Source organism: Lissotriton helveticus, chromosome 12 (genome assembly GCF_964261635.1).
Source record: "Lissotriton helveticus chromosome 12, aLisHel1.1, whole genome shotgun sequence".
NCBI classification, from domain to species: Eukaryota; Metazoa; Chordata; class Amphibia; order Caudata; family Salamandridae; genus Lissotriton; species Lissotriton helveticus.
Genome location: NC_136073.1, coordinates 901618724 through 901740458, shown reverse-complemented (window position 1 = coordinate 901740458; position 121735 = coordinate 901618724). Strand labels below are relative to the sequence as shown.

The window sequence follows — 121735 nt, the reverse complement described above, 5'->3', positions numbered from 1 at the left end:
GCTGGCCCGTCAGGGTTTAACATGCTTTGATAACCTGCAGATATTGCTGATCTCCAGGCTCCCTCTGCTGGCCCCTCGCGGTATAACATGCTTTGATAACTAGCAGATATTGCTGATCTCCAGGCTCCCTCTGCTGGCCCCTCAGGGTTTAACATGCTTTGATAACTAATAGATATTGCTGATCTCCCGGCTCCCTCTGCTGGCCCCTCCGGGTTTAACATGCTTTGATAACCAGCAGATATTGCTGATCTCCCGGCTCCCTCTGCTGGCCTCTTGAGGTATAACATGCTTTGATAACTAGCAGATATTGCTGATCTCCCGGCTCCCTCTCCTGGCCCCTCAGGGTTTAACATGCTTTGATAACCAATCGATATTGCTGATCTCCTGGCTCCCTCTGCTGGCTCCTTGAGGTATAACATGCTTTGATAACTAGCAGATATTGCTGATCTCCCGGCTCCCTCTGCTGGCCCCTCAGGGTTTAACATGCTTTGATAACCAATAGATATTGCTGATCTCCCGGCTCCCTCTGCTGGCTTCTTGCGGTATAACATGCTTTGATAACCAGCAGATATTGCTGATCTCCCGGCTCCCTCTGCTGGCCCCTCAGGGTTTAACATGCTTTGATAACCAATAGATATTGCTGATCTCCCGGCTCCCTTTGCTGGCTGGCTCCTTGCGATATAACATGCTTTGATAACCAGCTGATATTGCTGATTTCCCGGCTCCCTCTGCTGGCCTCTTGTGGTATTACATGCCCCGATAACAAGCTGATATTTCCCATCTTCCGCCACCCTCTGCTGGCCCCTCACGGTATAACATGCTTTGATAACGAGCAGATATTGCTGATTTCCCGGCTCCCTCTGCTGGCCCCTTGTGGTATAATATGCTTTGATAACCAATAGATATTCCTGATCTCCTGGCTCCCTCTGCTGGCTCCTTGCGGTATAACATGCTTTGATAACTAGCAGATATTGCTGATCTCCCGGCTCCCCCTGCTGGCTTCTTGTGGTATAACATGCTTTGATAACCAACAGATTTTGCTGATCTCCCGGCTCCCTCTGCTGGCCCCCCAGGGTTTAACATGCTTTGATAACCAATAGATATTGCTGATCTCCCGGCTCCCTCTGCTGGCTCCTTGCGGTATAACATGCTTTGATAACCAGCTGATATTGCTGATTTCCCGGCTCCCTCTGCTGGCCTCTTGCGGTATAATATGCTTTGATAACCAGCAGATATTGCTGATCTCCCGGCTCCCTCTGCTGGCCCCCCCAGGGTTTAACATGCTTTGATAACCAATAGATATTGCTGATCTCCCGGCTCCCTCTGCTGGCTCCTTGCGGTATAACATGCTTTGATAACCAGCTGATATTGCTGATTTTCTGGCTCCCTCTGCTGGCCTCTTGCGGTATAATATGCTTTGATAACCAGCAGATATTGCTGATCTCCCGGCTCCCTCTGCCGGCCCCTCACAACACCCAACGCACACGCCTCCACGACGCAGGGATCCATGACAAAGCCCTGGACTGGATCACCTACTTCCTCACCGACAGAACCCAGGGGTCTAGGACCACACTTCAAAAAAAAAAACGGCAGGGTAGTTTTTCTTTCAGTTAGTTTCTTACCCCTTTTTTCCTGCCGTTTAACTAGAATCCCTGGGGGAGCCTTCTTCTATTTTGTTGTTTCTACACAGCCCTGAGCTGTGGGGGCCTTGGGTACTTGTGTGGTTTTGGAACCATTGCCCGGTATGTATGGGAAGCTATGAAAGTTTGAATAGTTGTGTGCGTTGGATCCTGGAGTGTTGGTCATTATTGACGTGTGTGAAACCAGACTGTCTCTTCTAATATCTTAGTCTGGATCCGAATCTGGTCAAGGATTCCAGATACCTGTGAATAAAATGGACAGTATTAAAACCTTCGGATTCACAGATGAGGACTTTGCTAAAATGATTGGTGTTACCCCCAATGGAGACCAGCAGTTCTCCCTAGCCAAAGGACTTGAGGGAGAATGGACAAAATTACTTAATTTAAGAAAAAAGTCCAAGCGTACAGAATTACATGCTTAGTTCATGCTAGACTACCTTAGAGCAGGTACTATCCCCATTGGACTTGGAGTGCACAATATCCCTGGTCTCTTTGTTGAGATCAGACAGTTCCTGGAGCGATGGGCGCTGATTTCCAACCGTTGCTCCAGGGACTGGATGATGCTCATCATTGAGACCGCTCGGGAGGTATTGGACATCCTCAATAAAGAAATATTGGAACTGGAGGAAAAGCTAAAGGATGGGAACGCGGTGGATCTAGGAAAGAAAGCACTGGAAGAGATACATCTGGAATTGGATTCTTTCTCTGAATACCTTTTGAAAAGAAAGACGGAAAAACGTAGAAAAGACATGCGTCTGTTCACCCAAGAGCGAGCCTATCCCTATTTAGCGTCTGGTTTCTACACCAACTCAGAGGATAGAAGCCAACATTATCAACACCCGAGATGGGGAAACCAAAGAGTAACTACCTTCTCTAATAGTACGGACTCCGATGGAGATGGAAATGAAGAATATGATCCTATATTAGACCAGGGCTTCAACCCCAATCCCCAGGGGAGACCAGGATCATTTGATAGAAACACCCCTCACAATCTTTTTTTAGGAAATCGCCGGGGGAATCCCCACCCGAGAATCCAGACTACACAATCGAGGAATTACCATCAGGCTCCCGGTCAACCCCAAATGTATGTACAGACGAGACACCATCAATACTGGCGAACATAAAAGGTATACCAGTATTTAACTTATCAAATCGAGAGATTGACACCCACTCGTTGAGTCTCCTCTCCCGAGGCCTCTCTTTTGTACCATCCGCTAACTTTGATAAGTTTGAATTTTTCAGAGATCTACAGCTGTTTTTCAGAAAAATTTGTTAAACATTTTTTTTTAGAGCGACAGACATCAGAGGGGCAAGATAATCTATCAGGCCTCAAACCTCCTTCCGTCTTCACCCCCACCATTGATATGGTGGGCCCGGAAGAGAATATATTTGAGAAAGCTGTAACTATGAGAATTGAAAAACTTATCAAATATGTGCCGGTGCCCACCTCCAACCTGCCGAAAGAAGAAAAAGATATCCTTAACAAATTACGGGAAGACAAACTACTGACCATAAAACCCTGTGACAAGGGCGGAGGGATCGTCATATTTGACACCTCCGAATATATTGCTAAAATGGACGATCTCTTATCAGCCTCTGACTATTATCAGAAGGTCACTAGGAACCCGGAAACAGCGCTTAAACAGAGGATACTATCTGTTGTTAGGATAGGAGTGGAAGAGGGCTACATTTGTGACCAAGAAGCAGCCTATTTAACCCCCAGCTTCATCAGGATACCTATCATTTATGGGGTCCCGAAGACCCATAAGGAGTAGTTTCTGTCCTGTAACTCCAGTTCTGTAGTAGGGGTATCTCTGTTATAGTCATAATCTAGTGAATAGTCCCGCCCATGTGCGTGGACCCCGGAGCAATCAAAAATAATCTCTTACAGTGTCAAAAAATGCAGAAAATGCATAGACACTTAAGAGAGAATTTAAAGACAGATAATGCAGCCAAAAGGCTACACTGTCCAGTACTTCAACTAGAAATTCCACCATAAAATCCACAAAACAGCAAAGCCTGTACAGATTTCCCTTGCTTAACAGCAAAATCCCTCAGGAATGATAGAGAGAAGAACCTGGACAGACAAGCCCCATAGGCTGCCATTATGTGGCTTAATCAGGATACTGCGCCTTTAAGGAACCTTCCAGAACCTTCTCTCAGTATCCCAGAATGCATAGCAGGTCCAACTTAGCCTCAGTTCTTTTCGAAGGCGTAGAAAACGCCAGACCTGTAGCATTATGATCATGAACAACACTCCACCGGGGAGGCGGGAGGGCGCTTATGACTATAACAGAGATACCCCTACTACAGAACTGGAGTTACAGGACAGAAACTACTCCTTCTGTAGTAGGGGATCTCTGTGTATAGTCATAATCTAGTGAATAGAATGGCAAGCCCATCCCCACACCAAGCGGCGGTGGAGAGTAAAATAACGCCACTACTGTGCGAACAGATTCCGCAGCGAAGCCTGCCCAACCTGAGCGTCTGCCCTGGCATCAGAGTCCAGGCAGTAATGCTTAGCAAAGGTATGGACCGACTTCCAAGTGGCCGCCTTGCAGATCTCTGCAATGGGAACATTACGGAGCATAGCTGTCGTAGCAGCCTTGCCCCTGGTGGAATGAGCCTTAGGTTTGCCCGCTAAGGACTTATTAGCTTTGCAGTATCACAACTGAATGCAAAATCCCTCAGGAATGATAGAGAGAAGAACCTGGACAGACAAGCCCCATAGGCTGCCATTATGTGGCTTAATCAGGATACTGCGCCTTTAAGGAACCTTCCAGAACCTTCTCTCAGTATCCCAGAATGCATAGCAGGTCCAACTTAGCCTCAGTTCTTTTCGAAGGCGTAGAAAACGCCAGACCTGTAGCATTATGATCATGAACAACACTCCACCGGGGAGGCGGGAGGGCGCTTATGACTATAACAGAGATACCCCTACTACAGAACTGGAGTTACAGGACAGAAACTACTCCTTCTGTAGTAGGGGATCTCTGTGTATAGTCATAATCTAGTGAATAGAATGGCAAGCCCATCCCCACACCAAGCGGGGGTGGAGAGTAAAATAACGCCACTACTGTGCGAACAGATTCCGCAGCGAAGCCTGCCCAACCTGAGCGTCTGCCCTGGCATCAGAGTCCAGGCAGTAATGCTTAGCAAAGGTATGGACCGACTTCCAAGTGGCCGCCTTGCAGATCTCTGCAATGGGAACATTACGGAGCATAGCTGTCGTAGCAGCCTTGCCCCTGGTGGAATGAGCCTTAGGTTTGCCCCCTAAGGACTTATTAGCTTTGCAGTAACACAACTGAATGCAGGACACAATCCACCTCGAGATGGACTGTTTAGAGGTAGCAAGACCTGTCCTGACTGAGCCATAATTGATGAACAATTGGTCTGACCTACGAATATCTTTAGTCTTATCAAGATAAAACTTCAGCACCCTCCGCACATCCAGGGAATGTAAAGACCTTTCCGCTGGAGAGGAAGGGTTCTGAAAGAACGTAGGCAAAGTGATAGTCTGATTGATATGAAAATCAGAAACAACCTTGGGAAGAAACTTAGGGTGAGTACGCATAACAACTTTAGCATTATGAAATACAGTATAAGGTTCTTGGCAACACAATGCCTGAATCTCACTCACCCTGCGGGCCGATGTAATGGCCACGAGGAACGCCGCCTTCCAGGACAGGTGCTGCAACGAAGCCTTATGGATGGGTTCAAAAGGCTCCTTCATCAACCTGGACAGCACCACATTCAAGTCCCATGAAGGCGAAGGAAGCCTGACAGGAGGGAACACTTTCTTCAAGCCTTCCAAAAAATCTTTGATCACAGGGATCTGGAAAAAGGAAGTCTGTGAAGGTCCTTTCCTGTAGGCAGTCGAAGCAGCCAGATGAACCTTAATGGAATGGACATTAAGGCCCGACTGCGCCAGATGAAGCAGATATGGAAGGATGACATCCTCCTTGCATGACGTAGGGTCATAGTTCTTAGACTTGCACCAGATGCAAAACCTCTTCCACTTGTAAGCATAGGAAGTCCTAGTGGAAGGTCGCTTAGCCTCCTTCAGTATGCCCATACAATCCTCTGGAAGATTCAGATGGCCATATTGTACTATTTCAGGAGCCATGCCGCCAAACTCAAAGACGAGAGGTTGGGGTGCACCATCCGCCCCCCGAATTTCGTGAGAAGGTCCGGCCTGCACGGCAGCTTCATGTGAGGAAGGAGAGATCGGTGAAGTAGGTCCGTGAACCACCACTGTCTGGGCCATTCCGGGGCAATCAGAATCATCCTCGCCCTGGAGTGAGACAACTTGATGAGAACCGCCGGAATCAGGGGAATTCGTGGAAAAGCGTACAGAAAGCTGTTCGACCAGTTGATCCATAACGCGTTCCCCAGCGTCCCTGGCTGGTAGTACCTGGAGGCGAAGCCTCGGCATTTGCTGTTTTCGGCGGTGGCGAACAGATCTACGTCTGGAGTTCCCCACCTTGCGAAGACTTCTCCCAGTACTTCGTCGTTTATGACCCATTCGTCGTGTTGTCCGTCTGAACAAGCAGAGAGTTGGTCTGAAAGGACGGATGAAAGGCCTTCAGTGCCAAGTGAACAGCTCTCAGTTCCAGGAAATTGATGTGGTACGTGGACTCCGTCGGGGACCACGTCCCTTGAATTTGCAGGTCTCCGGAATGCGCCCCCCAACCTTGGAGAGACGCATCCGTCACGATGGTCTGCGTGGGAATGTCCTTGTGGAAGGGAACGCCTCTGAGGAGATTCTCCTTTGAGCACCACCACTTCAGAGACTGAAGAGCATGTAGAGACAGTCGTATCCTGTCGTCCCAAGAACCTCTCCTCTGGTCCCACTGATCCTCCAAGCACTCCTGCAGAGGTCTCATCCGTAGCCGTGCGTGAGGAGTGAGAAAGATGCAAGAGGCCATCGATCCCAGTAGAGAAGACACCGTCCTCACAGTCGTAGACGGAGTGTCCATGAGAGCCTGAGCCTTCCGAACGAGTGATAAACGTCGCTCTTCCGAAGGAGACACGCTTGCTGACAGCGTATTGATGGAGGCCCCCAAGTACTGGATGCACTGCACCGGAATCGGGACCGACTTGGACATGTTGATGTGCAACCCCAGCTTGTTCAAGAGAACGCACGTCTTCTGGAAGTGTGCTTGAGCTTCCGAGAAGGAGGAGGCTTTGATCAACCAATCGTCCAGGTACGGGTAGACAAACACCTTGTTCTTCCTCAGGTGCGCCGCTACCACTGCCATACATTTTGAGAATGTCCTGGGTGCAGACTTCAGTCCGAAGGGTAGCACCGTGTACTGATAGTGATCGGTGCCGACTTGAAAGCGCAGAAATTTTCTGTGATTGCATGCAATGGGCACGTGGAAGTATGCGTCCTGTAGATCTATGGCACACATCCAGTCTCCTCGTTGCAGCTGAGGGTAGATCTGATGCAACGACAGCATGCGAAACTTTTCTCTGCGAATCCACTTGTTTGCCTGCCGCAAATCCAGAATGGGCCTGAACTCGTTTTTGTCCTTCTTGCGGACAAGAAAGAACCGAGAGTACAGACCTCTTCCTCTTTGAGACAGAGGCACGTCTTCGATCGCCCTTTTCCTTAGCAGAACGTCCGCCTCCGCCTGAAGCTCGTGCAGTTGATACTGCGAGCTGACGGGAGGAATCGATGGAGGAGGGCTGGTGAAACGTAGACTGTATCCATTGCAAACAATATTCAGCACCCACTTGTCCTGAGTAATTTTTCTCCACTCTGCCAGAAAAAATTGAACGCTTCCCCCCACCGGAGCGGGTAACGGACGAGGGGGAAGTAACAGCTCAGGGACGGGACCCGGCCGGGCCCTTGGTCGCGGTAGAGGACTGTTGACGACCTCTACCACCCTGTCGCTTCTGGAAGGGCCGCCTGTACTGCTGCTGCTGCTGCTGCTGTTGATGTTGTCCAGCAGACTGCCCCCTTCCACGACCCTGCGATCCAAACCGACGTTGGTACTGTCGGAAGGGTTTCTTTTCCTTGGGCTTCTCCAAGCCCACTGCCGTCAGGGTCTCCGCTTCGGCCTTCATCCTGGCCATCTCATCATCCGCGTGTTTCCCGAAGAGGGTACCTCCGGAAAACGGGAGATTCGCCACGCGTTGCTGTGCTTCCGGTTTCAATGACGTCAACCTGAGCCAAGCATGGCGTCTCTGGTGAATCCCGTGGCAATATCCGTGCGCGGACAGCAATGATATGTCCGCCGCGGCGCCGATGGCCTGATTAGAGACCAGCATCCCCTCCTTGACGATCTCCACAAAGTCCTCCTTGCGGTCTCGAGGGACGAGGTCTGCGAACTGCTCCATCGAGTCCCACAGGGACCGGTCGTAACGTCCCAGCAAAGCCGAGTCACTGGCGGCCTTCATGGACGAGGCGGATGTCCCACACGCCTTGCGACCAGCAGAATCGATCCACCGGCTCTCCTTGTCCGGAGGCACCGTGGACGCAGGGGAGGTGGCATGAAGCTTCCGAGCAGCAGTCACGATGACTGAATCCGGTACCGGGTCCTTCCTCAAGAAGGCTGGGTCTGAGTCCGGAGCCCTGTACTTTTTGAGGATCCTGGAAGGCACAGATTTCACCGTTGCCGGCGTCAGGAATAGCTGTTCGGCGGGCTCAAGGAGCCCCGGCACCAGAGGTAACAGTGGGCGAGACAAGTGCCTTTTGTGTAAAGTCTCAAATATCACCGAGGTAGAAGCCGTAGGTGCTTCAACCTCAATGCCCAACTTCGCCGCACCACGCAGGAGAACCTCCTGAAATGTGCTAATATCGTCTATCGGAGACACCCTAGTCTCCGGCGAATCGGACAGCGTGGGCGAGTAGGAACGGGTCCCAGATGGAGAACGTGACCTGGACCGACGTCTCTTGTGATGACGCCTGGATCGTGAGGAAGATCCACGGCCACTCCTTGATCTGTCCCGTCTCCCCGAGCGAGACCTCGACCTCTTGGGCCTCGGACGCTCCTTCGGCCTCCCAGGGTCAGGAGCTCTAGGCTTCTTAGGAGTCTTCTTCGGAGGCGTCGGGAACTTAGGCATCGACACCGCCCTCGGTGGGATCGGGGGTGGAGGAGCAACCGGACGCGGGTCCCGCGGAGCCGGCTTCGGAGGCGGGGTAGGGGCCTTCGGAGGAGGACCCTTCGGCATAGCAGGCCGCGGAGGAGGTGTAGACGGCTTCATCGGAGTATCCACCCCGGAATGCGCCGGTCCCGGCGAGCCACCATCTCTTCCAGAGCGTGGGGAGCCCCCCACAGTCCTGGGCCTGTCCTTAGGACCTCCAGACGCTGAAGACCGGTGTCCAGACGACGACCGATGTCCCCTCGACGTCGAACGGTCCTTCGGCGTCGACCGAATCACACTTCTCGACGTCGAACCGTGTCTCCGTCTCGACGTCGACCCCGACCAGATCGACGAGCCACGAAACCTCGACGACGGGCGATGGTGCCTCGACGGCGACCTCGACCTCTTCGCCGGCCTCGACGTCGACTTCTTGGATCGCTTCGACGTCGACCTCCTCGACGTCGACCTCTCTGACCTTCTCGACGTCGATCTCCTTGACCGTCTCGACGTCGGTCTTTTGGAATGCTTCGACGTCGACCTCTTCGGCGCCGGAGACGCCTTCCGTCTCGACGGCGACCTCGACGACGAGGATCCCCTCGACGACGATGTCCTCGACGGCGACCGGCGGTGTCGCCTCGACGGCGAGCGCCGACGCCGGGCCCTCCGATGTCGACCACTCGACGCCGACAGCGACGACGAGGATATCGACACCGGCTTCGACGGCGGCCGGAACACGTTCCTCGACGTCGACGGGCGACGTTTTCTCGACCCAGAGCCCTGGGGAGACCTGGAACTGGCCGTTGACCGTCCCCTCGACGTCGTGGTCAGCGCAACTGACCCAGACGGAGACCTTGGGCGAGGGCTGGTCTTCCTGCCCCTGGGGAGCCCCCCAGAGGCCTCAGCATGGGTAGAAGGAGCCCCTCCTGACCCACCTCGTGCCTTCAGCTTTCTCTCCTCAAGACCCTGAAGCCTGATTTTCTTCCTCTCCTTCAGGGTTCTCCCAGAGAAGCTTCTGCAGATCACACACTCCTCAGGGATGTGGGAAGAGGGAAGGCAGAGAATACAGACCTCATGGGAGTCTGACCTGGCCTTCTTTCTTGAGCACTCAGGGCATTTATCGAATAATGCAGGCATTATGGACAAACAAAGAGTGCAGAAACACAGAAAGAAAGTCACCAAAGTACTTTAAAAGTACCAAAAATCGAATTCAGTGTAAAAACACCAACAAAACCCTTGAAAAGGGAGAGCTCAATGCTCCAGGGTCCTGCTTGCAGGAGCCGGAAAAAAGAACTGAGGCTAAGTTGGACCTGCTATGCATTCTGGGATACTGAGAGAAGGTTCTGGAAGGTTCCTTAAAGGCGCAGTATCCTGATTAAGCCACATAATGGCAGCCTATGGGGCTTCTCTGTCCAGGTTCTTCTCTCTATCATTCCTGAGGGATTTTGCTGTTAAGCAAGGGAAATCTGTACAGGCTTTGCTGTTTTGTGGATTTTATGGTGGAATTTCTAGTTGAAGTACTGGACAGTGTAGCCTTTTGGCTGCATTATCTGTCTTTAAATTCTCTCTTAAGTGTCTATGCATTTTCTGCATTTTTTGACACTGTAAGAGATTATTTTCGATTGCTCCGGGGTCCACGCACATGGGCGGGACTATTCACTAGATTATGACTATACACAGAGATCCCCTACTACAGAAAAATAGTTCCTATCCCCCTTTGAGACCCATAGTCTCAACCATCGGGGCCGCGACGGAACCCTTGTCAAAGTACGTGGATCAATTTTTGAAGCCACTGGTTAGTGACTTAGAGTCCTATGTAAAAGACACGGGACCCTTTATCAGCAAAATCGAAGGTACCCCATATCAGGCCGATAGGGAACTTCTAGTGACTCTAGACGTAGAATCACTTTATTCCAATATCCCCCAGGATGGAGCATACAGAGCGATTGAAGGAATACTGTCAATTAGACCAGAAATCACCAATAGTCAATTCATCTTGCAGTGTTTACAGATTGTACTACATGAGAACTATTTTGAGTTTAACAACACGCTCTACAAACAAACTCGAGGAGTTAGCATGGGAGCCAGCTGCGCCCAGAGTGTAGCATGCCTATATGTGGTAGAATTCGAAAAGGTCCACATATACAATGAGGTGGCCCCCTTCCATGAGAATGTGAGATCATGGTCGAGATTTATCGACAACGTTTTCTTCATTTGGAGCGGGGACCGCCAAACCCTGAATGAATTTGTCGCATGGCTCAATGCAGCCGATGTGAACTTAAGATTCACTGTCAATGCTAACAATTCCAGAATTGAATTTCTCGATATCTGGATAGAACATCAGGAAGACGTTTTAAGGGTATCCCTCTACACCAAGCCTACGGCCAGAAACACGCTCCTGCAAAACGTGAGCTTCCATCCTCGCTGTCAAAGGGATAGTATACCCTTTAGTCAATTTCTCCGAATTAGGAGAAATTGTACAGACATCTGGGATTTTCTTACCCAGGCAGATATTCTAAAGGAGAAACTGGCCTATAGGGGTTACCCCCCTAAACTGATCAATGACTCGTTCAAAAGAGCTTGATATTTTAATCGAGAGTCCATGTTTCTTCCCAAAGAAAGACCATCCCAGGACCAATTGGTTTGCATCACCCGCCACTCCAACCTAGATCACAAACTGAGGCAAGCTATTAACTCCAACTGGCATCTCTTAAACCTCGGGGACAGTAGAGCACCTTTATGCAAATCTATCTTCGCTTTCAAGCGAAACAAGAACCTTAAGAATTTCCTGGTGAGAGGTAGACTCCAGGAGCCATTGACCCAATGCCAATCGGCCATTGTAGGTACCCACCCCCTTTTTGGAAACCACCGCTGTGGCAGTTGCCAAGCCTGCCCACATGCCATAATTGGGGACTCAGTAACTACCATCAAACGCACTGTATCGGTGGCCCGAAACAAAAGATTGACTAATTCCCTTACCTCCAATATTGTTTACGTCATCTTATGCCCCTTGGGGAAACCGGGAGGGAGTGCCGACTGAGAATAGGCGAACACAAGTCGAATATTCGCAATGGAAAAACATCGGCTCCCATTGTGACACACTGGCTGAATAAGAACCATACCGAGAAAGAACTTAGATGGTTCATACTGGAGAAAATTCAGGCCCAACCTGGGATTGACCCCCTAAACCTTCGACGCAAAAGAGAAGTGTTTTGGATATTTCTCCTGGCCTCTGTAAAAGGAGGACTGAATGAGGAATGCCACTGGCCTAATGCTATCCTGTGAATTCACCCTCTTAGGTGTTGCGATATTTCATCTTTATTAAAGAAAACTACTGGAAGCTAGATAGGTTGAAAGTGTAGTACATCTAATGTAGGTATAATGTCAGAACTCCAGCTTCTAATCTCTACCTGCTTCAATATATACTTCTCTCTAAATATATATATATTTTTGTTTTTAAAAAAACTCCTCTTTATCCATCGAGAATCAAACCCCGGATGATAGACACTTCCCATCTCTGGGTCTCCTTGAAAATTACACCATGGCAAGTAATTAGCCAGAATGGAGGAATGCAGGTCCCTCAGCGAAGCCCTATAAAGAAATTCTATTGCTTTATATTCTGAAAGAAGTCTTGTCCAAAATGGCTACTCCAAAAACCTAAAAGGCGTCTCACTTCTAGACCGTCCTTTATTTCCACATTTTTAGATGAGTTAACTAGTGGGCGGAACCGTGGACGATAAAAGTTTAAAAAGAACACGGGAAACATTGCTTCTTTCCCGGTTTCGCCACGAGGACGATCCTCGTCCGTGCTGTTTCCCCGCCTGGTCTCTGGGAGAACTCTCTGCCAGCCTCATCCGGTAAGAACACTTTTGATCCCCAGGAGGATTTATCGTCTCAGTAGAACTATGGTGGGGGCCGTGAGCAGCGCGACCCCCCGGGCAGCCTTGCTGTGCTGCCTCACTATCGGCACTCGCAACTATAGAACCTAACAGATGCTTCTCTTTCCTATACTCCCACAGAGCTGCTCCAGTGGACTTGACTTGCGGGCGAACCCCCCCTCCCGAAACCCATATCCCAGGTCTGGGAGGCATCGGAACCGAATACTATCAGCTAAAGGTATCTGATATCATGTAGCCAAGTTATGCGGATCGCTATGATAATCCTATTTCGAACTTATAATCTCTAGAGTTCCCGCCAGTGGTATTTTACCCTGGCGTAGAGAGCCAGCGTTATACCTTCTTTTGGAATCTCCTCCCTGTAGGTGGCGAGTTGGGCAACTGGGGTCAACCGTATCTGCTAGTTTCCGATCGATTACCTATGGGATAACTTAGTTAATATTCCCCCCACTGGGACCCGCCCACGCCTTGGGTTTTATGAAAACTGCTCCCATAGACCTCTTTGAAGTGACGACATCCTAACACAGGCTAATTATCCTCTCTTCTCTTTATCCTTGGACTGTCTAGTCCCCCTCTGTGACCAATGTGAAGTTTGAGGAAACCTGGAAATATCTATAAAGAATTGGTCTCTACACAGCCCCTCGTGAGGATTTGCCTCCGAACAGCTCACCAGGTAAGCCGATCTTGCGGTTATTATATCCCGCCCCCCCTTGAGCTTTAGGGGCAGACCCAAAACTAATGCCTGAATAGGGTCTCTGATACTATCTCCACCTGCTAGTCCTAAGGAGTCTGACATTAGGTTCAGAAAAAGCCAAATGGGTATTTTTATTTTATTCTAGACTGTTCCAGTTTATTCCTGCATTACCTGTGTGCCGCAAATCCCCTTCACTGCCTAGAGAACGTCGGTTCATGAAAAAGAGACATAGTGGAACCATTGTCATCGCTATGTGGATCCCCTCTTCGCCTTAGGCCCTAGCCAAATACGGGTAAGTAGTCCCCTCCCTACCCCTCTTTTAGTTAATGAACCAGGGTGGTCAGACACTCAGTTTTCGGAAACCGACTTACGGATACGGCAGGGACCCCACGGGCTAAACTGGCCCTTAGAGACATAGAGGTTAAGAATGATTGCAAATTTTAATGACAGGTGTAAGATGAATGAGAGGGAAGAATAGCTGTAGCATTATGGATGGATGTTGAAGCAATTGTTCCATACCCGGGAGCTATTTATCCTTTAGCCCCTCACTATAATTATAATATATCAGTTCTTAAGATTAACTCTATTTGAGCAACATCTGAACTTAGAGCCAAATGTATCTTTTTGTATCCCTGAAACTGTACATAAATGTGAAAAAACCAATGTTGAAATGACTGTTTGTATGATATTCTAATTTTGTATTCTAGTGGCCCTGTCCCCCACTCCGTGGTACATTGTCGCCCTGATGAAGGTGTGGTCCCTATCGACCTAGACACCGAAACGCGCGTCAGCGTGAATCGCTGTGGGCAGAAGGATTGGTCGTTTCATCCCCAATCCCATTTTTGAACTCTCTTGTCTGCCATGCCGTATGAATAATTGACCATCTATTATTCCTTTTGATGGTGTTTATGTACCATAAGTGTATGTATGAAAGATTGGTAGTATGATATCCCCCCTGAGTATGTGGTAATGTGAGTGAGATTGATACGGTGTGTGTGGGACACGGTCTGTCTAGTGTATGCATTTTTCAACACTTTTAATATGATGTACGTTTTTGTTATTTTATACTTCAAACTTTAGCATATGAACTCTTATGAAAATGTCATATCATGGGTTATCAACTGTATATTTATGTATGATGAATCACATGATTAATTAATAAAATATTAATTAAAAAAAATACAAATCCTATGAAAAAAGTGATGGATTGGCTTTGATTAGTAGGCCAGTTGCTCCGTTTATCTGCTAGGATCCTGGTCTAGGACCACACTTCAAAAAAAAAAACGGCAGGGTAGTTTTTAGGTCTCGCCTTTTCCCATTCCGCAGGAATGGAAAAGGAGAGAATTAAAGTGGTCAAAATACTCGTCAAACTATGGCTTTTTCTGTGCGGTTTTCTTCGAGTTCACGTGAATCATGTGACCAAACAAGCACGCGCATCGGCCTCCCTCCCTCCCTCCTAATTGCATTTTTTCACTGCCGCCACCACATCAAAGGGCTTCTCCCAGCGTGCGCTCTGCGGCTTCTCCTCCCCTAATTATTCATGGCTGGCCGGCCGTACTTTCAGTTTCCCGGCCGCTCTTGTTTATTGCATCTTCTCGCTCTCTTTTTGCTCCCCCTTCATTTTCTCTCTCCCTCTCTCTCTTTTTTTTACCCTTTATTTACTCTCTCTATCACCTTATTTCTCTTTCTCTCTTTCATTCCCCTTCATTTTCTCTCTCCCTCTCTCTCTTTTTTTTACCCTTTATTTACTCTCTCTATCACCTTATTTCTCTTTCTCTCTTTCATTCCCCTTCATTGACTCTCTGTTACCTTGATTATTTCTCCTCTTGCTCTCTCTTCTCGGACGCTTCTCAGGCCATCTGTTTTTCTCCTCTAAGCAGGCTCGCTCCCCGCCCCCTGCTTCACGGACAGACTTGTTTGACCAGCATCACTCCCACCTACTCCTCAACTCAAGTTGGGCATAAAAAGAAGGGGCTTTCACTGTGACATTTCCAACAGCCTGCTCCGTTGCTGCGACTGGCTCGATTACATGTATTTGTGCTCTTCAGTTTATTTTCATATGTGTTGGTGGGCTTTTTTCCCACCTTTGCGAGCGCCTTCAACTTTGCCTGCCCCTCCTTTGTGTGATTCATTCTTTCCCAGGGCGACCTCACTCATGCTTCCTTTTGGTCACCCCTCTATCACTTCCACAATCCACACACGGGTGTTTTTAAACTTGGTCCACTCTCCATGAGCCCTCAGCCCCAGCAACCAACAGACGATGAAGCCCATACCAATAGTTCACACGAAAGCCGCCACCAAAGATTAGCTAATTTGCTAAATAAACTGTAAATGGAACAATAAATTAGACAAAGTTCACAAACAAGCCTCTAGTGCCATCTGCTGGGTAATAATCGGACACGCAAGGGCTGCAACTTCAGCTCTTATTTGTTTCCACAATTTAACAAGCATTTGCAATGCAATAGGTCTCGCATTTGCGAGAGTTTGAGCTATTGGCATTGTAAATGATAATGCCATTTATTTATATGTTGGTTTCAAAACAGATAAAAAAGGCATTGTCATTAACAATGCCAATAGCTTAAACTTTCGCAAATGCGAAACCTATTGCATTGCAAATGCTTGTTCTTTCAGTTAGTCCCTCTGCTGGCCCCTTGCAGTATTACATGCCTCAATGCCTTCACGTTTGGTAATACATGGCCAAACTAGTGCAATCTGACCTCTGTCTCGGGGGGCCCTCTGCAGATGCTATCCGACTGTCCCTGGTGGTAAAAACTGCCAGCTAAACCTAAATACAGCATTGCTTTTCCCGGCCCAGCTCCTCCTCCTGCATAGATGCCAAGTTTTCTGCTGGTCTCGTGTGTGGCATTTTTATGTTTTCCGTCTTCTTACGTGTGACATCTCAATGCCTTATGTGTGACTTTATTGTAAGAAAAACAACGGCATTATGTCACCAGCATTGTGACACAAAACCTAAATTATCCCTTTTCATGCAATGTAAGGATCTAAAAATGCAAAGAACAGAAATCAGCATCATTGAGTTGCTCATTTAAGGGCACTGGGTTACTTCCTGCTTCCAGTGAGATTAGCCTGGATTGTTAAAAGGGGGTTCCGATGCAAAAACCCTCAGCATTGGGCACTGCCCACAGCCGGCATCCTCATGGTGCACTGGCACATTCCTCAGCCACTCGGGAAGGGTCGCTAATGGCTGCTGGTCCTTTCCCAGCCCTTCCGACACCATCCTCCGGGCCCAATCAATTCAGTTCTCTCCTAAGCTGCTCTTAATAGATGGGTAAAAACACAGACCTGAGCTGACGGAGCAAGGACTCAAATCTACCCAACTTCTAAACGGGATGTCCTGGGAACGCAGAGGGATTTTGAAAGGCTGGAGTGTAACCAGCACAAGAGGTCCTTTCAGAAAGCAAACGCTCACCCCCAGTCACAAAGATCCGGGTTTAATCAATCATTCTTTTGCTCACCACGTCACCCCAGTTTGGACCCAGCCATATGCAAATCAGTCTTGACCCTGTTCCTTGTGGTAACAGTCCTGCCCGAACTGCCAAGCCAGGTCCTCCCTGGACCGAAGACAAGCTTCCTAGGACCGGTTTCAGGGCATCACCCATCATCAGCCGGGATAGCTTTAATCCAGTGACACAATGAGCACAGGACCCACATCTGGGCATACCCATCCCACTTAGGACAATAAAGGTAAAAGAACAAATGATGGACAGAATGCTGAACAAAGCAAACTGTTTATTTTTAGCCTCACTGTTGTTTTTTCATTAGTGCTACCTGCAGTTAGTTTACTTTAGCCTCTCTGCCTTCTGGTTACCCATTGTTGCTTCCTTTTCTGTGCTCGTCTGTTTTTTTTCTGCTCAAGAGCAGGCTTGTCTTGCTGCTGCTCTTTTTCCCCGCCACTCCTGCTTCCTTCCACCCAGCGCACAGCCCTCCGCCTAGAACCTACTTAATGGAGGCCACAGCCTAGGCACACCACCAGCGCACCAAATGCAAGTTCGTCTGCACCTGTCAGAGCCAGGTGCCAGGAACCCTGGCCCTCCGGTCACACATAGATACTCAGCCGCAAAGCTCTCTGCCCCAAAACTTCCTTGCTGTATCCTGTTCAACCTCCAACCACTCTGCAAACATACCACAGAAATCTGGGACACCAAACCCAGTCTCAGCCAAGGTTATCTTCTTTTCAGAGACTTTGCTTAGTCCCTCCTCCACCCCAGATATCACCACCACGATGCCCAATGGCTACAAGATGATACCCCAGGACCGCACCAACAAATACAGAGGCGGCATCGCCATCATCCACAATGAAAACATCTGCTGGACGACCAGTGACAACACCACACCGATCATGGAACACCTCAACTCCAAACCAACGGCAGAACGACCATCAGAGGCACCCTCGCCTACAGACCCCCAGGACAACACCCCTTCTTCTGCTAGTGAGGCAAATTCATCACCCTACTAGCCATTGGGCAAACACAACATCTTTCTTGGTGACATCAACTTCCACCAGAGCCGCTGGGCCAACAGGATCTGGACACGCAAACGCAGGGCCCGAAGGCACGCCGGCAGGAGCCCAAGGCCTGTAAAGGCGGTCCATGGCAGCAAGAAACTCTTGCATCTGTTTGGGAGATGCCGACGGACCCGGGTATAGAGGGTAGGCCGCAGGACTCCCAGGCTCCAGAGGAGCCGCAGGGGCGAGGTCACTGTCCCCCTCAGCCTCCTCCAAGGAGCGACGGGGGGACATCAGAGAGCAAACACGCTTCTTCGACTTCTTTTTGTGGCGACGCTTACCGGAATCCGAAGATGAAGACTTGGAGTCCGAGCAGAGACGGCTCTGGTCCCACGGGCGGTCCCGGGAACGGCCCCTAGAACCGGAGCGGCGACGTGACGAATGCTGTACCTCCAGCAACTTCCGGCACTGCTCTCGCAAGGCCTTGGGGGCCATGGCACGACAGTCACGGCAGTCCCGGGAGTCGTGATCGGTCATAGTAGAGGCAAACATCTTGGGGGTCCGCCACAGACATATTATGGCCACAAACCCCACAAGACTTAAAACGGGCATCCCTACGTGCACCAGGGGAAAAAGTGGGGAGATAAAGTCTCAAAATAGTGGTCAAGAAGCGACCAAGGTACGTGCTCAATCCGGATCTGCGCTTACTGGCGCGGAAGAAAGAAAGAACTGACGTCAGCGCGCATAGGTGGCGATTAAGTACTCTCCGTGACGTCATCTCGGCGCTGACGACGCCAATGACTGACGCGGAGCTGCAGGATGCCACCTACTGACGCGCAGGGGTCCTGCTAAGCAAAACTTTCCGGATCCAGTCCGACGCCTGGGGATATTCTAAGGTAAGGAATCTATCTTTTCAAACCATACATTGCTTTTTCCTAACGGAATGGCCCTAAAGAAATAAAGAATCTTGGGAAAGAAAATCATTTTAATGACATTGCATCGAGCTGCCAGGGATAAATGCAAGTTATTTAGCCTCTTCAGTTCTTTCTTAGATTTTTCCGTCAGAGGCTCAAATTTATCCTCAATAATACAATCCACATCAGGCGCGATAACTACTCCCAAATATGACGCACTTGTAGCCACCTGTGTATCCTGCCAGGATAGTGTGCTATTAACCAAAATTACAGTTTTCTCTTTATTTAGTGAGTAACCGGAGATATGTCCAAATTCCCTAGCTTCTTTCTCAATTTCCACCATCGCCGTAGCAGACTCGGGCATCACTACAGCGATGTCGTCCACGTACGCAAGCGTTTTAGTATCCCACCCAATATACCAAATTGGAAAAATCTTTACATTCGCTTCTAGCCTGCGAATAAATGGTTCAATATAAAGGGGAAACAGCAATGGGGAACAGGGGCAGCCCTGCCTAGTCCCTTTTGGAATTGAAAATGACTCAGAGTTCCCCGGCCACAAACACCCTGGCCTTCGGTTTATGATAAAGCACCTGGCGTACTTGCCTAAATTTGGACCCTATATTTATTTGCTTGAGCACTTTCCACATGTAGCCCCAAGAGACCCTATCAAAAGCCTTCTCAGCATCTAACAGAATTAAGGCCATAGGGTCTCCTGTTACCTGGTTGGCGTCGAACCAAGTTATTACCTGCCTAATGTGGTCTGTAGTGCACTTCCTGGGTATAGATCCATGTTGCCGTCCGCTTACTACTTTACTAATGACGGAGGACAAGTGAGAGGCTAAGATTTTAGAATATATTTTAGAGGCCCCGTTAATAAGAGTGAGCGGCCTATATGATCCGAGCTCCCTGACAGGCGTAATTTTTTGGGGAAAACTACGATCTTCGCTTGAGACCAAGAAGGAGGGGGGGGGGGGGTTTATTACCTTCAAAAATATGTTTAAACAGTCTCACAAGACAGTCCCTAAGCTCCGATGCGAATCTTCTATAGAACTCGGTTGAAATGCCATCTTCATCAGCAGCTGTCCCGGTCGCCAATGATGAGATCGCAGTAAGAATCTCTACCCAAAGGGGGATCCCTTCCAATCCTGCCTGATCATCTTCATCAAATTTCAAGATTTCACTTATATCTAAATAATTAGAAATATCTTCCTGATCCCCCGTAGCAGTTTCAAGATACACTTTATAGTAGAATCTTTAAAATGCAGATATTATCCCCACTGGATCAGAAATAATACCCAGATCGGGGTCCCTCATCTCCCTGACTTCCTTCTTGCTGTTCCTTTGCCTTGTTCTTATAGATAACGTGCGCCCCACTTGTTCTCCGTATTCATACGCTTGCTCGCTGCAAACTAAGAATTTTGCTGAAATTTTCTTTATCGCAATATCATTTATGGTTGCTTTAACCATCGTGACTCCTAACTGCTCTTCCTGATATCCGCCCCCTGTTGTGTAGCGGTAATTAATTTCTCTTCTTCCCGAGCTAATAGGGCATTTAATTCTCGCATCTTTTGCTTCTCCTTCCTTACCCTAGTCAGCGAGAAGTGGAGAGTTTTCCCACGAATCCCAGCTTTTAACGTGTCCCAAACTATTTTCAGGGAAGTGCTACCAAGATTCTCACTAAGGAACGTTGTAATCCAGGTTTTCATATGGGTTACGTATTCTTCATTTACTGTAATGCCCACTCAAGCTCCACTAGCTGCCTCTTTCTACGGGACACCCCTTCCTTAATTACCAAAACTAGAGGGTTGTGGTCAGACATGACCCGGAGGAAAAAATCGATATCACAGTCTTGAATTATAGCATGTGAGACAAAAAAAGTAAATCAAGACAGGCGCGTGATTGATGGGGTGAAGAGAAAAAAGGTGAAGCCATGTTCAGTTGGCTTCCTACTCTGCCAAAGGTATGATCTTTACTTTACTGTTAAGAGTCCGGAATACCCTGGGTTTTTATCCGTAGTACTTGTATTGTTCCTCGCACTACCAACTATTGTCCAAATTGATGTTTAAGTCTCCATATATAATAATGGGAGTTGGCCAAGGCACAAGCTCATTGTTCAACAAGTCAAAAGCCCAGCATCATCTAAAATTGCCTCGTATAAAGAACATTTTTAAAAGTGCACACATTATACAGAACTTCCAGAATAACTGATCTTTCCCGACTATCAATATGAATACGTGAAAAAAACAGAACCAGATCTTTTTTAGCCAAAAAAGCCACCCCACAAGTCTGTGCATTTTGACGTGTGCCCACAATTAGTTTAAAACCTAAAAAGTCCAATAAAGGCAACTGTGTTCCCTCAATGTGGGTCTCTGGAAGGCAGACTATATCTGCCTCTAAGGCTTGCAACTCCAAGGTTACCCTGGCCCTCTGTTTCCTATCATTGAGGCCACAGATGTTCACCGTGGCAATTCTTAGTTTTGATATTTGCCCAATCTCCTACATCCCTTCTTACCCATCTCGCACTTAACTCCTTGCCCAGAACCACCCAGGAAAAATATCTTACTATCCAAGGCAACGTGATCTCTTCTTGTATTTCACCGTGCTCATTTCTCCTCCAATGTCGCACCCCTTCCCATCCCCCGAAACCCAACTGCTGGAAACCCCTCCAACCTCACCCCACCAAATAAGCAATCAGGTTGAGAGCCTGAATCATAATGCCTATGCAAGAGTACCTCTCAGATCGCTCCTAACCTGTGCCCCCATAAATAAAAAAATGGAATTAACAGCAAACAAAAAAAGCCCCCCTTAAACTATAGTCCCCTCTAACCAAATTCAATGAGGACTAAATTAGCCTTAGAATCCCAAATTGTTTACTATCTAATAGGTAGTACCACCAATCATTAATCCGGAAACATGGAGCAGGGATCCCTAGCGGTTTACTAAGCCATATTTAATCTAAGTTTCCTCCACCTATTTCTTTCAGATATTCCTGCGCACTAATTTCCGATGTAAAACTATGTGTTTGCCCTTGTAAGTTACTTTTAAGAGGCGGTATTTAGGAGAAAAACTTCTGCTCCGCGCTGCTGGAAAGGGTTAAACAGCTGTCGCATCCGCCACCGCCTCTCCACTGTGGCATGGGCCAAGTCAGGTCTTACGAAGAACAACACATCTCCAAACACCTTCCTTGTGTTGGGACGAGCTTGATTGTAAATTTCTTGCCACAAGAGAAAGTTCCCAAAACATGCCAAGATCGCCCTAGGTCTTCCGGTATCATTGGATCAAGAAACCATCATTAGGGGGAACATGCGGGCACGTTGAATCTCTGCACTCAAGTCCCAATGGGTTTTCTCAGGGAAGGCGGCCTTGAAGAAATATAATATAGGCACGTACATCAGGGCCTTCCACCCCCTGGGGGATCCCCAAGCCTCAATTTATTACGTCTTTGCCTATTCTCGTGCTCTTCAAGTTTCCATAAGACATCGACCATGTTGCTGCCGGTGAAGCTTCTTGCATTTTTAGAGTCTTAACATTGGATTCAAGATGCTCAGTGCGTTCCTCCACCATGGACAATCTGCTAGCGATATCAGAGCAGGTTTTATTGATTTTTTTATCACAGTCGCATGCAATTTCTTAGTAGCAAACCTCGCCCGGCGACTCGAGCTTCTGGCTTCATCTTGAACCTGTCTTATGGTTTGAAGAATTGTGGCCAGAGATCCCACTACCGAGGCGGATTGCGGTTGTATATCAGATGTTCCCATAATACTCTCTTTGACAGATCTTTCAGGTTCCCCCCCAGAAAACGCCAGCCGGGAAGCAGAGTAGGCCCATTAAAGATTACCCAGGGAGCCGGCCCCACTACTGCCTTTAGAGACTTCTCCACTTGCTCGCCCTTTCTTGTCCCTCCACTTCTTTCCCCGTGATCCTCTCCCGACAGCTTGCATTGGGTTGCGTAAGCAGCCTCTTCTGGGGCATCACTGGAAGAAGATTCTGAAGCTGGATCATCGGTTAAGGAGGATGATTCTCCAATATTCGAAAGGTATGACTCATCCATCAATGAATAGAACTTGTCTCCGACATCAGGAGATTTAGCTATGCATGGAGGTCGCTCATTTGCCACCCTCCCCAGATCTTGCACTAGCTCTGAGGCAAACCCAGTACTATTTTCAATGAAAGCCTTTAGCTGGCCAGTATTCGCAGATTGGGTCGGACATCGCATTTCCTTATGCCTCCCACTTGCTTGCTTCCATCTTGATCCTGGCCCCAATTATCAATCACTTCTAGTATCCTCTGGGGTCGCCATAATAAGAGCTACCTCTACCGCCCCCCCCCTATACGAGTTATGGGGTTAGTTTGGGAACCAATAGTGGGAGTTAACGTCTCACTCTGCATAGATCTGAGATTACTCACAGTCCCCAAGTCTAATTGGTAATCTGGGGAGGGGGCATCCACCTTTCCCTCCACTCCTCCCTCAGCTTGAGGCTTACACCTCCCTCTTGCTTAGCTTCTGGTCCACTGCCTTGTTGCTGCCAGGAAACATGGTAGTAATTCGGGATTGTCCATGTGACCCATGTGTCCTAGTCTTCCCTGGATGGGTTCTGGTACCGCTCTCCAAGCTGCTAGATTTGGACCCCCCCACCTATCCATAGTCCCTTCTTGTCCCCCCCCCTCCTCGCCCGCTTACCAGCATCTTGGGAGGAGGAGGCGGAAGGAAGGCCCCCAGCATTCCTGTATTCAGGCCGGTTTTCCACGATCCACAGCCAGGCATCTTGTAGTCTTTGGACACGCTGCTGACTCCACTGCAACAATGTAGCAGGGAGCGTCGGCGCCGTGGGAAGTGTCAGGAGCCACGCAACGTCAAAAGAGCAACCAGCCAGCATCCGTGGTCCACGCTTAGTCTACAGAATGGTTCCCGGTGCACAACGCCTTATCTGCAGGAATAGGTACGGATATAATATTCCAACAAAACAGAACAGTCCTTTTCCTTCGGTTACTGGCCACTGGGGAGCATTACGGTAGGAATGATCCGAGCAGTGTCCTACGCAGTTGCCATCTTGCTTTAGTCACCTACTGACCTCTACATATTACATCACTCATGACATGGTCAGGGACATCACTGATGACATCTAAAATGGCATTACTGATGACATCATCCAGTGACGGTTTCTAAAATATTATATATTATTATTATACGCCAGGGTGTATTAGAAGAATGAGTGGGTATGTGGGTACCTGTATGGATTCAGTGGGTGCGTGACTGACGGTATAAGTGAGTGATTTAACGTTTCTTAGTGAATGCATGGGCGAGTGACTAATCTGTGTGAATTTGTGCATCAGTCTGTCAGTTGGTGTGTAAGTGGCTGCATGTAAATGTAAATGTAAATGTATTGCGACTTATATAGCGCACGTATCACCCGAAGGTATCAAGGCGCTTGCTTAGGGAACCCGTCCTGGTATTCCCCTGTGAGATACCCCGGCAGGGTATCCACAAGGTGAAAGCCAGGCATCCCGCCGCGAGGGGCCGTAGTGGAGATTAAGCAAGCTATTGCCCAGAGTCGCAGAGTGTGACCCCGTGAGTCAAGTAGGCACCGGAGCGAGAATTGTCGAGTCCGTGGAATTTTTGAGCCCGAGACCCGCCGAGGCGGGGAATCGAACCCTGGTCCACGGCCGATCTCAGCTTCCGGGTCTGCCGCCTCTAACCACTGAGCCACGCTTCTCCACTGCACTTTGTCTTCCGGTAGAAGTTCTATGTAGGTGGCAATGTCTGACCCCATCTGGTGGTTATACCTGCCCCGTATCACCATGAATTGGCAGCCCGTACAATAGCACTAGGCATAGTTGAGAACGACTCCTTGCTGGTTAGGCGGGTTATGAGTTAGTGTTTTTTTCATGATTGTAATTCCTCCCAGATATATCAACAACTGGAATAAGTCGTCAGCTTTCTATTTAAAACCATAAAGAGAACAAACCAAGAGCTTTATATTGGAAGATGGAAGCGTTTGGCCGCTTGTTCTGGAAACCACCAAAAACCATCAGGTGGGGAATACACCGGGTGAGGGCCTTCTATCATCACAAGTTATGAACAGGTCATTCCCGGAAAGCATGGTTATATTTGACACTGGGATCATTCTTTCAGTGGCAGGAGCATCTGAGGGGGCTGACATAACAGGCACAATGTGACCTTGCAGGCTCAGAAAAGTGTTTGTAGTAATCCTGTTACATGCCCTTTAGGCCAAATACTAGAGCTATTTGGGCCTGACCCATGCACTAAAGCGAAGTTGTGAAATTGCTCCACATATTGCTGACTGGTGTAGACTTGCGCTTATTAGTCCCCTTGAAATTAAGTTATTCTGGATTATGTCTCTTTTGTTTTTGTTGATGACTACGATGCTTTAGTCGTCGAGTGCATTGTCATTGAGATAGTAGTCGACGATGCAGACACAGACATCTAGGCTGACGTTGATAATGTTCATCGTCGATGAGGCCGTCGTGGAGGATGAAGTCATAGGCTGTCGTAGACGTGGTTAACGTCGACAAGGTTATCGTAGACAAGGCAATCTAAGATGGGGCCGTCGTTGACCGTCATAGTTGAGGCAATTCGCAGATGAGGCCATTCGCAGACGACCATCGTAAAAAGGTTGCCACCGACGACAGTCGTAGATGAGGTTGCCGCCGCTGACAGTCAGATGAGGAAATTATATACGACAGTCACAGATTAGGCCATCGAAGGTGAGCCATTCGTAGATGAGGCTATCGTAGATGACCTTCAAAGATTAGGCCATCATAGATAACCATCATAGGCAAGGCCATTTGTAGACGCAGCCATTCGTAGACGGGGCCATCATAGGCAAATCAGTAATAGTAAACATGGTTGTGGAAGTCGACGTTTTCATCGTGATTGTTGTTAACGATTTTGACTGCAGATTTGCCGTAGATGCCTCATTGTCAGGTTATGTGGATTTCCCTGATGTAGTGTCAGGGCTGAAGAGGAAGTATTTTCCAATGTTCTCACTCTCCGAGAAATGGCTTATCAAGACTCATGGGAACTGTTGGACTTGGCCCTTCTGGCAGGTTCACCCCTAAACTGTTTGCTTTTCGAATGTGGATTGGTGGTAGTGATTTTTGGTTTCTGCGCACTTTCACTGTGTCCCAGTGGAAAGTGCGTGCGCACTCTGAGTGCGTGGAGTAAGGTTGGCCTGCCCTCCCATAGGAATGCAGGGGGAATGTCTGTGTCCCTGGTAGTTCCTGATGCGTGAGGTGTGCAGGCTCGAGTCTGGTATGTGCGGACTCGTGTGATTGAATGCTGCGCAATGATGTGTGCGGCGTGAATGTGTCTAGTGTGGAAGTGCCGCTTCTAGACATGGGTGTGCGTGTGCAGTGAGTGTGCTGGCACGTGATTGGCTGGGGCTGGCTGGTGAGCCTGGCTCCAGGAGTCTGGATGGGTCTGCCCCAGTGGGGAGTGGTGAGATTAGCATGCTGATGTGAGGGAGGGGTGCACCTGGGTCCTGAATAGGGCTGGGCTTTCCCCATACAATGCTGGCTCCGCCCCCTGTGGTGCGTCTAATGTCCCTAGCCCTGCCAGTGAATAGAAAGGGTGGTTGAGCACATCAAGACTGCTCACAAACCAGCTGCGACTGGTTTTTCCCCTCACCCTGAACAAAGACAAAGGTTTACTGTGTATAAAAAGGGGCTGTGTCCCCTTACAAGTTGTTCTCTTCCAGGATCCTATCTGAGGGGGGCTGCTGCTGCTGGGCGCCAGGAGGACCGCCACTTGGACTGCCTCCCTGCCTGGAGGCTCAGTGAGCTGGCTCTGTGCCCAGCCTTGCCCCCCCCCCACCTTGCTCTGCTGAGGGACCTTTTGCTGGACCTTGAGTTATACTCTTTAGCGCTTGGGAGCGCTTTATTTGTATTCTAAGCGCCTGGGAGCGCTTTACATTGCTATAGCGCTTAAGAGTGCTTTATTTTCGTTTCGCGGCTGCCCACGCCGCATACTGCCGTGGCTTTTGCCCTTCAGTGACCCCTGACAGGTGCCCACCCCGCCAGGGAAAAGAATTAACCGCCGGTCCCCGGGGATTGCTGAGGAGACGCTGTGCCCGCCTCCCTGCTCGGGGCCGCGCTGTCATTGGCGGCCACCCGAGGCAGGAAGCCAGGCAAAAAGAGAGAAGACGTGGGCGGGGCCTAGTCGTGCTCCGGGACCCACGAGGAGAGGAAGCCCGGAGCAGAGGGGAAGAATGCTGGTTCCCCCGCCTGCCCCCACTAGCAGCCCCAGGCCCCCAGAAGCAGGACCGGGTGAGGAAGGGCCCGCTTGCAGAGAGGCCCGGAGTGCAGGAGAGAGCGGAGCCGCCTCCGCCCCCGCTGTCAGAAGTCAGGAGCGGGAGCCCTGCAGCCCCAGCCGCCGTGAGACCGGTGAGTGCAGCTCAGAGTAGAAAGGGGGGCCGTCGGGGCACATTGCCGGTGCCCGTGCCCCCCCTCCGGTGTGTAGAGCCTGTTGAGGCTCAGGGGGCAATCAGTTTAATTAGAGCCCAGAGAGGCTCAGAGGCATTTGTTAGATTTCGAGTCCCCAGGAGGGGTACTCCAACGGTGGGACCATTTTGTTTGAAGAGCCCACGAGGGCTCAGGGGGCACATGTGTTCTTCGGGGCCGAGCCTCCCACTTGCCCCACCTTTTGCTCAGAGCCACTAGGGCTCTAGGGGGGATTTCTTGTTGGTAGAGCCCAGAGGGGCTCAGGGGACAGTCAGTTGGTCAGAGCATGCGAGGCTCCAACGTGGCCCCTCATCAGTGTACACAGCTGCCCAGCACTTAGTGGGCAGCTGCCACGTTTAAGCTCCCCTGACATTGGGACACAGGGCGTCCTAGCCCCAACAAGGCCAGAGGGCCTAGGGACAGTCACAGGTGGTGACTTATGTGAGTTTGGCGCAATTGTGTTTTCCTGCACCTCTGAATGTGTTTTGATGCGTCATGTGCCTTGTTCTTACACCTCTGAATGTGTCGTTTATGCATCATGTGTTCTCCTGTGCTGCACCTCTGAATGTGTTTTGATGCATCATGTGCCTTGTTCTTACCCCGCTGAATGTATGTTTATGCATCATGTGTTTTGTTCCCATGCCTATACCCCTAAATGTATGGTGATACTTAGGTGGTTGTTTTTCTCCTAATACAGATGTTGCTAGTGAGGTCCTGGTTCCCTGCGTGACCTTTTCCTAAGGTGGTTAGGGTTGCGTAGGTGGTACTTACCTGTGACCAGTGGTTACTGGTGGTGTGCTTTATGTTCTATTTTGTGCTACAGTGATTATTATTATATGTGCTATGTGCTAATTATTATTCCTACAAGTGCTAATTCTACCAAGTACTAAGTCCAAAAGTGCATATTCCTGACAGTGGTCCATGTGGCCCTGTCTTGTACATATCCCCTGTAAATTCTGCCCGTGCCTGTTGGCACATTGTAAAGTGTGTGTTTTTATCTAATGTGTTTTGGTGTAATACAAAGGCTATTTTTATATATAACCTTGTGTGGAGTTTCCTTTGTGGGGGGCCTTGGGTGTTGTTGCTGGGGGTGCGCGCGCTAACACTTAACTCACATTGCCTCCGAGTTTAGCCTTACTGCTCGTGCTACGTTACCAAGGGGATGAGCAGGGATTATCTTGGCGTGTAACTCCCTTGCCCTGACGTGGGAATGGTGGTCTCTGACTGACTTTGGCGCAAACCCTGGCCAGCCAGGGATCCCATTTCTAACAGGAACTCTTTCTTATGGCTTTTCTGAACACCTTCCGGACACTTGGCGCGTCCTCTCCCTCTGACCTCTCCTGTGAGGTGAAGGAATACTCACTGTCTCATCAGAAGTGACAGATTTGAGTTTTTGTAGTCCCAATAATGGCCTCATCTCTCTGAACGTAAGAGTTTTTGAGGGAAAGCATAGACATTTTGTAGTCCATTACCTTGTTTTCTGTTACTCCGACATTTAGGGCCAGGGTCAGAGAAATGAAACATGAAATATAATTTTGGATGATCCAAAGAGAAGTAATAGCTGAAGAAACTGAGAAGAGACTCCCTTGACAAGACGTGTGGTAGAAAATCTGAGAAATAGCCTCTGTTGGGAGTGTTGTAGAGGGTAGTGTCGCTTGATGAGTTATAGTTCAAGTTTGGTCCTTTTTTTAAAAGGACCTAGATAGGGTATTAAACTGACCTTTTCACTGTCATTTAGCCCCTGATAGTGATGCACACTGCTTTACCATGGCACCGTGGGTTTCACACATCGACAACAGGGAAAGATTCAAGCAGGTAAATCTATGAAAGATCCAACATTGGAGAATGGCACCTGCCAACCAGAAAGTTTTGGCATGTCTGATCTACATTCCAACTAACTTGCCCAACGCATAATGTAGGTCATATCCCAGACGTGATCTTGTGGTAACATGGGAGAATTAATGCTGTGCAAATACTTTCTTCACATGCCTGGGCGACAGTAAACCTAATAAAGCTTCCACTTGTTGGATCCAAATATCTGGAACTAAAAGATAAAATGTCCCAAGCAGGACTGCTCACAGAAAATGGAAAGATTTCAATTTAATCTGACTGTAGCCCCCAAAGATTTAATGACCTCGGAACACCAGTTGTGATTCACTGTCCAAGTCGAGAAAACCAGGCTGGTTGCTCAAATTGTCCTACATTCCTAAACAGGTCATAGAAACGGTAAACCCCTTTCTCAGAAAAAAATTCTAATTCCCGGCCCCATTTTCTGGTGAAGGTTTTAACACTGACTGTATCAAGGCTCGACAAATGTACTCGACCGCTCGCAAATGCGAGTATATTTCTTCTAGGGCGAGCCAGTTTTCAGGCTTATGTGACCGGCCTGGCGAGTGATATCTGCCGCTTCAGTGCCAGGTGCCAATTTGTGGGTCGAGTTAAATCGAGGTTAGGTCGAATATAAAAGTGTACTTACTGGACCTGCAGGTCAAGAAAGATTTTTTAGATTTGTCGAGCCCTGTGTATAAAAGGAACCCAGGATCGCCCCGGACTTCTGCACAGAAAAAATGTGTCCATCTACCTTTGAATCAAAAACAAGTCAAGAAAATTGATAGCCTTACCTTTAATTGTGGAGCAGAATTATTGGCTACAATATAACTTCAGCCCCATTCCCATTCAGCAACTCTCCGCGTTTATTCTGACCAGCAGTACAACTGGTTCACCGCTCACCCCAGTTGAAAACACCAACTCTCAAACAAATCCAAAATGTTATAACAGTAAGCTTTTAATAATGAATTCTTGTTTTTTAGTAGCTTACATGGTCATTGTTGTGGCCACAGCACACTTTGAAACCGTTTTAATGCCAGCCCTCACCATGCCCAATCTGGATGTGCGTTTCATCATCAAAGTGTCCCCCCTAAACCACACGCGTCAAACTACAATTCCACCAATGAAAACAACCCATAACGTCACACACAATGAGGCCAAAAGTTCAAAGGAACGTAAAGAATAAAGATTACAAATAGCCATTAAGGAGGTTGTGGGGTTGGGGTGAAACCTACGGAGAGAAAATAGCATTTTATTCAAGAAAAATAACAAATGCAGCCAAACGGATGCTATGCTCTGTGCTTACGTGATGAATGTGAAAGTTACACCAGTGGGCGTCCAGGAGGAAGACGGGCAAATGCTATCTTTTTTTTACTTCCTCTGGAAGGAAGGAACATATAATGATGAGTAAATCAAAAAATGTCTATTATGCACACAGCCCATAGCCAGGGACAAGTGGAGTCACGGTTGTTCCAACCACCAAATGGGGAGGAGCTAAAAACCAATTAAAAAAATTCACGCGCTTCTCTGGAATTCGTAGGTTAGATTTTGGAGCTCCTCAGAAAAGGACTCTTAAGCCACACCCACTTCGTGGGATGTAGGCCGAGCCCTAAACAGGGAATTACTGACCGGTGTGTGTCTGGTCTCGCGATAATTACTCCGAATACTCTTCGCTCTCTATTTTTAACTCAATAGTTGGTTTGTAAAGTTTCCTCCTGTGAACCTTCGATGTGTGAAGGGGGACTGCAGCAGGGAATAGTCGGAGGTGGAGAGGGAGAGAGCTTGACCGTCAGATTTCAGTGCTCCTGGCATTGGTGCCCAGACACATCTTTTTATGGGTAGAAAGAGCCAGGAGAGGAAAGTCAGAGGACATGAAGTTATGCCAGACTAAGCATGGTCAGGACCAGCACTCCGGGGGCTAAGACAATGCGTGGAAAGACCACAGTGGCAACGGAGAGGCGGATCATTCCATAGCGCTGAACTGCCCAACCTACCACGGTCAAGGCGCTACAATGAAACGGGGCTAAGACCATCTTCTAGAAAAGCAATCTTACCTGCTTACTCGCAATACAGAGCGGTCTCTCCTTTCGACTCAAGGCAAAGGCGCATTTCACAAACAGAACCGCATCAGCAATCAGCACATGAGGCCAGCAGCAAGATGGAAGAACAGGCCTGGTGGAACCCACAGGGGTCATGATCGCACAGAGCATATTTCATGCAAATCAGAGCCAGCTTTGTCTCCAGATGAAGGACTGTCTAAAGCCAATGAGGGTCTACCGGCAGAGAAAGCGTCTAGCAACAAATGAGGTAGCTCATTCGGTATCTGCACGTAGCAACTATCGCAGCCAGCGCATGTACGCTGCCCCGCGACTTTCTTCAAATCAACGCGACTACAACGGCTGATAGGCTGGGAAGTTGCTTACAATTCATTCGGTCATTCATAATTTTTGATGCTCTTCTTTAACTGTCGCTAGAGGTCATTCGGCTTAGAGTGCAAACCGTATAAATAAAATAACTCGTGCACTGGCAAGGTACGGGAGTGTGCAAGCCTTCACAAATAAGTTGCTTTAATGGAGGCTCCGGGTGACCTACACTCACGCCTTTGAGGTTGTGATGGAGTCCGCTGCTTTTGAGATGAACGCGCCTAGAGCCGGAGCCATGCAGATGCTGATGCAGTTCTGTTCTTGAAAAGTTAAGTGCTTTTTTGTCTCTCGTTGGTGGATGTGTATTGTAAGGTTGAAATGAGCCTTTGCCGAAAGCTCTCTAGAGCGGTTGGAATGCGCAGCTAGCATGCGCTGGTCACCGTGCCTTCCCACCCTCCTCTGTAGCCCACTGCAATCGCATGCTCTGGGATGCCCTTAACATTTGCAAAGAATAAGACTCTTCCTCTAGAAAAATGATGGTCAAAAAGCCTGTTCTAGCTCCCCGCAAAGCGTTGCAGAGAATCACACCCTGCAGCCACTTGAGGGACGCAGACTCAAAATGGCTGCTTTCGGATCCACCTTTCGCCCACATCAGTTGGCACCTTTCTGTTCTCGACCACCCCAAGAGCCTGACAACAAGTCTCTCTCCGCCAGTGTTTGTGTCAGTTGTTGTAATCCCACATGAGGAGTGTCAGGAGGCGGCCTACGGCTGGGGACGGTCAGTGCCTGGCCCCTCATGCACTCAGGAAGAGCTTCTTGTAGTATTTGTTCATCTGCTCGAGGAAGATGAAGGTCAGGACAGTGTGGGGGCCCAGTCGAGCGTAGTACGGGGTGAATCCCTTCCAAAGGCTGAAGAAGCCCTCGTAGCGGACGACTTTCATCAGCACATCCTGCAAAACATGAACAAAAATGATATCGCTCTTTCCAGTGGCAGCATTTTTAGTCAGACCAAGCAAAGTTCACTTACGAGCCTTCCTGTGGACTCAAGGAAGGCTAGTAGCTAGTTGACAAACAGACACACAATGAAAACAACAACCATTTACAACTCTGGGACATAGCTTCACCTAAGAGCACAGGGGCCAGGGTGCAACAGGGGAAGCCAGGGTGCAACGGGGGAGGCCAGGAGGGTGCAACGGGGGAGGCCAGGAGGGTGCAACGGGGGAGGCCAGGAGGGTGCAACGGGGGAGGCCAGGAGGGTGCAACGGGGGAGGCCAGGAGGGTGCAACGGGGGAGGCCAGGAGGGTGCAACGGGGGAGGCCAGGAGGGTGCAACGGGGGAGGCCAGGAGGGTGCAACGGGGGAGGCCAGGAGGGTGCAACGGGGGAGGCCAGGAGGGTGCAACGGGGGAGGCCAGGAGGGTGCAACGGGGGAGGCCAGGAGGGTACAACGGGGGAGGCCAGGAGGGTACAAAGGGGGAGGCCAGGGTACAAAGGGGGAGGCCAGGGTCCAACGGGGGAGGCCAAGGTCCAACGGGGGAGGCCAAGGTCCAACGGGGGAGGCCAAGGTCCAACGGGGGAGGCCAAGGTCCAACGGGGGAGGCCAGGGTCCAACGGGGGAGGCCAGGGTGCAACGGGAGAGGCCAGGGTGCAACGGGAGAGGCCAGGGTGCAACGGGAGAGGCCAGGGTGCAACGGGAGAGGCCAGGGTGCAACGGGGGAGGCCAGGGTGCAACGGGGGAGGCCAGGGTCCAACGGGGGAGGCCAGGGTCCAACGGGGGAGGCCAGGGTCCAACGGGGGAGGCCAGGGTCCAACGGGGGAGGCCAGGGTCCAACGGGGGAGGCCAGGGTGCAAATGATTACCAACATTTGTTTGTATTCCATTTTCATATCTTTTCCCTCCCTTACTCCTGACTGTATTCTGACACAGACTGCCAACTCATGACAGAACATTCTTGATTTTCTGAACCCTTGCTGATGAGATGTGTGGATTCCCAATAGCCTGTCCTGAGAAGCGGAGCCCTAAGATGAAGTGATTTGACATGCTCCCTGGGTCAACCTCCTTCTTAGAGCGGCTTTATTTTCTATTGTTTCTTAAGAATCATACTTTAGACTCCACTTCATTCCCCAAGATCCCTAGGATCAGAAGGATAGCAGTGCGGGTCTCTCAAAAGCAACTTTCCTCCTTGTTCTCATCTTCTCACATTTGTGGTGCACCACTACCAGACTCACTTCTCCTGTTTCTCCTACCCAAGTAACCCACATTGATGAGGGAGGGATGGGCAAAAAGCCACAAGTGTCCAGAGAGAGGTTTCCATAATTTTAGAAGGAGACTGCGTAGCATGATCCGAGGAAGTCACGCTGGCTCTAACGCAGAGCAGTCCTCAGGGCCAGTTGATACAGAATGCCTCTGTAGCAATCAATTGGTTAGCTACTCTTGATACTTGTAAGTGATTGTATGGATATGTGATGCTGCATATGCTTAATAGCTGGCATAAGGAGCACTCCAATAGGTTGCAGCCAAGCTTCAGCGAAGATTTGCCCCGGCTACTTTCCCATCCTGCACCCCAAACCTTCCGCTGCTGAGGCACACACCACCTTGCCAAGAACCAGCAAGCCTAGGCAGACATGAGCGACTCGCCTAATGCAGGTGTCAGTTGCCCATCACCTTTAGGAGCTGCGAGGCAGCTGCACGGGCCATGCAGGCATACGGTTCCCAGGAATGATGCCAAAGGGCAGCTCTGAGTGTCGATGGTATGAACAGAATGTTCCTTCAAGCCATAACAGTATGCGACTCTACAGTTAATAGCTACCTGCTCTCAGCTGTCCAAGGGGTGTGGGTACCGAGTGACCACCTGCCTTTTCTACGTTACCCTACTGTCAAGTAGACTAGAACAAGGTGGAGTGCAATCTCCAGAGGAATGGTGGCGTCAGTCCACAGGACTCAGGGCTCCTAGGGCCCTGAACATGGGCTTGAGGCACCTCAGTTATCCAAAGCAGACACCTTCCTTTTTGCCTCGGTCGGAAAACTACACAATCCGTGGACACTACCTGGTGAAAACCAACAGCACTGGGATGCGTGTGATGAACGCGATGTCCCCAGAAATACAATATTCAGCCTGAATTTCCATCCAATCATTCAATGGAAACGACACTCACCAGTCCATTTTTGTACTCTGGTTTCCCATCAATCATCCTCATGTTCTGGATTCTAGGAAAAAAGGAAACGCAGCAGTAAATAGCAGGATCAGAGGGGGACAGACAGAATCTGTACAAATTCACACAATCCAAAGTGGGGGAAAAGCTAATACCCGAGGCCCACACACACAAATTAAGCAAGGAATCTGCTTGAGAAACAGCTTCAACACCCTTAGAACTCTGCACTACAGAGCCAAAGACCGGAGTCTGAGATAGGCCTGGGCAGTAAACTTTGCTCCGTTCGCAGAGTATTCCCCTTTCCGCGAAGCATGCACTCTGCAAGAGTTCTGAAAAACTTCGCAGAGCGGAGTTTTTTTTCCTTGCGCCAAGGGCAAGTTTGCGTGCAAAGAAAACCACCTCCCAGTGAGATTTCTGAACGCGGGCGGGCTCAGAACGCAGCGATTTCAGAACGCGGACGGTCGCGTATGGTTGCAACTGCTTGCGTTGAGAAACTTTCCGCTCGCCTTCAGAAAGTGGCCGCTCGGTTCGAAAATCTACTTACGCTGCAAGAAAAGAATCAGCATGGTGCCGTTTGCGCTGATTTTACAGCACGGGACAAACCCCCGGCACTGAAAACCAATGCGAACGGCATGACCAAACACACACTGCCGCTTGCGGAACTCCACGTGGCAGAGTATTTTGGTCACTCGCCCAGGCCTAGTCTGAGAATCAAAAACAACCCGTGCAGTGCTGGAGCAGCAGTGCACAGATGGCTACCAATACAACCGGAGAAATCCTGATGTGTGCAGAAATATGCAGAATCCAGCAGAGTTCAAAAGGGCCTAGAAGATGAGTAGCAATGGCAAATTCCAAGAAGCAACGATTTTGAAGGATGAAATAATGAAAAGCAAAGGTAAGATATTAACTGAACACCAACTGTTACTTTTAAACACTCGAAAAAACAAAATATCACAGAAAACCTCAATTATTACGCAGCAGCTCGTTATAGAACAGCGGACATCAGTCTTGTTCAAAGCTCATTCATTTTTGCCATCATGATTTATTCCAGTGCAAGTTGTTAGCAAATGTGCAAAGAGCTGGATTTTCATAATGGAGTCCACATATAGGTGTGATACTCCCAGAGTGCATCTGGAAATGCCAGCCTACAAGTCCCTCTTGTTTATCAGTCTGTGGGGATGCAGGGTGTCTAGTGGCAGGACCAGGCACGGTGCATTAGAAGTTGATAGCACATAGTCATCCTACGCTGTGCGCTTGTGTAAGGCCGCTCTCCGATACCAGACCCCTTGTATCTGCGAATGCCTCAGAGCCCACTAAATGTCCTGGGGCTCCTAACGCTCTTCCACTAAAGGTCCTGGGGCCCCAAACGCTCTTCCACTAAATGTTCTGTGGCCCCTAAGGCTCTTCCACTAAAGGTCCTGGGGCCCCTAACGCTCTTCCACTAAAGGTCCTGGGGCCCCAAACGCTCTTCCACTAAATGTTCTGTGGCCCCTAAGGCTCTTCCACTAAAGGTCCTGGGGCCCCTAAGGCTCTTCCACTAAAGGTCCTGGGGCCCCTAACGCTCTTCCACTAAAGGTCCTGGGGCCCCAAACGCTCTTCCACTAAAGGTCCTGGGGCCCCAAACGCTCTTCCACTAAAGGTCCTGGGGCCCCAAACGCTCTTCCACTAAATGCTCTGTGGCCCCTAAGGCTCTTCCACTAAAGGTCCTGGGGCCCCTAACGCTCTTCCACTAAAGGTCCTGGGGCCCCAAACGCTCTTCCACTAAAGGTCCTGGGGCCCCAAACGCTCTTCCACTAAAGGTCCTGGGGCCCCTAACGCTCTTCCACTAAAGGTCCTGGGGCCCCTAACGCTCTTCCACTAAAGGTCCTGGGGCCCCAAACGCTCTTCCACTAAAGGTCCTGGGGCCCCAAACGCTCTTCCACTAAAGGTCCTGGGGCCCCTAACGCTCTTCCACTAAAGGTCCTGGGGCCACAAACGCTCTTCCACTAAAGGTCCTGGGGCCCCAAACGCTCTTCCACTAAAGGTCCTGGGGCCCCCAACGCTCTTCCACTAAAGGTCCTGGGGCCCCAAACGCTCTTCCACTAAAGGTCCTGGGGCCCCAAACGCTCTTCCACTAAAGGTCCTGGGGCCACAAACGCTCTTCCACTAAATGTCCTCGGGCCACAAAGGCTCTTCCACTAAATGTCCTCGGGCCCCCAACGCTCTTCCACTAAATGTCCTCGGGCCCCCAACGCTCTTCCACTAAATGTCCTGGGGCCCCACACGCTCTTCCACTAAATGTCCTGGGGCCCACTGTTCCCACTAATGTGCGCGCGTGCGCTGGCGCGCACCTATATCTCCTGGAGCGCGCACCTTAAAATACAAAGCGCGCACAGGGAACCGTGGACAGTGGCGCCGGCGCTTTTAAAATGCGTGTGGCGCGAAAACGGTCAGATTGAGTGCCTTTGTAAAAGTAATCATGTTAATCACTGCACCCGCCATGCGCTGCAATTAACGTGATTACTTTAACAAAGGCACTCAACTGCCCTGCAGATGTGCCCTTTCAACAAACGAAAGGCCGCGAGTCTACAAGCATAACGTGTGCATCACACACGTCATGCTTGTAGATTTGCTGCCTTTTATTTGTTAATAGAGAAGTGCTGGTAATTCGTGTTTTAACTCGCTCATCCCCGCAATGTGCAGAACATTTAATTAGTCACTACAGATGGCCCTGGGAGATCCCAGAAGCTAACTACAGCTTAATTTCTAGGTTGAGGTCCGCCTCAATGACTGCGCGCCCACCCCTATCAACTCTGATGGGGCTATTTGCTGCTGTTCCTGTAACGGCAAGAACGTTTCAGGGAAAGGTAGTAGAGGATACAAAATAAATAAAATGCAAATACGTAAGAGGTGGGACAAAAAAAATAGGAGTGCTGTGGTAAATTTAAAGGCCAGTGCTGTGGATTCCACTGCAGAGTACCCACTAGTTGCATGCCTCTGAGAGATCCCTGTGGTGAGCAGTTCTAGAACCGTGCTAAACTAACCCTCATGGACACACCAGGTTTTTAACAATTTTCAAAAGCGCTACTTTCCCAAGCAGTATTAGTGCGTTTGTCAAGGAAAAATAACAAAGTACAGAAACTGTTAAAACAGACGGTGGTACAGCCGAGCAAGAGATCCACATAAGGTAGAAAGGGTGGATCTACGCTCTTCGGAGGAATAGTTTAATTCCGTTGTAGGTATGAGGCGCGTCTTTAGGAGCTTCTCCAAGGATATGAGAATGGGCTGAGTTTTTAGCTGGGAGCGCAAAAAGCTTTATAATGTTGTTGCAGTTCCAGTGAAAGATTACTTTATGGCTGGGATGTCTTCAATTTCAGGGTATCTATCGATAGCAACGCTAAACCCTTGAGTGCCATTGTCCTGGATACCGTTTTTAAACCAATCATTTATAAATACTGCTGTTGGTATGCACGTTCGGGGAAGGCATTCATTTGCCGATTGTCATCTAGGATAATAGCTAGCCTCCCCTCTAACAAGACAGAAGTGTAGGACATTTTTAGTGCTGCCAAAAATGCATAGGTAATGGTGCAGCTGCACACAAATTGCAAGGTGTCTACTCCTGCTGTCAATATAATTTTTCTGCATGAGCTTCCTAGTGCCTCCACCCAGAACTCCTGGGTCACGAATAGAAACATTTTGCAAACTGCATTAGAACCGGTTAGCTGCAAAAAATGCTTTGTTTCCACTTTTTAAATTTTTTTAAATCCTGCAAAAGTTGGACTAATGTTATGGGCTTAAAGTACTTACAAATGCACCAAAATGAACTTAATTTTCTGAAACACTTACCGAGGATGAAAACCTGAACCAGTTTTGTCCAATTTTACTCACCTAATTTACACAAAAATGCACGATCTGCCGCTGTGTGTGCCCACAAGTAGTCCTGTGAATGCAGCAAAGCACTTGCCTGCCGAAGAGTACAAAGGCATTTTACAGTTTCCTTTCTCCACTCCTGCCATGCTAGCTACACCTTTGCCTACAATACACTAACCTGGTGTATAATCAAAGATGCCAACACATTTCTAAGGCAGTACCCAAAAAGGGGGGCCCTGTACCACACAGCTAGATTGAGCTGATAAATACTAACAAGTTGGAGGGTGCTCAAAGGGGGAAGGGGGCTGAGATTGCATATAGAGAGCCTGCTGTGGCACGGGTGTCCCTCACATTAAGGGTGGGGAGTACGCTTCAAAGGAAGGAGAGGGTAATCCCACAGGGGACTAGAGTGTGCCATGAGGAGGGAAGGAATGAACTCTCGGTGAGTGAGTACGCAGGGAAGGAATTGATACTCGGTGAGTGAGTGCACAGGGAAATAAATAATGGACACACGGTGAGTGAGTACACACTGCTGCATTATTGGGTCCGCCACTTCCACATAATTCCAGTGGCTCTACCTGACATTAATTTTGGTAGAAGCATTGCCCAGTTCTCCCAGTGCATATCTACATCCTACAGTGCAGTGAGCAGAATGAGTTCTGGGATTGTGTTAATTAGACCCAGGATATCTGGGCGTTTGGGGTACAAAAGTTATTTAAAAAGTATTGTCTCGTTCAAGGCCTGCATTTAAAGCAACTTGTAGTGGTGACCAGACTGCAGTTACCACGTTTATCCACTCGGAGGCACTGGAGCATGTGAATCTGTTACTGTGCTATGCCAGGGCTCCCAGAGTGAAAACTGGGACATTTCTACTTCTAGCTACATTGGACCGACTGCTCCCAGTAGGATATATTTGTTAGTTTATTGATGTGGGTATGTACAGCACAGCCTCGTCCCCTGTACAAGGCATTCATGGTATGTAGATGAGGTGGTAAACACAACAGAAAACCTATAACCCAAAGACGTGCTAATACAAAAAGACTCATTTGATTGATTGTGACTTTACGCCAGGGTTGTTCTTCAGAGCACTTGGAGGAAGAGCAGGTGATAGGGCACGGCCAGTGAAGGCAGCTGTCTTGCTGCACCACCACAGAGGGCCACAAGAAGACGCCAAATTGCAAAAAATTACCTAAAAAAATGGCTTTGTTGCTACCGAAGAAGGAGCACCTAAACGGCAAGCTGTCGTTTTACTTGAGGCTCTGAAAATGCTTGCACTGGGTAGCTTGGAGCTCTTCATTTTCGGGAAGGCCATCCATCACTCTGTTCCGAGCATACAACCTGTTCCAAGTCTTCTTGCTGTGCGTATCGACTTTAGGGAAGTGTGGAATCACATTTTCTGTTAAGTTTTGGAAAATTACATCTATGCCACAAAATATGGTTGTTGTTATTGCACATGATTTTTTTGTGCAAGGGGCAAGAAAGGCACAACATTGCATAACATGCAGTTTTGCATAATTCAGCTTTTGTGCATTCGCAAATTCATGAGTCCAATTACAATTTCGGCTGGGCTTTTCCAAGGATGCATTCATGATTTCGGTGATTTCAGGGCCGAGTGTTTGATAGCATATGGCATGGCCAAGCTCTCGGCATTGCGTGGCGGGGAAGCGGCTTAGACACTTTAGTGAGGCAGCGCTGCTCAGCAAAACAAGCTGTGGCATTGCGCGGAGGGGGCGGGGGAGCGGGTTCCTTTGAAGCTCACTCATATTTTTTAATTTGCAACATGAAACATATTTTGTAAACAAACAGTAACACAATATGCAAGATAAAGCATCATTATGTACTTCATTCAGGGGAGTGGCTTGACTTATCACCATGCTGGTTGCTCTCTACTAGAGCTCCACATTGTCAACCACCTTTTATTCTGCTAATCATCCCCTATGCCTGCCATTGCCTCTTGCCCAGCAGCACCCTCATGAGGGGAGGCTGGGGGTCTTACCACAAGGAACTTCCAATTAAATTAGATATTACAAACAGGTGTAAACCAATTATATCACATTTAGAGGAGAGTTCACATGAACTTTAGCACTGGTTAGCGGTGGTAAAGTGCTTAGAGTCCTAAAGCCATTAGAAGGAATTCAGCGAAAGAGGAGGAGGAATGCAAAAAGTTTGGGGTGACCCTTCAGAGAGGGACATTTTCCAACACTGCTCCTGCCCACCCCTTCCCCGCTCTCTTCCCTACGCACAGACAAATCACTTCCAGAAATGGGTTAACCAATGGTCGTCAGTAGATGTGTGGAGATCCTTACACCCTCATAAGCGAGTCTATCTCTTCTACTCAGTAGGTCACAATTTTTATGTGTGCATTGACTGCATCCTTTTTTCAACCTCCCTTCTAGATGTCATACACCAAGCTGATCATCTGGGCTGCTTAATTTCCACCCATGATGCACATGCTGTTGATTTGACATGGAGCTCTCCACTGCCTCTAGTGCCCTTGTGGTGGCTGCCCAGACAGAAGTTGGAGAGCCCTTCCTTCCAAGAGTTTCAGCGCCAGTGAATTACCCAATATTTCTCAGACAACCAGGGCACAGTGTTACGCTAGGGCAACAGAGTGGGACGCCTTTAAGGTAGTCACCCGAGGACACCGACTACAAGAAATAATGGCTGTCAGAAAGATAGCTAATTCTGAATGCCAGACAGCTGACCTAGACAAATCCGTGGCTCTGGAGGCCTCCGGGAGAGATGCACTCACAGAGGGCAATACCCAATACGCGGCCCTCCTGGAGCAGCTGCTCTGCTTCAATTTCAAATCCTATGAGGCTAAGATGCACTGAGAGGGGGACCAATCGGGATGACTTCTGGCATGGCTGATCCGCCAGGATTCCCACTTTGGGTCAATCCTTGAGTTCACTTCACCCACAGAAACTGACCTCTATGCCCAGCGTGATATTCTAGGTGCATTCTTCACCTACTACTCTGCTGCCAAACTGCAGAGAAGATTAAATTGTTACTATCAAGGACTACTCTTCTGCTTGTCACGCCTATTAGCAGAGACGACCCTTCGCGGACTGTGATGAACATCAATACTTAAACAAAAACACTGCTGCTCCTCAAAAATGCCCTTCATGAAGCATCACTTTTACTGTATCCTGCATGTGCAACACATTCAGTCCTGGCTTTCTAATCCAAAAAGTGCTTTTCATTTTGGGGCTTTTTTTTTCTTTACCACAATAGTAACAGGTTTGAAACTTCCAGCATGCAAAGTGCTGATGACTAAAACATGAGAGCAGGTGGAAGGTTTCACATGCCAAGAGCCACTTGGCATTATACCCCCCCCCACCAAATATCCAACCCCTACTGATAGATAGCAAGTTTGTGCCCTTAATTGAGACCTGTAATTTGATCTCGGGAAAGAACACCCACTTGCCCAACCCAATGTGACTCATAGTAAGGCTGGCTTTGCAAGATAGCGCTATGGACACCATCTGCACATTGCTGGGACGAGGGTGTGCTGCTGTGTGTCAGTCCTCCATTCAGGAGCATGTGTGTTTAACAATTACTTCATTGATGATGATCTGGATGGCATCAGTTATCACACAATGTACCCTATTACCAACCTATTCAGTTATTCTTTTAATAACTTTTCTCCATTTACTGAGGGACTCTCCACCAATGGGTGTCTGCCACCAGGCCGCGCCTCAACGACATGAAAACTCATAACCTTTGGACTTGATAACAGGTGATCAACAGCCACTCAGCTCTTTAAACTCTGCTCACAATCCACGCACACATCACCCACGTGCCGTACATCCACCTCGAGGCTATGGCACATATTTCTTTTTTCTATATATAGGTGAAGTAAACATTTTGAGTGACATTTGGCGCCGCACACGCGCGGTCTGGTTCATGGCGCACATAGCCATGGTTGCAGCGCACAGAGACCCTCCACTGCCGCACACAGAGGAAAAAAATTAGAGGGAACATTGCTGGGGCCCCCAACGCTCTTCCACTAAATGTCCTGGGGCCCCACACGCTCTTCCACTAAATGTCCTGGGGCCCCACACGCTCTTCCACTAAATGTCCTGGGGCCCCAAACGCTATTGAAGTCCCAATGAAGAACGAAGCTACGTTTACTTGTCATCACCATGGGTAGCTAAGTAAAGCAGCAAATGCTTATTCTAGAAGTTGTCCGTAGGCCAGGAACTCTGGGATGGTAAGACAGTAATCAATGAAACAAACGACAAGGTTCTAATACAATTGGGACCAAGAAATAACCCAAACCATTCACTCGAATAAAGGAACATGGTGGCCCCAGAGCAAAGCTTTACTCTAGGGGACGGACTGGAAGATCTTGGAAGCCATCAAAAACAATGGGGTCTCAATTCTCCCACTAGGGAGGTTCATAGATTCAATTCAAAGGATCTGAAAATTCAAGGCAGAGTGCCACCAGTGCATCAAGCGTGCTAGGATAGCCCTGCCCTTTGTTCTAATTTTTTAGTGAAACACTGGTTGAAGTGGCATTTGGGGGCCGTTCGAAGGGTTTGCGCACAGCAGCTGAAAATCTGAAAAAACTTTGGATTGCAAAACCCAAAAAACGTTACCATAAAGAAAACCTGGCATCCCCTACCCAAAGAAGAGATTTTCACATTTCCATTCGATTTGAAAGCGAAACGGATATAATCGGTATCGGGCGCGCTGTTTTTGGAAGGACGGCAGGACATGGTTCAAATGGAGACAAACTACTGTGCCCAATGATCCCCAAAGCCAAAGTCCCAAAGCAGGGGGCTGGGAGGGCGTGAATATTGATGACATAAATGGGCCAGCGGCCAGTGCTTGTCCAGTATTTTATGAAGGGCTGGTTGCAGTGAAAACATCCTGGGTTATGGAGGCGCCCACAGGACCTTCGGCATCAACAGGACCCATCAGGTCCCAGAAGCAATGGCGGAAAAGGAATTCAGGGTTAGATTTCAGTTGTGTCATTTATCATTCACCCACAATCTCTCCAGAGCCATAGGAGTTAGAACGATGCTAAAAATGGTTCTGAAATCAGAGCGCCTGCTGCACTCAAACCTTGGGGCAATAGTGAAAAGTCCTCAAGTCCTTCTCAGGCTGGAAGAGGGGTGAAACAGACTCTCCCCTCCCTGGGAAAGGGCGAGCAATCCAGGCTCTCCCCGCCCTGGGAAGGAGCGAGCGATCCAGGCTCTTCCCACCCTGGGAAGGGGCGAGCGATCCAGGCTCTCTCCCCACCCTGGGAAGGAGCGAGCGATCCAGGCTCTCCCCACCCTGGGAAGGAGCGAGCGATCCAGGCTCTCTCCCCACCCTGGGAAGGGGCGAGCGATCCAGTCTCTCCCCACCCTGGGAAGGAGCGAGCGATCCAGGCTCTCTCCCCACCCTGGGAAGGAGCGAGCGATCCAGGCTCTCCCCACCCTGGGAAGGAGCGAGCGATCCAGGCTCTCTCCCCACCCTGGGAAGGAGCGAGCGATCCAGGCTCTCCCCACCCTGGGAAGGAGCGAGCAATCCAGGCTCTCCCTAGGGGCGAGCGATCCAGGCTCTCCCCACCCTGGGAAGGGGTGAGCGATCCAGGCTCTCCCCGCCCTGGGAAGGGGCGAGCGATCCAGGCTCTCCCCACCCTGGGAAGGGGCGAGCGACCCAGGCTCTCCCCACCCTGGGAAGGAGCGAGCGATCCAGGCTCTCTCCCCACCCTGGGAAGGAGCGAGCGATCCAGGCTCTCCCCACCCTGGGAAGGAGCGAGCAATCCAGGCTCTCCCTAGGGGCGAGCGATCCAGGCTCTCCCCACCCTGGGAAGGGGTGAGCGATCCAGGCTCTCCCCGCCCTGGGAAGGGGCGAGCGATCCAGGCTCTCCCCACCCTGGGAAGGGGCGAGCGATCCAGGCTCTCCCCACCCTGGGAAGGGGCGAGCGATCCAGGCTCTCCCCACCCTGGGAAGGGGCGAGCGACCCAGGCTCTCCCCACCCTGGGAAGGAGCGAGCGATCCAGGCTCTCCCTAGGGGCGAGCGATCCAGGCTCTCCCCACCCTGGGAAGGGGCGAGCGATCCAGGCTCTCCCCACCCTGGGAAGGGGCGAGCGATCCAGGCTCTCCCTAGGGGCGAGCGATCCAGGCTCTCCCCACCCTGGGAAGGGGCGAGCGATCCAGGCTCTCCCCACCCTGGGAAGGGGAGGGCGATCCAGGCTCTCCCCACCCTGGGAAGGGGCGGGCGATCCAGGCTCTCCCCACCCTGGGAAGGGGCGAGCGATCCAGGCTCTCCCCACCCTGGGAAGGGGCGAGCGATCCAGGCTCTCCCCACCCTGGGAAGGGGCGGGCGATCCAGGCTCTCCCCACCCTGGGAAGGGGCGGGCGATCCAGGCTCTCCCCACCCTGGGAAGGGGCGAGCGATCCAGGCTCTCCCCACCCTGGGAAGGGGCGAGCGATCCAGGCTCTCCCCACCCTGGGAAGGGGCGAGCAATCCAGGCTCTCCCTAGGGGCGAGCGATCCAGGCTCTCCCCACCCTGGGAAGGGGAGAGCGATCCAGGCTCTCCCTAGGGGCGAGCGATCCAGGCTCTCCCGACCCTGGGAAGGGGCGAGCGATCCAGGCTCTCCCAAGGGGCGAGCAATCCAGGCTCTCCCCACCCTGGGATGGGGCGAGCGATCCAGGCTCTCCCCACCCTGGGAAGGGGCAATCCAGGCTCTCCCCACCCTGGGAAGGGGCGAGCGATCCAGGCTCTCCCCACCCTGGGAAGGGGCGGGCGATCCAGGCTCTCCCCACCCTGGGAAGGGGCGAGCGATCCAGGCTCTCCCCACCCTGGGAAGGGGCGAGGGATCCAGGCTCTCCCCACCCTGGGAAGGGGCGAGCGATCCAGGCTCTCCCCACCCTGGGAAGGGGCGAGCAATCCAGGCTCTCCCTATGGGCGAGCGATCCAGGCTCTCCCCACCCTGGGAAGGGGCGATCCAGTCTCTCCCCACCCTGGGAAGGGGCGATCCAGGCTCTCCCGCCCTGGGAAGGGGCGATCCAGGCTCCCCCCGCCCTGGGAAGGGGCGAGCGATCCAGGCTCTCCCCACCCTGGGAAGGGGCGAGCGATCCAGGCTCTCCCCGCCCTGGGAAGGGGCAAGCGATCCAGGCTCTCCCCACCCTGGGAAGGGGCGAGCGATCCAGGCTCTCCCAACCCTGGGAAGGGGCGAGCGATCCAGGCTCTCCCCACCCTGGGAAGGGGCGAGTGATCCAGGCTCTCCCCGCCCTGGGAAGGGTCGATCCAGGCTCTCCCCGCCCTGGGAAGGGGCGAGCGACCCAGGCTCTCCCCGCCCTGGGAAGGGGCGAGCGATCCAGGCTCTCCCCGCCCTGGGAAGGGGCGAGCGATCCAGGCTCTCCCCACCCTGGGATGGGGCGAGCGATTCAGGCTCTCCCCACCCTGGGAAGGGGCGAGCGATCCAGGCTCTCCCCACCCTGGGAAGGGGCGAGCGATCCAGTCTCTCCCCACCCTGGGAAGGGGCGAGCGATCCAGTCTCTCCCCACCCTGGGATGGGGCGAGCGATCCAGGCTCTCCCCACCCTGGGAAGGGGTGAGCGATCCAGGCTCTCCCCACCCTGGGAAGGGGCGAGCGATCCGGGCTCTCCCCACCCTGGGAAGGGGCGGTCGATCCGGGCTCTCCCCACCCTGGGAAGGGGCGGTCGATCCGGGCTCTCCCCGCCCTGGGAAGGGGCGAGCGACCCAGGCTCTCCCCGCCCTGGGAAGGGGCGAGCGACCCAGGCTCTCCCCGCCCTGGGAAGGGGCGAGCGACCCAGGCTCTCCCCGCCCTGGGAAGGGGCGAGCGATCCAGGCTCTCCCCGCCCTGGGAAGGGGCGGGCGATCCAGGCTCTCCCCGCCCTGGGAAGGGGCGAGCGATCCAGTCTCTCCCCACCCTGGGAAGGGGCGAGCGATTCAGGCTCTCCCCACCCTGGGAAGGGGCGAGCGATTCAGGCTCTCCCCACCCGACCCTGGCAAGGGGCGAGCGATCCAGGCTCTCCCAAGGGGCGAGCGATCCAGGCTCTCCCAAGGGGCGAGCAATCCAGGCTCTCCCCACCCTGGGATGGGGCGAGCGATCCAGGCTCTCCCCACCCTTGGAAGAAGCGATCCAGGCTCTCCCCACCCTGGGAAGGGGCGGTCGATCCGGGCTCTCCCCGCCCTGGGAAGGGGCGAGCGACCCAGGCTCTCCCCGCCCTGGGAAGGGGCGAGCGACCCAGGCTCTCCCCGCCCTGGGAAGGGGCGAGCGACCCAGGCTCTCCCCGCCCTGGGAAGGGGCGAGCGATCCAGGCTCTCCCCGCCCTGGGAAGGGGCGAGCGATCCAGGCTCTCCCCGCCCTGGGAAGGGGCGAGCGATCCAGGCTCTCTCCCCACCCTGGGAAGGAGCGAGCGATCCAGGCTCTCCCCACCCTGGGAAGGAGCGAGCAATCCAGGCTCTCCCTAGGGGCGAGCGATCCAGGCTCTCCCCACCCTGGGAAGGGGTGAGCGATCCAGGCTCTCCCCGCCCTGGGAAGGGGCGAGCGATCCAGGCTCTCCCCACCCTGGGAAGGGGCGAGCGACCCAGGCTCTCCCCACCCTGGGAAGGAGCGAGCGATCCAGGCTCTCTCCCCACCCTGGGAAGGAGCGAGCGATCCAGGCTCTCCCCACCCTGGGAAGGAGCGAGCGATCCAGGCTCTCTCCCCACCCTGGGAAGGAGCGAGCGATCCAGGCTCTCCCCACCCTGGGAAGGAGCGAGCAATCCAGGCTCTCCCTAGGGGCGAGCGATCCAGGCTCTCCCCACCCTGGGAAGGGGTGAGCGATCCAGGCTCTCCCCGCCCTGGGAAGGGGCGAGCGATCCAGGCTCTCCCCACCCTGGGAAGGGGCGAGCGACCCAGGCTCTCCCCACCCTGGGAAGGAGCGAGCGATCCAGGCTCTCTCCCCACCCTGGGAAGGAGCGAGCGATCCAGGCTCTCCCCACCCTGGGAAGGAGCGAGCAATCCAGGCTCTCCCTAGGGGCGAGCGATCCAGGCTCTCCCCACCCTGGGAAGGGGTGAGCGATCCAGGCTCTCCCCGCCCTGGGAAGGGGCGAGCGATCCAGGCTCTCCCCACCCTGGGAAGGGGCGAGCGATCCAGGCTCTCCCCACCCTGGGAAGGGGCGAGCGATCCAGGCTCTCCCCACCCTGGGAAGGGGCGAGCGACCCAGGCTCTCCCCACCCTGGGAAGGAGCGAGCGATCCAGGCTCTCCCTAGGGGCGAGCGATCCAGGCTCTCCCCACCCTGGGAAGGGGCGAGCGATCCAGGCTCTCCCCACCCTGGGAAGGGGCGAGCGATCCAGGCTCTCCCTAGGGGCGAGCGATCCAGGCTCTCCCCACCCTGGGAAGGGGCGAGCGATCCAGGCTCTCCCCACCCTGGGAAGGGGAGGGCGATCCAGGCTCTCCCCACCCTGGGAAGGGGCGGGCGATCCAGGCTCTCCCCACCCTGGGAAGGGGCGAGCGATCCAGGCTCTCCCCACCCTGGGAAGGGGCGAGCGATCCAGGCTCTCCCCACCCTGGGAAGGGGCGGGCGATCCAGGCTCTCCCCACCCTGGGAAGGGGCGGGCGATCCAGGCTCTCCCCACCCTGGGAAGGGGCGAGCGATCCAGGCTCTCCCCACCCTGGGAAGGGGCGAGCGATCCAGGCTCTCCCCACCCTGGGAAGGGGCGAGCAATCCAGGCTCTCCCTAGGGGCGAGCGATCCAGGCTCTCCCCACCCTGGGAAGGGGAGAGCGATCCAGGCTCTCCCTAGGGGCGAGCGATCCAGGCTCTCCCGACCCTGGGAAGGGGCGAGCGATCCAGGCTCTCCCAAGGGGCGAGCAATCCAGGCTCTCCCCACCCTGGGATGGGGCGAGCGATCCAGGCTCTCCCCACCCTGGGAAGGGGCAATCCAGGCTCTCCCCACCCTGGGAAGGGGCGAGCGATCCAGGCTCTCCCCACCCTGGGAAGGGGCGGGCGATCCAGGCTCTCCCCACCCTGGGAAGGGGCGAGCGATCCAGGCTCTCCCCACCCTGGGAAGGGGCGAGGGATCCAGGCTCTCCCCACCCTGGGAAGGGGCGAGCGATCCAGGCTCTCCCCACCCTGGGAAGGGGCGAGCAATCCAGGCTCTCCCTATGGGCGAGCGATCCAGGCTCTCCCCACCCTGGGAAGGGGCGATCCAGTCTCTCCCCACCCTGGGAAGGGGCGATCCAGGCTCTCCCGCCCTGGGAAGGGGCGATCCAGGCTCCCCCCGCCCTGGGAAGGGGCGAGCGATCCAGGCTCTCCCCACCCTGGGAAGGGGCGAGCGATCCAGGCTCTCCCCGCCCTGGGAAGGGGCAAGCGATCCAGGCTCTCCCCACCCTGGGAAGGGGCGAGCGATCCAGGCTCTCCCAACCCTGGGAAGGGGCGAGCGATCCAGGCTCTCCCCACCCTGGGAAGGGGCGAGTGATCCAGGCTCTCCCCGCCCTGGGAAGGGTCGATCCAGGCTCTCCCCGCCCTGGGAAGGGGCGAGCGACCCAGGCTCTCCCCGCCCTGGGAAGGGGCGAGCGATCCAGGCTCTCCCCGCCCTGGGAAGGGGCGAGCGATCCAGGCTCTCCCCACCCTGGGATGGGGCGAGCGATTCAGGCTCTCCCCACCCTGGGAAGGGGCGAGCGATCCAGGCTCTCCCCACCCTGGGAAGGGGCGAGCGATCCAGTCTCTCCCCACCCTGGGAAGGGGCGAGCGATCCAGTCTCTCCCCACCCTGGGATGGGGCGAGCGATCCAGGCTCTCCCCACCCTGGGAAGGGGTGAGCGATCCAGGCTCTCCCCACCCTGGGAAGGGGCGAGCGATCCGGGCTCTCCCCACCCTGGGAAGGGGCGGTCGATCCGGGCTCTCCCCACCCTGGGAAGGGGCGGTCGATCCGGGCTCTCCCCGCCCTGGGAAGGGGCGAGCGACCCAGGCTCTCCCCGCCCTGGGAAGGGGCGAGCGACCCAGGCTCTCCCCGCCCTGGGAAGGGGCGAGCGACCCAGGCTCTCCCCGCCCTGGGAAGGGGCGAGCGATCCAGGCTCTCCCCGCCCTGGGAAGGGGCGGGCGATCCAGGCTCTCCCCGCCCTGGGAAGGGGCGAGCGATCCAGTCTCTCCCCACCCTGGGAAGGGGCGAGCGATTCAGGCTCTCCCCACCCTGGGAAGGGGCGAGCGATTCAGGCTCTCCCCACCCGACCCTGGCAAGGGGCGAGCGATCCAGGCTCTCCCAAGGGGCGAGCGATCCAGGCTCTCCCAAGGGGCGAGCAATCCAGGCTCTCCCCACCCTGGGATGGGGCGAGCGATCCAGGCTCTCCCCACCCTTGGAAGAAGCGATCCAGGCTCTCCCCACCCTGGGAAGGGGCGGTCGATCCGGGCTCTCCCCGCCCTGGGAAGGGGCGAGCGACCCAGGCTCTCCCCGCCCTGGGAAGGGGCGAGCGACCCAGGCTCTCCCCGCCCTGGGAAGGGGCGAGCGACCCAGGCTCTCCCCGCCCTGGGAAGGGGCGAGCGATCCAGGCTCTCCCCGCCCTGGGAAGGGGCGGGCGATCCAGGCTCTCCCCGCCCTGGGAAGGGGCGAGCGATCCAGTCTCTCCCCACCCTGGGAAGGGGCGAGCGATTCAGGCTCTCCCCACCCTGGGAAGGGGCGAGCGATTCAGGCTCTCCCCACCCGACCCTGGCAAGGGGCGAGCGATCCAGGCTCTCCCCGCCCTGGGAAGGGGCGGGCGATTCAGGCTCTCCCCGCCCTGGGAAGGGGCGAGCGATCCAGTCTCTCCCCGCCCTGGGAAGGGGCGAGCGATCCAGGCTCTCCCCACCCTGGGAAGGGGCGAGCGATCCAGGCTCTCCCCACCCTGGGAAGGGCACCAGTGGATGAAGGTGACCGTCTCAAAACCCATGCAGTCTGAAGTTCTCCTGCTTGCCTTCAAACCTCTGATGCTGGCCCTTCCAGTAGGAGATGTCCTAGACTCCGGGCAGTGCTTCGTCACTCAAACCCGCCCAGAGCAGTCCTGCTTCCTTTGAAGCTTGCCTCCTCCTTTCGTGGTATCTTGAGTCAATGATAAGGTTACTTCAGGATCACACCGGTGGCACCTTAAGCCTCTAGGACCCAGGCAAGCACATTACAAATCTATGTATGTATATGGTGGGATCTGTCAGACAAATATCACGCTCTTGCAGGGCGCATTCAGTTCCTCACCTGGTCTTTGCAATGTCCACTGGCATGGAGGCGGCTGTGGTCACCAGCCCGCTGATCATACTGGCACAGAAGTGGCAGAGGATGTCGTCTCGAAAGTAGCCTGCGTACAAAGATAAAGGTTTAAGTCCTCACCTCTGCCACAGCCCTATCACAATTCTGAACTTCTAAAAAAAGACAGACAACCCTCTTTCTACTCCTTGTACGGCGAGAGCTTCCAATCCAGTTTAAACTCTGCGCAACCTGGGGTCTTTGCGGGTCATACACTGCATCAGCAGGAGACCTCGCTTACTTATGTACCGGAGCAAAGAAGGAAAGATACTTTATTCAAATTCAGAAAACCAACAGAATTCAGGTTTTTAATGCAAAACGACAGGCCTAGACTCATAGATGTGAGTATTGTGACTGTTGCTGAGTTCACCCTCCACTCTTTCCACCTTTGCCCCTCTTCCTTCTTTCCACCCTAGTCCCTCTTTTCTGTCCCCTAGCTCCTCCCTCCCCTCTCTTAAACCCCCTCACCCCTCCCTTTACCCCTCACCCCTCGCCCCTCCCCTGTCGCCCACCCACCCTCTTAGATCGTTTCTCGTCTGAAAATTAGCAGAAACAATAGTGTCCACAGATACAGGGCTACATAGAGCAGTTCTTTCTTTATGAGTCTTTGGAGCAAATCTGGAACTTGGTCCCTCAACTTTTTATCGTCCAATAACAGGTTTTTGGAAAAGAATGCTCTCCATGCGCAAAGGAATAGGTCTTCTCCAAAGACTACAGGGCTTAAACCTTGAAGGGACTTTCATTAACAGGTGTCTGTGACAGAGTGCCACCTAGCATGTCTCTAGGGCCTAGGATCTTTGCACAACGCCAAGTCATGCGAAAGCAGTGCCTAGAAAGCGTTCCAGTCTGTGGAGCTCTTGCTAGGTAACCCGAGCCATGAAATGGGGACAGCTGCTCTCGGAGTATCCCGGCCAAGCACCCACCGCAGTAAAGGAGACTCCCCGGGAACCCGGTATCTTGAGTGGATCTGCCTGAACACAGAATACTGCGGCGAAGTCTTAAAAAGAGGCTCTGAGGTCTATCACACCTGCAAAGCTGACAAGAGCTCCTACTCACAAGAAAGGGGTCACTCCAGAGGCCTCCTTTGTTTGCTCTGAATAGGCTCATTTGCAATCCAAAACAATCAAGTGGATCTACAACAGAAAGTAGCATCCTTGTGGGCTTTGTACAGATCAGCACTCACTGGAGGAGTCCACCTTGTCCCCCCTCTCACCCAGATCATGAGTCCACCTGAGCCAGATCATATGGTGCAATGAAAGCTGAATAAAGGCACTTACCTGAATCCAATAAGGCCTGCTTGGTCTGGGAGTAAGAGGCCAGCTGAGCCGCGTTCACCACAACTGCTCGCGCCATGGTGGGAACACAACCCTGAAAGAGACATGGCCTAAAGTCATCGAAAGCATGGGACTCAATGCTGAAGACGACAGAGGGAAGGTGAGGGCCAGGGGACACAGCTCAAGATAACAAAGGGAATGTGAGGGCCAAGGGACACAGCTCAAGACAACAGAGGGAAGGTGAGGGCCAGAGGATACAGCTCAAGATAACAAAGGGAATGTGAGGGCCAAGGGACACAGCTCAAGACAACAGAGGGAAGGTGAGGGCCAGAGGATACAGCTCAAGATACCATAGGGAAGGTGAGGGCCAGGGGGACAGCTCAAGATAACAGAGGTAAGGTGAGGGTCAGAGGATACATCTCAAGATAACAGAGGGAAGGTGAGGGCCAGTGGACACAGCTCAAGATACCATAGGGAAGGTGAGGGCCAGGGGGACACAGCTCAAGATAACAGAGGTAAGGTGAGGGTCAGAGGATACATCTCAAGATAACAGAGGGAAGGTGTGGGCCAGGGGACAACGCTCAAGATAACAGAGGTAAGGTGAGGGCCAGACGATACATCTCAAGATAACAGAGGGAAGGTGAGGGCCAGGGGACACAGCTCAAGATAACAGAGGTAAGGTGAGGGTCAGAGGATACATCTCAAGATAACAGAGGGAAAGTGAGGGCCAGGGGACACAGCTCAAGGTACCATAGGGAAGGTGAGGGCCAGGGGGACACAGCTCAAGATAACAGAGGTAAGGTGAGGGTCAGAGGATACATCTCAAGATAACAGAGGGAAGGTGTGGGCCAGGGCACAACGCTCAAGATAACAGAGGTAAGGTGAGGGCCAGACGATACATCTCAAGATAACAGAGGGAAGGTGAGGGCCAGGGGACACAGCTCAAGATAACAGAGGTAAGGTGAGGGCCAGAGGACATCTCAAGATAACAGAGGACACATCTCAAGATACCAGAGGGAAGGTGAGGGCCAGGGGACACAGCTCAAGATAACAGAGGGAAGGGGAGGGCCAGGGGACACAGCTCAAGATACCAGAGGGAAGGTGAGGGCCAGAGGACATCTCAAGATAACAGAGGACACATCTCAAGCTACCAGAGGGAAGGTGAGGGCCAGGGGACACAGCTCAAGAGAACAGAGGGAATGTGAGGGCCAGAGGACACAGCTCAAGATACCTTAGGGAAGGTGAGGGCCAGGGGGACAGCTCAAGATACCAGAGGGAAGGTGAGGGCCAGAGGATACATCTCAAGATAGCAGAGGGAAGGTGAGGGCCAGGGGACAAAGCTCAAGATAACAGAGGAAAGGTGAGGGCCAGGGGACACATCTCAAGATAACAGAGGACACATCTCAAAATACCAGAGGGAAGGTGAGGGCCAGAGGACACAGCTCAAGATAGCAGAGGGAATGTGAGGGCCAGAGGACATCTCAAGATAACAGAGGACACATCTCAAGATACCAGAGGGAAGGTGAGGGCCAGAGGATACATCTCAAGATACCATAGGGAGGGTGAGGGCCAGGGGGACAGCTCAAGATAACAGAGGACACATCTCAAGATAACAGAGGAAAGGTGAGGGCCGGGGGACACATCTCAAGATAACAGAGGACACATCTCAAGCTACCAGAGGGAAGGTGAGGGCCAGAGGACACAGCTCAAGATAACAGAGGGAAGGGGAGGGCCAGGGGACACAGCTCAAGATACCAGAGGGAAGGTGAGGGCCAGAGGACATCTCAAGATAACAGAGGACACATCTCAAGATACCAGAGGGAAGGTGAGGGCCAGGGGACACAGCTCAAGATACCTTAGGGAAGGTGAGGGCCAGGGGGACAGCTCAAGATAGCAGAGGGAAGGTGAGGGCCAGGGGGACAGCTCATGATACCAGAGGGAAGGTGAGGGCCAGAGGATACATCTCAAGATAGCAGAGGGAATGTGAGGGCCAGAGGACATCTCAAGATAACAGAGGACACATCTCAAGATACCAGAGGGAAGGTGAGGACCAGAGGACACAGCTCAAGATAGCAGAGGGAATGTGAGGGCCAGAGGACATCTCAAGATAACAGAGGACACATCTCAAGATACCATAGGGAAGGTGAGGGCCAGGGGGACAGCTCAAGATAACAGAGGACACATCTCAAGATAACAGAGGAAAGGTGAGGGCCGGGGGACACATCTCAAGATAACAGAGGACACATCTCAAGCTACCAGAGGGAAGGTGAGGGCCAGGGGACACAGCTCAAGAGAACAGAGGGAATGTGAGGGCCAGAGGACACAGCTCAAGATACCTTAGGGAAGGTGAGGGCCAGGGGGACAGCTCAAGATACCAGAGGGAAGGTGAGGGCCAGAGGATACATCTCAAGATAGCAGAGGGAAGGTGAGGGCCAGGGGACAAAGCTCAAGATAACAGAGGAAAGGTGAGGGCCAGGGGACACATCTCAAGATAACAGAGGACACATCTCAAAATACCAGAGGGAAGGTGAGGGCCAGAGGACACATCTCAAGATACCAGAGGGAAGGTGAGGGCCAGAGGATACATCTCAAGATACCATAGGGAGGGTGAGGGCCAGGGGGACAGCTCAAGATAACAGAGGACACATCTCAAGATAACAGAGGAAAGGTGAGGGCCGGGGGACACATCTCAAGATAACAGAGGACACATCTCAAGCTACCAGAGGGAAGGTGAGGGCCAGAGGACACAGCTCAAGATAGCAGAGGGAATGTGAGGGCCAGAGGACATCTCAAGATAACAGAGGGAATGTGAGGGCCAGAGGACATCTCAAGATAACAGAGGGAAGGTGAGGGCCAGGGGACACAGCTCAAGATACCTTAGGGAAGGTGAGGGCCAGGGGGACAGCTCAAGATAACAGAGTTAAGGTGAGGGCCAGAGGACATCTCAAGATAACAGAGGACACATCTCAAGATACCAGAGGGAAGGTGAGGGCCAGGGGACACAGCTCAAGATACCTTAGGGAAGGTGAGGGCCAGGGGACACATCTCAAGATACCAGAGGGAAGGTGAGAACCCGAAGACACATCTGAAAACAGAGGGAAGGTGAGGGCCAGAGGATACATCTCAAGATAGCAGAGGAAAGGTGAGGGCCAGGGGACACAGCTCAAGATAACAGAGGGAAGGGGAGGGCCAGGGGACACAGCTCAAGATACCAGAGGGAAGGTGAGGGCCAGAGGACATCTCAAGATAACAGAGGACACATCACAGGATACCAGAGGGAAGGTGAGGGCCAGGGGACACAGCTCAAGATACCTTAGGGAAGGTGAGGGCCAGGGGGACAGCTCAAGATAGCAGAGGGAAGGTGAGGGCCAGAGGATACATCTCAAGATAACAGAGGAAAGGTGAGGGCCAGAGGATACATCTCAAGATAACAGAGGAAAGGTGAGGGTCAGAGGATACATCTCAAGATACCAGAGGGAAGGTGAGGGCCAGGGGACACAGCTCAAGATACCTTAGGGAAGGTGAGGGCCAGGGGGACAGCTCAAGATAGCAGAGGGAAGGTGAGGGCCAGAGGACACATCTGAAAACAGAGGAAAGGGGAGGGTTAGAGAATACATCTCAAGATAACAGAGGATACATCTCAAGATAGCAGAGGAAAGGTGAGGGCCAGAGGACACATCTGAAAACAGAGGAAAGGGGAGGGTTAGAGGATACATCTCAAGATAACAGAGGACACATCTCAAGATAACAGAGGGAAGGTGAGGGCCAGAGGATACATCTCAAGATACCATAGGGAAGGTGAGGGCCAGGGGACACAGCTCAAGATACCATAGGGAAGGTGAGGGCCAGGGGGACAGCTCAAGATAACAGAGGGAAGGTGAGGGCCAGGGGACACAGCTCAAGATAACAGAGGACACATCTCAAAATAACAGAGGGAAGGTGAGGGCCAGGGGACACAGCTCAAGATAACAGAGGGAAGGTGAGGGCCAAGGGACACAGCTCAAGACAACAGAGGGAAGGTGAGGGCCAGAGGATACATCTCAAGATAGCAGAGGGAAGGTGAGGGCCAGAGGATACATCTCAAGATAACAGAGGGAAGGTGAGGGCCAGGCAATACACCTCAAGACAGAGGGAAGGTGAGGGCCAGAGGACACATCTCAAGATAGCAGAGGGAAGGTAAGGGGTGGACATTACATCTCGGAAGGTTTCCATCACAAGAGGTGAATAATATCAAACAGACAATACAGTGAGTAGAAAAAAAAATGATCCTTTATCGTGTTCAGACACTAAAGTGGATCATACTGACCAAGGCGGTCACGCACCCCGCTTCCCTACAGCCTTTTATTTAGAAGGTATTTTTTCAGAATAAAGGGCAGGAGGAGTGGAGAGGCGCATTCAAATGTTAGATAGCAGGCGTTCCCTGAAGCAGGTTTTGTAAAGTGCTTCTGTTGAAACAGAGCTGTGCTCTTTTATGAAAGATGACCCCAAAACTAATGAGGAGAAGCTCTCAGAGACAGAAGAGAACCACAGATGGAAGTCAGGAAGGGCCCTTCCATCAGTGCCAGACCTCATCTCTTCACACATTACTTTCCCTCATGGGTGGTCTGTGGTCTTTGCACTCAGTGAGGTGGTGAGTGAGCCCTGGACACTCACCATCTGTAGGATGATCCCCACCCCTTCATTAAAACACAAGGCCCCAATAACTTTCTTTGCACAGTTCTGCACCACAGCTGCCTGCTCCCTAGACGGCTGTTCTGGACACGCCTGGACTGTGGGTCAAGGAGGGTTTCCACACCTCAAAGTGGACTTCGGTCTTCCAGTGCACTGCAGGAGTTTGTTTCAAGGAGAAGAGCCTACTGATCTCTTGTAGGCAACATCAGAACAGTGTTTTATGAAGACCACAGTACTGACGAGAAAATAGTTATACTCACAGGGAAACGTTCGCTTTACAAATCCAAGAGGTTAGTGGGACTGAACACGTGAATGTGTGCGCACTGAGAGCGTACAACGAAGTTTGTCTTCGTATTGACTATGTGGAGAGAGCAGGACTGAACCTGAACTAGCTGTGGTCGAATTAAGAGCGCGTGTGGGACTAAGCATTACTGTGCCTGCATGCACTGAGTGTGGGGCTCAGCGTGAGCTAGCTGTAGCCGTACTGAGCATGTGCTAGGTGCAGTGCATAGAAAATGTAGGCATTGGCTTGTGCTAGCTGTGGTGGTGGTAATAGAACAGGTCAGCAAGTTTTTGGGATTAGCCAATGTTTTCACCGTGGGTTGAAAGGACAAAACCTTTATCTGTTTCAAAGTGTAAGCAATCACATAAGGACATTGATTCGACCCTACCCGCCACATGGTGGTAATGCCCTCTTCACGCGTTATCCTGATCAATGCATTGAAGACGTTACTGTACCCCCGCCGCTGGTCCAAAGGAAGTCTGTGAAAGAGTAAAGAAAAAAAGTAATTAATTACAAATGTGTGCAAGATCTGTGTGGAGCAATCACAATGAAAGTGTTATTCAAGCACCTATGTTCCTACCAACCAGAATAACCCCTTACAATAGTGTCACTGTGTGTAGAATATTTTTGGCACCAGGGGAGGCCTTCAGACACAGGCTGTAGGGTCAGGCTCGCGTGGTGCTGTTTTGTTTAGGCTCTAAAGGGCACAAAACCTTTCAAGAATCCCTTGCAAAGTATTTGTTTCTTAGATATTATTGTCACGTATGGGCTGGTATGGATGCACCCTAGCACAATCTGAAGGGTGAGGAGGGACTAGAACAGGGAGCACTATTGTTATCCTGAGAAGACGATGGTGGCATGTCAAGCAACCCCTGAAAATATTTTTCCCTACTGATGAAGGTATTTAACCAGAAACACGTGTCTAGGGATATGATTTGAGAATACACGGGCACTGGCCACGAACTTTTGAACATTTTGAGAATTTCGAAAGAAAACGAAGAATACCAAACTACAATGACCATGAGGCAATGGGACAATCCGGCAAGGACATGTTCGCGGCTCTCCCCACCCTCTAATTTTTAGCACTATTGTTAACAAGTTCTTCCCCAGTTTAAGATGCTCTTTACTACCAGGTCCGCTAGGACTGGAGACCGCACAGGGAGTTTGTAGAAAAGAGGCCACAGGTGAAAGATTGTTCACACACAGAACTTTCAAGGGGACTATGGACCACATGGGTATCAGCCATAAAGTACATGTAACGGTTCGTTATGAAGTTCAGAGGGCGTTTACCAACCAAGACTCTGCTGTTACGATACTCACGGGTGAGTAGCGCGCTTTACAACCCCCTGGTTGATTGATACTGCTGCTAGAGCAGGCAGGGAAGGGTGGTCGTCACGCGGATAACACAAAGATACCTGGAGCTATCGTTCTTCGCATCAGAATCTGTCGCAGTTTCAATACTTTGAATAGTTCCTCATCATTTGGCTGCGAATAGGAGCAGATTTCATTTTTATTGAGGCAGAGTTTGATTCGCCCAACTCCTTCGCCCAGGTCTTTTCATCTCCATTCCAAGTGTGGAGGACCTTCAAGATTGTCGTCCTGTACCCTTGATCAGCCCCCTAGTGCCCAGGAGTCACCTACCACCTCCTGCCCCCACTTCACCACAAAAGTCATGTTCGAAAACAGAGGCTGGAAACTGCAAATGACGTTGTCCGCCCCATGGAGGAGGCTGCAAATCTGTGAAACATCCCAACGTCAGAGGACTGTACAGACAGGTAAGTGGCTTTTCCTTCTCCTGCATAGCATCTTCCATAGATTAACACACCCTGAATAGACGACTAAGCCAAATAGATATGACGCGGGTAAGACATGATTCAAGGGCTCGTCAGGTCATGGGCAAACCTACATTGGCATGGAGAATACGGCCTCTCCTTGGTGGCAGATGTGGGCGCGTCTTCATTCAAACTGGTAAACATCGTGTAATGGTGGGAAAGGTTGCGGCCTTCGACGTCACAGTGCAACAGTCTACCTTTATCTTGCTTACGGTCACCAAATCAGGGGTAGATAAATGCATTTCCCTGAAGAATACATGAAAAGTGCTTTTCTCAGGGAGTTCGCTTGGCTGCATCAGCTGCTAAATGGGACGGTTCTCTGATGTTTTGCATTTTATGAAAACAGCTATGGTCAATCGGCCTTGCTGAATCAAAGAGGTTGTAAGTCAGCTGAGAGTCTGGTTTCTATTGGTGAAAGGTCAGGGTACCACTCCAGGGCGAGTCCACAAGGCATGCTTCTGATGCCTGGGAGATGATCCAGGAACAGGAAGCCATGGTGTTCTTCGTAAAGGATCCTTGCCACGTCTTTACTTGTTATCTAGTGTAGAACATGGCAGCTGACTTGTCCCTCAGGGTGTTCACTTTGTGCTCCTTCACTGCGGAACGGCCCATCTTTTATTGTTTTCTTGCTCCTACCACTGCTCCTTGGTGCTAGTTTTCAGCTTCATCATCTACACAGCGACGTGTCTCAAATTAACAATCGGATATTGAGATTTCCGGAAAGGCGTACCTTTTTCAGCTCTTCCTCCCCACATCTACTCCAAAAACCGATGTTTTGGGGGCGCTGCGAGTCCTTTCATGTCCTTCCCATTGTTGGCTTCGAGCCCTTAGATTCCCTAGTTCAGCCTCTACAGAAACCAACCTCGGGGAGACCATTCCTTCCAAGACAATCCATATGAAGACCCTCTCTCTTTCCTAAGGGTCCCATCCACCATTACCCATTCCACCTCATCTTCCACGTGCAAGAGCACCTCGAGCTGCTGCAAGAGCACCTCGAGCCGCTGCAAGAGCACCTCGAGCCGCTGCAAGAGCACCTGAAGCCAGTGCAAGAGCACCTGAAGCCAGTGCAAGAGCACCGCAAGGCGTGCAAGAGCACCGCAAGGCGTGCAAGAGCACCGCAAGGCGTGCAAGAGCACCGCAAGGCGTGCAAGAGTACCACAAGCCGTGCAAGAGTACCGCAAGACGTGCAAGAGTACCACAAGACGTGCAAGAGCACCGCAAGACGTGCTAGAGTACCACAAGCCAGTGAAATCCATAGCATGCTTATAGAAAAGGTTTTATTTGGTATCCCTGGAGGAAATCTGTGCTACAGATCCTGAAAAACATGCATTTGCTTTGCGATTTCCAGTAAGCTGTAATGAGAATAAATATACTATTCGGAGGAGTGCTGCCGGCCTGGTCACTGCCTAAAAATGATAACAATAGGTTTGTAGGTACAGCAGCTTCCACCATAAACAATCACAAACCAGCTGAAGTTTGGAACCTACGCCTTCCAGTTTATTTATGAAGTCAAGCAGGGAATCAAGATGAGCGCACGCTGGGTTTCAGGAGCCAACCTGACATGGATACGGCGGCTGGCCGGTGACCATGAATCCCCGTCGGACGCAGGACTAGAGGTCTCACTCAAGTGAAGCTTGATGCAAAGTACCAGGCTGAGAGCTTAAGGGAAATCTGAATACTAAACTGGTCCGAACATTTCAGAGAAGTAGATCATACATCACATCTAGACTACCCATTCAGAACAAGTTCATCGCCAGAGGCTTCAAAGATCCAGGAGAAACGGTGTCAAGAACGTTTCCGGCCAGCCTATGAAACATAGGGTTCTTAGGGAGGTTTCATGTGCACTCCTCTCCTCAGAACAAGAAGATGTTTTAGAAGTTCCATGGCCGCAAAGAAAGCAGATTTAAGGAACTTCATAAAATCCAAACGGTTGACCTTCCTGTAGGAATTTCAAAGAGGTCTGCTCTAGGCTGCTGTCCCTCTGTTGCATGATCTTTAAAGATGTGGACCTGTGTCTGAATACTATTCAAAACGGTCCCATAGCGCAGATGTTTTCTTCATTAGAGCGCTGCGGATATCCTTTCCTCTTGCTTGCCTCTTGAAAATAAAACTGCACTGTCCTAAAAAGGGGGTAGGAAGTGGAATTCTAACAGGCAAAATTTGATGTTAGTCAGTGTAGAGTAGCAGCCTTACTGAAACAAGAGTAGAATTGTATTCGAAAACCAGGTTTGTGGATTAGAACAGTTGAGGTGTTGGCTGGTAAAACAACTCTAATAATACAACAGTTTGGCCACTGGTGGGAAAAGAAGCAACCTCAGCTTTGAGGATGACTTAATTCATCTTGCGTACACTCCCAAGTGTCAAGCACCGGTCATGGTGGATTTGAGCAGGAGTCGAGGACTCTCTACTCAACCAGCACTGGGCCTTCATCAATGTGCTTACTCCAACCCCCCTAACCCCTCCCTTCTCTCATATACAAAGGAGAATGCTAGACCGGCTTCTGATCTTGGCCACTTCATCTTTGTGAAGCTTTACCAACAGACTAATCTCGACCACAGTTCGTTCATCACCTGCCTCCTAGAGTAAACTTTACAGGTAGCCGCAACAAGGAATAGCGAGGCGCAGGCTTTAACAGAAACTTCAATAACGCTCCTTTCAAATCGTGGTTTAAGAAGGTTTACGCCCACGCGGTGGGAGGAGAGCTCACACATTGTTGGCTCAATGTGCCTAGACCATAACCAGCTCATGAGCATGCCTGTGCTCTTGAACCATACTGCTTCTAGATCATTACAGACATGAAACACTGCATCAACGAGGAGGTCTAAATCTACCCTGTGCTGGCAGAAATCGAGAATCTTACAGGTAGGAACTATTGCTTGTGCATAAAAACAGGACAATTCCCAACCCAAAGACATCTTTTACATTGTAAAGGAAGTGGCATGAGTAAAATAAGGATCTAACTGGGCCAATCCCAGTTTTCTTGTAATCGCAATTCATGTGGTGTTTCGGCCCCTACTGAGATTACAAAACGTGAGGGGGAAAAATGAAAGCACATTGAGCAATTTACTGCACACTTTGCCAGGGAGAACCTTGCTATACTTGAATGCGGTACCAGTACTTACCGGGTACCATAAATAAATATCCCTCAAGACTGCAAGAGCTCTCGCCGCAGTTATTCAGAGAGTTTTCTTGCAGGAAAATACTCTGAGCAGGAAAACAAATTCAGGAAGACAACTGGGTCACAGTGCAATAGACAATGATGGGGTCAGCACATGGACGCCTCCAGATACGCATTTTTAGTAATTCTTCCGATTTCCAACAATTTCAGTTTGCTAAAAGTAATCAGTCTTAGGGGACTTGTGTTGGTGGGTGTCCAGCAGGTCAGAAAGGAGACTGATTCGATGGACAATGCAACATGGTTGGATTGTGCTGGCCATCAAGGGAGGTCAGCAGAGCCACTGGAAGGGGCATGACCCACCAGAAACTCATGGAGATCCTGCAGTAATTCTCAATACTGAAGTCAATCGATCGCTCTCTAAAGGGTGGGGGAATGACCAACAGGAGACTCATGGAGATCCAGGTAGGGATGATGTTGTAAGCCGATCACTCCGACTCTACGAGATTCCATCAGTCATGCTGAAGTAAGCAGATCGCTCTATGAAGAGGCGGCAGGAGCCACAGAAGACCCTTGGGGAAGAACATCTGTTGTCGCTGAGGCGGAGGCTCTTTTACTGAAGGTAAGACCCCCAGTGAGTCAGGTGGGGCCTGGCCCCGACGTACACCAGGTTGTCAAGAGCTGCTTTATACTCCTTTTCCTCCCAGGGATCATAACTCTAACCTTGACGGATACCTGAAGTTTTCTGTGAAGGTCCTGAGCATGCTGCGGAGCACATGGAGGTACTCAACAGACCTTTCCATCTTGGATAACGTCTCCACTAAGGAGTGATGTTTCTCTTGCACCACGCAAAACACGTGTTGGCTGAAAGTCTGAATAACTATGATGATTGTCAATCACTGAAAAATTATACAGGGATCTTGATTATTTGTATAATGAATGTTAAGAAAAGCTTGAGAAAAGAAATTAAAATGGAGCAGAATCCATGAGAATTATACGATTTGGAATACTTATGATACTGTGATAGCTCCCAGCAAGAACTACAGTATAGAACCCCTTAGAATAAGCATTCCTGATTCAATCACATATCCTCTGCCACGTCCTACATGGATGCACACTGTCGAAGTCAGGGAACACGAACATCCGTATTCTTCTCTGCGCCTATCTTATCCAATGGCCCCAGTCAACCCGCAGTACACACCACACAACCTGGGAGACCCACCCCCATCATCTGATGCTTGACCAGGGCAACCAAAGAGTTAAAATAAACTCAGGAATACCACTTCTGCTGAACAATACTTGGTGCGTCTTTCAGGGACGTCTGGTCACACACCTTCCTAGTCCTACAAATGTTGTACAACTCCCTTAGAACCAACAAGCGACTCACCTGCCATCTGAGGTCATGCGAATGAGGGCCACTTCTGCTGGAGTGCCCACAAAGGCCCCAGTGGCCCCTGCGGTCATGCCAATCAATGCCTTCATGAGAAAGTTGGGCGGAGTGCCATCGGCCTTGGTGAGCTTCTCAAACAGGATGGTGTAGATACCCAGGCGTGTTGTGGTGTAAGTGGCCTGCCGCAGTAAACCTGCTGAGAGCCTGAGAAGGAGAAGTCCAGTCAGGAAAGGAAGAACAGGGTGCAGCAATCAGTGCCATATGGGAGCAGACACAATCAAACCCTAGACTCTAGGCACAAGACACAGGAACTTGCCACGTGACTCATAACGCTGTGAATATATTTAGTACTAGGCCTCTAGATAGCTAGGTTATATATTATATTTATATTATTTATACACACACACACACACACACACACACAAACACACATATACATAAATAACTTGGTGGGGGATGCCACTAGGTAATTATAGTAAGGTCTGCTTTTCCATAGAAAGAGTGTTTATTGGTTTGCTAATAACTTTGCCCATGTTTGATGAATCTTCACAAAACTTTCCAGAAAAAAAGTTCATCCACCCCACCTCCTTTCAGGTGATCCATTAAGAGGGTGCCGAGAAAAACAGGGGGGGGGGGGTGGCAAAACGAAAAATCCCAATGCATTTTCCATAGACTTCTTTGGACAAAGCTACAGCAAAAACTACTGAAAGGAATTATACCAAATTTGTCTGGTAGCTAGATCTTAGTCTGCAGATTGTGCTTCTTGTGATTTGGTGTAAATCAGTTCACTCGTTTGTGAGAAATTAAGGGCAAAATAAACCCACCCCCTGCGTGGCCAAAAACCACCTGCGACCCTTGGTTTGGAAAACGCACCTCTAGACGTTTTCTGTGACTGAACCCATCAGTTCTCTCTTGGGGTTGCTGCCTCAAGGCTGTACACCCAGGCGAGGCCACCGCATTGAGCACTCATTCCCCCACAGAATCACATCATTTGAACATTGACACATCACAACCACACCAGGCTGACCACCTCGTTCAACCGCTATGTCTTTCGAGGCATAGAACGGCTGACCTCTGTATAAAGCGGAGACGGTATGTCCAAGCATAGTCTGTTTTCAGGGTACTTTGCAAAAGTCATGATGGAACCACCCACAACAAGACAAGACACAGTAAATGAACACTCAATTTGGTGTGAATATTGTGTTTTAAAGACCCCAGAAGGTACCAGTCTGATGCCTCTTCCACAATGAACATCAATAAGCATTGCAAGGGTTCTTGTTGAGGATTCCCTTTGCCCTAGGTTTTCTAGAGCTCGTCTTACCCGGTGTAAATGCCACGCAGCCCCTCGTTCCGCAGGATGCTGCCCACCGCGTGGAAGCTGGTCTTGTACTCCCTCACCTTGGCGCCTTCCCCGCTGAGCTGCATGCGGTTCTTCACTAAGTCCAGCGGCTGCACAAAGACGGTGGCGGCCATCCTGTGTCAGAGAGATGGAGAGAGGGAAGAGTCAGAGAGGACAGAGAACAAGGATTGGAAGTGGAGCAAACAGAAGAATCTGGCAGGGTGTCCTGGAGAGCTGCAGGTGACCTGAGGCATCTGAGGACAGGCAGGACCTTGGATTCTGCAGGCATCCCTTAAGATTGGTGTGATATGTATGTGTACAGAAGGGAAAGCCCAGGCTACTCCTGACGTGTCAGTAGACCGGAGGTGCAATGACACAGGATCTATGCAGGTGTGTGAATATGGGGGTTGTGGGGAGTGAAGATGTCATTGTGGGGTCACACGACAGACGGGGACACGAACAGTGTTCATGGCGCCGCACTGTCAACCACATGTTGAGTCGGTCTCTCTTAGGACAAGGTTTCGCATCTTGCGGTCATCTAAAATACCTATCGGATCGAGCTGGGTACATTTTACTTATGATAAACGGAGCCCAGAGGAACATGTATTGCCTGATAAAGAATATTAACGTGCACGCCTCCGTGTTCATAGGACTGGAAACCAAAGGCAGGGGATGTTTGTGCCCAAACTGATGAGTGAACAGGCCACAGTAGCACCCGGAAACAGATGAACATACTCACCTGTCAACGGAGGCTGCCCATGAATTCCACATTTGGAGACATTTTTGAACATTTTTACAAGAAAGAAGAGGAGGTAAAGGTAGAACGCCATCCTGCGCAGTAGGGAATACACAACCACCCACCAACCCAGCCTCCCATCACCTAACCACTTGGCTGAAAACCTTGGACTGGCCTACACAAAGGACAACGTGAATTTGATACTCTCAGGGCCTCCAATACTGAACGATATTAACATGATACAGTCTAATACTCAAACAAACGACTGGGACACTCACAGAACTAGATTACGACCATTCTACAAGGGGTAATAATGACAGAATATTTGAGATTCAATGAGGTCCCTCAAGGACTCTAATCGCACAACGTCCCTCATATATTCCCACCGGACCCAACATTCAGAAACGACTGGTCGCCGATTGCATAGCACTGCACTAGAGATTGGCTCATTCTGATAATTAAGACTGCCAAGAGATTATCTGAGGCATTATCAGTAAAAATACAAACTAACAAAAGTCAATTCAGCACAACAATCAAAATCACTACTTACAAAAGAGACTAGAAGAAATCAACAACGAGATGACAGAATATAAAGAGGACAAAAGTTCTAAAGTTGTGAAGAAGAATGACAAGTCAGACAGAGTACACAGAGGAAGGTTCCTCAGATACAGAAGGTGGAGTAGCAGGAAAGAACCACAGGGCAGACTGAGAGAAAGAAACAGGGGGAGACCATGGAACAATTTCCCTAACTTTACAACTATGTTTTTCTCAAACCCTCCCCTTTCTTCCACCACCACCTTTCAACAAACAGATGCCCCCAGATATTCTCTCAAAATAAAAGACTTCCTATTTCACGGAGAGGGCAGGGATGCAGAGCCAGGAAGAAGAAAAACGTACAAGTCCAATGGCGAAACTGTCAGCCAAAAATACAGACAAGGAGCTTGACAGGAGATCCAGCACCTGGGACCAGCAAAAATACAACCTCATAACAAATTCAACAGAAAGACTTCGGACACCAACATGGGTAATAAGGGACTAGGATTCGTCCCCACTCAGACGCTTGACATATTCAGACTCCATTTTGAGTTAGCTGACTTTTTCACAAAACGGAGATAGAATTCTTTTGTTTTGGAATAAAGAGAGTATTAGTGGCAAAAACAAGGCAGGATTATTAAGGAAGAAGCCAACCATCAGCCCCAAAAGTCTGCAATTTCAGTTGAGTTCATATCATTCGAACAAGCAGTAGTCAATGACGCAAAAGTCATACCCAAAAGAAGATAAAAATTGTCCACAACATGTCAAGAGAAGAGAAAATGGCACTAGAGGAACTGAGGTCAGATACTCAATGAGAAAACCAGCAGAGAAAAGAGGGGGATTTGTATTACAATTTGTCACAGAATGTAGGAAGGAATGTATCCGCCTCTTAAATGACAAAAAGAATTACAAAATCCTCAGTACAGACCCGACAACAGCTGACGAGGGAGATCAACGGCATGATAGAGGAAGTGGAAACAGTTAGGTGGATATCTAAACAGACTTCTTGACAACCAAAGACCCAAGAACGCCATACTTTTACACCCTCCCCAAAATAAACAAAAACATAATATCTCAACTAGGATACAAGATAGTTTCTGGAATAGGTTCCATTTAAGAACCTTTATGGCTCTGTGACTTTTTTCTAAAGCCATGGTAGAGAGTAGCTCACTCGATTTAAAGGATACCAGAGATCTTTTCATCCTCCTGAAAGACATTAGTGTTGACCCAGAAGAAAACCTCCTTATATGCTCAGACATCGAAAGCCTCCGTACAACCCTACCCCAGGGGGAGATACTAGCGGCCATACAAGAAATTCTCTCTTCTACGAACAGGAAATATTCCACCCCACCAGACTTCATGCTGAAGTGTGCAAAACTAGCATTAACTAGAAATATTTGTGAGTAGGAGGGAACATAATATCTAGAAATTTATGGACTTTCATGAGTGATGCATTTGCCCCCGGTTTAGCGGACCCATTTTTGGAGGATTTTGAAAGGATGTTTATCCAGAGCGACTCAAATCTTTTCAGAACCAACATATTAATCTGGAAGAGCTACATAGACGACATTTTGCTAATTTGGAAACGTAATATAGATTTGACTACTTCTCCAATGATTAAATAACTGCAATGCACATCTTAAATTTAAACACACGATCAGCAATGACTCTCTACCATTCTTAAACGTGCAGATCTTCATGGAATGAGGTGTCCTCTACATGTCAAAAAAAGGTTTCTGTTTCCAGATACCTGAGAGCCTTGCTAGAGGAAAGGACAGCCACTACTCAATGGGGTTGGCTGTTGGGATAGTGTATCATATGTAACAAAGGAAAAATTGTTCCTTTTTTAGGTGTCCCCTCACTCACCGGGGTTGCCCCACGGTGACATGCTTCATCATTGGGGCCATCCCAGTCCTCTACGGGCTGGGGCGTGCTACGACTTGCGGAGTTACGTAGGAGCACTTAAAAGGACTATGTGTGGTGCATGTGTATTTGTGGGGAGTGGACTATGTGATGAGTTAAAAAATACCTGCCCAGTAGGTTACTAATAAACTTTATTCTGGCCTCTAGGTGGTAGTATTAAAAACGGGGTAGGGAGATAGGCTATCCTAAACTTAATGTGTTCAGAAGTACCTATCAACTCCTAAGTCGACATGTTTCGTGCATACCCCAAGCACTTCTTCGGGACTACACAGGGACCAGCCCTGTGTTCGCCACTCCTTACTCTGTCACTGAGATATTTACAAAAATGGTTTTAAGCTGCAGCAAACTCTGTTAAGTGCATGCATTTATACCTACGTATTTTGTTCCAAAAACACGTGGTTCCTGAAAGATAGAAAACAACTTTAAAATTCAAGGGGTGGTTGGCCCCATTAGTTATCACACACAGTTTTTTACAGAAGTGATGTACTCTGTGAATTCGGACCCGGACTCATTGGCCGTGCTTGTTTTCATGCACGAAGACGTGATTGATTTCGTGCATTTTTCGAACGTGATTTTTAACAAAACACCTATCGCAGTGTCACACCCATACATTCAACAGTCATACACACTCATACATACTTTCTTACGAGACCTAACTGGGCCCCATGGAGTCGGAGGGGTATCGGTATCCTCGCAACTCTGATGAGAAAGAAATGGAGTTGTTAAGTCACCCAGTACTGTTCGTTTTCTAGGCATTTTCTCCGTTTCAAAAATCGGCATTCCTTCGTGCCCTATTCCACTTACTTGTGCTCTGGTTACCTCCTGTATTCAGGCACCTACTCTTTCTCCCTCCGGTCCGGATGTTATCGGACTGGAGGTTCCGTGATGTTTAAATGCTGATGCCATTCGCGGTATCCCAGCGCTGTCGAGGGAACGCCCTTTGTGCACGCTAGAGCGTGTGTTTCTCTACCCGTGCCCCGTCTACGTGGCGGCCATCTTGGGGGTGTCGATCTTCGCTAATAGTCGGGATTAGGTGTCTAATGTGACTATTATCGCGTTACGACACCTCTAAATCAATTTAGGGTGATATACAAAGTACTTGCCATATTATCAGGGTTTTTACCCGCCGTGTTTGAAAAAGAGTTGAAATAAGTTCAAAAATGAACCGATTGAACTGTCACCAATATCTCATGGTAGTTTATAGCTAGTAAAGTACAGTATTTTCAAGGGATCATAACCTTCCAGTGGTGGATTCAGCCACACAGGATAATATTTCATCAGTGATTGTACAGTTATTGCCAAAAGATGGTAAGAACTATATATACATGAGACTTCGTGAATTTCACATGTACCGGGTCTGGTTTTATAATGTTTACATGTGTCTTTTATGTAAACTGTCCCCAGGGAATGTCGTCATTCAATCCCACGATATGGGAGCGAAGTTTAAACACCCAGCGTTGCTCCTTTTCTAATAGTTTCTTTTCCATGTCAGCATGGGGTGGTTGGGTTTCCAGCACCACCCAGCGCATATCGTTGGGTGTGTGTGCTTTTTCCAAAAAGTGTGTTGTCATTTTGGTGTTCGAGTGTTTGCACCTAAAGTTGCTGCGATGTTCAATCATTCTGGTGTTAACCTTTCTGGTTGTCATTCCAATATAATGCAAATTGCACACACATGTGATCATGTAGACAACTCCTGATGTATTGCAGTTTGAAAACTGTCTTAACTCCCATTTGAGGCCTGTATTACAAATCACCTGTTTGGTGGTTTCAGTCAGGTGGCACACGCTGCAGTTGGAACATGGATGGTGTCCAGTTGGCAAGGGGTGCATACGTCGGACTGGGCCTTCCATAGATCTAGGGCGTGTGTGCACCATCAAGTCCTTCAGGTTTTTCCCTTTCCGATGACTGAACATTGGTTGGGTGATGTTGAGACCCCCGCTGTTCAGAGTTCTCCAATGTTTCTTCACGATCTTTGTCACCTGTTGTGAAGCTACTGTATACGTGGTGATGCAGATGGGCCTTCTTTCCAATGGATTTGATGGTGGTTCCTTAGGTTTGGGCTCCAACAATGCATCCCTGTGGTTATTGGATGCCCTTTTCTTAGCTTTCTGAACAATCTTTTTCGGGTATTGTCTCTGATATAGTTTGTCGCATAATTCCTTGGCCTGCATTTCATAGTCACATTTTTCTGAACAATTCCTTCTTAGTCTCAGGAACTGCCCAAATGGCAGGTTTTCACGGAGTTGGCGTGGGTGGAAGCTCTCAAAGCTAAGTAGGCAATTTCTAGACGTTGGCTTAAAATGTGTCGTAGTTATTAGTGTCCCTTTTTCTGCCTTAATGTTTAGGTCTAGGAAGACTAGATGTTCACGGCTCATTGTGGAGGTGAACTTCAGGAAAGGGTCCTGGAGATTCAGCCAGTTTAGGAACACATCTGCCTCCTGCTCAGTTCCATTCCAGATGAGGATGACGTCATCGATGTAACGTCTCCACATCTGGATTTTGGTGGCATGGGGGTTGTCTGTATTCAGGATCTTTTTTGTCTCTAGCCAGTGCACATACAGTCCCGCCACGCTCGGCGCGAATGTGCTTCCCATGCTGGTTCCATGGGTCTGTTTGTATATAGTTTCCTGGAAGAGAAAGAAGTTCTCGGTTAGGGCAAGGCGGCAACATTCTAGCACTACATGCCTAGGTGTTTTGTAATCCCATTGGTTTTCGAATAGAATGTCCTCTAGGATCTGTAGGGTCTCTCTGTGAGGTAAGCTTGTATACAGGCTCTCTACGTCGAGACCTATTAGTATCTGTAAGGAGGGGTCAAAAGGTAGGTCTTTTAGGAGGCACAGTACTGATTTTGTGTCCTGTAGGTATGTTACTGTCTTCTGTACCAAAGGTCTCAAGAAAGCGTCCGCAAACTTAGACAAAGGCTCAAGTATTGATCCTATGCCTGAGACGATTGGTCTTCCAGGTGGTTTTTCCAACCTTTTGTGGATTTTGGGGATAGTATAAAAATACGGGGTCCTAGGGTGTTTGTTTTCCAGGAAATCTGCCTCCTTTCTAGTTAGCCAGTCGTTGACCAGACATTCTTCCACCATCCCAGCTATCTCAATCCTTAGGCGTTCTGTTGGGTCTGCCCTCAGTACCTCATAATTTCTTTGGTCTGCCAGTAGTCTCATGCATTCCGTCTCATAGTCTTCTGAGTTTTGTATAACAATTGCCCCGCCTTTGTCGGCTGGTTTTATTGTTATTGTTGCATCGTTGGCTAGTTCAGTTATGGCTTCCTTTTCAGCTCTACTGGTATTATAAAATGTATTCAAAGCCCTGGTGTCCAGATCCATTACATCTTTCAAAATTGCCTTTTCGAAAGCCAGTACCTCAACTGGTAGGCTATTCGTGGGGGGGTGAAAGATGATTTTTTCTTTAGTCCTGTGTCACTAGTAGTTCCTATAGGTTGTGGTTTGTCTTTGAAAAAAACTTGTAATTTTATGCTGCGTACAAATTCTTTCAGTTCACAGTACAGCTTGAATTTATCCAGGGTTGTGGTCGGAACAAAACCCAAACCTTTTTCTAAGACTCTCTCCTGAGCTGGTGTCAAAATTTTGTCAGAGAGGTTTACCACTAGGCTTAGATGTTGCTGGTTGATGGTGTTGTTACCGGTCCTTGGCTCCTTGTGTGTGTTCTGTTGGTTTCCAGAGGTTGGGCCCATTGGACTTGCTGTCCTCTGGTTTTGCCTCGGCCTGGTTTTTTGCCCCTCCCTAAAAAAGGCTGTTGTGGTATTCCTGACATCTGGGCATTGTCCCAAAATGGGAAAGGTTGTTGTGGGTATGGTTGCTGAAAAGGAGGGGGTCCATAGAAGAACTGCGGTGGTGGTCCTTGGTAGGGTTGCCAGTTGTTTCCCCTGTTCATTCTTCTCCCCGCTCTGCCTCGTTTATTTCGCGGTTGGTTGCGATTGTAACTGTTATCAGAGGAGTCGGATCCTGTGTCTGAGGCTCCGCTGTCACTGTTGTAACCTGGGTTCCTCCCAGAAAGTACATACTCGGCTTTAATGTATGGGTACACCTTTTCATGAGAAAAAGTTTTTTTATCTTTGTAAAATTTAGTATACTTAGTGTCTTTCAGGGATATCTCGAATTCAGTCATTGACTTGTTTAGCTCGTCCAGCCTTTTCTTAAGTTCTGCCGGTGATTGGTATGTTTTTAGTTTAACTTCCAGGTCCTGGATCTGCACCTTCAACGCCTCAGCTCTGCGTGCCGCGGTCTTTACAATGAGGACTAGCCAGTCCCTGGTGCAATGCCAGCTTATCAGTGACCAATCTTTCTTAAAAACGAGGTCATCTTGAAATATGAAAGGTTCGTTATTCACTATAAGGCCGCGCGGTGCTGCGTTGGCCCTATGATATTCACTCATCATTACCCCATGTATTATGGTTTTGACTAGATTGCGTTTAAGTTCTGTTATTTCATCCCAACTCTGTTGGGATTCACTAGTATCCTTGTAGGTAGTGCTTGAATGGGGGAGCATGGAGGCTATTATTCTATCTGCCTCATCTTCTGTAAAGGAGAGCCCTGTGATCTCTGCCATCTTGAACTTTTTCAGTAGGTACTTGTGTCAGACTGGAACGCGGGTGTGTGTCACTATATAGGTGTCTAAAAACACTCCCGCAGCTGCGCGCTGCAACGTGTCAGGGAAAAACTAAGGGAGTCAGAGGGTTACTAGCTAGGCTCGCCCTCCAGTCATTAAAGTCAAAAAAAGGTTTCTGTTTCCAGATACCTGAGAGCCTTGCTAGAGGAAAGGACAGCCACTACTCAATGGGGTTGGCTGTTGGGATAGTGTATCATATGTAACAAAGGAAAAATTGTTCCTTTTTTAAACTGGGGACAGTTTACATAAAAGACACATGTAAACATTATAAAACCAGACCCGGTACATGTGAAATTCACGAAGTCTCATGTATATATAGTTCTTACCATCTTTTGGCAATAACTGTACAATCACTGATGAAATATTATCCTGTGTGGCTGAATCAACCACTGGAAGGTTATGATCCCTTGAAAATACTGTACTTTACTAGCTATAAACTACCATGAGATATTGGTGACAGTTCAATCGGTTCATTTTTGAACTTATTTCCACTTTTTTCAAACACGGCGGGTAAAAACCCTGATAATATGGCAAGTACTTTGTATATCACCCTAAATTGATTTAGAGGTGTCGTAACGCGATAATAGTCACATTAGACACCTAATCCCGACTATTAGCGAAGATCGACACCCCCAAGATGGCCGCCACGTAGACGGGGCACGGGTAGAGAAACACACGCTCTAGCGTGCACAAAGGGCGTTCCCTCGACAGCGCTGGGATACCGCGAATGGCATCAGCATTTAAACAACACGGAACCTCCAGTCCGATAACATCCGGACCGGAGGGAGAAAGAGTAGGTGCCTGAATACAGGAGGTAACCAGAGCACAAGTAAGTGGAATAGGGCACGAAGGAATGCCGATTTTTGAAACGGAGAAAATGCCTAGAAAACGAACAGTACTGGGTGACTTAACAACTCCATTTCTTTCTCATCAGAGTTGCGAGGATACCGATACCCCTCCGACTCCATGGGGCCCAGTTAGGTCTCGTAAGAAAGTATGTATGAGTGTGTATGACTGTTGAATGTATGGGTGTGACACTGCGATAGGTGTTTTGTTTAAAATCACGTTCGAAAAATGCACGAAATCAATCACGTCTTCGTGCATGAAAACAAGCACGGCCAATGAGTCCGGGTCCGAATTCACAGAGTACATCACTTCTGTAAAAAACTGTGTGTGATAACTAATGGGGCCAACCACCCCTTGAATTTTAAAGTTGTTTTCTATCTTTCAGGAACCACGTGTTTTTGGAACAAAATACGTAGGTATAAATGCATGCACTTAACAGAGTTTGCTGCAGCTTAAAACCCTTTTTGTAAATATCTCAGTGACAGAGTAAGGAGTGGCGAACACAGGGCTGGTCCCTGTGTAGTCCCGAAGAAGTGCTTGGGGTATGCACGAAACATGTCGACTTAGGAGTTGATAGGTACTTCTGAACACATTAAGTTTAGGATAGCCTATCTCCCTACCCCGTTTTTAATACTACCACCTAGAGGCCAGAATAAAGTTTATTAGTAACCTACTGGGCAGGTATTTTTTAACTCATCACATAGTCCACTCCCCACAAATACACATGCACCACACATAGTCCTTTTAAGTGCTCCTACGTAACTCCGCAAGTCGTAGCACGCCCCAGCCCGTAGAGGACTGGGATGGCCCCAATGATGAAGCATGTCACCGTGGGGCAACCCCGGTGAGTGAGGGGACACCTAAAAAAGGAACAATTTTTCCTTTGTTACATATGATACACTATCCCAACAGCCAACCCCATTGAGTAGTGGCTGTCCTTTCCTCTAGCAAGGCTCTCAGGTATCTGGAAACAGAAACCTTTTTTTGACTTTAATGACTGGAGGGCGAGCCTAGCTAGTAACCCTCTGACTCCCTTAGTTTTTCCCTGACACGTTGCAGCGCGCAGCTGCGGGAGTGTTTTTAGACACCTATATAGTGACACACACCCGCGTTCCAGTCTGACACAAGTACCTACTGAAAAAGTTCAAGATGGCAGAGATCACAGGGCTCTCCTTTACAGAAGATGAGGCAGATAGAATAATAGCCTCCATGCTCCCCCATTCAAGCACTACCTACAAGGATACTAGTGAATCCCAACAGAGTTGGGATGAAATAACAGAACTTAAACGCAATCTAGTCAAAACCATAATACATGGGGTAATGATGAGTGAATATCATAGGGCCAACGCAGCACCGCGCGGCCTTATAGTGAATAACGAACCTTTCATATTTCAAGATGACCTCGTTTTTAAGAAAGATTGGTCACTGATAAGCTGGCATTGCACCAGGGACTGGCTAGTCCTCATTGTAAAGACCGCGGCACGCAGAGCTGAGGCGTTGAAGGTGCAGATCCAGGACCTGGAAGTTAAACTAAAAACATACCAATCACCGGCAGAACTTAAGAAAAGGCTGGACGAGCTAAACAAGTCAATGACTGAATTCGAGATATCCCTGAAAGACACTAAGTATACTAAATTTTACAAAGATAAAAAAACTTTTTCTCATGAAAAGGTGTACCCATACATTAAAGCCGAGTATGTACTTTCTGGGAGGAACCCAGGTTACAACAGTGACAGCGGAGCCTCAGACACAGGATCCGACTCCTCTGATAACAGTTACAATCGCAACCAACCGCGAAATAAACGAGGCAGAGCGGGGAGAAGAATGAACAGGGGAAACAACTGGCAACCCTACCAAGGACCACCACCGCAGTTCTTCTATGGACCCCCTCCTTTTCAGCAACCATACCCACAACAACCTTTCCCATTTTAGGACAATGCCCAGATGTCAGGAATACCACAACAGCCTTTTTTAGGGAGGGGCAAAAAACCAGGCCGAGGCAAAACCAGAGGACAGCAAGTCCAATGGGCCCAACCTCTGGAAACCAACAGAACACACACAAGGAGCCAAGGACCGGTAACAACACCATCAACCAGCAACATCTAAGCCTAGTGGTAAACCTCGCTGACAAAATTTTGACACCAGCTCAGGAGAGAGTCTTAGAAAAAGGTTTGGGTTTTGTTCCGACCACAACCCTGGATAAATTCAAGCTGTACTGTGAACTGAAAGAATTTGTACGCAGCATAAAATTACAAGTTTTTTTCAAAGACAAACCACAACCTATAGGAACTACTAGTGACACAGGACTAAAGAAAAAATCATCTTTCACCCCCCCCCCACGAATAGCCTACCAGTTGAGGTACTGGCTTTCGAAAAGGCAATTTTGAAAGATGTAATGGATCTGGACACCAGGGCTTTGAATACATTTTATAATACCAGTAGAGCTGAAAAGGAAGCCATAACTGAACTAGCCAACGATGCAACAATAACAATAAAACCAGCCGACAAAGGCGGGGCAATTGTTATACAAAACTCAGAAGACTATGAGACGGAATGCATGAGACTACTGGCAGACCAAAGAAATTATGAGGTACTGAGGGCAGACCCAACAGAACGCCTAAGGATTGAGATAGCTGGGATGGTGGAAGAATGTCTGGTCAACGACTGGCTAACTAGAAAGGAGGCAGATTTCCTGGAAAACAAACACCCTAGGACCCCGTATTTTTATACTATCCCCAAAATCCACAAAAGGTTGGAAAAACCACCTGGAAGACCAATCGTCTCAGGCATAGGATCAATACTTGAGCCTTTGTCTAAGTTTGCGGACGCTTTCTTGAGACCTTTGGTACAGAAGACAGTAACATACCTACAGGACACAAAATCAGTACTGTGCCTCCTAAAAGACCTACCTTTTGACCCCTCCATACAGATACTAATAGGTCTCGACGTAGAGAGCCTGTATACAAGCTTACCTCACAGAGAGACCCTACAGATCCTAGAGGACATTCTATTCGAAAACCAATGGGATTACAAAACACCTAGGCATGTAGTGCTAGAATGTTGCCGCCTTGCCCTAACCGAGAACTTCTTTCTCTTCCAGGAAACTATATACAAACAGACCCATGGAACCAGCATGGGAAGCACATTCGCGCCGAGCGTGGCGGGACTGTATGTGCACTGGCTAGAGACAAAAAAGATCCTGAATACAGACAACCCCCATGCCACCAAAATCCAGATGTGGAGACGTTACATCGATGACGTCATCCTCATCTGGAATGGAACTGAGCAGGAGGCAGATGTGTTCCTAAACTGGCTGAATCTCCAGGACCCTTTCCTGAAGTTCACCTCCACAATGAGCCGTGAACATCTAGTCTTCCTAGACCTAAACATTAAGGCAGAAAAAGGGACACTAATAACTACGACACATTTTAAGCCAACGTCTAGAAATTGCCTACTTAGCTTTGAGAGCTTCCACCCACGCCAACTCCGTGAAAACCTGCCATTTGGGCAGTTCCTGAGACTAAGAAGGAATTGTTCAGAAAAATGTGACTATGAAATGCAGGCCAAGGAATTATGCGACAAACTATATCAGAGACAATACCCGAAAAAGATTGTTCAGAAAGCTAAGAAAAGGGCATCCAATAACCACAGGGATGCATTGTTGGAGCCCAAACCTAAGGAACCACCATCAAATCCATTGGAAAGAAGGCCCATCTGCATCACCACGTATACAGTAGCTTCACAACAGGTGACAAAGATCGTGAAGAAACATTGGAGAACTCTGAACAGCGGGGGTCTTAACATCACCCAACCAATGTTCAGTCATCGGAAAGGGAAAAACCTGAAGGACTTGATGGTGCACACACGCCCTAGATCTATGGAAGGCCCAGTCCGACGTATGCACCCCTTGCCAACTGGACACCATCCATGTTCCAACTGCAGCGTGTGCCACCTGACTGAAACCACCAAACAGGTGATTTGTAATACAGGCCTCAAATGGGAGTTAAGACAGTTTTCAAACTGCAATACATCAGGAGTTGTCTACATGATCACATGTGTGTGCAATTTGCATTATATTGGAATGACAACCAGAAAGGTTAACACCAGAATGATTGAACATCGCAGCAACTTTAGGTGCAAACACTCGAACACCAAAATGACAACACACTTTTTGGAAAAAGCACACACACCCAACGATATGCGCTGGGTGGTGCTGGAAACCCAACCACCCCATGCTGACATGGAAAAGAAACTATTAGAAAAGGAGCAACGCTGGGTGTTTAAACTTCGCTCCCATATCGTGGGATTGAATGACGACATTCCCTGGGGACAGTTTACATAAAAGACACATGTAAACATTATAAAACCAGACCCGGTACATGTGAAATTCACGAAGTCTCATGTATATATAGTTCTTACCATCTTTTGGCAATAACTGTACAATCACTGATGAAATATTATCCTGTGTGGCTGAATCCACCACTGGAAGGTTATGATCCCTTGAAAATACTGTACTTTACTAGCTATAAACTACCATGAGATATTGGTGACAGTTCAATCGGTTCATTTTTGAACTTATTTCCACTTTTTTCAAACACGGCGGGTAAAAACCCTGATAATATGGCAAGTACTTTGTATATCACCCTAAATTGATTTAGAGGTGTCGTAACGCGATAATAGTCACATTAGACACCTAATCCCGACTATTAGCGAAGATCGACACCCCCAAGATGGCCGCCACGTAGACGGGGCACGGGTAGAGAAACACACGCTCTAGCGTGCACAAAGGGCGTTCCCTCGACAGCGCTGGGATACCGCGAATGGCATCAGCATTTAAACAACACGGAACCTCCAGTCCGATAACATCCGGACCGGAGGGAGAAAGAGTAGGTGCCTGAATACAGGAGGTAACCAGAGCACAAGTAAGTGGAATAGGGCACGAAGGAATGCCGATTTTTGAAACGGAGAAAATGCCTAGAAAACGAACAGTACTGGGTGACTTAACAACTCCATTTCTTTCTCATCAGAGTTGCGAGGATACCGATACCCCTCCGACTCCATGGGGCCCAGTTAGGTCTCGTAAGAAAGTATGTATGAGTGTGTATGACTGTTGAATGTATGGGTGTGACACTGCGATAGGTGTTTTGTTAAAAATCACGTTCGAAAAATGCACGAAATCAATCACGTCTTCGTGCATGAAAACAAGCACGGCCAATGAGTCCGGGTCCGAATTCACAGAGTACATCACTTCTGTAAAAAACTGTGTGTGATAACTAATGGGGCCAACCACCCCTTGAATTTTAAAGTTGTTTTCTATCTTTCAGGAACCACGTGTTTTTGGAACAAAATACGTAGGTATAAATGCATGCACTTAACAGAGTTTGCTGCAGCTTAAAACCCTTTTTGTAAATATCTCAGTGACAGAGTAAGGAGTGGCGAACACAGGGCTGGTCCCTGTGTAGTCCCGAAGAAGTGCTTGGGGTATGCACGAAACATGTCGACTTAGGAGTTGATAGGTACTTCTGAACACATTAAGTTTAGGATAGCCTATCTCCCTACCCCGTTTTTAATACTACCACCTAGAGGCCAGAATAAAGTTTATTAGTAACCTACTGGGCAGGTATTTTTTAACTCATCACATAGTCCACTCCCCACAAATACACATGCACCACACATAGTCCTTTTAAGTGCTCCTACGTAACTCCGCAAGTCGTAGCACGCCCCAGCCCGTAGAGGACTGGGATGGCCCCAATGATGAAGCATGTCACCGTGGGGCAACCCCGGTGAGTGAGGGGACACCTAAAAAAGGAACAATTTTTCCTTTGTTACATATGATACACTATCCCAACAGCCAACCCCATTGAGTAGTGGCTGTCCTTTCCTCTAGCAAGGCTCTCAGGTATCTGGAAACAGAAACCTTTTTTTTACTTTAATGACTGGAGGGCGAGCCTAGCTAGTAACCCTCTGACTCCCTTAGTTTTTCCGTGTCCTCTACATGGACATACATCACAAACCCACAAATAAAAACAAACCTACTGGTATTTGAAAGCTTTCACCCCCAAAGCATTGTCGGAGAAACTTCCATATGGGCAATTTTTACGAAGAAAAAAAAAATAGCAGGATCTCTAATTTTATAACACAGGCGAGGACTCTCTCCAGGAAATGGAGGAACACAGCTACCCGGAACAGATTATACAGAAAGCTAAAAAGAGGGCCAAAAACCAGAACAGGATACACTTTAGGAAAGAAGATACAAGGACAACCACATCACAGACTGATCTGTGTCACTGCTTACAACAGACTCAAATCAGGAGGGAAAGATCCTGCAGAAGAACTGGTGTATACTAAACACAAATTTCCTGTCCTGAGAAAAAACAATGTTATCACACAAACGAGCAAAGCTACAGAACGTAAAGGCATAGAAAAAGCACACGCGACGACATGAACATATCTTGCAGACTCATGTGACCCAGAAGACGCTGAAATGGCGTCTGGCTGCAAACAAGGGTAACATGCAGAGTCTGGAGGACGCAAATAGGGTCTAGGCAGAAATGTACCCTTGAAAAGGTAAGTGAGGGGCTGGGGGTTGTAATAGTCAGCATACCCAAGCAACAGCGGTTTAATTTCAAATCAAAACATTGTATTCTTTCAAACTTCGTCGCCCGCAGAGTGCGACTACAGGGTCGTCCCACCTCTAAGGCTCAATGAGGCCCGCATACAAGATTAAAAACAAACATGTGGTATCAGCGGGTAATACTGCATGGACTATAGACAAATTGAAAATACCATATCACCAATATAGGAGGCTGGAATGAAAACCTCTTAAAGATGGAGTTAGAGAAACATCGTCTTGAAGAAATGGAAAGTATGTGTATCACAGGGAGTTGACGGTTTTGTAGTATTCAGTGGCTAACAAAAAGCTCACCAAAAAAGAAAGATTTATACAATGAATTGATGTTTTAACAAATTACTTCCCAAAAATGTATAGCTTACCAACCAACAAGAATATGCAATAAGGTCTGTGAGCATGACATGCAAGTAGGAGTAATGTATGAATGATGAAGAAACAATAGTGCATGATTCATAGAAACACAAACCATAGTTGGCAGCAGTAGTAGGAATCTATTCATCTTGTTGGTCCTGAAGAAAGCCATTAGCGTAAAGCATTAAACAAGTGGCTGAAACGTGTAAACCTTTGATGATGTAGGAGCCCAAAATAATTCCACATACATCGACCCACCTGTTTTTAACCTTATCAAATGATCTGGAAAAGAATAAAAGGTTTGGAACATGCTGAATTCCTAAAGGCAATTTTAAATCCTAAATCCCACCTAAGAAAACACAACAAGTGCTCTGTTATTAATTAGCGTTGAGCCGACCCAGGTACACAATATAACGTGGGAGAGAACCCGATGAAGAAGCATGCCACTAATTTGGGCTGCCCCCACTAAAATACTCCGAGAAGCTTTCCTAAAGAGTACACGTGTGTTCTCTCTCTCAGATTTACAGATTCAATTGATGGAAAGAAGAGCAAACTCCAAGTAAACCTTCTCTCTCCGCCTCTTTGGGACTGTTAACATTTCACACCTTCTCACAACACAACCGATAATTCCAACAAGACTGAAGCAAGGACAGCAGTAGAGTGCAGAAGTACCACCCTCATTGACCCTCTGTCAGAGAGAAAGGTCTGTATCACAGGGAGCATTCGCTTTGGAATAGAGGAAGAAAGAAGATGAGGTTTTTGCTACCAGTGGAACTGGCTCAACCATGGTTGCACTTGTCATCAATGGCAGTGGATAAGCAGGAGGGATCTACTGCGTTGGTGTTTGAAAGGTGGTGCTTGGGGCAGTGACTTGTAGAAAGCTTCAGATCACCCGCCTGTTTGTAACAGGCGCTTCACCTGCTGTGCAATAAGCTGCAGGGGGTGCAGTAAGTATGGCTTAACACCCTCCCTCCTAGTAAATGCCACTCGGCAACTAGAATCTGGTTTGTCCAGTTCATGTGTGTACGTAGAAGGTTGTGTGTCCTGTAACTTGTAAGAACAGGACTTGGGGCAGAGAGCTACATGAAGCAGGCCATGTCGTTCCTACGCACAAAGAGAATGTCGGCGGCTCTCCACCTAGCTTCAAGGCACAATGCTGTGCCCATGACTTACTGACCCTCGTTAATGCAATTATTGCTTAGCAATAAAGGTAAAGTTTTTCTCTGGCAGTAAAATATAAATATTATTTAGGTTAATGTCAGAGTGCGCATATGCCCAATGCACCATAGCAGTCTAGTGGCTTCACCCCGAGAATCAGGTTAACGGAGATTGACTATTCGAGGCATATTGCTGCCACCACCCCCGATCATAGGTCCTTATAACAGGCTCCCCGTTGCTCCTAAGTGCATGCAGTGAACTACGCTTAAAGAACCCTTCCGTTGGTGATCTACTCACAAAGAGTATTTCTATTACTGCACATAATCCTGCAATGCACACCGCATGGATTTTAGTGCACTGAATGCATCTCAAGCAAACTCACACTTAAGAAAATGTAAAGCTACGTTGGGCATTAAAGGAGCAATAACTAATCTTTAAGAAAAAGAAACAACTGCATATACCGATCATTCACCTCAAACATGCCACAGTATTGTCCTTACAGCGATGAAGGTTCCTTTACCTGAACCAATGTTATTAAAATTCTTGGTGTTCTTGAATATCTGAGAGTCTACCAAGAGTGCCCCATAGTCTTCTAACATTCCCTAGCAAAGCTCCAGGCTGTGTAGACTAGAGGGTGCACCCAAAGCGTAGACTTAAGGGCAGGAGAAAGGACCTCCCACCCAAGGAAGAGAGGTCGGGAGAGATCGGTGGGTGGCTGCGGGTAATCGAGTTTATGGGCACAGGGTAAGGAAGTCCTGTTAAAATCCATTCAATTCCCCTTAACATGCGTCCTTCACTCCCTATCTCTCTGTGGTGTGTCATGTATCATGGTTGAGTGTTTACGCTCATGTTTTGATTTACATGTGGTATGTACAGAACCAGTTGTGGCATGACTGGGGCCCTTTCAAAAGGCATATTGCTTGCTGGAAAACTGCGGATTCCTATCCGAAAGGCAAGAAAATGCTTTCTAGTTCACAGATCAGCCAATGGCTGCACCTCGAAAACTTCATAAAATGCTCACCCTGTCTTGCGAGAGTACAACATCATTTATACAAGAACTGCACCTGAACACAAGATTGATCAGCGCCTCCAACTGCTAATCTGCATGAAGATAAACTGACCAGCCCTCGGAAGGTGTCTATATCCTGTGGCAGTCTGTGGTCTCCAGAGTCTGTGCTGTGCCAAGGTGTGCTTGGAAGTAACAGAGGCCCAACAAAAGGAGTCCATCTGGTCTCTCTTGGAATCAACATTTTGTTGACCAATTAGAACCGGTCCTTCCCTCCTCCGTGGAAACCTTTGAGGAAAGGCAGCGAACTTTCTCTCCACTGGTCTGGTTGAGGCAGCCATTTGTGAGCTATGTACTCTTCATTTAAATGGTCCCGGCTTAACACCAGAACCACCACCTTTTAGGTCTTGCTTAGACAGCGCTTTCGCTGTCTTTTCGGGACATGTTGTATATACTTTGTGGGCTTAGAGCCCGCCCATTGCTTTTCATTTGTTTCTTCGAGTGTCCTTTAAAATGCTTTTTTTCCAAGGGGTTACGCTATCCTATTTGTCCCTCCTTTTCGAGCACCATCCCGTTACTTGTAGTCTTACACTTGTTCCATTTTAGCAACTGCTTTAGAAATTTGTTTATCTTTGTCCAAGGGCAGTTCACACAAGAGCTCTGTGTTTTCACTCGCTCTGGGCTTTTCTGTAAAGCAGGGCTGTAAATATTGTTCTTATCTTGTTGCATTTGCTTTTCATTCAAAGACCGAGATCAAATGTCAGACGATGTTTACCCGAGGGTACCGGTTTACCTTTCTTTATCTTACTTTTCATCCATCTGCCCCAGTGTAATAACAGTGTGTGATGCCAGGGTTTTCGTTGCAATTAGGATAATCCCAGCCCATTGTCTCGGGTCTTCATTAAATCTGTAAATCCTTAGTTAACCCATCCCAATTTATCACACAGTTCCTAATTAAAAGCCACTTCAAACCAATCCAGTGTTAGGCGAGCGTGTCATTTTTTAGAAACACATCTCACCGTCGACTGAGTAGGCTTCTGTTTAGTTTTCAGTCACCATTTTGTGACTTGGTAAGCACCCCTCCATCTCTCGTTCTCCCTCGCTCTCTCTCGCTCTCCCTCTGGGTGCACCACGCAGACCTGTTCTGTCCCTCCGGCAGAGTATGCGTTATGCAGCTTTGCAGTTTAGGCAGATGCTGGGAATGATTCCCTGGAACCAAAAAAACATATGTTGGGGAGGAGTGACTGAGTAGTGGGTAGGCTGTAGGAATGGATTTAATCGCCCACCAGGGATTGAACACATTGTAACCCCACTAGAAAATAAGCATTGGAAAAGCCAATAGGTCTTGTTCCTTTTGCCAAGGCTAAACAGCAATAGCAAAAACCATTGGGAAAGCCAGTGGGTCTACGTTGGCAGCCAAAGGTGAGCCCTATTGGCTTTGTCAATACTGGTCCTGAAATACTGCACTGAGACTGTACATTGTTTTTACACAGACTTCTGGAGAAGCTCTGCTCTCCGAGCACAGCAGAATATCTGGCCCAAAGCTGGGCACTTGTTTGAAGGCGCATCCATTCTCCCCCATCCGGTGCAACGAGAGGAGCTGACCTCCCAACAGGATAAGATGACTACGTGGAGGCTATCGTCAGCAAGAGACATCTAGAAGCTACAAGGACCTTGCGGTTCAGCTCGCCAGAACAAAAATAAATCCAAAGACCCTGCAAGAGGGTCAAGTGTCTGCAGGAAACATTCCACGACGGAGTGTGGTGAAACTGCATCACCCTGGACCTTTTTAATGGTGGAGAGGGACACATGGATGTCTACACTTGTATGAAGCAGGATTGCACTGTACTTGTAACTCTGTGAAAAATCTGTTTAGCCCTTACAGCTCCAAAGATCAAGTTTACAATGGGAACTTGATCCCAACACTAAATAAATAACAGTCCCCAGTTAAAACGAAAAACGTGGGTCCAGTTGATGCGCAGCACGCCTTCGTGCTTGTGCCATCTGAAAATGTATGCAGCTAGCAGACTGTCATGAGATAAGGGCTCCTACCATCTGGTCCTGTCGAAGGCCTACATTTAGCACCGACGGTCACCTGTTTATGGCCTTGACTTTGGGGATAACACGGAGCAGTAGCTGGTTTCACATCAAACTGTTTCTAATGCCTCCTTTGTCACCAGTTAATTGAACACTCAAATTCTGACTATGCCTAGGTTCTGTGGCACCCTTGACCCATCATTGTTCCAGAGTGTGGAAATCCTTGTTCTCTGCCAGTTGGTGAGTGTCTGGGCATTTAAAGAATTGTGTCCCTCGGACTCCGGAAGCCTGGTCACAGACTAGGCAGTTCCTGCTTGCATCTCTGGCTGCAGAGACCTTTTCACAGACAAGGAAGTTCCTGTTTGCACTTCTGGCTGCTTAGACACCAGCACAGGGCAGTCATATTACAGCATAAGTAATCCATCATACAATGCTGACTGGGACCTTTAGTGCCGCAGACCAGGTCTGCAAAAATTGGGATAGGAGAAATCCTGCACCCGAGCGTCACACCCCATCAGTCACCTATGTCACCTAAACTATAGCTCCTTTACGGTGTCCGCTTCGGGGTTATATCGCAGTGATTAAAGGTGCCTTGTCTTTTACTGTGCTGCTACTCACTAACCTCTGATTCCAACACGTAACTAAAGACTTTTTTTTTTTTAATAGTTGTAGCTCTGATAGGAAACTTATTATGTGTTATTAGTGGGTCACCCTGTATCTGAGTTACAAACCAGTTCCCACTTCCCAGAGTGATGCTTCACTGCAGCTGCTAAATTGTTGTGTCTAGAATGTGTTACACGGACACGCCAAGAAACTGGCTCGCACGTTATAACCTTGTCGGCTCAGCACTCAATGTACAGACTGGGGACACGATGTATGTCTAGAGATGTCGAAAAACAAACGTTTTCTCATTTATAGACCTTCGTGAAAGCGAACTCAGCAAAAACAGCCAAGCATTGTTGTGTGCAAAAAGCAGCAAAAATGAACAAGCATTTGCAATGCAATAGGTCTCGCATTAGGAAAGTTTGAGCTATTGGTATTTTAAACGTCAAATTTTTTATTTATGTGTTGGTTTGGAAAACAGCGAAATGAATAGCTTTGTCATTTACAATGCCAATAGTTTTAACTTTCGCAAATGTGACACCTATAGCATTTGTACTGCAATATGTGTTGTATTTACGTGACTTCGATGTATTGATATTACAAATAACGATGGCTTTTAATTTTTCTAAATAATTAATACTTAAATAAAAGTTATTGTAATTTATAATGGCAATAGCTTAAAGTTTTGTACATAACTTTTGTGAAGATTATGTTTAGTGTATTTTATTGTAACGACAAGAACAGAAGTGAAATATTGACATATTTTTGTGACATTTGTAATAAAGCTTGAAAAATTGAGAGAACATATTTGAACCACTTGTTGTTGAATGGTTGCACAGATTGATGCTTGGGAGTCGCCTTTTGTTGGGCATGGCCCCAGCGGCTCGGAGTGCCCTAACCAACAAAACCATGATGGGCTTTAGCTCAGATTACTAGCAAACTGCTAGCAATGTCACCATCCCTTGGGAGAGGGGGACTTTGAAGCTCTGCCACTGCGCACGTCTTTTTTCCCAAAAGTCATTTATGGGATACTGAATCCACTCAGCCACAGGAGCTTCAGGGGGGGGGGGGGATCTCAAGAAGGGGCACGGGGCGTGCACTCACCGACTTGCAGGCCATTATCCATGCAGCCCGTCTCTAGCAGGCAGATGCCTCGGCAGAAGGGTAGCCCGTCCCTGGCTGCGGGTGCTACGGTGGTCCCCGTGGGAGTTGCCGGAGCGGCTCCTGCTGCCCCTGCAGGCGCTGGGGCTGAGCCGGCTGCGACCCTGGCCGGCAGCGGTGGGCTTTCCTGACCACCCCGGTACTGGAAGGAGGAAAACCTGCATATTTGACACTTGGAGCGGGAGAATTCCAGTGCACGATGCGGCGCTGGAAGGGCTCAGGGATGCAGCTGAAGAGCTCCTCCACCTGCTCAAATGCCCAGCTCTCGGCCACGCTCTTGGCCGCGCAGTCCAGCGGTGACTAGGGCAGCAGCGGGGGCCTGGTGGGCAGTGAGGAGGAAGAGCTGGCCGGGTACGGCCGCGAACAGAGGTACTTGACTGGACGGCAGCAGCTCGACCTCCACCCATTCTAAACAGTAGGGCGCAGTCTCCTTGAAGCCGGGCCCTGCTCAGTTGTAAAGTACAAACAAGCGCGGCGGCTAAAGGTAGGGACCGTGCTCCAAAATAATTAAATAATTAAAGACCTACAAAATGCGAAAGCGGCCCATACTACAGCAAAACAATTAATTAAACAAACGCGGTCCCCAAAGTGGAAGAGGACTGCGTTATAATTTTTTTTTTTTTAAAGTCGGCCTGGAGCGCAGAAGAGACGCGGGAGGGCAGGAGCGTGACGCCGTGAGCGTGCACGTTGCCGTTCCCTGCGGCTCATGACAGTGGCGGCGCCTGCAGTCTTCGCCTACTGTACTTGAGGAGTGCTGTGAGGCTGTGGGACAGGGACGCGTCTTAGAAGCCGCTGCAACACCAGGCGAGCCCTAAAAAGAGTATAGCAGACCCGGTGAGGGGGGGCGTTGGGGCACATTGACGGTGCCCGCCCCCCCCCCCCCCCGTAAGGGAAGCCTTGCGTGTGCCCGGTGAGCAGGGTTGGGAGTGTGTGTGTGCGCGTTTGTGTGTGTATGTAAGCGGGGGGTGCGCTTGTATGTGCCTGCGTGTGTTGTACCAGTGTGTGTGCCTGCCTGTGTGTACGTGTGCCTGTGTGGCGTGTGTGCAGGGGTGTGGGGGCTGGTTGTGTGTGCACGGGAATGTGAGGCACGAGAGGGGCATGGCGCCGTGCGCGCCCACGAGGTCAAATCTGCGCTCGTGCACCCTCTCGTGTCTACATTGCCAAATACGGGCCACAATAGGTCTTTCGCTAACGCTCGACCTAAAAATGGCATTTAAACTTATAATAAGCCATGCTAACTTAACATGCACACAGAAAGAGGCCCATAAACCATACTACAATACCAGCCGGTGGAGATCCAGCATCACTGGCATGGACAACGCTGGTGAAGCATGGACTCTCTCACTGCCATCCCCGATGTCTCACACAACCTACACAAGACCCCTCTGAGACAGAGACAATCACCAAATAGAGTCCTCTCTAAACAGGACCAAGGGAACACTAAGTCTACAGTGATACCAGACAGTGGAGATCCAGCCTCCTTGGCATGGACAACAATGATGGTGAAGCTGCTGAGATGCATGGACTCTCGCAGCAATCCCCTGATGTCTCACACAACCTACACAATACTATACAGAATCCAACTTCAAATTGTCCAAAGGAGCCGGCTGTCGGAAGGCCTGCTGTTGATGGGCCTATTGCCAATGGCAGTCTGACTCAGCGACCGACCTGAATGGAATTAACTCGACGGATGGTGCAGAAATGAGAGAAGAGCTCCACAGTACCAAAAAGGTTCAGAAACTCCACTTTAAAACCTACTTGATTGAAATGAGGGGTTTCCAGCTTAGAATGTAAACCATGCCACACCAATTTGGAGATGTAAATTCAATTTCAAAGTGTTTGCATCAAACTTGAGTTTGCTCATCCTAACTTCAAAAAATGTTGTGGAAAGGCAGCCATACGGCCTCCAGCATTTTCAAGTATCTCAAATAAAGAAATGATCAACAGGTTCTTAATGATCCCATGTTCAAGTAAGGAGACCACCTTTGCTGGGCGCTGGACAAAATAAGCTGCCAGAGCAGGAAAATGAAAAGTGGCATAAGATCCTTTCTGGCCACCACAGCACTTGGCGATCCCTGCCCACCAGCAGGGGCTTGAGTAGCCTACGCTTGGTGCCAATTGATGTTGTGTAGACCTTTGCCAATGCCCAGCCCAGGTCTAACCCTCCTCAATCCTTGCCCAAGACCAGCAACTTCAGAGGAGTGCCGGTCTGGCTGTCAGGTCTGCATGCGTGTATCACACCCAGGACATATGCCCACCATCTTTATCCATCAGCAGGAACTTCTTTGCATGCCACGCAGCAAAGGTGGCACTGTATACCAGAGCCGCGATTAACCTTCCGACATCCCTGTCCATCAGCAGCAACGTGAAAGCAATCTCTGCCCGGTACACACTCAGTGGAAGAGGACGCCTTGCAGGACTACAGGACAGAGGCAGGCTACATCACGGCCCCCGCAAGCGACAGATGCCCTCCTTGAACTAAGATGAACTAGAGGCAGTGGAGGCTGCTATGGTATGCTACTTGGAGAGGGGTTGGGTCCTGGTGACTGCAAACATAAATGGTGGAACAGATTTCTTCTAATAACCCCAGCTAACAGCAGCCAATCAATCTGCAGCAACTTTAAATCACTACTATTTACCCAACTTAGATGCCCAGCAAAAGCACTGAAATAGGAACAGTAGCAGGTCACATACACTAATCACAGCAACCAGCATCAACATCTGATACCCACACACAATGGCATGGCATTGAGCTCTTCTACAGAGTTTGAGATCCCGTTGCAACTCCACAATGTCTACAACAGTCTCCACGCATCCTTAGCAGGGAGGGGAGTGGGGGGGGGGGGGGTCTAGAAGGGCAAGTGCTGCACGGACACTGAACTGGATTTACTTCCAGATAATGTTTCATTTCAGGTTTAATCTTTACTACCCTGGTTCCAACAGTCTGGAAGTCACAATAGTCCACTTACGTTTGCTGCTCTTTCATCTCTCTTGGCATCAGAAGCTCTGGACAAAGATACAATTAACAAACAGTCATCAACTGTACTAAACACCCAGACACAGAGACCACATACTCGGCCCTCAAACCCTGGTACTTCAGAAGACCACAAATGAACCTGTAGGGTCAGCTGGGCGTAAATCACGCGGGAGCCAGTTAAGACCTGGAAGGATCCCTAACTGGTTCACTGAAGGGCGCCAAGACAACCTCACATACAATGCTTCCCCCAAAACACGCGAACTGTCCCATAGTCAAGACCAGGGCTTACAGAGGTTGAGCCTCCTTTGGTCTTGGTGGATGCATTTAATCAAAACTGCTGAAAGGGGACGCGTCATCAGTTCTTATTCTCAACAAATACACCGTGCACACCGGTAGAAAGAAAGGCCAGAGTCTAATGTTGCTTATCTACCTCCACCAGAAACCTAGACAAGTGGAGCCGAGCAGAGCCGCCCTGCCTACAATACTCGAGTGAGTGATGGCTTCTGTGACTTGTTGATGTAGAAACATCGGATCGCTGCCACAGGAGAAACCACAGGATTACTCTCACATCCACTTTCCCTCTTTCAAGTGCATAAACAGTTAACGGAGGAACCACTGTCCGACATGAGGCATGGTGACCCGGGGCAGAGAAGTGATGTGCATCCATCTATAACCGTGCATTCCCTCACTGCCTCTCCACTCTGCTGAACCTTGGAGCATCAGCCTGGTCCTTCCATCCCCTTGCATCTTCTAGATGTTCAGTCCCTAGCCATTAGTACCACAGCACTTCTTCAGCCTCTGCTTGGACATCTGCACACCTACTCTGATCATCAGTATTTTCAAAAAGTCACTGTCCTTCCAGCGACAGGGAGCCGTTTAGACTTTAATCTGCGTCTGCAAGCCCTGACCTTTGGAAGACATTAGTCGACGACAGGCAGGATGCAGAGTGACCACACCGAGTGAGCTTAGGGTGGGAGGTCCTTCATGAGGCCACCGAGGAGTCTTGAAGCATGGTCTGGTACTTAAACGCTAACCTATGCGACCGCGTGGAAGTGCCTAAAACAAAATCCAGGCTCGCTGCAGGCAACGGAGGTGGGTACAGGGAAATGGGATCCGCCTGCTGCAATGCCTGGGAGACCTCTCTCCCACCCACCTGGGTGGAACATTTCTGAAAGGCCCGTGTCATGATTGATATCTGACGGTAGCCTCACTATCGAAGTTTCTGCTCTGACAATCAGAGGACAACGCTCAGGGAATCAGAGTCCCATTACTTTGCATTCAGTAATCTGACATTACCGAGCTCAAACAGTATGAAGCGTAAGGTGCCTTAAGCAGGTCTCCCATCTTTGGGGAAAGCACAGAATTCCTCTAAACGTCCTGCTCTTTCACGTCCAGTTTCAGATCGCTCGCGGACATCATAGACGGCTCCACAGCCTGGGCTTCCACTACTCAACAGAACTACCTCAGCAGGCGTGATCTGACCTAAAAACCCTTCATGGACAATCTTTAACAGGCAAGAAGGCAACCTCTGCAAGGTGCCGTAAGCACGTTGATTGTTTAGGTACCTTAAGTGAATAGGTGTTCCATTTGACACTACCACGAACATCACTGGCTACAGTCAGCAGACTCCTGGTGTCCTCTCAGCCTCCATGGAAGGCAGGGTTTGAGAATGGAGAAGACATCCCTCATCTCTACCGACTGTGGACAGTCTTGAAGAGCTAGACTCTAAAAGGCACCGGCACATCAGCACTGAGGAGGGTCTGGAGATCTCCCGAACCACCTCCAGGATGTCTCTCCCACCCAGTCTACAAGCTGAAGTCGCAGACAGCTCCACCGGACTCTGAAGCGCAAGCCATCCCGGTCAGAAAACCAATTTAGAACGCTGCTGCAACGCCCCAACCCATCCTTCTACCCTTGTCACCAGCCAGTGAGCAGAATGACGCTACTCTATCAAGCCCCACTGTTTCTCCACCTCTTACTTATTGCACAGTTACTCTCACGACACTACACACAAACATCTCTTAAATATTTTCACTTATAATATTTAATTTGCCTTCCAACATGTCGGCTACCAGGACGCAGGTCCAGCTGTCATCATACAGTGTCTCATGTGACCCGCTGGAGCTTCACCTGTGAGTTGTATGAACGCCGTCTGGTCATGCTCATGCAGCATAGGGGGTTCGGACTTTTACTCTAGGGTTGACAAAGCTTCTGTGATGGTGCCTGGGGACACTGCTCCTTTCTCCTCAGGGTCAGGATTTGAGCCTTCTTCCATTCTAGACCCTAAAGTCACATCTAACCCACAGACCTCTCCGCCCACTGAAAGTAAACTCGTGACCAGTATTTCACACCAGTGGATTTCAGTGGCTTCACCTGAGCGGGGTACACGGACGCTTATACATATACTAAAATCTCCACAATTGCAATGTAACTCAAAGCCAGGGCACTGGAATTATGCGGCAGGAGAGGGCCAAATTATGCAGCAGGGTTAAGTAAATTAAGCGGCAAGAAAAGGCAAATTATGCATCATTATGCTGCACATTCTGAATCGGATTACTTCATTATTTCATCACTTTTAAACTAGGTAGCACTCTCTGTGCGTTGGTTGCACTTCCTTAGTAACAGTTGAACACCCAAATATTGCAGTAAGCAACAGAAAGGTAACCAGTCCAGCTTTGCAAAGGGGCTTCCACTGCACAGACGCACGTCACATTTTTAATAACTTTTGAACCAATTGAGCTAGAAACAATTTGTTTTAAATCTTCAGATAATGCGGCAGATAATGGATTATATTACAAATGCAGCAAATCTATAACTATGCGATAAACGCCGCGCCTGCACAATCGCATAATTCCAGTGACCCTGCTCAAAGCCCACAAATGAGAAGTCAGTGCCCTCAACCATCACTGGCTGGACATCTCATCCTCGTGGACTAAGGTGTGAATAACTGCCCAAGACAGGAGCAGGATCGCCACTAGGGCTGCCAAAGGATGCTTTATATTAAAGGTTTATAAGTGCTGGAGATTGAACCCTTCCCTTGTTCAGGACGTTGGCGGAATCACTGAAAAGATGCAAAGTGATTCCGTACGCAGTTGACACCAATCGCTCTCTGCTTCTGAGGGAGCCTCCTCTCAAATGGAGAAGATGCTCAAGAACCTCATGGAAGGGGTCTTTGATTTAAAGCAGAAAAGTTAACATGGAACATGGACAAAACTGAAAATCTTTTTGGGACACCCACGCAGCTAACTGATGGGAAGCAGCCAGGCCTCCCTCTATGCCGCCCCCTCATCTTCAGTAGTTAAAAATCTGGGAGTCAAACTGGACAATGAACTCCCTCTGTTACCTCAGATTTCGGCTGCGGTCGGCTCCTGCTTTGGTTTTCTCCGGACCCTCATGAAACGTTTGCACTTACTCCCTGCAGGAAGTCAGCGGTACATGCGCTGGTCACTTCCAGTATGGCCTACGTCAATGATCTCTACCGGGGGGTGTCTGAAGCTTTGCGGCATCGCCTCCAGGTTGGGCAAAATGCAGCGGCACGCCTTATTCTGAGACTTCCAAGATGGACGTCGACCACCCCGGTGTTAAGATCTCTTCACTAGCCGCCTACTAACACAATCTTTTCAAATCCCTGCCTCTGGTTCAGTTTGCTTTGTTTCAAGCCAGCCCTGGCTAACTTGCAGACAGATTCCTTCCTATTGTCCTGCTAGATCCTTGCGGTCAGCGTCGGCAGCTCTGGTGGTAGTACCTCGAATGAAGCGTATGAAGAAGAAGGTAAGGCGTTCTCAATTCTAGCTGCTAAAGCCTGAACCAGCTCCCTTTGGACCTCTGATCCCTTCCTTCGGGGAAGTCTTCCATAGGAAGATGAAAACTTGGCTATTCTCTTCCGTTTATTAGTGACTTTCCTGGTTAAGTTGTGGTAATGGGTCTTTCCTGTAGACTTAGCTCCAGGACACTCGGTTGAGTAGCCATGCTCTTTAGGGAAAACAACATTCATTCATGCAGGACGTCCAGGTCACGTCCTTAGCACTGGAGAGGAGGAATCGTGAGACGCCCAATGTGTCATTAGGATGTAAAGACTCTTTGGATCAGCAACAGACACACTAGGATCCAATCACTGGGACTGAACATTTGTAAGTAAACACAGCAATTATTGTGAGGATGAGGCTCGTTTCACGGGTGGAGAACGCCTATTTTACTGCTAAGAGCTACTCTCCGTTCACGTAGACGACCCTCCTGGTGTCAGCAGTGAACTCACCGCCGTCTCCATGACTACAGGTCACAATACATGTTTGGCTACGTATAACTTACAAACAAGCTTTGCAGGTACAAAATGCCAACAGTTACTTTGACTGACTGACTTAATTACTATGAAAAGCAGCAAGGCAGCCAGGATGCAACGTAACCGGTTAGCCGGATCGCCACAACAAAGCACAAACTCCTGTGCCTCACGCACCACCAATGCCTCTGAATGCCTGTCCAGGGCAGGGGTACTGTGGAGTAAAGAGAAGAACTCTCTTTTGCACTCCAATTATCTGTGTTTGAGTGCAGGCAGACTACCAGACCCAACAACGGTCAAATGGTGTTTATTGAGAGTTGTTTTGTTTAGAACTAAAACCGATGAGACCTGTAGTGCCATAAGATGAGTCTTTGAAGAGGGAGGGATGTAAGCTTTCTCTTTTTTTTAATACATATATGCGCAAGGCATTTTTAGTTTTTTATAAAGCATCTGGGGTCACCGAGGCTCTGACAGAAGACATATTTTTTAACAGACCAACATTTTACTCTCCCAACCAAAAGAAGGACGTGTTTGTGCATTAAAACAGTGCCCATCTCGGTGGAAAGGGAGGACACCACCTCTTGCCCCTAAAGTCAGCTGAGCAGCTTTTCTTCTTCACAGTTCGGTTTTAAACCAAATAAAATGTGATCTGCCCACAAATGTTCTCTGCATGACCACTTCCACAAGGCAGGAGTGCTAGGGATGTGCCATCACAACTACTGCATGGACATGGGGTCATGTGTGTAAGAGGGAACAAGGCATGCGAGTGGAGGGGGGGATAAGGTGAGCTCTGGAAGCAGGCACATTTTAGGAACCAAGGCTGTGAGAAAGGAAAGCTCCTAGTTGGCAATTCAAACCCCTACCAGCTATTCGCACGGTTGGTGAAAAGCACAGTTTATCGCCTGTCGCGTCTGAGAGAGCAGAGGTAGAGAGCTCCAGGCAGACTCCTGCAAATGGCTCACCAAAGCCCTTGGGAGAAAGGGACCTCAGAAACACAGGAGGAGGAGGATTTAGGAGGTGGGGGGAGCAAGTGTTTAGACTCACAATACACCAACACCGCACTCCTCTCTTAGCCCGGCGCCATGATGTACCTGTGTTCACCAGTATCACGAGGCCCGGCACACTAGTGCCTCGAAGTGAAGCCCTTCGCACCAGGGGACAATGCACAGGCCCTGTGCCCCCCTGACAGTGGAATCACTACTCGCTGCCATGCTGCAGCTCACCTGCTCAGAGGTCTGTGGTGCCCACGTGCCAACCTTCCAAGAACAGCTGTGCCTGCTTCACAATCAGCTGCAGCATCTACAAGGCCACCTGACACCCCAACATGCCAGCCAGACAGGACCAAGGCCTCCTGTGAGCACGAAAAATGTGAAGCAGAACAGCGCAGATGGAATCCCAGATGTGCAAGCCCACCACGAGCAGAGGTCAAGCAGTCTCCTCCTGTGCCCTGAGGGGTTGGAAATACACCCCAGTCCACGTGCACCAGCCACACCGCTTCCCCCCAACAGGAGGGGGCTCCACATCCTCCTCTTAGAAGCACGTCGTGTTTGTGTAACTGAGGCAGCTTGTGTGATCTTGGACAGCTCTCTGCTCTCTTTATAGCGCTATCCCTGCAAGTGCCAGCTCCGAGCGCTACATTAGTGCCCTCGCCACCAGATCAGCAGCCCGTAAATCTGCCTTTCCGCATCTCATCTGTAACTACCTGCCTGGCACCCACCCAATGCCCAATGCCACCACACCCGTGGACCGCTCCCCCGCGCCCCTCGTGGTTCCGGCACTCACCTGTAACACCTCTCTCTTCACAGACCACTGCGGCCTCACACACAACCCCACGCAGAGGGGTCCACGGCCGCCTTGACACGCGCATCCTTCCACGTGTCACATTACTCTTCTCTGTGCCTAAAATAATCCTAAAATATGGAATGCACTATTCACCTCCATCACAAGCCCTCTTCAAGAAATGCTTGAAAATACCCCCTTCACGTACCTGAACACCACAGATCTGTTATTTCACAGCCATAACTTTATTTAGCATCATTTCCTGCATCCGGGTTTTCCATTTCCAGGTTTAATAACCCGATTTAGGTTTTGTGATTTAAAGTTTTGCTTCCTCGTTTATGTTTTTACTAGAATGCTGCAGCATCTCCGATTATCACTAGCTGGCTGTAAACATCTGGGCCTTACGACCAGGCGCTCTGCTGCTGCGCTCTGGTCTGCCACTGGGGACCCCAAAGATGGCACTGCCAGCCTGGAGCAGGGATGGAAACGACGGTGGAGAGATTTAAAGGGACAAACAACCGTGGGTTTGGTTTCTAGCGGGGGCGCAGTGAATGTATCCAAGGGCATAGGACCGGGAGGGCCTCGCCTCAGGAACGGGTCCTGCCCCCCTCTGCCCACCATCGAGACCCCCGACAGGTGCCTGGCAAGAAGCCGCGACCAAGAGCCAGCAGGGCGACTGAGGGCAGCGAGGGCAGAGGGGGACCCCTGGAGGCATTCACAAGCCCCTCTCATTGAGTGAAACAACTGCTGGGCAAATGGATTTATTTTAGGAGTTTTATATAGCGCGAAGGACACCGTCCGGGTATCGGAGCGCTGTAAACAGCAAAACAAGTTGAGCACAAAGGGCGCTGCGTCTGCATCGACAGCTGCCAGGGGGGGTGGGTGGGGGCAGTGCTGGTGCCCGCCTGGAGGAAGGGACTGGGAAAAGGTCAACGTTGAAAGGCTTTAAGGACTAGGAACGAACTTTTGGGAAAGTTTGACCGGTTTTAAGGTGGAGAACAGATCAGATCCCGCCGGACTCCAACAACTCTTGGAAAGTGACGGGCAGAGTCGATCATTCAGTAGAAAAACCTCGCGACAGCAGAAAACGAATGATGAAAAATGGGCATTATCTACTCGTCGTAGCAGTGACACCCCAAAGCTACCTCTGTAGAGCTCCCCCCCCCCCCCCAACAACGAAGGGCGTTCGTCAGCTTTCATTACTTTATAAACTGCAGTCAACGAGCTGCTTTTATTAACATCCATGGTTTACTCTTTCAGAAAGCGCCTTGTTGGTTTAGGTCGAGGCGCTGTAACCCTCGAATCACAACAACGGCTGATGATACAAATGCTACCACTTGTCCCCTCCAAGGAGCAGCAGGACGGGCCCCAGGGCAGGTCCCAGGGCCAGGTCCCAGGGGCAGGTCCCAGGGGCAGGTCCCAGGGGCAGGCCCCAGGGGCAGGTCCCAGGGGCAGGTCCCAGGGGCAGGCCCCAGGGGCAGGTCCCAGGGGTAGGTCCCAGGGGCAGGCCCCAGGGGCAGGTCCCAGGGGTAGGTCCCAGGGCAGGTCCCAGGGCAGGGTACAGCACTTGGGCAGTGAACTCAACACCTCGGGGCAGAGGACGGATTGGAGGACAGAGAGCACACTGTGCCCTGCTGGGAGTGTGCTATCAACGGAGGGCTGGGTCGATTCTCAAGGGCAGTATGCTGTCCTGTGGGCTGGACATGCAGTGTTTGGGGCGGGGGAGGGGGGGGGGGGTTTAGTGGGGTAGTATCGAATCGCCTAGGTTCTAGGGGCTTTGCATGACATACCGGGTTAGGAACAGCGCACTGTATTCTATGGGGGGCAGTATATTGTTTTATGCGGGGCTGATGTCTGTAGCTTGGGGTGCTGTGCATAACGTGTTGAGAAGCTGTGTTCTATTCTTGCAGGTAGGGCGGTCTTATTTAGTAGAAAGCATTCTAGGGACTATGCAAGAAGTAGTGGGGTTATGGGGCAGTCTTCCCTTCCAGGGAGTAGGAGGCAGGATCCTGGGAGCGGTGCATAAAGCACTAGGGTTATGGGGCAGTCTTCCCTTCCAGGCAGTAGGAGGCAGGATCCTGGGAGCTGTGCATAAAGCACTAGGGTTATGGGGCAGTCTTCCCTTCCAGGGAGCAGGAGGCAGGATCCTGGGAGCTGTGCATAAAGCACTAGGGTTATGGGGCAGTCTTCCCTTCCAGGGAGTAGGAGGCAGGATCCTGGGAGCGGTGCATAAAGCACTAGGGTTATGGGGCAGTCTTCCCTTCCAGGGAGTAGGAGGCAGGATCCTGGGAGCTGTGCATAAAGCACTAGGGTTATGGGGCAGTCTTCCCTTCCAGGGAGTAGGAGGCAGGATCCTGGGAGCTGTGCATAAAGCACTAGGGTTATGGGGCAGTCTTCCCTTCCAGGGAGTAGGAGGCAGGATCCTGGGAGCTGTGCATAAAGCACTAGGGTTATGGGGCAGTCTTCCCTTCCAGGGAGTAGGAGGCAGGATCCTGGGAGCTGTGCATAAAGCACTAGGGTTATGGGGCAGTCTTCCCTTCCAGGGAGCAGGAGGCAGGATCCTGGGAGCTGTGCATAAAGCGCTAGGGTTATGGGGCAGTCTTCCCTTCCAGGGAGTAGGAGGCAGGATCCTGGGAGCTGTGCATAAAGCACTAGGGTTATGGGGCAGTCTTCCCTTCCAGGGAGTAGGAGGCAGGATCCTGGGAGCTGTGCATAAAGCACTAGGGTTATGGGGCAGTCTTCTCTTCCAGGGAGCAGGAGGCAGGATCCTGGGAGCTTTGCGTAAAGCACTAGGGTTATGGGGCAGTCTTCTCTTCCAGGGAGCAGGAGGCAGGATCCTGGGAGCTGTGCATAAAGCACTAGGGTTATGGGGCAGTCTTCCCTTCCAGGGAGTAGGAGGCAGGATCCTGGGAGCTGTGCATAAAGCACTAGGGTTATGGGGCAGTCTTCCCTTCCAGGGAGCAGGAGGCAGGATCCTGGGAGCTGTGCATAAAGCACTAGGGTTATGGGGCAGTCTTCCCTTCCAGGGAGCAGGAGGCAGGATCCTGGGAGCTTTGCGTAAAGCACTAGGGTTATGGGGCAGTCTTCTCTTCCAGGGAGTAGGAGGCAGGATCCTGGGAGCTGTGCATAAAGCACTAGGGTTATGGGGCAGTCTTCCCTTCCAGGGAGTAGGAGGCAGGATCCTGGGAGCTGTGCATAAAGCACTAGGGTTATGGGGCAGTCTTCCCTTCCAGGGAGTAGGAGGCAGGATCCTGGGAGCTGTGCATAAAGCACTAGGGTTATGGGGCAGTCTTCTCTTCCAGGGAGTAGGAGGCAGGATCCTGGGAGCTGTGCATAAAGCACTAGGGTTATGGGGCAGTCTTCCCTTCCAGGGAGCAGGAGGCAGGATCCTGGGAGCTGTGCATAAAGCACTAGGGTTATGGGGCAGTCTTCCCTTCCAGGGAGCAGGAGGCAGGATCCTGGGAGCTGTGCATAAAGCACTAGGGTTATGGGGCAGTCTTCCCTTCCAGGGAGTAGGAGGCAGGATCCTGGGAGCTGTGCATAAAGCACTAGGGTTATGGGGCAGTCTTCCCTTCCAGGGAGCAGGAGGCAGGATCCTGGGAGCTGTGCATAAAGCGCTAGGGTTATGGGGCAGTCTTCCCTTCCAGGGAGCAGGAGGCAGGATCCTGGGAGCGGTGCATAAAGCACTAGGGTTATGGGGCAGTCTTCCCTTCCAGGCAGTATCCCGGGTGCGGTCTATGGAGTATCCAGGAGTAGGTAGGCAGTAGACCGTATCCAGGGTACCAGTGCAAGTAGTGTGTCTGTGTAGAGGGGGCAGTAGAGGCTGTCCTAAGAGTATTGTTTCTTAGGGGTCCCTGGGGTTTGTTACTCATAGGCAGTAGGCGGTATTTGTAGTATGTGTGTAAGGGCATTAGAGACTGCTCAGGGGGTGGCGTAGGGGGTCCTCGGGGCACAGTCTTATGGAGCTGTGAGCAGTAAACTGAGCAAGCAGCATCAAGGAGTAGGCGGGAGGCAGTAGTCTGTATCCAGGGTACCAGTGTGTGTAGTATCTGTTTGGGGTGGTAGAGAGGTTTCAGGGGTGTAGTGCAAGGGGTCATCTGGGCACAGTCTTCTGGGGGCAGTATCCTGCGTGCTGTGCAAGCAGCATCAGGAGTAGGGAGGAGGCAGTAGTCTGTGTCCAGGGTACCGGTGCATGCAGCATGTGTGATGGGGCAGTAGAAACTGCTCAGGGTATAGTGTAGTGTTTCCTCTGGGTCCTTGTGGGGCAGGGTCCTGGGGGCTGGGGCAGTATCCTGGTTAGCATGCAGCTTCATAAGTGGGGAGGGGCAGTAGGTACCAGTGCATGCAGCATGTGTGCAGGGGGCAGTACAGCCTGCTCAGAGTGAGCGTAGGCAATACTTGCAATGGAAAGCTAGAAGTGCAGGACTCTGTGCCAGGGCCTGCTTGTTTCTGGGGCAGTGCAGGGGCTCTCTCTCCCTCTCAAAATGCAAAGGTGCGAGTACTTAGTGTCTGCCCATTGAAAGCACTGAGTGTGGGGCCCTTGGGGCAGGGGCTGGGGGCAGGATCCGGGCCTGGGAGAGGGCTGGAGGTGGGGGCCGGAGGTCCCTCTAGGGTTGATGCCGGCCTCACAGACTGAGGAGGGGGGGGGCTCAACCCCCTCCCCCCCCCGGGGCTGGGGCAGGTACCACAGACTCTAATGGGTGGGGGGGCGGGGGGTTGGGGGGGCGGGGGCGAGTACCACAGACTAATGTGGGGGGAGGCAGGTACCCCACTCAGACTCTGATGTGGGGGGGGTACCACAGACTCTGATGTGGGGGGGTACCACAGACTCTGATGTGGGGGCAGGTACCACACTCTGATGTGGGGGCAGGTACCACAGACTCTGATGTGGGGGGGGGGGTACCACAGACTCTGATGTGGGGGGGCTGGGGCAGGTACCACAGACTCTGATGGGGGGGGGCTGGGGCAGGTACCACAGACTCTGATGGGGGGGCAGGTACCACAGACTCTGATGTGGGGGGGGTACCACAGACTTTGATGTGGGGGGGTACCACAGACTCTGATGGGGGGGCAGGTACCACAGACTCTGATGGGGGGGCAGGTACCACAGACTCTGATGGGGGGGCAGGTACCACAGACTCTGATGGGGGGGCAGGTACCACAGACTCTGATGGGGGGGCAGGTACCACAGACTCTGATGGGGGAGCAGGTACCACAGACTCTGATGTGGGGGGGCTGGGGCAGGTACCACAGTCTCTGATGTGGGGGGGCTGGGGCAGGTACCACAGACTCTGATGGGGGGGGGGGGGGGGCTGGGGCAGGTACCACAGACTCTGATGGGGGGGGGGGCTGGGGCAGGTACCACAGACTCTGATGGGGGGGCAGGTACCACAGACTCTGATGTGGGGGGGCTGGGGCAGGTACCACAGTCTCTGATGTGGGGGGGCTGGGGCAGGTACCACAGACTCTGATGGGGGGGGGGGGGCTGGGGCAGGTACCACAGACTCTGATGGGGGGGCAGGTACCACAGTCTCTGATGTGGGGGGGCTGGGGCAGGTACCACAGACTCTGATGGGGGGGGGGGGCTGGGGCAGGTACCACAGACTCTGATGGGGGGGGGGGGCTGGGGCAGGTACCACAGACTCTGATGGGGGGGCAGGTACCACAGACTCTGATGTGGGGGGGCTGGGGCAGGTACCACAGACTCTGATGGGGGGGGGTCTGGGGCAGGTACCACAGACTCTGATGGGGGGGCAGGTACCACAGACTCTGATGTGGGGGGGCTGGGGCAGGTACCACAGACTCTGATGGGGGGGGGCTGGGGCAGGTACCACAGACTCTGATGGGGGGGGGGGCTGGGGCAGGTACCACAGACTCTGATGGGGGGGCAGGTACCACAGACTCTGATGTGGGGGGGCTGGGGCAGGTACCACAGACTCTGATGGGGGGGCAGGTACCACAGACTCTGATGTGGGGGGGCTGGGGCAGGTACCACAGACTCTGATGGGGGGGGGTCTGGGGCAGGTACCACAGACTCTGATGGGGGGGCAGGTACCACAGACTCTGATGTGGGGGGGCTGGGGCAGGTATCACAGACTCTGATGGGGGGGGGGGCTGGGGCAGGTACCACAGACTCTGATGGGGGGGGGGCTGGGGCAGGTACCACAGACTCTGATGGGGGGGCAGGTACCACAGACTCTTATGTGGGGGGGGGGTACCACAGACTCTGATGGGGGGGGGTCTGGGGCAGGTACCACAGACTCTGATGGGGGGGCAGGTACCACAGACTCTGATGTGGGGGGGCTGGGGCAGGTACCACAGACTCTGATGGGGGGGGGGCTGGGGCAGGTACCACAGACTCTGATGGGGGGGCAGGTACCACAGACTCTGATGTGGGGGGGCTGGGGCAGGTACCACAGACTCTGATGGGGGGGCAGGTACCACAGACTCTGATGTGGGGGGGCTGGGGCAGGTACCACAGACTCTGATGGGGGGGGGTCTGGGGCAGGTACCACAGACTCTGATGGGGGGGCAGGTACCACAGACTCTGATGTGGGGGGGCTGGGGCAGGTACCACAGACTCTGATGGGGGGGGGGCTGGGGCAGGTACCACAGACTCTGATGGGGGGGGGGCTGGGGCAGGTACCACAGACTCTGATGGGGGGGCAGGTACCACAGACTCTGATGTGGGGGGGCTGGGGCAGGTACCACAGACTCTGATGGGGGGGCAGGTACCACAGACTCTGATGTGGGGGGGCTGGGGCAGGTACCACAGACTCTGATGGGGGGGCAGGTACCACAGACTCTGATGTGGGGGGGGCTGGGGCAGGTACCACAGACTCTGATGGGGGGGGGGGGTCTGGGGCAGGTACCACAGACTCTGATGGGGGGGGGGGGCTGGGGCAGGTACCACAGACTCTGATGGGGGGGGGGGGGGCTGGGGCAGGTACCACAGACTCTGATGGGGGGGCTGGTAGTGTCCCGGGGCGCAGGGCCCCCCCGCCGTTGATGTCAGCCCCCCCCCTGGTGTGCCCCGGCCGTGCCTTACCCTGCCAGCCCCCCGAAGAGGAACTTGACGGCCTTGGGGGAGGTCCGGGGCTTCACGCTCTCCGCCGGGGCGCCCATGGTGATGAGGGACGGCGGCAAGGTGACAGCGGCGGGCCATGGAAGGGAGGGGGCGGGGCCTGCGCGGGGCGGAGCCGGCGCGAGGTTCCGCCCCCTGCGACCCCGCCGCCATCTTGGAACGGAGGCCTCCCCGCCGCGCCGAGCCGGGGCGCAAAGGAAACTAGGAGGGCGTCTGCTCCTTATCCACTGCGTTGTTCACAACCACGCAGCTTGGAAAATGTTCATATGGACCTAATGTCGAAAACAGTGTTTTGTATATTTATTGTTAAACTGTAACCAGTTATTGTTCTTACTATCACCGCGTTCGTTGTATACCAAAATATATATACTGTTATATCTACTTCAGGTGTGCCTCTGACGACAAGTAAACGGTTTTCCAGTTAGTTATTTAGAAAGAGACCAGACCCGTTCCAATATGGCCGACATCGCGGACACGCTACGGTGATGATCCCTCCGCCGCGTCCTCCTTCTGAGGAAAAGCGGATTAGCGAGCGCGTGCACCTGAGAGGTGGCGCGCGGCCGCGCCATGGAGGGCAAAGGGTAGAATGGGAAAACAGACTAAACAGGGACCAATGGAAGGAGCGCCCGGGGTCACAGGGGACCAATGGAAGGGGCGCGCGAGGTCACAGAGCACTAGAAGAAAGACTCCAAGGGCAACTTTGTTTATTTATTTTGAACAGAGATAACCCTAAGGTGCCAGAGCACTTTAGAAGATAAATATTTCGTTGCATGAAATTTACAGATGGTTTAATGTTAATGTATACAACTATGAATAATTACAAAGGTACAGAATACCACATTGTAGATCATTGCATACAACAGAATATACTAGAGGTATATTGAGCAGTAACAAGGTTGAGGTAGTGCAGAAGTCTGTGCCAACAGCTGATTGCAGGGTCTTGGTGTAGTAATGTGTTTACTTTAGTAATGTGTTTACCTTTAATGTGTATGCTCTCTTGCCATTGGTTACTTCATCATTCTGCTGCTTGAGCCTGCATGTTACTGTAGGCTTATGGAGTGTTATTATTCAAAGAGGATTACATCTCATTGATGGTTTGTACTGGCATATTTCCTTGGATTATCCAGAGCATGGGTGCTAATAAAGTAATTTTAAGAAACCCTCAGAAATTGTCATCTTCAATCACCACACTTAGCTAAGATATCGCTGGAGGAAATAAGCAATCAGGTCCATTTTGAAAGCCATTAGCGAGGTAGTTGTGCGTAGATTTGGAGGCAGTGAATTCCAGATTCCGGTTATAATTCCCAAGAACGGTTGTTCCATCAGGCTTTCCCATTTAAATGACAGGGGTTCCAGAAGCATTGCCTCTGCGTTTCGCAATGGTCTGGAGCCACTTGATACCTTGAGTTTGTCCACCTGGTAACGGGGAGTGGATGTGTGCAGGGCCTTATGGGTGACGAAGGCAGTCTTGTAGATGCTCCTTGCTTCAATTGGCAGCCATCGGACAGTGATCAGCATGGGTGTAATGTGGTAATTCCTTCTGGCCCCCATAGCCAAACCATGCTGTACAGTGTAGAATTCAACAAAAGAAATGGCAGTAAGTACGTTGTCCATATTCAATTCATATATTATGATTCAGACTAGACGTGAGTTGGCTTGAAGTCGGCGTCTCTGAAACTGATCGTCGTGAGGGAACGCCAACACGGTGAAGCCGGCTACACATGCCCTTTGGGAATCAACCATCGCATTGACCCACTTTCCTACATTGGAGTTTTGGAGTAATCACGTCTAGTCTGAATTATTATTGTCACATTTGAAGAATATAACATAGGAGAATCAAAATATATGAATTGAATACGGACAACGGTCCACGGCAACCACTATCTCAGCATTGATTGCTGGGTCGTGATTTATTGAGCTTTGATATAAGCACTAACGGGGATCATAAGTAATCTACTTTTTGAACATGAACGTTGCGAAGTTTGCCCTGAGGAAGCCCCTTGTGGGGTGAAACGCGTTGGGTGTTTTTGCTGGTTTTTGAAACATCTCTTGGCACTCTGTGTGACGACAAGACAAGATTAAAAGATTTGTTACTGGGAAACGAGAATTTGAATCTGATTATTATACTGCGCATTTATGCTTTGAATAATTGTTATGTTGCCTCTCTGTGTTTCAAATACAGCCCAGTGTAGAATCAATTGCAGGGTGAAGAGATGGGTTTTGGGGAGACCAGTCTGGAGAAAGTTATAATAGTCTATTCTGGAGTAAGAGATTTTAGATCTTTCTCAGTAATGTAATACTGGATTCCCCACAGAAGACGTAATTGATGGCACACGTTTTTGGACATGGTGCTTATTTGAGAATGTAGAATGAGTTTTTTTCCGTCTGACTCATAGAGATTTGGCACTGTCATTAATGGTGTGTGTACTGTTAATGATGTTATGTGTTCATCCAGGTTGGCAACACAAGTGTTGATTTGGAAGGGACGATAGGGATATATTCAGTTTTAGAAGGGTTTAGCTGTAGGTGATGAGAGGTCACCCAGTTGTGACAGAGTTAGGGTGGTGACGAGAAATGAGATATCATTTTGTAAGGCGGCCTTTAGATACAGCTGTGCGTCATCTGCGTATTGATGATAGAAGATCCCTGCCTTCTTAAGAAGGACTCAAAGTGGCTTGATGTAGAGATTCAATATGGTCAGGGCAAAGATGGACCCCTAGGGGATCCCTTGTCCAACCACAATTTATGAAAAGAGATGGTTATCAATGTTTACTCTCTGTGACCTGACCATGAGGAATGAAGCAAATCATGTAAGGACAATGCCATCAAGGCCCATTCGATTTTTGAGTGTGTGGTGGTTGACTGTGTTGAAGGCTGAGAAGAATCAGGAGTCAGGGTTTATCTGTGTCTAGAATTTGAAGAGCAGCATTGATCACCGGTAGTAGAGCAGTTTTAGTGCTGAAGCCCTGTTTTAAATCAAATTGAAATTCGCCTAGGAGGTTGTTGTTTTTGATGTGTTGGGTGAGTTACTCCGCTACTCACCTTTGTGAGAAAGTGTCTCTATATATATACTGGACCAGAATAAGCTACAGTGTGTATAGAGTCCACCAACCCCAGAGGTTTAACAGAGGTTAAAGCCAGGTGTGACCTTACTCTCTAAGGTGGTAGCTTGGTCGAACAGTAAGGCAGTACCAGAGGACAGTATAAAGCATTTGTTGTACACACTCAGTCAGCAAAAGGTTTCACACACTCAAAGACTGAACTACAGGCCAATTGTTTTTATATCAAAGATATAGATGTTTTATTTTCTTGAACCAACAGGTACCAAAATAAACTGTTCTCAATATGAGAGGTCTCAGATGAGTACTTTGCAGAAAGGCAATAAACTTTGTAACACAATAAGTACAGGGGTTGCAGTAGGCAACATAATTCTACACACAATTTAGCAATGAGCTCAATGGGTTTTCCTATTATAAACACAGTGGATTACTTTGTGGATTACTTTGGTAGTTCCAGGACTGGATCCTAGGTTCAGTCCTGGGGTCTAAGCTGAAAACAATTTAGTAAAAACGTTTTAGTTATTGCAGTTATTTTTCAGAAATATAAAGCTATTTTAAAAGTTCACTCTTAGAAACTTTTCAACAGAAATCTGGCAATCTTATCCAATGGGAGGAAATTCAGGTTACTAGTAAACCCAATAGGGATTACTTTTGCGGTTCAGTACTGGGCTACAAGGTACAGTACTGGCTTCTCTCCTGATCACAGGTGAGTACTTTGGAATTCGGAATTCAGTTGATTTTATATGAATATTTTAAGTTTTCAAAAATAGACCGAAGAGTTTTTGAGTCAAACCAGTCAATGTTATCCAATGACATGTAAGTGAGTTACCGGTTTCCAGGTGAGTACTCGGCTGGTGAAGTTAAGGTTCTGAGCATAGACTCAGGGGTTCCCCAGGGTCAGGTAGGTACAGATGGTTCACGCTTAGCGACACAGGTGCGGCCTTGTGCAGAGATAGTTGGGCCCAATGTTATCCAATGAGGGGCAGGGGACCTCCGGTTGGTGGCTGCTGGCTAGCAGGCCATGCGCCTGTGGGAGCTGGGCTCCTGGTCACCTGCTCAGGGCAAGGGGGAAGTAGGATAGGGCAAAGGTGGCACGGCCAGCGGCACTCGGGCGGCTGGGTGCAGGGTGCTTTTTAGCCGTCGGGCGCTCAATGTTATTCAAAACGAACAAAGGCTGCAGGCTCGGGGACGGAGACTCTTCAGGGGCAACCACCACTTCGAGAGGTAAGTTGGGATCTTAGAGCACAGGTAGGTACCCCAAAGGAAGGCACAGGGGGCTGTAGGGTGCCGGGTGCAAGGGTGTCTTTAGGTGTCGGGAAGCTTACCCTCAGCTGGTTGCGGTTGGAGGGGCCCCTGGTTCTGAGTTTGCAGGCGTCGTCTGGTTAATCGAGGAGGGTCTTTGGGCACTGGACCTCGGGTCCCAGTCGCCGGGGGGGACGTCCTCGTGGTCTTGGATAACTTGGGCACCGGCTGGGCTCGGCGGGTGCAGAGTGGGCTGGTCCGGAGCTTCCTGGCTGGCACCAGGAGGGTTGTTGCAGCCGAGCCTCTGCTGATGGGAGACCCAATCTTCAAGAGGGTCAAGGCAGGCAGGTCCTCTGGGTGTCCCAAGGTTGCTGTCCGCTGAAGTCGCCGGGATTTAGGCAGGAGCAGGTTCCAGGATCGACAGGCCGGTAGGGCTGGGGTCAAGTCAGTTGTTGTCGTCCTTTATTAGCAGCTGCATGGCGGGTCTTCTTCTTCTTGATCTTCTTTCTTCATTTCTTATTGGGATCTGAGGAAGGAAGGTTCAGGGGGCCCCTAAATACTAAATTTAGGGGCGTTACAGGTAGGGCAAGGGCAGGGACCAATAGGTCCCTGTCCTGGGCTGGGTACACACCCTAGCCTGCACCTCTTCTGTGGGAGGGGGGCAGGAGCCTAGCTGTGATTGGGCAGAGCTTCCCATCTTCAAGATGGCCGGAGCCCGGGGTCGTGCTTCACCACGTCTCCCCCACCTGAGGGGTGGGGTTGGCACAGGCTGGCACCCCCCCTTCCTGATGTAGTTTTTCCAGCCAGTCTTCCCATCAGAGTGGGGGTCAGGACTGGTGGGAGCCAGTTGTTAGGGAAAGCAACTGGTCTGGGGAAGCTCACAGAGGTGGCAGGCCTTTGAAGCTTCCCCCTGCTCATCCTGGGGGAGGAGACATATCACCTCGCCCAGGATGTGCATTGTTGCAGGCCCAGGAGCAGGGGCTCTCCACCCAGGGGTCCAGCAACATGTCTGCTGTGTGGCAGCCTAGGCAGCCTCTCAGTCCAGACGTGGATTGTGGTTAGGTTTCAGGGGGCATCTCTAAGATGCCCTCTGTGGTGCATTTTTCATTAAATCCCACACTGGCATCAGTGTGGATTTAATGTGCTGTGCTGGTGTAGCCATTATGGTGTTGTGGAGTTCGTAATGTCGACCTCCCAGCACCATATACTGTTAATGGCATCACTGCACTTACAGTGCCCAGGAATGGCCCTGGGTACTGTAGGGGCACAGGGCTCATGCACTTGTGCCCACACCACTGGCATAAGGCACCCAGCTAGAGGGATGACTGATGTATGCCAGGGCAGTGGGTTTGTGGGCATGACACACAGGGATGTGTGCCATGTCGGCTCTTTGTTTAGTTCTGTACTTAGGCACTCAGCCTGCAAAGGCAGTGTGTGGGTGCCAGGGTACAGGGCCCCTAAGGGTGGCACAATATGTTCTGCAGACCTTAGGGGCTTCTCAGGTCACCATGCCCTGGGTACTTAGGGGACTATTTACTAGGGGCTGATAGGTGGCCAGAGATGCCAATTGAGTTTTAGTTTCAACACAGATTTAGGGAAGGAACACAGGCCCTGGGTACCTGGTTGGCAGGAGCCCAGGACACACTCAGTCAAAACACAACAGCAATTCAGAAAAAAGTGGGGGCATACTGATAGAGCGCGCGAGGTCACCCAGCCAATAATTTCGCCGTTTCCGGCTTCAGGGCCCATATACTTTCAATTTACCATATACATTGATCGGGCGACTTCACGGGCTCTACCAATTTGTGTGTGTTTCCCTACTGTTATTACTAAGCGTACCCGACTTACCATCCACCGACACGGGTACCTATGACCTCAACGGATCAGGGAGCTAGCTGTAAAAGGAAAGGCAGCAAAATACCAACCCAAAATGACATTCAATACTGTTTGTAAATGACCACGGACAACTGGAAGTTTTAAAAGCTTTATCTAAAGTTCGTTTTCGTTGAGCATTAAGTTTACAAGAATAAGGCAATCAATAACCAAGATAATGAAAAGTACATAACTATAGAGAAATAAAGTCAGGGTAATCATGAAAATACTAATATGAGATGCAACAAGAAACGCTATGCTTTCAGGGTAAAGAATTTTTAGACAGTTTAAGTAAGGCCGTTCTAGACCATATCAGAAAATGACAAACTGCAATGCAAAATATGATTTCTAAAAGGTAGGATAACATAGGAACAAGTTAAGAAAATATGCAATTGACTTTACGTTTCAATAGTTGCGGCAAAAGCATGGAAAAATCAACATGTGCAAAGGTGTGTCTTTATTAAAGCAAAAGACAGAAAATTAGGAAGGTGCAAGTTCAAAGAATTTAGAGCAATATTTACCTAGACTGGTGTGAAAACCAAACCCTGGCCACGGGTCAGTTAAGGACAGGAAACCCTCAAGGAAAGATACCCCTCAATGGACAGCAGGTGCAGAATGGACACCCAGGACAGGACAGGATACCCTCAGATTAGGAATCAGGACAGGACCCTCAGGACAGGACAGCAAACCCTCAGGACAGGACCGCTCAGGACAGGACCACACCCGCAGTTTGGAAGCAACGCCTGCGCTCCACCCTCTCTGCAGCTATCGATCAAGACCCCGATTGGATCAGCGAACTCCCAGCAAAGTGCTTCGCCAGCACTTTAAGGTTCAGTAGAACCTTAGTCTATGGTCAATTTCGGACAGAGTGCTCCGCAGCGCTCTGTATCTTCAGTCACCTATTGAGTATGATGGGTCAGTGACAGGTCAGCTAAACCAGACAAGTCGGACAATTTCCCTAGGTGAACCCAGGGTAGATATACAGTTTGGGGACGGTGTACCACCCCCCAATGTTGCAAAGTGTCAGAATCCCTCAATTTGGATTGGTCCTAAGGTAGGCTTTGGGTAACACACCAATCATAACACACTATTTGGATGCCTAATTTGCATCTTTGGGTACCGCCTAGCAAGATTGGGGTTCCCATGAGAAACTGCAGAGAAATACAATTGACAATTAACATTGTTGCCGAGTAGGGACACATGGCTCCATTTTCCTGGGTTTTCAGGTCAGTTCTCAGGAGCATCTTGCCCATCTCTGCCAGCTGGCCAAGTTCCACCAGTCAAGGCTGTCAGTTCCCCAGATGGAGGAGCATGCGCAGAAAGGCCCTCCAAGATGGCATTCAGTTCAGTCAGACCCCCATTCCCCGCGGTACATGAAAAGTAAGCGAGAACAAATTAATACATAGAAATAACATTATGAAAACACATCACAGGGTTTGTACTTTCAACTTATCACTATAAAATATACTTATGCAACCTAAATGTTAGCTACATATAAACAGACACAAGAGCAGTGGCACGAGCAGTACCACGTTACTGGCAAAGCTATGTATTACGCATGCGCATCTATTTCCCTCCAACTCTGCAAACACATCAGGACACGTGAGTGTGACTGACGCATGCGCAGACACTTACTTCCAAGCAGCGGCCATTTTTAAAATACTCGAGTTAATTATTTTAGTAAAACACATAGGCAAGCGTCGGGAAACCTCGTTTAAACATAGAATAAACGTTAGTAAGACGTACAACTTATTACTGGATTACACATAGACGAGGTTCATGAATTCGGCAAGTCGCAAAATATGCGAAGCTTTGCTTCATCAATCCCCTCTTTGATGATATTTACTATCATCACAAAATAAATGGAACCAGATGCCAACTTCTCACACCTTATACATCTCTATCTCTTCCAACAATTTGCTCAACTTTTCTTTCTCATCTTTAGTAGGGTGAGAATTCTTCACCCTTTTGTATATCTGATTATTCATTTCCTCTAATTCAAGCTCATCCACACTTCGTTTCACTCCTCTGGCATTCACTTGATGCTTTCCGGTGTGTTTGCGACATTTGCAACAGGCAAATATGAAAAATAGGATAAGACCTATAATTCCAATTGGCATCAGTATCTTAAACAATAAGCTTTTACCTATGCTAGCAAACCAATGACCTACATTTGAGAGACCATCTACCAGTCTCTTCCAGGCACTGTCAACCTCGAGTGGTTTGAGTTCCCTTTCCAAATTAGTAATGTTTTTCACATATCTTTTGAGCTGCACACTTTTGTCCGGAATATAAGTGCAACAATGTTGCGCCTTCAACATCCGGCAGACTCCGCCCTCCTTTGCTAATAAGGTATCAAGAGCAAGTCTGTTCTGCAAAACCATTGATCTGATCGCAACCATTTCGGTATTGACCAGCAGAAATCCATGAGCTGTGTCAGTAGACAACGCATCCACTATAGTGGACAATTTACAAATTCTGTGAGTGTTCAGAAGCACTCCCACTCCAGGTATCAGTGCACTGAAAATACTACCCATTATTTCACCTATACTTTCTCTTTTACTACGCACTAAGCCATTAGTATTTTCACTGCTTCCAGCAACTTTGTTCACATGGTATATTTTCGGGAAGACAATGCCAAAATAGCAACTTCCATACCAGTGATCCGGCAATTTGAAATAAGCCTTGTCCCCACAAATATAATAAATTCCAGGAAACACAGGCTCTGACCCATTTTTGAAACCCCAACCTCCAATTACCTTGTAATTATGTTCGCATTCACTGGAACCAATGAAAATGTTATTATAATAGCTAGTCTTCTCGCGGTGAAGACATAGCTTGCCTTTCTTTTCAAAATCCAGCAACAGAGCAGGACCCGCCCCACCAGTTGAGGTGCCTTCCATGTTCTCTGCCCACCTTGGTCTTTTCTGACTTTCGTCATTTGCTTTCTTTTGTATTTTAATTCTCCTTTTCTCTGCCATGTTCAGGAACATCTTTTCCTGCTCACGCAAAGAACAAGTCAAGTTATCTCTGTGTGCGTCACCTATGTCAATATCACCAATAGTCAGAAAGTAGTCTCCCATATATCGTATTACGTCGCTTTTGGTATGTACAGGATTCAAGTTCCCACGTATAGGAAGCTCAGAAAAGATCACATCATTATTAGAGTAATAGTATTGTAACGGTCCTCTTTTGTAAAATAAACTAGCTAAAATGCTACAGGAGATTCCGTATGTCAGCGGCAAGTGATGGTATGTCACGCCTTCAGCTACAGAGGTAGGTAGCTTCATGCAGACATAGCAATCTTCAATTTCCATAGTCTCTACATAGTGTATTAACAAGTTTGCGAAAACATTTAAGCGTGTCTTATTTTTAATTCCATGATAATGTAGTTCTCCCTCATCTGATGCTTCTAAGTCTTGTTTTGTTTGTCTCAGTGCTCTCTCATGTCGGGCTACACTCTGTGTTGTCAGCTCCTCACTGTCAGTATTTACAATTTCAGTAGGGACAATATTAGTATTTTTGCTTACAGCAAAGGGAATGAACACTGTTAGTCCTATCCAGAGTAATATCAGTATAACTATACTACATACACATACCTTGCAGCATGTTTTGCAACGACTGCAACTAGGTCTACCATTCACGTTTGTATCAGACATTTTGGCTCAGAAGAAGTTTCTCGACCCCTCTTTGTGTCTTTACACCAGTAGCTTACTTTGTGCAAATTCACGGTGGCTCGTCTTCTTCTTCGGCAGAGTACTCAGGGACGGGTTCTCCGTCGCTCTCGTCAGTTAGATCAAGATCTTCAAATTCTTCCAACACAAGTGTCCATTCAGGTGACTTGTACTTTTTGTTTTGTCTCTTTATTCGATCACTCCTTCTTTTGGAAGTGTCTTCTGGTTGTCCTGCTATGCGAGCACTTCTCCTTTCTTCTGCACGTTTTTCTTCTACCGTTTTTATTCTCAGTCTCAATTTCTTTATGTATCCAGGCTCAATGTGCTTTCTTTTCTTGAGTCTTTTAGTTGGTACTTGGACTTCGTTTTCTTCTCTTGCCCTTTTGTTTTCATTAGTTTGTGGCAATTCTGTTTCAGTTTCTTCCTCTTCTATCTGACTATTTCCAGGGCTAGCATCTATTTCTTCTGCCTGGTTACTAATCTGGCCTTGTTCAGGAGAATTTTGTTTTTGCTTTTCAAATGTCTCTGTTTCTGTTTCCTGAACACGTTCTTCTAATCCTATCTGATCCTGTTCAAGCACTTCGATCTCTGGACTTTCTTCTGCTCGAACTATTACGCTATGTCTAGTCTGTCCCTTCCCGATATCAGGAGTCAGTGGAGGAGTATCAATCACTTGTTCTGTATCCTTCACTTGTTCTGTCCCTGTCTGACCTTCTCCTTCCTCAGTTTTGATGTGAATCTCAAGATTCTGAGGTTCTTCGCCTGTGCCTTGCTTTTCCTCTCTAGTCCACTCTCTACCTTCCCAAAGTCGCTCACTTGTTCGAATGGGGTCTTCAGTGAGATCAATCAATGGAATCCACTCCTCTGGCCATATGCTCGGCAGCTCGTCTTCAGCTACTTCTGGCTCAGCTTCTTGGACCCCTTCAGCAGGCTGGGCTCCTGGTAGTTCGTTATCAACTATTCTTGGGCCAACATCTGCTGATTCTGCAGCTCGACTGGTACTGGGCTGTACGTCGTCAGCTACTTCTGGTCTGGCTCCTGCAGAGTCCTCTGCTGGACGCCCTTCTTCTTCAGGCTCCTCGTCTCGTAATACCTTCTGGGTGTGGCTGGCGTGTACCCAGCGTGGAACCCCTGCACACTTTACTGCTGTGGTAGTTACCAGGATCACCTGACGTTTCTCTCCCCACCTTGGCTCCAGGCAGCTCTTCCGAGTATGTTTCTTTATCTTCACCCAGTCCCCCGGGACCAGTTTGTGGAGGGGAGTCATTGGATTGAGGATGGCGTCTTCTCCGATCTGCCGAGAGATAGAACGCACTTGGTCACCCAATCTCTTGCAGTATTCAAGCACCAAATCATCAGTAATACTCAACAGTTTGCTTCCTGGCACCCATGCTTGTCTCATCACTCTTCCCATAATGATTTCATGGGGACTTAGGCCTGTCTTGCGGTCAGGAACACTTCTGAGTCCCATCAGGACCAGGGGCAGGGCCTTCACCCAGGTCAATTTAGATGCATCACACAGTTTTGCTAGTCTGTTTTTAATAGTTCCATTTATTTGTTCCACTACTCCAGAAGCCTCTGGACGGTAGGCACAGTGAAGCTTTTGTGAAATTCCAAAGGCCTTACAGAGTTCGTCGATCACTTCATTATGAAAATGTGAGCCTTGATCTGATTCAATAGTGACTGGAACCCCGAACCTAGGTATCAGTTCTTTCAATAAACACTTAGCTACTGTTTTTGCGTCATTTTGGGGAGTAGGGAAAGCTTCCACCCACTTTGAAAATAAACAGACCATGACAAGGACATATCGCTTCCCTTCACAACGGGGCATGGTGATGAAATCAACCTGTATTCTCACAAAGGGACCCCCAGACCTCCCAATTTTCCCCAAGTTCCACCACAGTCTTCTTCCCTGGGTTCATCTTTTGACATGACAGGCACCTCTGGCAGAGGGACTCTGCTACTTTCCTGAACTTTTTACTGTACCAAGTCTGTTGGAACACTAGAATCATGGCGTCCCTACCAATGTGTGATCCTTCATGTATCAATCTCGCCATTGTGCTGAGTAAGTGTCTAGGTAACACAGGCATACCAGTTGGACCTAAGATGACACCATCCACACGTCTTGGTCTACACCCATCTTCCTTCCACTTCTCTCTCTCTTGCCAAGGTGCCGCCTGCTGCCACTCTTTCACTTCATCCCATGTAGGCACTTCTTCAAACACCTGAAGTTGGCAGCTGGTTCCTGGCCCCCTCGTTTTGGATTTACGATATACCGATCTCTGGCGCACCATTGGGCCACTCGATCAGCAAAATCATTTCCCAGTGATACAGTGTCCATGTCCTTCTTATGGGCGACACACTTTACCACTGCCAGTTCCTTTGGTAACTGGATTGCCTCTAAAAGGTCTTGAACAACTTTTCCATTTCGAATTGGGGTACCTGATGAAGTCAGGAACTCCCTCTGTAGCCACAACTGGCCAAAGTCATGCACAACCCCATAACAGTACTGACTGTCAGTATACACTGTTATGCGTAGGTTCTTCCCAATTTGGCAAGCTTTTATCATAGCAATCAATTCAGCTACTTGTGCAGACTTTATGTGATATAGATAACCTGCTTCTTCAATTTTGGTTAAGGAGACTACCGCATAGGCAGCACTCAGGCCTCCTTGTTCATGTCTCAGACATGAACCATCCACAAATAATTCCTTGTCATGCACAGGCAATGGTGTTTCTTTAATGTCTGGACGTGGCTTGGTATTGAATTCTGTTAAATCAATGCAATCATGCTCATCATCCACCCCACCTTCCATATCCATTGGGTCGGGAAGTAAAGTGGCAGGGTTCAAAATACTGCACCTAACAATGTTTACATTTGCAGCACCCACAAGAATCCTCTCGTATTTAGTCAGCCGACTAGGGGTGAGATACTGAGTTTTTGTTCTGGTCAGTAAAATTACCACTCCATGTGGGACATACACAGTTACCGGATGTCCCATGACAATGGACTCACTCTGCTCTAAACTTGCGCAGGTAGCAGCTACTGCTTTCAGACATCCTGGTAATCCAGCAGCCACTGGATCCAGGGTGGCAGAGAAATATGCCACAGGCCTTCTCGTTGTGCCATGATCTTGTGTCAGGACTGACAATGCACAAGTATCACGAGTGTCACAGAATAGGGCAAATTCTTTGGAATAGTCTGGCATTCCCAATGCAGGGGCTGTACACAGACAATCTCGCAGTTTGGTGAAGGCTGTTAAGCTTTCATCATCCCATGCTACAACATCTGGTGTTCCTCTCTTGGTCATTTTTATCAAGGGCCTAGCTAGGACTGCAAATCCCAGAATCCACTGCCTGCAGTATCCTATCACACCCAGGAACATTCTGATCTCTTTCTGAGTACGGGGTAACTGCATCTTTTGTATTATTCTCACTCTTTCTGACGTCACTTTCCTGACCCCTTTCTCTATCTGGTGCCCCAGATATTTCACTGATTTTGCACAGAACTGTAATTTGTCAGGGGCCACTTTATGTCCTTTCTCACTCAGATGATTCAGGAGGGCAATGGTGTCAATCACACAATCCCTATGACTTTTAGACGCCACCAAGAGGTCGTCTATGTATTGCACTAAGACAGAGTTTCCAGGTAAGACCAAAGTTTCCAAACATTTTTTCAAGATCTGATTAAAGATAGAGGGGCTCTCTGTGTACCCTTGAGGGACCCTGTTCCAGACATACACGTGACCATTGAAGGCAAATGAGAAAAGAAATTTGCTATCTGGATGCAAGGGAATGGAAAAGAATGCATGACACAGGTCTATCACAGTGAACCACTCAGCATCCCAGGGAATCTGATACAGAATCACTGCTGGGTTCGGGACAATAGGGCAGCAGGGGACTACTATCTTGTTGACTTTTCATAGGTCCTGCACTACTCTGTACTTGCCACTAGGCTTCTTGATGCCCATAATCGGTGAGTTACATGGGCTACTCATTACTTCCTGTATGATGTTTCCTTCTAGCAATTTCTGTATTTCCAGAGTGACACCTGCTCTCACTTCTGCATTCATCCTGTAGGGTTTAGTATTGGGGTATACTGCATTGTCCTTGATTGCTATCTGTATGGGGTCCACGTTTTTCATTAACCCTACATCTTTCCCAGTAAAGTCCCATACCTCTGGCTTCACTGCTTCTTGTAGTTCTTGGGGCAAATCCTGCATGGTCATTCGTTTAATTTCTGAGTCAGGTCTGATTAACATTAATTTATAAATGCCGTCTTCATCTGGGGTCTGAATTTCAACACCCTTTGGTGTGCAAAAGATGGTACAATTCATTTTGCACAGCAAATCACGTCCCAGTAAATTCACCGGACTGGTGTCGCAAACGACAAATCTATGCATTTCCTTAAAGTTTCCAATTGAGATCTCCATGGGCTTGGTAACAGGAGTACTAATCAATTGATTAGATACACCCACTACTTGGATGGCTTCTCCCGAGAGGGGTAGGTTTGGAACGTCCACTGTTCTCACAGTAGAATGGGTAGCGCCAGTGTCCAACAGAAAAGTGACATCATTTCCGTCAACCTTTCCTTCAATGTATGGTCCAGACTGGTCTACCGGCAAGGAGGCGCCAAGTACACACTCCTCGTCCTCCCCTCTCAGGCCCCGTCAGTACTGGTCATCACAAAGGAAGGTATCGTTCAACAGATACTGCGAAGTTGCTGCATTTCTGTTCTCATTGCTTTCCCAGACTTCTATCTCATCACCCTCTGCGCCTTTTCCCCTATGTACTTGCTTAGGAGCTCGGGGCACCTGAACCGTTTTTACCTGTGGTTGAGTCTTTCTTGGTCTTTCTTTCTGCGTCTGTGGAGTTAAATCAGCTGTTTTGGGGTTATCGTCAGGCAAATAAGGACACTCGTTACGCCAGTGTCCAATTTCTCCGCACTGGTGACAGGGAAATTTCTTCATAGCCTCCTCCCTGCTCATTTTGGGCCGGGGCTTACCTCCTCCCCCACCCCCAGGACCTTGGTTCTGAGTGCTTTTAACCATATTACTCAACTGCTTTTCCTGCTGTTCTGCGAGCTTCACTTGAGCCCACATTACCTTCTCCTTGAGAGCCTTTTTCTTTTCTGCCATCTCGTCCTCGCAGTACTTCGCGTACCGCAGGACCTCGTCTATCTTTTTAGAGTGCCAACAAATGTTGTTATCCTTTATCCACTGACAAATTTCAGGCCTTAAACCGTTTACAAACCTGTAAATGAAATGCGTCATATCCTTCATTTCGATGTTATCTATACCACTGTATGTTTTAAACACCTGCAACAGCCTTTCATAATAGGAGTGCACTGTCTCGTCTCTCTCCTGCGTGGTTCTATCTATCCTGGTCCAATCAGTTTCCTTTGCTGGCACCTTATTTTTCAAATGCAGCATTACTTGTTCGTATTTTTTCATCACTTCAATCGACGGCTCCCCTGTGCTAGAGTCCCTCGGGTACTCCTCACTAGGCCAGCCTATGGCAATTTTACACTCGGTCCATAGATCTACCGGGACCACAATGTCGAAAAATCCATCCAGGTCTTTCCACAGGCATTTTTGCACTTTTACGAACCTTTCCACTTGCCGGTACCAGTCAACTGGCTTTTCGCGCAATTTCGGGAAATCGTTAGTAAAGGACACAATATCCTGTCTGGACCATGGAACGTGCACATACCTCCCACCTGGCACTTCACGCATGGGGCATAATGTTTCGGGCTTGTCTACTTCTCTCAAAGGGAACTCAGGGGTGGCTTGTCTGGATCGAGCCTCATCTTTCTTTCGTGCCCACCTGCTTCTCCATTTTTCCACATCTCCCCATTTCTGCAAAACTGCAATCAACTCTTTAATCTGCAACTTTTTCCCTGACACATTCAAGTTCTCTATATCTTTGTCTGAGAATTCAGCTCTGTAAGGTTTTTGCCAGGGCTTGGATCTTGAAATATCTACCCCCATACTAGCTGCAGTGTCTGTCAACTTTTCGTGGAGCACCCTAGTACTTCTGGTAAGGCTTTTACACATAAACAGCAACTCTTCTTCAGAATAGGTGTTTAATCTGTCTAATCCCACATTTCCTGCCATCAATTCCTCTATTTCTACCCTCAGCTTGTAGAGGTCTAAAGGTTTCGTTTGCGGAGTCTGTTTTTCTAATTCACGACTCCAATTCTCAATTTCTTCCGGAGTTACCAAAGAAACACTCCTAGTACCTGACGTTGATTCTAATTTAATTTCTTTCGCATTAAAAGGATTATGCCTCTTCTGCACTCCCTTCCCGGTCTGTTTGTTTGGCAGGTCCAAAAACGCAACTTCGGACTCGCACTCACTGGACTGATCGTCTATCAGTAGGGGCTCCTGCCTCGGCGGGGCCATGATAGGGTTCATAACTGGAGGGTTTGGACTTCCTTGATTATTCCCATACAACGGAACCACTGGTCCGATTGTTACCGGAATAGTCAAAGCCTCAGGACTGGTATTTAACTGGGAGATTTTCTGAATTATTTCTGTCCTCTGTCTAGCTAGGGCCTCTTGCTCCCTTTCATCTAGTACTCTTCCTAATGTCCGGTCAGGTATCATCTGTGGGGTCAGGTGAGGGGTAAGACTCGGGGCAGTAGGATGCGTTTCACTTGGTCCCCCACCATAATTTGGTTTTGGGAACAAAGTTCCTGTGCCAAATGACCTGCGCTCCTCCCCATATGGAGGCTGCAAAAAGGGCATTCCTGAACTTAATGGTTTTTCTTCGTTTTCATAAAGAGGTCCGGGGAAGAAGGCTCTTTCACGGGAATATTTTTCCTCCGGGCTCACGGGCATACTAGGATATATATTTCGTACCTCCGCGGGTCCAGGATTCTCAAAATAGGGCAGTACTTGACCACCTCCCCCCCTACTTAGGGATCTGTCCTCCTCCTTAATAGATGGACGCTGGGGATTCCCTCCTGTACTGGAAAGTCGGGGTCCCTCATCATAAGGGGGCGGACTTCTCGTAAAGATGTCTTCTAACAATTCATCGTCCGACTCTCCAAGCGCTCCCCAATGCTTACTCTTTTCTGTCCTTTTCTCTCCCGTAGAAGGGGTACCTGCTGGCATCATGGGAAACAGACCCTCAACAATCATGCTCTGCCTCCACTGTTTCATCCTTTTATCCCTGGTCTCTTGTTTCAGCCTTGGGTACCACTTGGTCAGACCTTTGTCCATTCGGGGTTTCTCTCTTTCAAAAGCCTCAATCTCCCATTCCTCTAATGCCTCATACTGCGTTAGTCTCGGTCTGGGATGCAATTCATTCATGCGGGTTCTCAAATTAAATAAAATCCTGCCATTGAAAGTACCGTCTAACGGAAAAGCCAATATTCCGTCATCTTTTGTGTACTTCACCCAATTCTCCAATCACACGCAGGTATTGTACCCTCGGTCAAACATCATGAACGAGGCGGGAGTATTCGGTGGCGGGACAATAACGCCCTCTCTGGATTTAATCGGTTTGTCCGTTTTGAAATAATTCTTTACCCTATTTACAAGGGACATTTTTCTCTTAGCTCCGTACATAATATCATATCTATTGGCTTTCCACTGATCCCTTTCAAACCCTTGGTTTCTTGGATCGGGTCTAGTCTCTGGACAATACGAGTGCCACATACGATTTCTACGCTTAACTCTGTTTACAATGTCACCTCCAATCAGAACGCCTTTTGCAATTTCGTGCGACCTATGGGTGCACGCGTTCAAAAATAATTTCGACCAATGGGTGCGCGGCCCCTTCGTGAGACTGTCCTCACGCTCCGGCGCTTCACCCCTCCTTTACAATTCCAGCCCCGCTACCCGCCCGCTGCTTCTACCAATCCCAGCGCGGCACGGAGTGACGTCAGAGACGCTTCGCGACTGACTCCCTCCCTTCACAAGGTAACGGAAACTTTCTTTCTTTCTAAAGTGCTAGTGCTTGGTTATTTAACAACGAATACACATTCGCCACAGTGCTCAAGTGTCTAGACAGGACAGCGTTGTTTTACTGCAAGTAAACTACTTCCATTTACTTTTCACGCGCTGCGGGCAGATCTCTTCCGCCTACCCTTCACTCTAGCATCGGTGAACCTGTTATTCCCCTAAACTCATCCACTCTTCCGGGATATATCCGAGTCTAAGGTTTCCCAGCGGACCCCTCTGCTTTCACCCAAGCTCCGAGGAACCTGCTACTCTTCCGATGTGACCCTTACTAGGTTACGCCACTATGGGAATTTTGCCAATAAACCTCGTTACTGACATTTATTCACACACGTATTCAGAAAAACCCTAGTTAGTGCTTCCCGGTTATCCTAACCTGCACCTAACTTTTCCTTAAGCCTGTGACCTCAAGACAATGGATTATATTCACCACTTGCCTTTTCAATTCCCCGGGGAGTTCGGACAACACTGACTGACACGGTTTACAAACGCATGGATTAATAAATATAACAATATAAGAACAAGAATAACAATGATAAAACAGTTCATGAATTGTTTTTACAAGAGATTATTCATGCGTATTCACAAGAGATTGATCAGGTCTCTCGGAATGACCGCTCTTATAGCAGCATTAATATACTAGCAGCTACCGACTTAGCTAGCCTAACTAATCCTGCCTAACCTTCAACTAGTCCCTAACCATCCTCTGCTAGCCAGAAAAACTGATAGAGCGCGCGAGGTCACCCAGCCAATAATTTCGCCGTTTCCGGCTTCAGGGCCCATATACTTTCAATTTACCATATACATTGATCGGGCGACTTCACAGGCTCTACCAATTTGTGTGTGTTTCCCTACTGTTATTACTAAGCGTACCCGACTTACCATCCACCGACACGGGTACCTATGACCTCAACGGATCAGGGAGCTAGCTGTAAAAGGAAAGGCAGCAAAATACCAACCCAAAATGACATTCAATACTGTTTGTAAATGACCACGGACAACTGGAAGTTTTAAAAGCTTTATCTAAAGTTCGTTTTCGTTGAGCATTAAGTTTACAAGAATAAGGCAATCAATAACCAAGATAATGAAAAGTACATAACTATAGAGAAATAAAGTCAGGGTAATCATGAAAATACTAATATGAGATGCAACAAGAAACGCTATGCTTTCAGGGTAAAGAATTTTTAGACAGTTTAAGTAAGGCCGTTCTAGACCATATCAGAAAATGACAAACTGCAATGCAAAATATGATTTCTAAAAGGTAGGATAACATAGGAACAAGTTAAGAAAATATGCAATTGACTTTACGTTTCAATAGTTGCGGCAAAAGCATGGAAAAATCAACATGTGCAAAGGTGTGTCTTTATTAAAGCAAAAGACAGAAAATTAGGAAGGTGCAAGTTCAAAGAATTTAGAGCAATATTTACCTAGACTGGTGTGAAAACCAAACCCTGGCCACGGGTCAGTTAAGGACAGGAAACCCTCAAGGAAAGATACCCCTCAATGGACAGCAGGTGCAGAATGGACACCCAGGACAGGACAGGATACCCTCAGATTAGGAATCAGGACAGGACCCTCAGGACAGGACAGCAAACCCTCAGGACAGGACCGCTCAGGACAGGACCACACCCGCAGTTTGGAAGCAACGCCTGCGCTCCACCCTCTCTGCAGCTATCGATCAAGACCCCGATTGGATCAGCGAACTCCCAGCA

At 49.6% G+C, this 121735-nt stretch overlaps 1 protein-coding gene across 1 annotated transcript; it reads right to left on the bottom strand.

The window, feature by feature from the left end:
- Positions 1-29922: 29922 nt before the first annotated feature.
- Positions 29923-102321, bottom strand: SLC25A11 (solute carrier family 25 member 11). Its single transcript, XM_078669767.1, has 8 exons — positions 102175-102321; positions 64456-64608; positions 63132-63338; positions 57186-57276; positions 51847-51937; positions 50522-50621; positions 34502-34553; positions 29923-32298 (listed from the first exon to the last, which is right to left on the bottom strand). Exons 1-8 carry the CDS (start codon positions 102249-102251, stop codon positions 32143-32145), a joined length of 927 nt encoding a protein of 308 aa, XP_078525893.1. The 5' UTR covers positions 102252-102321; the 3' UTR covers positions 29923-32142.
- Between the last annotated feature and the right edge of the window lie 19414 nt (positions 102322-121735).

Bases quoted from the DNA above. Each gene is read 5' to 3' on its own strand.
- SLC25A11 (XM_078669767.1), bottom strand. From the start codon at position 102,251: ATGGGCGCCCCGGCGGAGAGCGTGAAGCCCCGGACCTCCCCCAAGGCC. The intron at 57,277-63,131 runs GTGAGTCGCTTG...ACTCTTTCACAG, and splicing joins CGCATGACCTCAGATGGCAG to ACTTCCTTTGGACCAGCGGC. The intron at 51,938-57,185 runs GTAGGGTCGAAT...TGTCTCTTTCAG, and splicing joins GCATTACCACCATGTGGCGG to GGTTGTGTTCCCACCATGGC.